Source organism: Telopea speciosissima, chromosome 6 (assembly GCF_018873765.1).
Source record: "Telopea speciosissima isolate NSW1024214 ecotype Mountain lineage chromosome 6, Tspe_v1, whole genome shotgun sequence".
In the NCBI taxonomy this organism is placed as follows: Eukaryota; Viridiplantae; Streptophyta; class Magnoliopsida; order Proteales; family Proteaceae; genus Telopea; species Telopea speciosissima.
Genome location: NC_057921.1, coordinates 40,941,541 through 41,071,830, shown reverse-complemented (window position 1 = coordinate 41,071,830; position 130,290 = coordinate 40,941,541). Strand labels below are relative to the sequence as shown.

The 130,290-nt window shown below is 40.2% G+C and overlaps 5 protein-coding genes across 5 annotated transcripts; 4 read left to right on the top strand and 1 right to left on the bottom strand.

Annotated features, from left to right (window-relative positions):
• The first annotated feature begins 27,557 nt into the window (after nt 1-27,557).
• Nucleotides 27,558-28,337, top strand: LOC122665748 (protein NRT1/ PTR FAMILY 3.1-like). Its single transcript, XM_043861890.1, has one exon. The coding sequence runs from the start codon at nt 27,573-27,575 to the stop codon at nt 28,335-28,337; it is 765 nt and encodes a 254-aa protein (XP_043717825.1). The 5' UTR covers nt 27,558-27,572.
• Nucleotides 28,338-43,098: 14,761 nt separating this feature from the next.
• On the top strand, nt 43,099-47,113 carry LOC122664998 (protein NRT1/ PTR FAMILY 3.1-like). Its single transcript, XM_043861046.1, has 4 exons — nt 43,099-43,209; nt 43,300-43,517; nt 43,629-44,188; nt 46,228-47,113. Exons 1-4 carry the CDS (start codon nt 43,116-43,118, stop codon nt 47,099-47,101), a joined length of 1,746 nt encoding a protein of 581 aa, XP_043716981.1. The 5' UTR covers nt 43,099-43,115; the 3' UTR covers nt 47,102-47,113.
• Nucleotides 47,114-55,193: 8,080 nt separating this feature from the next.
• On the top strand, nt 55,194-77,969 carry LOC122664997 (ACD11 homolog protein-like). The gene is made up of 4 exons (XM_043861045.1): nt 55,194-55,768; nt 58,525-58,697; nt 61,470-61,615; nt 77,543-77,969. Exons 1-4 carry the CDS (start codon nt 55,544-55,546, stop codon nt 77,647-77,649), a joined length of 651 nt encoding a protein of 216 aa, XP_043716980.1. The 5' UTR covers nt 55,194-55,543; the 3' UTR covers nt 77,650-77,969.
• Nucleotides 77,970-81,884: 3,915 nt separating this feature from the next.
• Nucleotides 81,885-84,820, top strand: LOC122665747 (toMV resistance protein Tm-2(2)-like). Its single transcript, XM_043861888.1, has 2 exons — nt 81,885-84,669; nt 84,766-84,820. Exons 1-2 carry the CDS (start codon nt 81,938-81,940, stop codon nt 84,818-84,820), a joined length of 2,787 nt encoding a protein of 928 aa, XP_043717823.1. The 5' UTR covers nt 81,885-81,937.
• A 7,437-nt stretch (nt 84,821-92,257) lies between these two features.
• LOC122664595 (dihydrolipoyllysine-residue acetyltransferase component 4 of pyruvate dehydrogenase complex, chloroplastic) lies at nt 92,258-109,872 on the bottom strand. Its single transcript, XM_043860486.1, has 6 exons — nt 108,868-109,872; nt 108,574-108,765; nt 108,350-108,437; nt 108,171-108,241; nt 107,993-108,076; nt 92,258-92,693 (listed from the first exon to the last, which is right to left on the bottom strand). The coding sequence occupies exons 1-6, from the start codon at nt 109,789-109,791 to the stop codon at nt 92,589-92,591; spliced, it is 1,464 nt and encodes a 487-aa protein (XP_043716421.1). The 5' UTR covers nt 109,792-109,872; the 3' UTR covers nt 92,258-92,588.
• Nucleotides 109,873-130,290: the final 20,418 nt, after the last annotated feature.

Sequence of the window (130,290 nt, the reverse complement as noted above, 5' to 3'; positions counted from 1 at the left end):
ACTGAAAAAAGAACCATGCCGTTCTCGGATCGCAAGTACAACAAGTTCTCGAGAACCCCTCACTGCAGATCATCTTCCTTGCAGTATCGAAAAAGAAGAGCAGGATCGTCTAGTCAGGATTCTAGGCAGCTCATACAAATTCTATAGCCACAGGGACTGCAGCATCAGCAGATGGTCAAGAAGATAAGTGTTACAAGTATGGCCGGCCAGGTCACTTTGCAAGGGAATGCAATGGTCGAAGATCTTTTTGTAATCCTCGACAGCGTCAAGGCAGTAGGACCCAGGGCCGAGTGTATTCTGCGACAGTGGAAGAAGCTGAGGCAAATCAAGATGTGGTGACAAGTACCGTCTCTATTTGTTCATCATCGGTGTTTACTTTATTTGACACGAGTGACACACATTCATTTGTATCTCCATCCTTTGCAAGGAGAATGGGCAATTTGCCTAAGAAATTAACTAAAGAGTTAAATGTTAGTACACCCACTGGGACGGTGGTTAAGCTTGGCATTGTGTACAAACCATGCAATGTACTGATTTCTAACCGAACTATGATTGCACATTTGATTCAACTCAATATGACCGACTTTGATGTAATCTTGGGAATGGATTGGTTATCGGCACACAAGGCAAATATAATTTGTGATAAGAAAGAGACTTTGTTTAAGCCTAAGAATGCTAGTGAGTTTGTCTTTGTCGGTGACCAAAAGAAGAAACTGAGAAAAATAATCATATCGACAATTCAAATGAAGAAAATGCTTGATAAGGAATGCCAGGGATACCTCGTCTCGGTAATGGATACTGAGAAGAAGGTTAGGCCTATTTTGGAAATTCCAGTTGTGAAAGAATTTCTTGATGTTTTCCCTGATGACTTGCCTCGGCTGCCAGCAGTTAGGGAAACAGAATTTGTGATTGACTTACTCCCTAGGGCGGCTCTAGTGTCAAAGGCACCCTATAGAATGGCATCAAGTGAATTGAAAGAACTGTAAATTTAGTTGCAAGACTTACTAAAGAAAGGGTTTATTAGACCATGTGTATCACCTTGGGGTGCTTCGGTAATATTCGTTAAGAAGAAGGACGACAATATGCAGATGTGTATCGACTATCGAGAGTTGAATAAATTAACGATCAAGAATCGGTACCCTCTACCCAGAATTGATGATTTTTTCGTTCAACTCCAAAATGCCAAGGTGTTCTCAAAGATAGACTTGAGGTCGGGATACCATCAGTTGAGAGTTAGAGAAGGCGACATTAGCAAGACGGCCTTTCGGACTTGATACGGCCATTACGAGTTTCTGGTGATGTCATTCGGTCTCACGAATGCTCCAGCCGCATTTATGGACCTCATGAACAGAGTCTTCCATGATGTGTTAGACAAGTTCGTGATTGTGTTTATCGACGATATCCTCGTCTACTCCAAGAACGAAGAGGAGCATGCAGAGCACCTGAAGTTCTTGTTACAACGGTTAAGAGACAAACAACTTTTCGCCAAGTTTAGTAAGTGCGAATTTTGGTTATCTCAGGTGGTGTTTCTTGGCCATGTAGTTTCAGCCAAGGGGATCGAAGTCGATCCTAGCAAAGTAGAAGCAGTGTTGAATTGGGAAAGCCCAAAAACTGTAACAGAGATAAGAAGTGTTCTGGGCTGGCTCTTCAGAGCAGGCTGACCGGCCCTTCTGGAGCTAGACGCTCCGGCCTCCCCTGAGTGACTTCTTGGATCCTGGATGGGTTGGGGTGGTGCTCTAGTCTCTTAGGAAGTGCCCTAACCTTTCTGTAACTTTGTATCTAGACATTGAGCTTGCTTTGAAATCCTTCCCTTAGTTTTGGACACTTGGTTGAGTAGCTTGATCAAGACACCCAAGGTGAGTGGGGTGTTTGCTGTTTGGATGATTTCTGTCTAATTTCTTATATGCATATACTTGGATTTCAGATTTGATCTCTCTAATATGTATGAACCTTCCATTATTAGTGCCTATGTCATATGCCTAGAATTAAATTTAGCTATCATGATGTATGAGTTATTATTGTTCCATTTACTGTGAAGATACTATTGTATTTCTTATGATGTGATTCCTTTAATGATGGTTGATTGTGAACCATTGTGGTGTGTTTGACAATTGTATTGGCTATGCATAACATGATTTGTGTGACCTTGTGTTCCTGATCAGTGGACGTATATATGCAACACGATGCACTCTTAAATACAGCATGTCATCATTTAGCAATCATGGTTAGGATGGGAATCCCGAACTACAACCCTTACCAACAAGGGTTCAAGTGCTGGTTAGTCGGGTTACTGACGCTTGGAGAAAGGGATTAACCCAGGGTCAGGGGTACTTGACTATCGGGGTCTGCCCGAAGGTTTGAGCTAAGGTGCCAAGCATGGAGGTGGGCTCCCTATTGTATTTGCTGAAGGGGTGCGCGGCAATAAAAGAAGTGACCTAAAGTACCCCTGGAGTCGATACCATTGTAGACGCTGATTTTTATCACCCCCTAATTGGCGATGATGACAACAAGACATGGACGATGGATGACGCACCCCCCCTCTTTTTAGACCCAAAGATACCTGGCCCATAAGACCAAGAACCATGCTGAGCACAAAATGGCCCATTTTAGGCCCAAAAACAAGGAAAAATGACACTGCGCGCCCACGGCGCCGTGGACTCTTCCCACGGTGTCGTGGACGCCTTCCCACGGCACTGTGGGGAGGTGTACAGGATTTCCATGGTGCCATGAGGGGGTGTGACATCAGCCTGCTGATGTCACCCACGGCGCCGTGGAGGACTTTTTCGGCCAGGAGAGAGAAAAGGTCCCTCCCTATAAATAGGAGGGTCCCCTCCCACATTTTCTAAGGAATTTTGGGTAGAGAGACCCTCCCCAAGTGATTCCTAGTATCTTTGTCTCCCTTTTCACCCTCATTTCTCCTCCTTCTCTCATGAGTATGTGAGTATTTGAAGTTTTCTTGAGGTGGACAGATCCTTCGATTGTCCCTCTGAGTATAGAGCGCTTTGGCTCCTTAGCTTTGGTATCCCGTCTGTGCACGGATAACCATTGAAACTCCCTTGTTACAGACGTTATTCTATCTGTTTACTCTTTTCCAAATCACTCAAAAGAGCCGTTACTCTGCCAAGAAAGAAGTAGCGTCGGTCCATTTGTCCATCTCCCCTGAGCCAGGGGCATACAATCATACAGGTATAATTATTGCATTTTTGTTGATTCAATGTAGTCCTTTCATATTTTACCGTTTTAGTCCGCATTTTTCACATATATAATGTAGTTTATTATACTTTAGTTCAATTCTTAGCATTTGAATGTAGTTCATAATATCCCCCATCCCCGTAATAAGAGAGAAACAACATTCATCCTTATGTAGCATCTAACACAGAGAGACCGGCTTCGGCCGGGCGAGGTGGGTGCCTAACACCTTCCCACACTCGTAACCTGACCCCTTACCCGAACCTTTGGTCAGACCATATGGAGTCACGTAGCCCGATTTCGCTCACCACGGGTAGGGCTACACTTAATGGGTCCTAGGCCCTAACCCTAGGTGGCGACTTCTCATTATGTTAACATTTTTAATGCATGACCCAATCCCCTATTCATCATACATTGACAATGATATCCACATCCATACACACACACATGTATCTCCCAAAACCCTATGTCACTAATACACCTACAAAAAGGGCTGAGGAAACCTTCGTCCCGAAGGACCGCGGTACTTACAGTGGCGACTTCACTGGGGAGATGGTGGATAAATGTCCACCCGAGGTCAAACTCTCTAAATAGGTGCTATCAATAAATGATAGAATGTTCTCTCTAAACTTTTATAAACAAAAAAAAATAATAATAAAAGAATATAAAAAAAAAATATACAAAACAAAATACAAAAAAAAATAAATAAACAAATACCATAATATATTTGTCTGGCTAACGCTTGTGTGTACTAACCGCATCATGCATAGTGCTCGAAGTGAAATCAAACGACAAGGGTACTCCCTGTCGTGCCTTTACCCCCGGGGAGGTGAGGCACGTCATGCTAAGTACTCTGAGATCTGATGATAGCCGCTTCCTGTACCACTTTCTTGCACACATATACTGCAAGGAAACTCCTCTTACCCCCGTAGTTAGTCGTTGGACCCCCTGAGTAGTCATGGGTAATTCGCGGCGAAGCTACAGCCCTTGATATTTACTGTACGAGTTTAGAATCACCAGTGAGGGTATTCACTAGTGTGCTGTGGAGTGCTCTGCCGCTCAAAAAAGGCACTAGCTCGATTACTCTGAGTTTGTGTGACCTATTCTCCAGGTATGTCAAAAGAACCATGTGCCTACAATTCGTGACCACGAGCGATAGGTATATCGGTTCTGTCAAGGGTGGCCTTGTTCTGTCCTATGGAAGCCTACCCATTACATGCATCATGTAGGAAAATAGACCACATATGATTAGGGTACGACACAAACTAACATTTGTTAGCTGTAAGAAAGACCGAGTTTAGGGTCATTTGACGATTAACCTGGTTTTGATATGAGATACCATCAAAGATAAGGAATTCCATAGTCCCACGATAGTCCCTCAAAGAAAAATGGAAGTCCACTTCCATATAATGGAACCTTACATGTCCCTCGAAAAAAAAAAAGAGAAGGCGTCTCATCTTGACTCCAGACATAATCATCAATGACCCGGTAACTAGGATCTTTCTTTTGTTTGTTTTTTGTTGTTGTGTTTGAAAATGCTTGGGCAATGACGACATTCGAAGTCTGGTCTCAGAAGGAGTCTGCTGAAACTCTGATGATCACTCCGATTACTTGAGTCGAATAAAATAATAAAATGAAACAAATGTTATAAAATACCAAAAAATAATTAAAAAAAAAAACTCAAAAGGAAAAGAAAAAAAATAGATAAATAAAATAAAATTCTTCTTTAGCCTTCTTAGGGTCTAAACTAGGTATTCTTCTCTCTTTCGTAGAAGCACGATTCCGTCCTTATCCATCTGGGTCCGACGCGACGGAAGGTTGATTCGAGCCAACCCACCATTCTCTTCAAGATCCCTGATTCCTTCTCAGTCTTCTAGTTCATCTTCTGAGATATCACTTGTGAGTAACATGAATCCTCCGGAGGATCACTTGTCTGAAAGTCACGTCGAAGATCGAGTGGATAGGTTGCAAGTAGACATGGCCGAAATGCGCCAACTCATGGCACAACTAGTTCAATCAATCAATGAACTATCTAGGGGCGGATCCATAGCTGGACCAGCAGAGCAAGAAGTCCGGAAAACTAACCCCGCAACCCTCAAGACTCCAATCATCATACCAGTAGAAGAAGGGGAAGATAGCCACCTTATGGACCCTCCTGAGACTGAAAGGGAGAAGAAAATGAGAGAAAAAGTAGCCGAGTTGGAAGTGGTTGTCAAGGGCAAAGTCAAAGAAAAAGATGAAGAAGACCTGGTGTTCTTTCCCGAAGGGAAAATCCCCGAAGATTTCAAATGGAAATTGGATAAGTTCGACGGATCGGGAGATCCTAGGGCTCATCTCAAGATTTTTGCCACCATTGCCAGATCATGGGGACTTTCTGAAAAACAAATGGGACAGGCGTTCTTATATTCTTTGGTCGGATCTGCTCTGAGGTGGTTAACCCAGCTTGATCACACCCAAACCCAATCATGGGCCTCTGTGGTTAAAGCCTTCACTAAGCAATATTCATACAACACTGAGATGGGTATTACTCGAAGAGAATTGGAAACCTTGAGGCAAGAACCAAGTGAAGAGTTCTCAAACTACATCATGCGGTTCAGGGAGAAGGCCGCGAAAATGTGGAACCGCCCTACTGAGGAGGAGCAGGTCGAGATATTGTTAGAAAATCTATATGGGGAGTACCGTGAGAAGATATACTACCAAAGACATCAAAACATTTGATGCTCTTATGACAATCGGGAAGAAGATTGAAGATAAGATCTTTAAAGAAAGGCGAAATCGGGTATGACCCGTGAAGCATCGGAAGCTATTCGGCAAGGAAAAGCCCAAGAGCCAAAGGAGGAAATGCTGTAGGGACAAGCAGCCAGGCGGCAGAAGTCCAGGTGGTAGCCACAGGATCCACCCCTCTCGTGATCCAAACTAAATCTGAAGCACCCAGGAGGAATTTCAACTTTGAAGGAATGATGCCCTTGTTGTTATTCACCAAGCTCAAGAAACAGGGAATGATCAATTCCGTTCCTCCTAAGCCTGTGGATTTGAACAATCCACCTACCTGGTATAAGCCCAATCTGTACTGTCATTACCACGACCAACAAGGCCATCATACGGATAGATGCCTAGCTCTTAAGCATGCGATCCAGGACTTGATTGACGAGGGTAAAATTGAACTTCAGAAGAAGCAGCCGCCAAAAGTCACCACAAATCCTCTACCTAACCATGGAGTAAATATGCTTCAAGAGGATGCCGAGCAAGCAGATCCTACTACCTTGATTCATCCAGTCGGGAAGAGGAAGCTAATGAAGGCACACGTCTATATAGCAATGTTGACCAAGAAACTTAAGGAGGAAAAAGAACCACAGATTCGACAGGAGGTGTCTCAGGAAGTGGATCGGCCCGATTCCCCTTTCTATCATCCAAAGTCAGAAGGTGCCACATGGGTAGAATACCAGATACCTGCATGGAAAATCTCACAACCATTGGTGAAGGGGACCTATTCCCCAGAGTCGTCTACGGGATCAGTGAACATGCTGCAGAAAGAGACACCATTCCAAGATCCTACCACATTGATCCGGCCCATCCCGTGGTATTCAGGAAGAGATGAGCAGTCACGGCAAGCAAGGGCAGAAAGGATGCAAATTTATGTTTATTGCGCCCGAACCAACTGTGACGGGAATATCCGAACAGGCGGGCAACCATGTGACCAAGGTAGAGGTATAGCATCCATCAATCGGCTTCGGAAGTTGGATTTCTTGGAGTATGGATTAGAGGGTCTCGAGATAATGACACCATTGTACAAGTATGGTTTCTCATCATCCGAAATATCTCACATGGTTCCTGAAGAAGAAGAAGGGACTAAAATCACCAGAGTCACACCTCAGCTCCTTAAAGCAGTCTCAGCATTAGCTATTGGATAAGCTCTGACCAAAGAAGTCTCTCTTGCCCATGTAAGGGGAGATATTGACAACAGCTCAGATGAGGAAGACGACCAAGATATCCACGAGGGATGGATAGAGTATGCCGAGCAAAGTCCAACGATGGAGGACGAAGGAGTAGAAGAGATGGATTGGGTAAATAACATTGGAAGCGATGATAATAATGACCCTACCCGCCTTATTCAACCCGTATCATCAGATGAGTATGAAAGCAGAGATGATGAGGAGATATCATCTCCAGAGGTTCCCAGAGGCGATTGGGCGGTGTCTAGAGAAGATTTCGAGCGTTGGAACATGAGCGCCTTCTATCAGGTCGCAGATATACTCGATGTTTTCACCCATACTCAAGAGATCCTGTACAAGGCTACTTCTTTATTTTCAGATCTGGTGTGTAGTAACTTTGCAGCACGTTGTGAGAGCTTGGTGATGCCAAATGAGAGCGATGAACTTGCTCGAACCCTCCATGAGCTGAAAAATATGACTTGGTTAGTCAATGCTTTGGCCTGTGATCTGTTCGGAACTCCTCCAGAAGACCTGGTATTGTATTCAGATTCATTCTCCTATCCAGATCCACCCCGAAGAAGTGAAACCTGGGACGCATGGATCAATGATATCAGCCTCAGGGAATTTCAGATTGACCCCACCAGAGGTATCTTTCCTATGGACATCGATGATGAAGGGGAAGAGCCGTTGGAAGAAGAACAATCATCTGAAGAAGATGAAAGTGAGCAAGAATCTGCATCAGAGGAATCCAATGATGAAGTGTTCGAAGGGGAAGAAGAAACGGAGGATGAGGAACCTTGGCAACCAAGGACACGTCTGGAGAAGTATGAGAACATTTGTGGACCCGCACCATGGGAATTATCATTTTGGGTGAACAAGATCCACCGAGATATAGATAAAATCCAGGAAACACTCATGAAGACGGTGATCTTAGATGATAAGTACCAGGAAGAGCTTCAACAGCTAGAATCTGTTAAAGAACAGTGGGCACTCCCTCAAGCAATTCGTCATTTGGAAAACTCTGTAAAGTTAACTTTGGCCTTGACACAAGACCTATGTGGGACTCCTCCCCCGTCTCCGTATCAAGGTGACAGAGAATACAGCGCATGGGCAAGAGCACATGATGATTTCTATATGTATCATGTCAATAAGGGAGAAGCGGTAAATGACCTAACAGGGAATATCCACCCAGTTATTTCAACCCCAAAAAAGAGGTCCGAAATTTCAGTTTCCCAAGGAGAAAAGAAGGATCACAGCTTCTACAAGTCATTGGCGGAAGCAAGGAAGATGTACCAATCGGCTTTGGAAGCTTTTCATGCCATTGGCTAATTGATACCAGAAGAACCCCATACAGTCCAGCAGGTTGCTGAAAAGCAAGAAACCCTGTCAGGAATCCTAAATCAAGCCCGGAAGTCTATCGTGGCCTTGTCTGATGAAGGAGGTAAAACCTGAATTTGTCCCAAGGGTCCTCTTATCATCACAGATAGTGACGAAGAAGATGGGGACTTTTGCCCAGTCCGGTTGATCATTAAAGAAAGAGAGTCAGAGGTGGCGAAAACCAGGAGTGGCCGAAACTTCAAGAATAAAGAGTTGACAGTGGAAAAATATTGGTCTAGCCAGTCCACGGCAGTTGTTGAGCCAGAAAACCGAGTACTAGACCAATTGAAGAAAGCCCAAGCCAACATCTCAATCTGGGGTTTATTAATGGCATCACCAACCCACCGAGAAGCTATTCTGAAAGCTCTTACCAAGGTTCAAGTGCCCATAGAAATGGGGCCTAAGGAATTATCTCACATAGTGGGGGCCACGTATGCCATTCAGTCACTCTTTTTCTCAGAAGAGGATTTACCCCCAGGAGGAAAGAATCACAACCAGATACTTTACATTACGGTGGAATGTAACAAGAATCAGGTCCCCCAGGTTCTGATAGACAATGGGTCCGCCCTCAATGTGATACCCCTCAAAGCAGCCAGATGCATGGGTTTATCTCTAGATAAAATGAAGTCGTCCAGTAAAACCATCAGGGCATACGACAATTCCAGAAGGGAGGTGATTGGGATTCTTACCACCAGTGTCAAGATTGGACCAGCCTGCTTTACCATAGACTTCCAAGTCATCGACATTCAAGCATCCTTCAATATGTTGCTTGGAAGACCATGGTTACATTCAACGGGAGCCCTAGCATCAAGTCTTCATCAAAAGCTGAAGTTCATATATGATCAGAAAGTGATTACCATTTTTTGAGACCCGGAAATGGTACACACTTTGGCCAACATTGAAGTAGGCGGTTCATCCTTGCAAGAAGTGCAACTGGGTGGGTTTGAAATCGGCCACATTTGTACTACCTCTGCAAGTGAAGAAGACCAGAGTCTAGGGAAATTCCTGACAATGTGGAGCGAAGCCTCTGTAAAGATTATGAGAAAGATGAAATATTTCCCTAAATTAGGATTGGGTAAAAACCAACAAGGGGTACCGGCATTCCCAGAGATACCAGCCAATGCCAACCATTATAGATTAGGGTTTAACCTGAAGAACCCAGGGAAGAAAGCCACAGGACAGACGAATAGTGCGGCAAATGGCGAGCCATATTTCAAAACTCTGAACGGATACTTTGTGAAAGAGGGAGAAGACTTCCCTTACTGTGGAAATCCAGAACTATGGTTCGATCAAGAACAGGGCGAACGTCTACCAAGACTTAAAATATTCTTTAAGAATGAAGTAGACTGGATAGCTATGGAATTGGATCAAGCCAGCAAGAAGGAAGTCACAGGGGATCAAGGGATCAGCAAACTGTTCGAAGTAGCAGTGATCATTAAAGAAGAAGAAGGAGGACCGGCACCACATCTTCTCATACAACCTCTCCAAGGATCCATAGCGAATTGGGCAAGAATGATGGAAGATTTCCATATTAATGAATCTGAAGTTGTAACCAGCTCTAGTATAATCATGTCTAAGTCTATCTCTGAGTCTATATCTGAGTCCGGTGGAAATGTCCAGTCCATTGGGTCTGTCTGTACTCTTCCCCTTATCATGAATGAAATTACTGATTCCGAGTATGTTTCTTCTTCTTATTCCTATTCTTCTGATGATGATAATGTCTTAGAACATCGTAATCTGTTAGAACAATTGGAGCAAAGAAGAGCTCAACCCGTCCGAGAGGATACCCACCCCGTAAATATAGGGACCGATCAATGCCCTCGAATAATCAAAATTGGTGCTTCTCTCAACAATAACGAAACATCCCAAATGATCTCTCTCCTCAAGGAATTTGAGGAAGTCTTCGCCTGGTCCTACAAGGATATGCCTATCATCGATCCAAAGATTGTGCAACATGAATTACCAACACATCCGGAGGCTCGCCCAATCAAGCAGAAGTTAAGAAGGATGCGGTCGGAATGGAGTGAGAAGATCAGGGAAGAAGTAATCAAGCAATGGAATGCAGGATTTCTTCAAGTCACTCAGTACCCTCAATGGTTGTCCAATATTGTCCCAGTCCCTAAGAAAGATGGGAAGGTCAGAATGTGTGTGGATTTTCGTGACCTAAATAGGGTCAGCCCGAAGGATGATTTTTCGTTACCCCACATTGACATTTTGGTAGACAACACTACAGGCCATGCTCTACTGTCCTTCATGGACGGTTTCTCAGGATATAACCAAATTAGTATGTGCCCAGAGGACAGGGAGAAAACTGCCTTCACCACACCCTGGGGCACGTTTTGTTACAAAGTAATGCCTTTTGGGTTGAAAAATGTTGGGGCAACATATCAAAGAGCGGCCATGGCTATCCTACATGACATGATACACAAAGAAGTAGAGGTATATGTCGATGATATGATAGTCAAATCTATTGACCGACAAGGCCATGTTGCAGCTCTCAGAAAGTTCTTTGAAAGAATCAAAGAATACAAGCTAAGGCTGAACCCTCAGAAGTGTGTGTTTGGGGCCAAAGTAGGAAAATTACTGGGATTTCTTGTCAGCGAAAGAGGGATAGAAGTGGACCCTGACAAGATAAAAGCCATCACGAAAATGCCACCACCCCGGACAGAAAAAGAGGTACGAGGGTTTTTGGGCCGCATCCAATACATCAGCAGATTCATAGCTCGGTTGACATCCACTTGTGAACCTATCTTCAAACTCCTAAGGAAGAAAGAGCCAAAAGAATGGAACAAGAAATGTCAAGATGCCTTTATGAAAATCAAAGAGTATCTACTTTCTCCTCCTATACCTGTCCCTCCAGTGTTCGGTGAACCTTTGCTCCTATATTTGTCAGTAGGAGAAACAGCGGTCGGATCAATGATGGCCCAAGTTGGCAAGGCGGATGGAGAAGAGCATGCAAACTACTATGTGAGCAGGAAATTCATCGAGTATGAAACTCGATATGCCCCAGTAGAAAAGACATGTACATCTCTGGTTTGGGTAACTAAGCGCCTGAGGCACTACATGGTGTCACATCCCGTCAGGTTGATCTCTCGTATGGATCCAATTAAGTACCTCTTCGAGAAACCAGCATTGACAGGAAGGATGGCTAGGTGGTTGTTGCTATTATCAGAATTCGACATAACTTATGTCAGTCAAAAGTCTGTGAAAGGGCGAGAAATCTCTGACCATCTAGCAGCATTTCCCTCAGAGCATGATTCCCGAGCAACAGATAACCTCTTCCCAGATGAAGATTTGTACACTGTAGAAGCCGGACCAACTAGGGGGTGGCAACTGTACTTTGATGGAGCCGCCAATCAAAAAGGATTTGGCGCAGGGGTGTTATTGATAACCCCAGAAGACTTTTACTTGTCGATGGCCTTCAGATTGGAATTTAGTTGTACCAATAACATTGCAGAATATGAAGCTTGTGCTATTGGGTTAGAAATGGCTCTGTCTGTAGGAGTTGACAAAATTAAAGTTTACGGGATTCCTTTGTGGTAATCTGTCAAACACAAGGAAAGTGGAAGACTAAGGATGAGAAGTTGAAGCCCTACCAAATCTATCTGGAACAATCGACGCAATGCTTCAAGGAAGTTTCTTTTGAGTATCTGCCCAGGGATAGCAATCGGTTCGCCGATGCTTTAGCCACTTTGGCGTCCATGGTAGAATGTGTTATACCCGCACCCCGGGAGTATAATTAATTATTAATTCTTCCCCGTGACGTGTAGTTATCACTGCCACGTGTGCTGGTGAGTTGTTCTCACTGGTGGTCAAACCCAGCTATATTGACCATAGTACGAGGTTGCCTGTGGAAACTAGTCGGGACCACGGAGGTTGCACCTTGACGTGTCAGGGGTAAGTAGTTGACCAAATTTTGTTGTGTGCTTACTGCCCTCTCAAAGCCCTCGAAGTATGGTCCAAAGGCCCTGACCTCTTATGGTGGGAACCACCTTCCTACTCGCATCGGAGGCAAGGTTACTGGCTGCCTCCGACCTTGCATCCAATGCTGCTGACAAGGACCCTTGTGAGTGAGACCCTGTGGCTAAGGTGCTATTGGTGCCCTGCCATGTTTGACCCTACCCAAATAGACCCTAGGGTGCACTTATGAGGCCTTATCCTTATAGACCATCAATAGTGGTTTTCTATAAGAGAGAGGTGGGTAGGACTATTCATTAGTCTTGGCTCATTTCTACCTAACCTAACCTAACCGTGCTTGAGAAGGGAGTTATGAGGAGAGAGGGCTAGCAAGGAGAAGGAAGGGAAGAAGAAGAAGAAACGGCTGCTGAGTTTGGAGCTTCAAAGAGGGCACCTCGAGTGTACCTCAAACCAGGTGAGCCAAGTGCTCTTTTTCCCCTTTTTCTCTCCTCCCCCTTGCTCGTTTGAGCTTGGGTGGTTCGTTGGTTGCAGCCCCAAGATGGGGATTTCTTTTTGGAAACCCAAAGGGTTAGCTCGAGCCATGTGTAGTTTCCCCTTGTAGGATGCTATCCCATTTTCATTACAATCCTATAAAGACCTCTATTTTGACCTCTTGCTGAATCTATTTGATTCTAAAGCTTCAACCACCAAAGAAAACCCCAAATCTGGATTTTTGAGCTTTTGATCCTTTAAACCCCCTTAAATCTTTGAATGTTGGGTGTTTCTAAGACCCAAATAGACTCCAAGACACCCCCTCCCTAGTCCCTTGAGGCTTAGAGAACCAAATGGGACAACCCTGGGCTTTTAAGACCTTGAAATCGCACTTGGGTTGCATCGGAGGCAAGTCTGTGTGCCTCCGATGTTGCCTCCGATGTGGTCTGAGCCTGCAGAAAGGGTCGGAGGCAAGGTCGGAGGCAGGCCTGCTGAGTCCGACGTTGCCTCCGATGCAGTTTTTAAAGCTTATAACTTATGTAAACGGTGGGGTTTCTCTATGAGGCCTCCCCTACACTCTCTCACACTCTTATTCACTTCCATAGGCGCCAACATATGTGCAATGGGGTGATTTTGAGCGGGAATCGTTGCGCTTATACAAACTCCATTTGAAGTAATTGGTGAGTGGGTTTGGGTGACTGTTTGAGCTTGTTTACTATTGCTTATTCATGCATTTATGAATTATATTGTGACATTATCATTCAAGCATGATTGCATATTTGCATTTATTCTTATTCGATGATGATGATTTGGATGATATGGATTTGTGTTGGGTTACGGTGCCGGGAAGTACTGGCACCGGAACCCCCGAATTACGTGGAATTGTATATTGCATCTCATTCTTGTCTGTATGCGCCGTGTTGTGCTGGTACCCGGGTGTTAGATGGAATGGGACGTTGACACACCCGGATGTACCTCTCAACACGATAGGATTCATGTAGTATATCGTGGTTAGGCTCGATTCCCTATGCTACGACCCTTACCAACAGGGGTTTAGGTGTTGGGTAGCGAGCACCACGCCTGTGGAGAGTTAGAGAGGCCAGGCCAGGGGTAGTAATGGTTATCGGGGTCTGCCTCTGGGTGGTGATGACTACGACCGGCGCGGGCTCCATAGTAATAATTGAGGTTGCATTGTGGTGAGAATGGAAGGATCCACAATGTCTTCCCGAGTTATTGCAGTAGCATATACCCATTGACTTAGCATTGTGTGTTAGGTGGTAAATGAATTAATAATAGCATGCACCATGGACTATTTGTGATTGTGTGATTGTGCATCCCCTTTTCTCTCTCACTAGCTCGGTGGAGCTAACCCCCGTGTACACATTCTTTTTAGATTTTGATGCAGATGATTACTGTGGAGCCAGAGACTGTGACTGAGGATCATGGCGATGGTTGCCCATGATGATTGTGCCTACGGGCTGTATTGATACTTGGGACTTATTCCCTTCTTTTGTTTTTTTTGGGGCCACGTGCCTTATATAAATATTTATTGTTATATTTGTTTTGGGATAGTTATGCTATGGTCATTCGGGATGTCCATCCAAACTATTTACGTATCACTTAGCCGTATGAACATGAGGTAACTACTGTAAACGCTTCCGCTTATTTTATGATCGTTGGAAATGTAATATACCTTTGTCTTTCGCACTCTGATATTATTGTATTATAATATTGGTTTATGACTGTGAGTTGGCCACTGCATCGAGATCCTGGCGGTGAGGTGGGATGACGCGTGTCACCCCAATCATACCCTGATATTGTATTTTATCCCTTGTCGGGATAGGGGTGTGACAGAATGTGATACTCGAGACAAGATCCAGCCCTTCCTAATAGAAAGAAGGACTTGCCCAGCATATGGAGAACCAGTCAATGCACTCACCAAGGATGGAAGACCTTGGTATGCTCCAGTGGTCGACTACATCAAGGAAAGGAGATATCCTGAAGAGTTTTCAGAAAGAGAGAAGAGGCATTTACGAAAATATGCCACTCAGTTCCTCCTCCAAGGAAATTTGTTGTATAAGAGGTTTTATGATGGTATCCAACTATTATGTGTGGATGAGGATCAGGCTCAAATCATTATGGAAGAAATCCATCAAGGAATATGTGGACCACACATGAATGCAAGGATGCTGGCCAAGAAAATTCTCAGGATGGGATACTATTGGGCCACTATGGAAGCTGAATGTGCTAACTTCGTAAGGCGATGTCATAAATGCCAGATATTTGCCAACATCATTCATATTCCTCCGACAGAGTTGCACTCATTAAATGCCCCTTGGCCATTTTCTACCTGGGGAATTGATGTGGTTGGAAAAATAACTCCAAAGGCTTCAAATGGACATCAATTCGTGTTAGTCGCCATCGACTATTTCACAAAATGGGTAGAGACTCAATCTTATGCAGTCCTAACTTCCGCCAAGGTGGCAAAGTTCATATAAGAGAATCTCATCTGCAGATACGGGGTACCACAATAGTTGATTTCAGATCAAGGTCTGCATTTCAGGGGAAAAGTGGAAGAACTCTGTAACCAATTTGGCATTAAGAGGCATAACTCTACTACTTACCGACCACAGACTAATGGAGCAGTAGAAGCAGCCAACAAGAATATGAAGGTCATATTGCAAAAGATGGCAGATACACACAATGACTGGGCAGAGAAACTTCCACTAGCTTTATGGGCATATCGGACATCTATCCGAACCTCTACCGGAGCTACCTCGTATTCTCTGGTATATGGGATGGAAGCCGTAGTACCGGTAGAAATTCAGGTCCCTTCTCTTCGAGTCTTACTCGATAGTCAATTGCCAGAAGGAGAATGGGTAAGGGCCAGGTACGAAGAGCTCAATCTCCTGGATGAGAAAAGGATGAAGGCCATGGATAATCTCAAGAAATATCAGCAAAGAATGGCCAGGGCATTCAATAAAGGTGTCCACACTCGGAGCATTGAGGAAGGAGATTTGGTCCTTAGAGAGCAGCGAGCTCCAATTCACGACCCAAGAGGAAAATTCCGACCCAATTGGAGTGGACCCTATAAAGTCAAGACCATATTGCCAGGACAGGCGGTCCAACTCTCTGATCTTGACGGAGAAGATCTTCAAGGTCTGGTCAATATGGACCAACTAAAGAAGTATTTTGTCTGAGACATGTGAAGCAATTTGAACTACGTTCGACCTGATTCCTCCGAAGGGATACGTAGGCAACTCGATGTATTCGGGTACGGTCTCAAAAAAAAAAAAAAGAAGAAGGTATTGTATCGGTTTCCTCCCATAAATTCCGCCAGCCGGCATCCCTTGCACATATGGGTAAATCTTGCCATTTGGCCTTCCATCCTTGACCTAGCTTAGAAGTAAAAGTCATCTAGAGCTGGTTATTAACAAAGGATTTATTCATTCTATGTCGCAAAATGCTAACCCAATCCTTGATACAGGTAGCATGAGAGGACCAAAGAAAGAAGGACTCGACGAGCAGTTGCGTCAGTGGACTCTCCGGATGAATGTGGACGAGCCTACACTCCTAGAGGATCACCATCTGATAGTATTGGGAAGGATCGGTTGCTTCAAGCTCCATCATGATTTACTAAGGGAAGTGTCGAAGTGCTGGAACCCCCAATTGCACGCGTTCCACTTCGGAAAAGTCTGGCTGGCTCCGACCATTGAAGAATTCTGGACTTGCATGATGTCACCCCCTCGAGGAAAGTCGTTCCTTCCAACTATGAAGAAAGAACAGCTCTTCAAAAATTTGGGAGATTTCTTTGCCATGAATAAGAAGGAGTTAAAGCAAGTTCTCAATTATGACAAGGTGGATGCGTTGAAAGTTGTGAAGATCTTCAACAACAATGGATTTGAAGAAGAAAGACAGATCCGACGCAAAAGGTGGGCATACTTATTCTGTATGATTGGGAGGTACTTATTAGCATCTCCAGGACAAGGCATGTCCCCAATAATTGCGGAAGTGGTGAGGCAAATTGAAGAAGGATGCGACATCGCTCCTACCGTTTTAGCAGAAACGTTTAAAGGGTTTGATACCATGAGTCGAGTCTCGAAATATGGTACGATTTCCTTCATGGATCTCCGGCGGTATTCCAAATGTGGTTGATGGAAAAACTAAAACTGGTCACACCAATTCCATGTCCTCACCTCCGGCCTATGCATTATCAAATACAAAGGGAAAAGTCAGAATTCCACAAGGTCCAAGACTGGAAGAAATATTTGGAGGAGAGAGATGTCCAAGAAATCCAGTGGAACTGCCCTTGGATGAAGGCCGAGAGAGAAAAATCAGAAACATCAGGGAACAATTATGTGAGATTCATGGGTTTAACTCACATCAGTTTTTATATCACTTCCTTAGTATCTCCGAGGCAGGAACAACCTAAGATGGAAAATTTCAGAACCTCAGAGATGTGACACAAGAAGTGGTGATGCTATTATCCGAAAAATGTTACAAATAAGGGATATCAATTGGATGTTCCTATCTTTACTTGTTTGTCTTTCTTTTCTCAATTTCTCTGTCCTTGCTCATGTAATGGAACCATTTACCAATGGAATTTGTGCTTCTAAGGAAAGGGATGGAGTCTCATGTGCATTTCAAAGAAAGAAATATCCAATGAATTCATAGACAATTCGTTTGTGTACAAAAAAAAAAAAGAGAAGAAAAGTGTACATAAAAATTGCACCAGTATCCATACCAAAGTGTATAAACAAAAAAGAGAAGGGAAGGAAAATAAATGCACATAAGTGTAACAATATTTCCAAATAAAAAAAATATAAAAAAAAAAAAAAAAAAGAGGAGCGGTCATGACTCAGGGGAGTAATCGTCAACATCCAAGCCTCCCCCCTCTCCGCTTTGGGACGCTATCAAGGCATCCCTCTCAACCTCAGCCCGCGTAAGGTTGAACTGCAGCTGATCATTTGCAAGCCTGAGTCTCTCAATCTCTCTCCGACAATGGTCGAGCTCAACCCTCTAAAAAAGGAGAGAGAAAGAGAGAGAGAGGAAAATCAAAAGATAAGCAAGAAATAACAATAATAAAAATTGAAATAAAAAAAAAAAGAAGAAAAAAAAAAAGAAAGAAGAAAGGGGGGGGGGGGGAAGAGACAAAGTATTACCATACTATGGCCCGCGTCCACACGCGAGATGATCATCTCATCCATGCTCGCCATCATGCGCCTCATATCGGCGTATCGGCTCGCATCCACCTAAACATGATAACCACCCAAGATGTTAAGAGTTTGAAAAATAATGGATGAAGTTAGGAAAGTCGAATGTGCTTACCCCGTCATAAGGAAGAGGGAGGCCTAGGTCCGTATCCGCAGCCCGAGGGGGTGGTAAGATGACCTCAACCATCCCAGGCTCGTGGTGGCGAATGAACCACGAACGATACCCTGGGATGTGGTCGTCTGCACCAGCAATCCGCAGGGCTGGAGCCTCTCCAGAAGGCCCAACACCTGACTCCACCTCCCCTACTCGGGAGGCGCAAGAAGAACTCCCACCACCATAGACCCCTGGAATCATGGGGCGACCTGGAAACTATCAAGAGGAGAAACACATCAGAATAAAAGCTAGATTAACAATCTAAGGAGAAGAGGGGAAAATGGAGAAGATCTTACCTGAGGACCCTCGCGGGTGAGGGGGATGCATACTGTCTCTCGGAGAAGGAAGTCTGTGTAGTCCGTCTCAGCTAGCACCAACCCAATCGCGGGCTCACCAACCCTCCAGTGCCTGATCTCATCCCGATCCATCAAGGCTGGCTGATGGACCCGAGCAGGAGGAGGGCAGGGCACCAAGCGAGCCTCAGACCACTGCAGGGACACTCGCTCTCCCAAGTAAAAAGCAAACCCCCATGGGCCCTCAAAAAGGACCCTGCGAGTGGAGAGAGCTGAGGCCTTGTCAAACATGTCCGGCTCTAAAATCACCTCCCCCAAATAAGGACGGAGAGAAGCCTATCAAGAGAGACACCAGATCAATGCAAAAATAAAAAGGAAGAGGAGAAAAGAGAAAATAAGATAAACAATCACTTTAAATTTACCTCGATCAGCTGCAGCTCGTTCAGGAGGCCACAAATGGACCTAAGGTCCTTATGGCGACCGCTCCTGAGCAAGTGGGACTTACGCCATCGCGTAGTCCGAGGAAAGGTGGTTCCGGGGTCATCCCCAGGTCTGAAAGTAGGGACCCAAAACCAAAGGATCTCATAGCTCCACGTCTGCAATAGGCAATCATAAATGAGCTCAAAAAAGTAAGAATAAAATAAAAACCAAAAAAAAAAGAGGGAAAAGAGAAAAAGGCAAAGTTGAGAGAACTCACCCATAAGACATAGAAGCATCCGATCAGGTTCGGTGACCCCACAACCAGATAATCTAACATATCCAGGAAGTAGGTGTATGCCGAGCCCCCCCAATCGTAGCCCGTGGCCACGTCAAAATGCTCAAAGAAGCGAGCATATGTGGCGTCGGCTGTCACCGTACCCGTCATATCGCTGAAGATCACCTCCGCCAGCAAGAATAGGAGGAAGCATCAAGCCTGCTGATCCTGAAGGACGGACGGCGACTGGTCTGTAACAACCCTCTCATCCCAGCTACCCCTCAGGACCGACGCGGGGATCTCTCTCCCTGTAACGGCAATCCCCAACTGCTACCTGTAGTACTCCAGGTGCTCTGATGGCTCTGCCGAGGCTATAATCCTCTCCTCTGGAGTCAGTGTCACGGGTAATCCACCAAAGGGGAGTCCCGTGATCATGTAGAAATCTAAGGGGGTGACCGTCGCCTCACCAAAGGGAAGGTGAAATGTATGGGTGCTCGGCCACCACCTCTCTATCAGAGCCCTCACAGTCGGACTGTCCAACTCGCAAGCCAGGGACGAGGCGATGTGCCCCAGCCCGGTCCGAACAACCCGTGACTGTACCGCTGGGCAAAGTGTGCGGTACCACTCTGAAACTGCCTCCAGCCCACAATATTTCTTGGGCGAAGGAAGGGAGCTGCCTTGCAAAGAAAAATAAGGCAAATGGTTAGCCGAGATAGTGAGGACAACAATTAAACAATTAAATAAATAAATAAATAAAAAAGAAAAAAGAGAGAAAGAGGGAGAGGCTGTAAAAGGGGGCGTCACCCAGATTTGCATACCAAAGGACACTTAGGGTAGTGTCTGATGGCCTCGCTTTAATTTACGTGCCACTGGGTACCTAAGAGGGTATCTAGAGGCGTTACCTAGATTTGCGTGACAAAGGACACTTAAGGTGGTGTCTGATAGCCTCGCTTTGATTTGCATGCCACTGGGTGCTTAGGAGGGTATCTAGAGGCGTTACCTTGATTTATGTGCCAAAGGACACTTAAGGTGATGTCTGATGGCCTTGCTTTGATTTGCGTGCCATTGGGTGCCTAAGAGGGTATCTAGAGGCGTTACCTTGATTTGCATGCCAAAAGACACTTAGGGTAGTGTCTGATGGCCTCGCTTTGATTTGCATGCCACTGGGTGCCTAGGAGAGTATCTAGAGGTGTTACCTTGATTTGCATGCCAAAGGACCCTTAGGGTAGTGTCTGACGGCCTCGCTGTGATTTGTGTGCTACTAGGTGCCTAGGATGATATCTAGGGGCATTACTTGGATTTGCGCGCCATTAGGAGCTTGGGGCAGAGTCTAGGGACCTTACCTCTAATCTATGAGGTAAGGTATGAAGCTAATATAAATGAATGCATAAATTGAAAGGAAAAGAGTAAGAATACTGACGTGGCCCCATATGGAGCGGCAACCATGGCGGGCCGTGTCGGCCAGGGTGACCCCCGAAAGATACCATGCAGCCCGTGCATCGCGAGCAGTGGTACCGAGTAATGGCTCCCGATGAGACTGGCGTCCTCGTCGGCGGAAAGACATGGTGTGAGCAAATAAAAAGGGTTTGAAGTCAAAAATCAAAAACAGCAGAGCTTCGCAGCAGAAATGAGAGTGAAGGAATGAGGGAGGGAACCCTCTATTTATAAATTCTCTATCGCACCCCCGGCGCCGTGGAATTCTCCATGGTCCCGTGGAACAGCGGCCCACGGCGCCGTGGAGGATGGCCCACGGAGCCATGAAGTCTAGGACGGAGCCGTGCACACGGGGCCGTGCAAGCACGGTGCCGCCCATACACAGGGCTGTGCGGACCCGCACACGGCGCCGTGGACCATAAAAAATAATAAATAAAAAAAATAATAAATAATAAAATAATAAAATTAAAAATTAAAAATTAAAAAAAAAAAAATATATATATATATATATATACATATATAAGATATCCCTAGTGAAATCTCTCAATACTAACTTTCGGTCGAGTGGAACCTTATAAACCATCCAAGTTTGACTTTTGGTTGAGTGGTGCCTTATCACCCTCAAATTGGATCTTCGGGCCGAGTGGTGCCTTATCACCCTCCAAACTTGATGGTTTCGGTCGAGTGGAACCTTATAACCATCCAAGTTTGACTTTTGGTCGAGTGGTGCCTTATCACCCTCAAATTGGATCTTCGGGCCGAATGGTGCCTTATCTAGATCTTCGGTCGAGTGGTGCTTTATCACCCTCCAAACTTGATGGTTTCGGTCTAGTGGAACCTTTTAGCCATCCAAGTTTGACTTTTGGTCGAGTGGTGCCTTATCACCCTTAAAAATTGTTTGACCAATGCTCACAAGATAAAGATTTGGTTCTTCCGAGTTTTTCTTTTGAGGATTATCGAAAGATTTCAGTGCGATTAACCGCCTGTTTTTAGCAACTCTGCCGCCTTTGAGCAAATCGTCAGCAGTACATGCTCTTGGTGACAAAATTAGTTGGTCTTTTGCTTTTACCCTTCGGCTGTTGGCACAGGCCTCGGCCAAAGAGGGGCAAACTGTAGACGCTGATTTTTGTCACCCCCTAATTGGCGATGATGACAACGGGACATGGACGATGGATGACGCACCCCCACTCTTTTCAGACCCAAAGATACCTGGCCCATAAGACCAAGAACCATGCTGAGCACAAAATGGCCCATTTTAGGCCCAAAAACAAGGAAAAATGGCACTGCGCGCCCACGGCACTGTGGGGAGGTGTACCGGATTTCCACGGTGCCATGAGGGGGTGTGACATCAGCCTGCTGACGTCACCCACGGCGCCGTGGAGGACTTTTTCGGCTAGGAGAGAGAAAAGATCCCTCCCTATAAATAGGAGGGTCCCCTCCCACATTTCCCAAGGAATTTTGGGTAGAGAGACCCTCCCCAAGTGATTCCTAGTATCTTTGTCTCCCTTTTCACCCTCATTTCTCCTCCTTCTCTCATGAGTATGTGAGTATTTGAAGTTTTGTTGAGGTGGACAGATCCTTCGATTGTCCCTCTGAGTATAGAGCGCTTTGGCTCCTTAGCTTTGGTATCCCGTCTGTGCACGGATAACCATCGAAACTCCCTTATTACGATGTTATTCATGTCTGCTTACTCTTTTCCAAATCACTCAAAAGAGCCGTTACTCGCCAAGAAAGAAGTAGCGTCGGTCCATTTATCCATCTCCCCTGAGCCAGGGGCATACAACCATACATGTATAATTATTGCATTTTTGTTGATTCAATGTAGTCCTATCATATTTTACCGTTTTAGTCCGCATTTTTCACATATATAATGTAGTTTATTATACTTTAGTTCAATTCATAGCATCTGAATGTAGTTCATAATATCCCCCATCCCCGTAATAAGAGAGAAACAACATTCGTCCTTATGTAGCATCTAACACAGAGAGACGGCACGGCCGGCGAGGTGAGTGCCTAACACCTTCCCACACTCGTAACTGACCCCTTACCCGAACCTTTGGTCAGACCATATGGAGTCACGTAGCCCGATTCCGCTCACCACGGGTAGGGCTACACTTAATGGGTCCTAGGCCCTAACCCTAGGTGGCGACTTCTCATTATGTTAACATTTTTAATGCATGATCCCAATCCCCTATTCATCATACATTGACAATGATATCCACATCCATACACACACACATGTATCTCCCAAAACCCTATGTCACTAATACACCTACAAAAAGGGCTGAGGAAACCTTCATCCCGAAGGACCGCGGTACTTACAACCGTATTCATACCAATGACTTAGTCTGTTTGTTAGGTGGATTAATAAAAATGGAATTGAACATGCAGCATATAATGTGATTGATGATTTCATTTAAAAATATATGTTCATGCATCATTTGTATGCTATGTGCTTTTCCCCTCATTGGGCTCAGTGTGAGCTCACACTCGTGGAAACCCCCTTTTTAGATGACTGTGTAGGTGACGGACTACCTGATAGCACGTTCGTGGACGATGCCTTTGAGGACTTCACAGACCAAGAGCTCGAGGAGCATGACGGGTCTTGTGTCGCTGTTGGAACTCTTTATTTTTATGCTTGGTAACTGTGCTGCACAGAGCTTTCTAGCTAGGTTAGGTGCGAGATCGCATCGGTTCATGCTACGCCTGAGCTGTCCAAAGAGGGGTGTGACAACCCAGGCCCCGGTCCCTCGTCGTCCCTGCCACCATCAGTCTCTCCCAAAGAAATATTGAGAATCCATTCTTAGAAATTGAACTACAAAATGGATTTCTTATTCTTAAAATAATTCAGATTGATGCAACCAAAACAATTTCAATTTCATGTCCAAAAAGTTATTTGTTGACTATTTCATGAAATCAATCTGAAATTGAAATAGAAATAATACCAAATCTGGACTATGATGGTCTAAATGACACTTCTATAGGGTGTATCTAGAACTTGAATCTAGATAAATTATTTTGATTGCCCTTAATTTTATTCCTAAAATTTCTTAAAGTCAAGGGTAAAAATGGACTTTCAAAATAATTTGAAAGTGATTTTTATTATTGTTATTACTAAAAATTGGTATTGCCTTGTAAAAATTCTCAAGTACAATTGTGAAATGAAATTATTTACCCTCATTAAAAAAATATGTTAATAAGGTTACAAATTATATTTTTAAGAGGTTACAAATAATTTGACAGCTTAAGAAATTTCAATAAGAAAATCCTTATGATAAGAATCACAATATCGTTAATAGGTTGAATTCTTTCTTTACTTTCTTCAAATAAGGTATTTTAACGTTATTGATCTAATTAATGTTACACCCAATCAACTTAAGCTCTTCAAACAAGTGGCTTTTTGTTTTATCAAAAAAAAAAAAAAAAAAACACAAGTGGCTTTTGAATGCTATACTAAAAACATTATTTTATAAACTAATCTAAAATTTTCTGACCGTATTATGATATTATAATCATTTCTCTGAGTATGTGATGTGCATTGAGATCCTCAAAACACATCAATTATGAAGATTTATGAAGATTTTAATATGAGATTCCCCCCTTTATCCGGATTTCCATTCTCTCAATTAAGAATCCAACCGCAAAAATATGGCTAGTGATGCCTTCTTATCCTTTAAGTGTTGAATGGACAGTTGGATTCTTAAGTATGGTGCAGTAGACAGTGCATCACACTTGACACGATAAATTTCTCCTTTGATGTTAATGCCAGAGAAGAGCTAGTGGGACTATTTTCAATCGCCCCCTGACGTTAAATTTTAACCCAAAACAGTGTAGATATCACCTTTGGAGGAGAGCTAGTTGGGCTACATCCACATCTACCCAAATTATTAGCCAAGAAAGAGCTTATGTACTGTGTTGCTCTTAGAAGCTTTTCTTGCTTTTATGGAAAAATGTGGACACTGAACTGGTATTAGTGTATGGTCTCCTGACAATTTCTGGCATTATTACCCGGTACTGCCGACAGCCTTTAAATACTGGGTTAGAGAGGAAAAGTTTGGGTTACATCTTAAGCATCAAATGGCAGAGAAGAAAGAAGAGAGAGAAATGGAGAAGAAAGAAAGCTATGGCGGTTATAGGAAGGGAGGGATGAGAACAATGCCCTTCATCTTCTGTTAGTATCCAAACTCTTCCCATTATTAACTCTTCTTCTTTATTTTTACTAATAAATTCATGATTGCTTTGTTTATTTTGTGCAGCAAGTGAGATTTGTGAGAGGTTAGCCATTGAGGGTTTTACTTCTAATACGCTTAGCTATTTGACACTACAGCTTCACATGCCACTAACCAAGGCAGCCAACACTCTAACAAACTTTCGTGGGACTTCAAGCTTAACACCTTTGCTCGGTGCCTTCATCGCCGATGCATTCGCCGGCCGGTTTTGGACCATAACAGTGGCTTCCATTATATATCTAATAGTTAAGACCCACCTCATCATTTCTTCTTCTTCTTCTTCTTCTAGGATTCTGTCCAGCAGTGGCCGGAGCTGGAGCATCCACCCCGCTAAACAACAGCAAAAACAGGGATGGGCTAGTCATTTCACAGGTGGGACCCACCTGTGAAATGACCACCCCTGTTTTTTGGATGGTTTCGGAACGCTGGACCGTCCAGTTCCTGCCACGGCTGGACAGGAGTCAGGTCCATTAAAATTAGGTATCTAATGATGATATGTGATCAGGGACTAGTGAGCTTGACAGTATCAGCAGTCCTACCAAAGCTAAGGCCACCACCATGCCAAGGAAATGAAGTGTGTCAAGAGGCTAATTCAAGTCAGTTATCCATCCTCTATTTATCTCTTCTACTTACAGCAATTGGGTCCGGTGGAATCCGTCCCTGCGTAGTAGCATTCGGTGCCGATCAATTTGATGAAACCAAACCAAAGCAAAAGACTTCAACATCCAACTACTTCAATTGGTACTACTTCTGTATGGGCTTATCAGAATTTGTTGCCGTGACTGTGATTGTTTATGTACAAGAAACGATTGGTTGGGGTTGGGGACTTGGAATTCCATCCATTTGTATGTTCATTTCCATTATAACCTTCATTATTGCCTATCCAATTTACCGGCACTCGGATCCATCTGGGAGTCCCTTCACTCGATTGATACAGGTCATGGTGGCTGCCTTTAGGAAAAGAAAGTTGCCAATGGTTTCAGATCCCAATTTGCTCTATGAGAATGAAGAGCTTGATGCCTCCATATCCATTACTGGGAAGCTTTTTCACTCTAAACAATTAAGGTATCCATTCTCCCATGCACCTATCTTTAATTTAATCTCACATTTTCCTAGATTATACAGTTGTTTCAGACTTTCAGCTAGCTAGCAAAATATATATATTTGCTTTTGGTACCATACTTCATATAACCAATCTATGCTAGTTTAGACAGCAAATTTGGTCATAAAATTAATGTTGTCTTTAGATATATCTTATCTTGCTTTATGTCTTTTAGCTCAGATCTTTCGTTGCTTTTTGTCTTTTTTATTATTATTATTATTATTGTTGTTGTTGTTATTTTTTTTATATGATTCCATAAAATTAATGAACTTTCTTACAAAAAGGGTTTTGCTCTGTCACTATAAAAAATTTACCCTTATATAATAATCTCTTTTGTCTAATTTGGTGCATGGGTAGTTGCAATTGCTTATAAAAATAAAAAGTGGTAATTGCATTTTCTTCGATAAAATACAAATCAATTTCATGTTATTTGACAAAAAGTTGACCAGAATGTGTCGGAAAAAATGATATGATAATAAATAAATTCCATAAGAAGTTTGGGAAAATTAATCAAAATAACCATCATAATAACTTTTTTCTTGGATGAATGAAAATTATATTAAAAGGAGCAAAAAGAATCTTTCCCCCCCAAAAATAAGGGAAAGAACATGAAAGAATATAAGGAGACAGCTCCATAGTAAAACAATTGATTAACCTACACCATATCAACCTAAAGGGAGATCAGTCAGATAGGAACAAAAAGACAAAATCAAACCCAAACAATCAATCACATGTATATAAAGTTGACCTCCTAATTAGGATTATAGGGAGGAATAGGAGGAGCCACCCAATTCCCGCTTAGATTCTTAGAAACTAAGGAAGGACTCTCTCGATCCAAAAAGGCACAATTACGCTGTGTTTGGTAACGTTTCTTTGCTGTTGTGTTTTTTGGACGTAAACGTTTTTTCCTGCTTCTTTGTTAGAAGACTATTCTTTTGTTGTCAACGAGCGTTAGATAAACATGTTCCAGAACTAAAAAGAACAATTTGGCATTTGGTAATCCCGTTTCTAGATCAGTTTACATTAAAGAGTTACCAATAATTACTGAAATGTTATTACCATCAAAATCAAATCAATTGAGACTATAAAAATATCATTTCAATCAAAATTAGTCTAACATAAAATTATAGACATGCCATTAACATTCCACTATCATATTATTTTTAATGGTACATTTTTTGTTTTGCTCCATTGAGGAAAAATTTTCAAATAATATATTTTTCATTTTTTTACTTGAAAAAATTATTCATGTATATAATTTTTACATATAAACAAATTGAGCCATAAATAAATAATTTGACCTTTTTATCACATTTTCTTTATTTTTAACATGTGGGCAAGACTCAAATGGGCTAAAAGTTCACACAGTTAAAGAGTAATAGACTCAAATTATTCATGTCATTTTTTTTTTTTCTTTTTTTAAATTTATGATCTTACTATACATTGTTGCAATTCAGATGTTTGGACAAGGCAGCAATCTTGACAGAGGAGGAGAAAGTTGGACCTTCAGAGACACCGAATTTATGGAGGATATGCACAGTCCACCGAGTTGAAGAGCTGAAATCAATGATTCGAATGTTACCAATATGGGCTTCTGGGATTCTTCTTGCAACAGTCTTTGCACAAGCAAGCACCTTCTCCCTACAACAAGCTAGAACCATGGATCGTCACCTTTCTCATTCCTTCCAAATCCCACCAGGTTCCATGTCTGTCTTTGCCATGATTACAACGCTCACGACACTATCCCTTTACGACCGCATCATCATCCCGGTCGCTAGACGGTTTACGGGTCTCGATAGAGGCATCTCCTTACTCCACCGCATGGGCATTGGGTTCACAATCTCTGTCTTTGCTACCTTTATTGCTGGATTCATTGAGATCAAACGCAAACATGTAGCTTCTGTTCATGGCCTCACAGACGAGCCACACTCAACCATCCCAATTTCGTTTGGTTGGCTTGTCCCTCAATATGTTCTCCATGGTTTGGCTGAAGCCTTCGTTAACATTGGACAAATTGAATTCTTATATGATCAGGCACCCGAGAGTATGAGGAGCATGGCTGCTGCATTGTATTGGACAGCGATGTCGATGGGAAATTATTTTAGTACAATACTTGTGACGATGGTAAATGTGTTCACTAAGGGGAGTTGGCTTCAAGACAATCTAAACAAGGGGAAGTTAGAGTACTACTATTGGTTGATCACATTGTTGCAGGTTTTGAATCTCATATACTACCTGTTATGTGCCAAGTTCTATTCATGGAAGCCCATTCAGCAACACCAAAAAGGGGTTGATTCCGAAGCCGGAATTGAACTTGTCGGTCGGGATTAAACTACTTGATAAGTAATCAAATTGGATTGAATGATCATGAATCATCTTCATCTCTAAGCATAACAACAATGCCAAGGAAAAGGTAGCAATTTGCACTTTTCACATCATTTATTCGTATGTATCAGACGTATATTAGTTTCCACTCTAACTGGGAACTCAATATACGTTCTCTCTCTCCTCTCTCTCTCTCTCTCTCTCTCTCTCTCTCTCTCTCTCTCTCTCTCTCTCTCTCTCGTACGATGTTAGCATCAGTTTCCTTTTCATATGATGAACTTCACCTTCATGCTACTGACTAAGGCTTCTCATGTAATCAATATATAAACCCTCTACACTGTAGATTGGATAAGATATTCAGATTCTCACACCTTAATCATGTGTTAATATGGCATAAGAGCCATATACGATAACTGCATGGCCGGTTCTAATTCTGTATTGACCAAATATTGGATTCCCTCCTAAACTTGGGAACCCAATATTTGGTCTTATCTTCCACCTCATTTAATTGAGAAGAATCATATATAATCTTTTGTAATCCACTGTGTGTATTGTACATACCTAACATAGATTAAGCTATCTATGTAAACTCTACACCTATATATTATGTAATATCCAATACAATCAATTAAGGTAAATTACATTCAATCATATCCTGGTTTATTATGGTATCATGACCCAATTCTAGGCTAACACCTAAAATAGACCCACCCACTCCCTCCCTCTTTCAACCGTTCCCCCCCCCCCTCTCTAGTCTCCCATTTTTCTCCTTTCTCTCCATCTGGAGCACTCACAACATGTCTCCTACCACCATCCTTTCTACTCCATCTTCCACATCCGCCCATCACCTTTTCTCTCTCAAGCTCACCCCCACTAATTATCTCCTTTGGAAGACTCAACTGGAGCCCTTTCTTAAAGGGAAAAACCTCAACAAATATGTTGATGGCACCTATCCCTACCCAACCGATGACATTGATGCCTCTCTTTGGCGCCAACATGATGCTCTACTTCGATCATTGCTCATTGCCTCTCCCTCTGAGGACGTTGTTGCTCTTGCAATTAGCAAACTCACCAGTCATAACCTCTGGACAACTCAACAAAGTGCTTTTGGCTCTCCATCTTAAACTAGGCTGATGGCCCTTCTCATTGGCCTCAAAGACTCTATGCAACAACCTGATGAGACGGTCTCTGTTTTTCTTCGCCGCCTTAAAACTATGGCGGATGAACTTGTTGCAGCCGGTCAACCTATCACGGATGAGAACTTCAATTTACATGTATATCGAGCTTTGAAGGCAGAACTCAAGGACATTGTTCCTTCATTGCTCACAAGGACTGCACCCCTTCCCTTTACTGAACTCCACTCGTTGCTGTTGAGCCACGATTTTCTGAAGGGCTACTCTTTTCATCCCCCTACAACCGTGGCCATTGTTCCCACTGCCCATCTCACCTCCAAGGATTCCCCCGATGCCTAGATCTCTCATTCTGGTCATGGGTCTACTCGTGGACGATGGGGCCGTGGTTCTGGCCGCTTTTCAAGAGGGCATGGTCAAGGCCTAATGTGGTGCTCCCTTTGTCGCCGCAATAATCATTCTGATGCGAACTGTTACTATCGTCAATGTGGACCCCCCCGCTGCCCATTACACATCCCCCAACCCCTTTCTCCACAACCCCTCTCCCTTCCCTACCCCTAACTATCACAGCACCACTCCCCTCCTTCCCACCCCCCTTACCCCCCATCTGCGGCCCTAACTTGGTACCCCGATACGGGGGCCACACACCACGTTACCTCGGATCTCCAAGCCCTTGCAAACTACGATTCCTATGGTGGTAATGAGTAGCTTTTTGTTGGTAATGGTAAGGGGCTGCCGATCTCACACATCGGTTCCACCTCCATCACTTCTCCTTCATCTTCTATTTCTTTTCATTTATGTGATGTTTTGTATATTCCTTGCATTTCTAAACCTCTCATCTCCGTTCAAAAATTTACTACTGACAATAATGCATTTTTGAATTTTACCCATCTTTCGTTCTTGTGAAGGATCGAACAACCAAGGAGGTTTTTCTGTCCGGCCCGAGTAAGGACGGATTGTATGTCTTCTCCCCACCGTCTTCTCAAATGAGTGCTAATATTGCTGCGGGAACAACATTGGATGGGTGGCATAGCCGTTTGGGCCATCCCAATAAAGACTTGCTTCTTTGTATGATTCGCCAAAATAATTTGGCTTGTAATAATAAATCTCTATCCCCCCTTTGCAAGGCTTGTCAATTAGGAAAATCTTGTCGTTTGCATTTACCCCTTTCCCCCTCTAGAAGTTTATTTCCGCTTGAATTACTTTTTAGTGATGTTTGGGGCCCTGCCCATGTTCCCTCTGTTTCTGGCCATAAGTACTTTGTCATCTTCATGGATGACTTTTCCAAATACATATGGTTATACCCAATGACCCATAAATCTGAAGTTTTTGACATATTTTGCCGTTTTCAAACTATGGTTGAACACCAGTTTTCACGAAAAATTATTTCCATCCAAACCGATTGAGGGGGTGAGTATCGCCCTCTCCCCTCCTTCTTTGCCCAAATTGGCATTCAACATAGAATTTCGGCCCCCCATACCCATGAGCAACAAGGCTCTGTTGAGAGGCGACATCGCCACATTATTGAGACTGGCCTCTCTCTCCTTGGCCAGAGCTCTGTTCCCCAACAATATTGGCACAACGCATTTGACATCGCTGTTTATCTCATAAACTGAATGCCCTCTCGGGCTTCCATGAATCTTTTCTCCTTCCAAATATTATTTCACAAAGTGCCCGATTACTCTTTTCTTCGCGTATTTGGGTGCTTATGTTTCCCCTTTTTAAGGCCATATAATCACCACAAAATGGACTACCGGTCTACCCCATGTGTGTTTCTAAGTTACAGTAATTCTCACACGGGCTATATTTGCCTTGACTGATCTACCAATAAAATATATATAGCTCAGCATGTCCGGTTTCATGAATCTGAGTTTTCTTTTATCACAAAGTTTTCCTCCCCCACACCCTCACCGGCACCTCTACCATCACCTCCTTGGGCAATTGCTCCCAACAACTTACCATCATTACCCACTCTCCCTCCACCATCTCCTCAAGATAACCATCTTCTCCTCACTCAACCGACCTCAACCCCTCCCCAACCAAGCCCATACCCACCCCACCCCAACCGAGCCCATACCCCTCACCACCCCAACCAAGCCCACATCCCCCTTCCCCCCCCCCCCCCCAACCGAACACCTCCCCCTCCCCCATGAGGTGCACCAGGTCTCTCCAAGACATTTACCTCAACAACACTCCCACCGCCCTATCTACCACCACCCCCTCCACCATTGAGCCCACTCGTTTCACTCAAGCGAACAAGATTTCGGAATGGCGAAAAACAATAATGGAGGAATTTAATGCCCTTTTAAAAAATGGCACCTGGGACCTTGTACCACCCCATCCCCCATCTAAGAATATTGTGGGCTGCAAATGGGTGTATCAGGTCAAGTGAAAAGCGGATGGATCTCTTGAGCGATGTAAGGCCCGCCTTGTTGCAAAGGGCTATCATCAACAACCTGGGCTTGATTACACTGAAACTTTTAGTCCGGTTGTCAAGCCCACAACTATTCGGACCATTTTATCTCTAGCTATCTCTAATGGTTGACCCATACGCCAATTGGATGTTTACAACGCCTTCTTACATGGCGTCCTACAAGAAGAAGTCTACATGTCTCAACCTCCGGGTTTTGTTGATCCAGCCAAGCCCAATCATGTATGTAAATTATTGAAGTCTTTATATGGGCTCAAACAGGCTCCAAGGGCTTGGCTCACACGCCTCTCTCAGTTCCTTCTTAGCATTGGATACAGGGCCTCGCAGACGGATCCCTCTCTGTTCATTTATCGGCTGGGTACCAACATCATATTTATTCTTATTTATGTTAATGACATAAACGTCACCAAGAATTTCCTAGGTCATATATCCGCCCTTCTCCAGCAACTAGCGACGGAATTTATAATCAAGGACTTGGGCCCATTACACTTCTTTCTCGGCATTGAGGCTCTCCCCCATGCCCAGGGTCTCCTTCTTTGCCAATCTTGTTATATTGGCAATTTATTGACTAAGGGCGGTATGACAGACTGCAAGCCTCTATAGACACCAATGGCCACTTCAATGGCCCTTACACCTACCTTTGGTTCTCCTATAGTTGATCCCACACTCTATCGGTCTATTGTTGGCACGCTTCAATATGTTACATTGACCCGACCAGATGTGACCCTTGCAGTGAATAAGGCCTGCCAATAAATGCACGCCCCAACTGAGAATCATTGGATGTTGGTCAAGCGGATTCTTCTCTATCTCAAAGGCACCCAGTCCCATGGTCTATTGATAGATTGCCACTCTAATCTCCGGTTACAAGCCTTCAGTGATGCTGATTGGGCTAGCTGTGGTGATGATAGGAAATCGACCGGTGGATTTGCAATCTTTCTTGGTACCAACCTCATCTTATGGATATCACGCAAACAACGCACTGACGTCGCACACTCTTCCACCGAAGCCAAATACAAAGCCTTAGTAGATGCGGCTACTGAGATGATATGGCTTCAATCCTTATTCACAGAGCTTGGCACTCCATTATCTAGTCCACCCATCCTGTGGTGCGACAACATTGGCGCCACATATATCTCCGCCAATCCGGTGTTTCACGCTCGGACCAAGCATGTTGAAATTGATTTCATTTCGTCCAGGATTAAGTCGCCAAATGTGAGTTACTAGTCCAATTCATCTCCACTAAGGATCAGCTCGCCGATATTCTCACCAAGGCCCTAGCAACGGCCCGGTTCCAATTTCTCCGTGACAAGTTGAAACTCTGATGCTCAGGACCTTCCACTTAAGGGGGCATATTGACCAAATATTGGATTCCCTCCTAAACTTGGGAACCCAATATTTGGTCTTATCTTCCACCTCATCTAATTGAGAAGAATCAATTATAATCTTTTGTAATCTTTTGTAATCCATTGTGTGCATTGTACATACCTAACATAGATTAAGCTATCTATGTAAACTCTATACCTATATATTATGTAATATCCAATACAATCAATCAAGGGAAATTACATTCAATCATATCCTAGTTTATTATTCTGACTCTCCCTCTGCTGCTTCTTCTCTCATCACCGCCAGCACCACAACTTCATTCTTCATCCCTTTCATTTTCATCTATCAGTCACTTTCTCTCAATTAAACTCACCTCCACTAACTTCCTGGTATAGAAGAAGCAGGTTGCATCGTTTCTCAAGGGCCAAGACTTGTTCGACCATGTTGATGGCACCCTCAAGTGCCCTACAGTTCCCCTAGAAGCTTCCCTTTGGCGCAATACTATACAAAAACATTATTTTATCAACTAATTAATCTAAAATTTTCTGATCATATTATGATATTAGAATCATTTCTATGAGCAAGTTGATGAGCATTTATGTGTGAAATTTTAGGCATAAATTATACATTTTACCACATTGGACGAGTTACTCGGTGCTTTCTTGTGCTTTTCGGGGTTTAGGTGAATTCTTGTGAAAATGAAGGAGATGATGCTAAGGAGATATTTTTAAGCTTTTTAGAAGTGTAAATGGATGCATAGCCCATCGAGTCAGCTTTGCAATGGTTCAAACGGCACTTAATTCCGAGTTGAAACGAAGAAGTTATGGCGTTTAAATACGACACGTGAAAATGGTCTAGGGGTTTATTTATAATTATTGACAGTCGGATGGGGACAAAGTGAAACGAAAGTTCGGATTTTAGGGGCCTTAATGAAATTATCAGAAGTTACTTTACTGTACCCGAAAGATTCCATTTGGAAGGCTCGAGCATGTCCAACTTCAACTTGAGATATCTTGGGCTCCCAACTCCGAATCGTGGATGAAATTTGGGTCTTTTTGTGTGATTTTTCGCAAGGAACACAATGGTGAGACCTACATAAGCACCCCATGCTCCACATTTTCTGAAGGACAGAATGGGTATTTTATTTATTCTTGAGGAATCCTAGTCATCACCCTTACTCTCTCTCTCCTCCAACTTCTCAAGGGCATACTTCGAAATTCTACTTGGGATAGATTTATATTTTCTCATCTATGGAAGGTTGAAAAATCAAAGATGCTTTGATTTTATTGCTTGAGAATATATCTACAAAGAAAAGGAAGCACTTGTTAAAATTGGAAGTTTATTTTTCTGAAATAGAAGGTACATGTAAACAATCTTCTCTTCTTCTTCTTTCTATTTTTTTTTTTTTTCTTAGGATTCAAGGCATTGTAAAAGAGGAAAGAGAAGAGAATATTCTCTTTCTTAGGAATATTTCTCCTACACTTCCATCTTCTCTCTTCTCCTCTCTTCCACCTATAAATACCCCCCTACCTCTCTTGTAAAAATTTGCTCATTCACTTAGTGAAATTTCTTCTCTTCTTCTCCTTCTAATTTGTGATTTTTGGCTTTTCTAAGTTCTAGTTTGCTTTTATAATTTTTAGTTAATGCTTATAATAGGTTTAGTTTATGCTTTAATTTCAATTTAAGTCTTCAATTGGGTTGTAATTTCTTAATTCTAGTTTAGGTTTTAAGCCTTCTAGTCTAAGTTCTTAAGTTGATGACAAGACTTGAAGATTTAGAAGAGGAGGCATGGTAAGTTTATGCAAGTATTCAAGCTTTTCATTTACATTCATGCAAGCACATCCAGGTTTTACTATCTAAACTCTCAATCTCATTCTCCATCTCCTCTATCTCTCTCTATCTTCTTCTTCTTCCCCCTCTATTTCTTTTATTTTAATTTTATATGGTTGTGGTTTATGGATGCATTTTTATTCCTTATTTCTTTTTAAGTGGTTAGTATGTGTGGCTGCATTTTTATTCCTTTCAATTCGCTTTAGTTTGATAGGTTAGATGCTCATGTGTTAGGACGCCGATTTAATCCCTTAATTTTGTTCGATGCTTATGAGTTAGGATGCATTGATTTTTGTTAGTTTAATTAGTTTAATTTAATACTTTAATTTGGTTCATTTTGCATTACTTTTAAGTTAGTTAAATAAAGTGGTGTATATCTCCTCGTGTTCGACCCGTAGCTACGATTGACCCGTACGCTTGCGGTTTTATTTTAACTCAAACACAAGTGATGAGACATTGAGATCCTCAAAACACATCAATTATAAAGACTTTAAGATGAGGTTTGCCCACCTTTATCCGGATTTCCATCCTCTCAATTAAGAATCCAACTGTAAAAACATGGGCAGTGACGTCTTTTTATCTTTCAAGTGTTGGGTGGACGGTTGGATTCTTAAGTGTGGTACAATGGATAGTGCACGGCACTTGAGTGGATAAATTTTACCTTTGATGCTAATGCCAGAGAAGAGCTAGTGGGACTATTTTTAATCGCCCTGTACTGTGTTGCTCTTAGAAGCTTTGCTTGCTTTTATCGAAAAATGTGGACACTGAACTGGTATTAGTGGGAGAGAGGGGTCAAGCATGCGGAGAGGAGTGGTTGTTGGTGACGATGGCTCGATTTTAGGGGATGAGGCTCAAGGCGGTTTGGATGGAGATTCAGATGTGAGGACTCTTGAGGGGAAGAGAGGTGCTGGAGCTGTAGGGATTGCTGAACCTTCTTATGTTGCAGCGGTAGGTGGCCCTAGCAAGGTGAATATTGATTCTCTATCGTCTCCTATTCAGGCTGGAAACATTATGAGGATTGTCATTCTTCAAGCTGATTATGAGCGAAGTCTGGCGATGTTTTAATTTGCTCTGATCGGTGAGATTAATTTTCATCTTGGATCATTGGATGCTCTCCGTGCAGTGGCGAGGAAGCATTGGTCTCTAAAGGGGGGGTGACTATGACAGCTTTGGGTAAGGGGTATATTGTTTTTCAATTCTTTCTGGAAAGCTATATGTCCCAGACATGGAGAAGATCTCCTGTTAGATTTGGCAAGCAGCAGATTCGGTTTCAACCCTGGAAGCCGGATTTCAGTATCCATGATAAACACATAGACATGAAGCTCATCTGGGTAAGATTTTTGGATTTCCCATTTGAGTATTGTCATGAAAATGTCCTCCTCTCGATGGCAAAGGTGATTGGCCGGCCTGTGGCTTTGGACAGGCATACCCGCAATGATGTTATGGGTCATTTTGCTCAAGTTTTGGTGGATATGGAGGACTCTCCTTCTTTTTCCAGAATTTACGAATTCCAAGTTGAGCATAAGCAACCTGGGTCTGAGGAACAATCTTGTTTCAAGTAGTTTGTTGTATATGAAGATGAGCTTGAACAGTGTGGCTATTGTAAGAAGGTGGGCCATGTTAGCACTGGTTGCCGGTTGAAGTATGAAGATGAAGCAAAGGCAGCTGCCCGTGGGATCATAACCAGGGGATCCTTGGAGCATTACAGGGTGGGGAGGATGTGAGTTCAAGTCTGGCTATGGCTCGTGTTGATGGTGCACTTCGCGGAGGCGGTTCAAGTGGTGGTAGTTCTCATGGTGGTGAGGTTGCTCCAGGTGGTGTTGCTTTTGGTGGTGATTAGGCTGCTCTCGATAGTGGTGTTCAGTCTATTTAGGCAACAGGGGTTGGAGGTGATCCTCATGGCAATGGTGTCCGTGGTGGTGCTCAATCAACTCAAGGTAGTGCTCCGCCAGTTCAGGCACCTCACGGTAGAGGTACTCCACGTGATGGTATATCCTTTTTGGGAGAGTTGGCAAATTCCCAGAATCATGCCTTATTGGTGAATGATCATGCGTTATTTCCTTCTAATGCTAGAGGGAATCTTGCATTGACTCCCTCATAGGAGATCCCTTTAAATTTGGAACGTTACCATGTTGGCCCCAATCAAGTGGATATCTTGGGCAATCTACGATCCCATGCTATTCAAAATTCAAATTTTAAATCTTTTGAGATTCTTGGAAATATTAATCTAGTTGTGGATCTATGTGACCCAGATGCCTCCAACCCGGTTTGCAACTTGTCTAAAGTTGGGTCAAGTGAGGACCCGATTTTGAGTGGTGAGGAGGACGGTTCTGACTCTAACACTAGTTCCGTCGTGGGCATGGACCAGGGGTACGACCAGAATATGGATGATTCGTGGATTCTTAGAATGAAGGAGTCTGGCTCACCTCCTCGTACGAGGTCGCTCCTTGGGAGCTAGCCTCCACTCAGATGGAATCCACTGGACCCACTTGATGGCAATGGATTCTATATGAGTGGAGGTTAGCTCCCAAGGAGCTGAGCTCAACTCCCTTTCTGAAGGGCCTTATGTAATCTTTTGAAGTATCTCCTGATGTGATCTGTTTAGAGGAGCCGAAGATTGAAGTGGGTAAATTCCCTTCTCTATTTTTAAATAAGCTTGGCTTTGCAGCTGATGTTATTACCAATTCCCATAGGGAAGGATGCCCAAATTTGTGGATCATTTAGATATCTCACCTACATCAGCCCATTGTTTTCTCCTTTTTTGATTAGCAACTCACTATTGAGGTGGATTGGTTAGGCCAGAGGGTTCTTATCTCTTATATCCATGCAAATTGTTTTCGGGCCAAGAGGAGGGACCTTTGGTTAGACCTTGTGAACATTGCTTTAAGCCAGATTCCTTGGTGTTTGGTGGGGGACTTTAATGCGATTCTGTTGTAAAGTGAAAAAAGAGGCCTAGGTTGCTTTAATCTCGGCTCAGCGGCTGATTTCTAGGCCATGGTTGATTCTTGCTCTTTGATCAAAGCCCTGTCTTAAGGGAATTTTTTTACTTAGTCAAATAATTTAAGGAGGGGTAATGTTGTAGTGGTCCTGGATAGAGGGTTCTAATACTCTCAAAGCTGGTTGTCATTGTTTCAAGATTGTGCTCAGAGAAGGATGCCCTATATTGCATTGATCACTCGCCTATTTTGATTTTTTCTAAGTGTGTTCGTCGGCCCACTAACTGTCCATTTCGTTTTCATAAGTTCTGGTCGGAGCATTATGATTTCTTGAGGGTGGTGGCTGAGTACTGGCAGGGGGACATTGTTGGCAACCCCATTCTTGGCTTTTGTAAAAAGCTCAAAGGTCTGAAACAGGTTCTTCGGTCCTAATCCAGGACTACTTTTCCAAACATTAATCTGGCTCTAGAAGATACAGTGGCTAAGTAGAAGGATGTGCAGGCGAGTATAGAAGTGAATGGCATGTCTGATAGGCAGAAAAATTGCAAATCAGATGGGGCTTAAAGAAGGGGACAGAAATTCTAAATTTTTACACCTTTCGACCCAAATTCGTAGAGGAAAAAGCATTATTCGGTCTCTCAAAAAGGAGAATGGTGAAGTAATCTCTAACTAGGCTGCTATTGTTGATTATGTGGTTAGTTTCTATGAGTCTTTTCATAAAAAAGCTCCCCTTTCCACTCATAGTAACCTCCTTGATTTTATCTCTGGTGAGATTGATGAGGTGGATAATATGTGTTTGAAGATGATTCCCTCTTCGAATGAAATTAGAACTGTTGTGCAAGATCTTGACTCGGATAGCTCTCTAGATCTGGATGGTTTTTTAGGTGCTTTTTTCAGGATGTGTTAGGAGGTGGTATCCTTTGATTTTTGTGCAGCAGTAAATTTTTTTTTCTCTTCTAGGAAGCTTCCTAAGGGAGTTAATAATTGTTTTATTACCTTGATTCCAAAAATTGAAGGGGCTCAATCATTGGATTAATTTAGGCCTATTTGTATGGGTTATTTTCTCTGTAAAACAATTTCTAAAGTGATGGGGATGAGATTGGTGGTTAAACTGCCTAGACTGGTTAATGTAACCTCTTGATAGGCTACTAAAATCAGGATCGGGAGAGTGATAGAACAAACAATTACAAAAGGCTAAACAGGAATGGTTCAAACCTTGTCAGCAAAATAGTGATAACTTTGTACTCACAAATCGTTTTAGGGTGATTCAAATTGGAGATTAAGAGAAAGGTCTACAACTTTTATGAAGAAATCATCTTTAGAAAAAGTATGTAAGATGCTCGAAATTTCTCATGAAATGTACATGAATTCTGGAAAATAAAATTAAAACAAAGAAAGAAGGATAGAGATAGAATTGTTATGGGTTGAAACTCAACTCTTCTAGGATGTGTTTGTAGCTCTCAGGGTATTGCAACTCTTCTAAGGTGCAAAGAAGGCTTCAATTCAACTTAATTGAAGTGAAACTCATTTTGGTTTCATAGAGAACTCATCATGGTTCAAATGTCTACTCAATAGAACAACAATGATTTTCATTCATCAAAATTCAACTTCCTCTCCATTACATGATAATTGATCACTATTTATAGGCCTTACAATGCTTGAAAATATCAAAATGGTCTCAACCATTCCCTATAATCCTAGGGCTGAGATTGTACATAGAGAAAATATAAGGAAAAACATAAATAACTTAATAATTTCAATACGTAGAAAATTGCCCCAAGGTGTGGATACTTGTTACTAGGCATTGATACTTGTTCCAAGGAGAAGACTTGAATTGACCAAGAGAATGTAGTTGAAAGAGCTTGAACCAATGAAAACTTTGTAGTCTTCAAGGAAGACTCTTGGAAGAAGTAGTTGCCACATCATCAAGCACTAAGGATGTGAAGAGTTCACATCATATTCTTTGCTTTCACATTATCTTTCCACTAAGGTATTTGAAAGGATATGCAATAGGGACTCTCCATATCATTACCCACTAAGAAGCCTTCCACATGTCAAACCCTAAAAGCTCCTACGGTATCTCAACCGTTGATTCTCATTGATCTTCTATGGCTGAGATTAAACCATTGCATTACATAATAAAGACTAAGAAATGTTAGTCATGGGCTTGCTTTGCATTATGTGCCAAGCTTAAGTGTTAGGCCTTGGGCTGAACTTGAACTTTTGAGCTTTAATACGGGTTGATCTTTTTATAATTATTCGATGATCCAAGTGGCCTTGGTCCAAGCCTACATCATTGGTGTCTGAAGAACAAAGTGCTTTTCAAAAGGGGAAGATTATTTTGGATAATATTAGTATGGCTTCTGAGTTGGTGAATATTATGTTCTCTACTACTAGAGGAGGAGGCATGGGAATTAAAGTAAATACCCATAAGGCATATGATACCCTTTCCTGGGATTTCTTGTTTGTTGTGCTTTGAAAATTGGGCTTCTTAGAGATTTGGGTGGGGTGGGTCCATCAGCTCCTTCTGTCTTCTAGAATCTCTATTTTATTAAATGGTGGTCTGGTAGGTTTCTTTGGAGTAGAAAGGGGTCTTCGGCAGGGCGATCCTATCTCTCCTATGCTTTTTATTTTGGCAAAAGAGGTGCTCTGTAGAGGTCTTCGAGCTTTATTGTCTTTAAAAAAGATAAAAGCTCTTTCGGGTCAGAGAGGGGTATGGTGCTCACCCCTACCCACCTTTTATTTGCTGACAATATTTTTATATTTATGAATGCTTCTAGCAGGTACATTCAGAACTTGAAGTCATTCCTGGTTAAGTAATAGGATTTTTCGGGCCAGAGGGTGAACTTGGAGAAAAGCAAGTTATTCTTTGGAAGTGTCCCCATTCGAAGGCGTAATAGGATTTCCAATGATCTTGGCATTCCTATTTGCTCCTTGCCTACGAGGTACCCAGGTGTGGAAAATTTCAAAGGGCGTGTCAAGCGTGAGCATATTCTTCCTTTAATGGATAAGATCAAGACGTGGCTTTTGGGTTGGAAAGGAAAATTACTATCGATGGTCGGACAAGTGGGGCTGGTAAAATCAATGATTTCAGGTATTCCAGTGTATAATTTCTCCATTTATTGGTGGCCTGAACCTTTGGTGAATACTCTAGAGAGGTGGATGAGGAATTTCATTTGGGTTGGGGATGCTGATTCCATTAAAAGAATTACTGTCAAATGGGATTCGATTTGTAAGCCTAAATCTGAAGGAGGCCTGGAAATTCGGCATATGCGTGATGTGAATAAGGCTCTTCTTTGCAAGCTTGTTAGGCAAATCAAGCACGGACAGTCATGTTTGGGCCAATTTATGAGAGCTAGATTTTTTAACACTAACAGTTCTTTAAAATGCAGCTATAAATCCTCTTCAATTTGGTCTGGTATAAAATGCCTTTGGGATTTGGTGTCTAGTAATGAAAGATGGGTTGTGGCCAATGGATCTTGAATCCTTTTTTGGTTTGATAAATAGTTGGATCTGTCTTCAATCGCGGAAATGTCCCTGTTAGAACCAGCATCGTTCAAGGGGTTTGGAAGCAAGGTGGCAGATTTTATTTATGAGGATCGATGGAGTTTCCCTCGGGTGGAGTCGACATTCTTGAAAGGAAGTTTTTATTCTATTAGGCAGATCTGTATCCCGTCTGCTTCGTTGGAGGACAGATGTTTTTGGACTCTTAATCTTGCAGGTGCTTTTCTGGTGAAATCTACTTGGGAGGTGATTCGATTAAAAAATCCAAAGCCGCCTTGGTATTCTTTGGTTTGGAATAAATGTATTCTGCCTCGCCATTCAATCTTTGGTTGGAGTATTCATCTTGGTAAGCTGCCTACCGATGATCTTGTTAAGAAGTTTGGCATACATCTCCCTTCGAGATTCATTTTCTGCTTTTGGGTTGAGGAATCTTTGCATCATATTTTTTGTGAGTGTCCTTTCGCTCAGTTTTTGTGGTCTTCTTTTTTGAGCTTATTCATTATCGGTTGGCAGCTTCATGTTTCTTTTTTGGAGCTAAGTTCTTGGTGGAAGAGAAAGGCGTCCTCATCCTTGCTCAAAGAAGTGTGGTGTTGTGGCCTAATTCTTATTCTTATTGTCTTTGGCGAGAGAGATATTCAAGAAGATTTTAAGGTCGGTTTTCCAGTCAAGCTCAGGTCTGGGGTCTGATTCGAAGGGAAACTGAGGCAGTTTCCTCCACTCTCTCTTGCCAATCTTTTTCCATCCAAGAATTTTTGCTTGGGAGAAGCCTGAATGTTTCTTTGAGGCCCCGTGACCCTGCTCGGTTACTGGAGATCTTTTGGGCTCAGCCTTTCCCAGGATGGGTCAAACTAAACGTTGATGGTTGTTCGCTGGGGAATCCAGGTAGGTCAGGGGCAGGGGGAGTTTTTCGAAACTCTGATGCCCAGTTTATTTTCTCCCTCAAGGAAAGTTTGGGAGTGGCTTCAAATTTTGACGTCGAGTTCCATGTGTTAATTTTGGGTTTGGAATTTACTAAATTTCTTGGCTTTTCAAACCTTTGGATTGAGTGTGATTCGGTGGCAGTCTTCATGCTCATTTCGCAGAAAATCGTCCCCTAGTTCCTTTGGCAGCATTGGTATGGGCTTCACTTTTTTATGAACTCAATCGTGTGGAAAATTTCTCATTACTTCTATGAAGCAAATTCTGTTGCTGATTTTTTTGGCTAAATCTGCGGCAACTCAACAAATCTCTTCAGTGATGGTGCTTCTGCCGGCTTTGGTTCAAGATGACCTTACTGTTGATGCTGAGGGTAGACCAAGATTTAGACTTGTGTATGCTTGATCTTTTTCAAGGTCTTGTCAGTTTGGCGGTTTGTTTCTCCCTGCTGATGGCAATGCCAAAGGTGGAGAGATCAAATTGCGTTTTTCTGGGGTGTTATTCTTGCCCCTTTTTCGCAGTTTTGTAATGGGGTTTTTTGTTCTCTTAATTTAAATGATCTTTTAGTGAAAAATAAAAAATAAAACTGATATTAGTGTATGGTCTCCAGACAAATTTCTGGCATTACCCAGTACTGCCTACATCTTTCAATATTCAGCCTTTAAATACTGGTGTAGAGAGGGAAAGTTTGGGTTTACATCTTAAGCATCAAATGACAGAGAAGAAAGACGAGAGAAAAATGGAGAAGAAAGAAAACCATGGCGGTTACAGGAAGGGAGGGATGAGAACAATGCCCTTCATCTTCTGTGAGCATCCAAACTCTTCCAATTATTAACGTCTTCTTCTTCCTCCTCTTCTTTTACTAATTTCATGGTTGCTTTGTTTATTTGTTGCAGCAAGTGAGATTTGTGAGAGGTTGGCCATTGAGGGTTTTACTTCTAATACGCTTAGCTATTTGACACTACAGCTTCACATGCCACTAACCAAGGCAGCCAACACTATAACAAACTTTCGTGGAACTTCAAGCTTAACACCTTTGCTCGGTGCCTTCATTGCCGATGCATTCGCTGGCCGATTTTGGACCATAACAGTGGCTTCCATTATATATCTAATAGTTAAGACCTACCTCATCATATCTTCTTCTTCTTCTTACTTCAATTAATATTATGTATCTGTTGACCAAAAAAAAATTAATATTATGTATCTGATGATGATATGTGATCAGGGACTGGCGAGCTTGACGGTATCAGCAGCCCTACCAAAGCTAAGGCCACCACCATGCCATGGGAATGAAGTGTGCCAAGAGGCTAATTCAAGCCAGTTATCCATCCTCTATGTATCTCTTCTACTTACAGCAATTGGGTCCGGCGGAATCCGTCCCTGCGTAGTGGCATTCGGTGCCGATCAATTTGATGAAACCAAAGCAAAGCAAAAGACTACAACATCCAACTACTTCAATTGGTACTACTTCTGTATGGGCTTGTCCTCCCTTGTGGCTGTGACTGTGATTGTTTACATACAAGAAACAATTGGTTGGGGTTGGGGACTTGGAATTCCATCCATTTTCATGTTCATTTCCATCATAACCTTCATCATTGCCTATCCAATTTACCGGCACTCGGATCCCTCAGGGAGTCCCTTCACTCGATTGATACAGGTCATGGTGGCTGCCTTTAGGAAAAGAAAGTTGCCAATGGTTTCAGATCCCAATTTGCTCTATGAGAATGAAGAGCTTGATGCCTCCATATCCATTACTGGGAAGCTTTTTCACTCTAAACAATTAAGGTATCCATTCTCCCATGCACCTATCTTTAATTTAATCTCACATTTTCCTTAGATTATACAGTTGTTTCAGACTTTCAGCTAGCTAGCAAAATATATATATTTGTTTTTGGTACCATACTTCATATAACCAATCTATTCTAGTTTAGACAGCAAATTTGGTCATAAAATTAATGTTATCTTTAGATATATCTTATATTGCTTTATGTCTTTTAGCTCAGATCTTTCGTTGCTTTTTGTCTTTTATTATTATTATTATTATTATTATTATTATTATTATTATTGTTGTTGTTGTTGTTGTTGTTTTTTTTGTATGATTCCATAAAATTAATGTACTTTCTTACAAAAAGGGTTTTGCTCTGTCACTATAAAAAATTTACCCTTATATAATAGTCTGTTTTGTCTAATTTGGTGCATGGGTAGTTGCAATTGCTTATAAAAACAAAAAGTGGTAGTTGCATTTTCTTCGACGAAATACAAATCAATTTCATGTTATTTGATAAAAAGTTGACCAGAATGTGTCGGAAAAAATGATATGATAATAAATAAATTCCATAAGAAGTTTGGGAAAATTAATCAAAATAACTATCATAGCAAATTTTTTTCCTGGTTGAATGAAAATTACATTAATAGAAACAAAAAGAATCTTCCCCCAAAAAAATAAGGGATAGAAAATGAAATAATACAAGGAGACAGCTCCATAGTAAAACAATTGATTAACCTACACCAGATCAACCTAAAGGGAGACCAGTCAGACAGAAACAAAAGGACAGAATCAAACCCAAACAACCAATCACTTGTATCTAAAGTTGACCTTCCTACTAGGATTATAGGGAGGAATAGGAGGAACCACCCAGCTTCCGCTTAAATTCTTAAAAGCTAAGGAAAGACTCTCCCAATCCAAAAAGGCATCATTAAAAGGCCAGAAGATTAATTATGATTCTAAATTTATTATAATTTTTTTAATTGTAGCCAATTGATTATAAGGGAAAAGGCTAGCGGCATACCCAACCCTCTCCCTAAATATAAGTAGTAAATATATTTTTCTCCAATAACATGTTTTACACGTAGAGAGTTTATTTGATCATTGTGGCCATCTAATATATACGAGGGTAACTTTTGGATAAGCTATTAGTTAAATATAATAACTCATTGTATGGCTCATAATGTATTGAACTCTAATCATATTATTTTGTATATTTTTTTGATTTGCTCCATTTTATTTCAAGTAACACTACATTGAGGAAATTTTTAAAATAATATATTTTCCATCGTTTTTACTTGAAAAAAATCTTCATTTACATAATTTTTACATATACACAAATTGAGCTTTAAAAATGAGCTTTTCTTCACATTTAGTTTTGGGAAAATTTCTTAGATCCACTAGATAAGAAAATTAATTGCAAGATAAGTGGATTTTAAATTCATTTTACATTCATTAGTCTTAATTTTAAAAAGATTTACTTAATCCCCAGAGTTAATTATTGATTATGCCACCTCAGAAGAAAAACCTAGTGAACTTCCAAAATTACTCCAGCTTCACCTTAGCCCGCACTCTTCAACTTCTATTTACCCTTCCCTACTTTCCCTTTTGCTTCTTCTTCTCCTATTTCCTCTTCTTCCTCTGTGCTTCTTCTTCTTCCTCCACCAGCACCACCATCATCGCCACCACTGCTGCCTCCGATCCTCTTCCACCGCCAGCACCACCACCACCTCCAGCACCACCATCACTTAATGGCGTTTTTTAACGGTTAGGGTACAGTTGATTGAATCTTGGGAAAGTAGGGGAAGGCATTATCATTATTCAAAACTTGGGTATTGGATTGATATTATGGCTAATTAGAGGGGAGGGGGATGATATTTCCCCTCAATTTTTTTATCCAGTGGATCTAAGAAATTTTCCCTTTATTTTTTAATTTTAACATGTGGGCAAGACTCAAATGGGCTGAAAGTTCACACAGTTAAAGAGTTGCATCTCTGGAAAAAAAAAAATTTGTGATTTTGTTTCTCAATTTCTTAGTTCACATAATGTTGCAATTCAGATGTTTGGACAAGGCAGCAATCTTGATAGAGGAGGAGAAAGTTGGATCTTTACAGACACCCAACTTATGGAGGTTAAGTACAGTCCACCGAGTTGAAGAGCTGAAATCAATGATTCGAATGTTACCAATATGGGCTTCTGGGATTCTTCTCGCAACAGTCTTTGCACAAGCGAGCACCTTCTCCCAACAACAAGCTAGAACCATGGATCGTCACCTCTCTCATTCCTTCCGAATCCCACCAGGTTCCATGTCTATCTTTGCCACGATTACCACGCTCATAACACTATTCCTTTACAACCGCGTCATCACCCCTGTTGCTAGACGCTTTACTGGTCTCAACAGAGGCATCTCCTTACTCCACCGAATGGGCATTGGGTTCACCATCTCTGTCTTTGCTACCTTTATTGCTGGATTCATTGAGATCAAGCGCAAACATGTAGCTTCCATTCATGGCCTCACAGACGAGCCACACTCAACCATCCCGATTTCGTTTGGTTGGCTTGTCCCTCAATATGTTATCCATGGTTTGGCTGAAGCCTTCGTTAACATTGGACAAATTGAATTCTTATATGATCAGGCACCCGAGAGCATGAGGAGCATGGCTGCTGCACTGTATTGGATAGCGATGTCGATGGGATATTATTTTAGTACAATACTTGTGACGATGGTAAATATGTGCACTAAGGGGAGTTGGCTTCAGGACAATCTAAACAAGGGGAAGTTAGAGTACTACTATTGGTTGATCACATTGTTGCAGGTTTTGAATCTCATATACTACTTGTTTTGTGCCAAGTTCTATTCATGGAAGCCCATTCAGCACCATCAAAAAGGGGTTGATTCTGAAGCCGCAGTTGAACTTGCTGGTCGGGATTAGTTGGAGAAGCACTCCCAAACAAAAAAGAAAAAAAAAAAACTACTTGACAAGTATTCAAATTGGATTGAATGATCATGAATCATCTTCATCTCTAGACATAACAATGCCAAGCAAAGGGTAGCAATTTGCACTTTTCACACCATTTGTTAGTATGTAATGGGTAACGAGGTCTTTTGTAAGTCAGAACTTTTTTAAGTATGTGTGTTGTATTGGGCTTGTAAATGTCTAAGTTTCAAAACAATTTACCTTGGACTTGTATCTAGTTGCTTTTGTGAGAAAGCGAAGATGATAACAATTAAATGGGACCCATTTAGTCCCACATTGCTTAGCTACAAGAGAAAGGACCACATTAACCCATGTGCATACGTTTGTGTTGTGGATTTCTGCTTCTACGAATACAAGCATTTGGAGACATACTTACTATGTTTTACATCAGATAACGAACTAACCTACAACCTAATCAAGCTTAAGGGAAACCACACAAAGAGGAATTTCCAATCAAAAGCAGCATTATCCACATTAGGTGGACAAAGCTTGCAACGGACCTCCCAACATGGCTATCTCAGCATCCGTCCATTCAACTTCATCCAACACAACATGATGATCATTAAGATCAATATAGATGGTGCTAACCGCTTCATTCCCCATAGAACACGTATTAGAGATACCTTCATCCGTGAGGACCACGTAAAGGGATGAAGCGGTAGTGTTGCCTACTACCATGCCTCCTCTAGAAGCCAATGAATTGTCATCTGGTCCCTCAATTTTTTCGTGATTCAACATATCCGAAGTGCATACGTTTGTGTTGTGGATTTCTGCTTCTACGAATACAAGCATTTGGAGACATACTTACTATGTTTTACATCAGATAACGAACTAACCTACAACCTAATCAAGCTTAGGAAACCACACAAAGAGGAATTTCCAATCAAAAGCAGCATTATCCACATTAGGTGGAGTTATCACCACATCCCCATTCAGATTATCAATTGGAACATGCTAAGGCAACTCGAATTAAGGATCTAGATCGATGATCAACAAACCTTGCAACGGACCTCCCAATACGGCTATCTCAGCATCCATCGATTCAACTTCATCCAACACAACATGGTGGCCATTAAGATCAATATAGATGATGCTAACCGCTTCATTCCCCATAGAACACGTATTAGAGATACCTTCATCCGTGAGGACCACGTACAAGGGATGAAGCGGTAGTGTTGCCTACTACCATGCCTCCTCTAGAAGCCAATGAATTGTCATCTGGTCCCTCCTCAATGGTTACTTGTTGTTTATTTTCTTTCTTGCCCTTTCTTTTCTTTCCCTTAGTAGGAGCCTGACCATTGACAACCACAAAACCACCTACGTTTGAATCCATATGAGTGTTAGGAATAACTTCACCTCCATTATACAAGTAGTGCTCACCTTGGCAAGACACTTTTCTTCTGATAGAACCTCAAGAGTCCAAGAGCTCAGTACTAGAAACATTAAACTCTCCATTTTCCAAAGCCACTAAAAAGTGAAATCTGTTTTCTATTTGGGGGTGAACCCTTGAACAAGCAAGGCTTAAAAGCTGAGTTTCCTTCCCCAAAAGGTCAAACTCTATTGCAATATTAGGCCTCTTAGCAATGACAGGCCTAGCAATGCTCGCATCCCCATTGTCTCTTTCAAAATCCTCAACTACAACCTCACCGGAGATTGCAATGGCCACCGGAGAACCTGGAGTTGCGCATGAGGAACTATTACTTGCATGAGGCACCTCGAAGTGCTGACTTTTGTAAATCTTCCTGGATAGGAACCCTTCCTCCATTGTCAACTGAACTCTTTCCTGTCTCAGAGGATGCTGTTGTTCAACAGGATTTAGAGCACATTGTTTATCAGCATGGCCAAAGAGGAGAGAAGAAGCACACCTAGGCGGCTTCCAGTCATAAACAATCTCTTGAGCAAAGGCTAGACCCCCTTCTCATGGATATCTATAGGATGAACCAAGTCTTGTTTGGCTAAAACTTCAAACCGATCATAACATAGCTTATCTTTAGATTCCATCCACTTATCAGAGAAGAGGGGTACCCCAATGGTGCTCCCAATAATGCTCATAGCATATTATCATAATTGTTTTCTCATAAATAGGTTATAAATATAAATATATTGAGAAATTATTAACGTAACAAGAGTCTATTATTTATCCAAACATAACAAGACACATATTAACCCCTTAGAACTACAGTGAGGGAAATTGGTAGAAATAAATTTACAAGAATAATTGAGTGAAATTAAATCACATCCACGGCTGAAAAATCGAAGAAATCAGAAACTTTAATTATATTTTTCAGCAAGGGTTAAAACGTAATTGAACAACCCATCTTCCCCAAAATCATCTACCCAACTCCTCTCTCTCTCTTTTCTGGCGGAATCTAAGGTTCGGACAATGTCTTTCTAAGGCAACGTTTGGTACGCATTCTCGGAATGCATTCTGCAAAAAAAACTCTTTTGCTTTATGGAGTCTGGACTTTGGAGGACAAGTGACTCGAAAGGGATCGTATGACCTTGCGTCATAAACGAAAAACAAAAAAAATCACCTTGTTTTCCTTTGGCGCCATTTCCCTGCAACTTGACTTTCGACTCTTAGGAGGGAGAGCAAGAGAGAGAGACAGAGAGAGTAACCGAGGGGTATGACTTTTTTCTATGGTTCTTCTCTTGTTCACCGTCACATTGTCTGCTTTTAGATTTCTTGAGTGGTTACAACTCTACTTGGAAGCAATGAGAGAACACTCATTTCATTTTCCTCTTCCGTCTTTTTCTTCCCCATTGAACAACCATTTCGTATTAAAAAATTCTCTGTAAAGCTGAGTCGAGTTCTCCCATTGAATCGCATTGGAATTTGTGTTTGTCCCTGTTTTGATTCATTCAGGTTCTTGTTACAACTTAGCACTTGAGAGAAGGGTTTTTTCGTTTGCCCAAACAGCGGCTGTCCGACAACTAGTAGGGTCCCTCACTCGAACTATGGGTTTTCACTTTGCTGTGGTGAGTTCTGCCTTTGGATTTTCGTTCTCTCGGTGATGCGGCTTTGGTGATTTGAGGATTCAAGTCTATCAATTGTTACGAAAGAAAATTAGGGATATTTGGTGGAATCAAGTACGACACACTATCTTCTCCAGATGAAGCAAAGGAACCTATTTAATCGCAGGGCAAAGCATCACAGAGGGAAATTAGTTTTGGGAAGGGGCTTTTCTGCTGTTCACGAAGACAAGCGAGAGAGAGAGAAAAATAAAAAGAATAAGAAGAAGACGATGATCGTTGCAATAGCAAGGAGACTTCCATGTAAGGAAATCAAAACCCTAACCCCTCTAGCACCAGAGAACCTGGGATCCTGCCGGAAACGAGAGAGAGAGAGAGAGAGAGATTTAAAAGACAGAAATGCCATTTGAGATGTCAATTTACAAAATAATCATAACGTTCTAAATAAAGAAACTGAAATGTCCAATTACCACAATTAATTGATCCTTCAATCTTCCATTGCTTCTTGGGTTTGACAACGTTATAAACAGACTGTTTCTTTGCCAGTAACGTTACCAGAACACAAATGAAACAAAAAAATCGTTTGATAAATCCGTTTTGTTTCACTTGTTTTTATAACAAAAATCAAAATTTATAACAATTTATACCTAAAATAACGTTTTTGACATAACAACTATATATTGTTATTACCACTTGTGATTCAAAATCCCAAATTGTTACCCGTGTTTTAAAGAAAGGGAGCCGAAGAAAGGTCTCCTCCCTCTCGCTCGACCCTTCCCTGAAAGCACTCCTCTCTCAACCTCCATGGAAATACGGGGAAGGAGACAAAGAACCTGCAACTCGTCGTTACCAGCGCTGATTTCTCCAGCCTGTACAAGAACCTCAAGCTCTCAAGTTCCAGCGCTGACTTCTCCAACCTCAAGCTCGCCCGCTCGAGATCTCCTACCGCCTACAACTCGTCGTCGCCATCTAGGGTTAGTTCTATTGTTTTCTTCTGCTTCTTCTTCTTTTTCGCTACACAATCCCTAATCTCTGCATCTTCGAAATCCCTTAAATTTGTTTTGAAAACAAAAACCAATTAGAGTCAGAATCAGGATAGGGGTTTTGCAGAATTGCGTAGAGGTATCTTCGAAATCCCTTCTTCGTTTTTTTTTTTTTCTTCTGGTAATTAAACCCATCCTGGTGTTCTTAAATTTTTTTTAATAGTTGTTGTCCCTCAATTCTGCCTTACTTTTGTTGTGTGACGTGAATATGGTCCATTTTCTCTTTGCAAAAATTCGCCCTCCTCATGGTACAGAACTCCCCAGAGAAATTAGAGCCAAGGGAATAAGGAGGAAAACAGAGAGAGAGAGAGAGAGTCATTAGAATGGCAAGAATCAGCCCGAGTTGTGATTCCTATTTTCCCTAATTTGTTGGTTTTGTTTTCCTCTCTCAAATAGATATTTGTTATTCTCTTGCAGCCAATGCGTTTTCATGACAGTCATTGTTATTGTTCGTCATTTTTACCTCATTTTTTTGCTCGATGCACAATCTATGCTTTAGAGGCTTCCTTGAATTTTCTTTGAAGATTTCCTAGGTGTGGTTTAATTGGAGAGGTTTCTCACTGTGTGTGGTACAGAGAAGACAGAGACTTTTCCAAGTTATTTGAAAAGTCATGGAAGGACACAACAGCCACTAGAAGCTTTTCTTTTTCGTATCTTTGTGCCTTTATTACTATTGGTGACCCATGGATGACACTGCAGAAGAAAGGTATGATTAACCACCTAAATTTGTTCCTTCAAATACATCAAAGGACTTCAAGGTTTGAGTTCTGGTTTATGGGATTTTGAAATTATCTGAAAGCTTTCAAGTATCTTCAGTGGACAAAAACTAGGAATATATGGTGTTCTGTTGAGTATAGAAGAAGACAATGCCAATGTATACAAATTCAAACGCTTTAATATGGCTACACTTGATGATCTACTGTTTGATTCTTTGGAATTTATAGGTTTGGATCTTGCTGTCCATTAGAAGATTAATGTACTTCCATCTTTTCTATTGTAATCTTATGTACATGATTGGATCTCGATGTCCATTAGGAGATTAGTATACTTCTTTCTTCTATGTTGCATCCTTGAATACATGTTTGGATCTTGCTGTCCATTAGAAGATTAGTATACTTCTACTCTCCTCTGTTGCATTCTCTTATACATGCTTGATTCTGGTTGTCCATGAGTATACCTCTATTCTCTTCTAATGCATCCTTAAATACATGCTTGGGTTTTGCTGTTTACATGAAGATTAATATGCTTCCATATCTCTTGATGCATGATCATATACCTTGCAGTCCATAATATGATTGATACATCCATGTCTTCTCTTGATAGTAAGTGTTTATTTGGAACCCAATGCACTTCTGTTTAGTTCTTTATATTGATGCTGCTATAATCATTATAAGTGGATTGATGCTACCATGGCCTGCCTATTAAACCAGTACATTCAAGTACAACATCCTTGAATGTTAATGAGGTGCTTCATTTTAATGAGGTGACCAATTCTCAATTAGTTTAACGTCTAGGATGTTAACGAGGTGCTTCATTTTGAAAATTGGTTGAAAGCCACAGAGCAGCTTAGATCTTTGGGTTCTTGATTTGTATGTCAAAGAAAGTGGAGTATATCCAAAGGCACCAACTTGTTTTGTTCAATACATGTGAGAACATTAGGAAGGGTTGTGGCAAGGTCCCAATTAGGTATTATCATTGAAGCATGGTTTGTGGCATGATCTCATGGTTACTTGTAAATTTCAAACTTTACTTGTTGGGTCTGCTCAAATTGGTAGAGCACTTGGAACATGAGGATGTGTCAAGCATGTTCCAAGGGGATGGTGGTTCGAATCCACCATGACCTTTTTTATTCAACTGTTCATAGAAGATAGTCATGAGCACCATACAATGTCAACTTTTCTTTTTCTTTTTTTTTTTGTTGATAGTTTGAATGAATTTTGTTGCTTCTCTAGTTTTGAAGATGAAAAAATGAATGAGATATTTCCTGTTTGTATTTTTTAAAACTTTTGTATGTCTAATCGATCCATAAACTTTTGTAATTTATAATGTTAATGGCATTTTTGTAATTTATAGTAACCTATTAGTGCATCTCTGTCTTTTTTTTTTAATATAAACTTTATTTAGATTTTTAATAAATTTTAATGTCCTAACATCATTGACTTTATATGTATTTTACTATTAATGGTAATTTTGTAATTTATATTAATCAATACAAAACTGTTTTTAGAAGAGGTTTATCAAACACCTTTCAGGAAGCCAGTAACGTTATTCTGGTAAAAGTAACACAAAAATACGTTTTTAGTCAGAAACAACACAGAAACAGTAGTAACGTTGTAAAACGGTGCCTTAGGTATCGTTTGATAACCTTACGTTTTTTATGTTTCTGTACTATTTGTGTTCCCAACAGATAAAAACACCCAACAAATTGTTTAATAAACCTGTTTTGTTTCATGTGTTTTTTATAACATAAATCAAAATTTATGATCATTTATGCATCATGTAACGGATTTGTAGAAACAAGTTTTACTTGTTTTTACGATTTTTGTACCAATCGAATGAAAGTGTTTCCCGATAAATAAATAAAAAACAAGAGGCCATCTCTCAATTTTACTATCACGCCCTTCTCTCAACCTCCTTGAAGAAACCCTGAGAAAACCCTCGCCCTTCTCTCCACCTCCTTCTTGGAAGATCTGAACAACGTTGGCTCTCAACCTCCTTCTTGAAGAAACCCTGAGAAAAAACCCTTAGAAAACCCTCGCCCTTCTCTCCACTGCTCTGTGTCCGCCTTCAAATCCAAATACGGACCTCCATACGGCTCCGCTTCGGTACCATCAACACTCTCGTTGTGTCCTCTCCTGCTGTAGACGTGGTCTTGTTCAAGAACCAAGACATCTCTTTCTGTGATTGCACCATCAACGATTCCCTTACAGCTTGTGACTTCTACAAATCTTCCTTTACCTTCGGCCAATATGGTCCTTACTAGCCTATGTTAAAGCGCCTCTGTTCTTCAGAGCTCTTCTCGAACAAGAGCATCAACGATACAACACCTTTGCACCGAAAATGCGTGGACGACATGATTAAATCGATGTTGGAAGAAGCATAAGAAGCTGGAAGAATTGAAGTAGCCCGTTCTGTCTTCTGCATGACCTTTAACATGATCGACAATCTAGCGCTCTACAGAGACCTAAAAGACCCCAAATTGGTCCAATGGAGAGGAGCTATTTCAACTAACTAATAAACTTGTGGAGCTTTTGGCGAAACCCAACATGACCGATTTCTTTACGATGGCTTGACTCACAAGGTATTCGAAAGAAGATGCAACAGAAATTAGGTGGAGCTCTAGAAATTGTTGTTGGCATTGTGAAGGACAGAGTCCAAGAACAAAGCTTGGAGCAGGAAAGGAAGGACAAGAAGAAGGATTTCCTAGATGCATTGTTGGCATTCCAAGGTAATGGGGTGGATGAACCCAATAAAATCTCCAGCAAAAACCTTAATGTCTTCATACTTGAATTGTTCATTGCGGCTACAATCAAGACAACAAACAGTACAATAGAGTAGGCAATGATAGAGTTGTGGGTAGGGAAAGAAAGGTGGAAGAGAACGACATCGGAGAGCTGTAGTATCTACAGGCAGTGGTGAAGGAGACATTGACGTTACATCCACCACCTCCTTTACTTTTACCACGCAGAGCAGTGGAAGATACAGTGTTCTAGATACGTTCTTGGAACAAGTTTATCAACCACCATTTTACAATCCAGAATTTTGTTTCTACAATCAAAAACACCAAAAACATGTTTTGTGAGAAGCAGACCAGAAAGTCGCAAGTTTACCAAGCGGTATCTTAATTTTTATTTTACTTTTCAAACCCAAGGTATATTCCACAATATCGGACAATCGGAGTCGAATTCGGAGTAGCCAATAACCGCTCCATACCCGAAACAAACGTGGCCATTTCTGCATCATACCACGTGCATTAACATCATGTGCGCGCCAAACCGGCGGCGGGAAGGTACCAACTGTATTTGCCGGGCAATCAGCGGTGTAGGAATGGAACATGAAAGTTGAAGTCTCTTTTGTCTCCGACATGCTTTCCCCCGTGCTCCGGCTGAGCGCAACTGTAGCGACCCAATTGATCCATGGCCTTTCGTTCCTAACCACCACCACTTCCATCTTCCAATCCAAATAGAACAAGCAAGAAGAAAAGTAGATTGATAGAAAAGAGAGAAAAGTCGTAAAAGAGAGAGAGTGAATCTAATTGCAACTTTATTCGAATTCTTATAGAATCTTTGCCAGTTCAATTCTCCAAAGAATATATAATTCGTTAAAAAAGGAATCGAGAGTGGTTCTTTATTTGATTGATTGATGGAGGAAAGAGACCAACATGAGCATCACCAAAAGCGTCATGGATGAAGAGGAGTCGTTTGAGGACTCCGGAACGCCCCTTTCTTTTATAGCAGATGCGTTTGAGGAGCTCGCCAAGATCGTCTCCACAAGCTCTGAGGACCTTCGCTTGGTTCCTTTCTCCGATGCTTGTTCCCTTGTCTCTGTTCTCTTTGGATGCCTTGGCATCGCTTTCAAATTCGCCGAATTGGAGTACGTTGCCAAGGTTAGTTAGGTTTTCGCTTTTGCTCTCTTGTTTACTTTAAATTTGTTCACTTTTTCTTTCTTCATTTTGATTCTGCGGATTCGGGGATTTGTTTATTTGGTTTCGTTCAATGGGTGAATAGTTCTTCTTTCCTTAATTTAATTACTTATATTGGTAGGTAACACCCTTTTTGGTAAATATGGAATAATCATGCGATGCATTTGCGAGGTGTACAGTGCCATTCCCTTTTCTGTGTTGTTGTTTAGATAGAAAAAAATAAAACCAAATGGCTGATATCATCGGGCATCCTAATTTCCACGAGCTTCTGGATTTTATCGATTTGGGATGACGACCCTCTCGAAAGCATTTCACTGTTTACTCCAGTAACTGTTGGATTCATTCTCCTTCGGGTTGGACCCAATTAGGGAAAAGGCTGGGCACGCTGCCAGAGTTCCCAGCATGTGTCCAGCCCTGTGATTGGTGTATGCCGCTAGCTTACCCAAAGCTGGCGGTATACCCAACCCTCTCCCTTACCAAAATATGGAAGCATTGATCTATAAAAGACCTTCACGGAGGTTATAAAGACACCCATTAAAAATGGATCATAGTTTGTCAGCACTTATATAGAAAGTATACTTATTAAGATGAGTAAGAAAAGTTGAGAGAGAGTGAGAGAATTGTGAAATTTGGAAATGCTGTTGTTTGGTGTTACTCTCTGTTTCACCAGTCAGAAAATAAATCCATTCCACCATAACCCTGAACCAGTTTACCATACGAAATTTCATAGATGACCCAATACTAAATTATCATCTAGATGTTATAGTAGGTCTGATGGTTGACTCCAACCCAACCTCACCCAAAAAAGGAACAGGCCAGCAGGTACCTGTTGAAGCATTGTACGGCTGCGTACAGTACAATACGGGTGTTAATTAAACACAAGATAAAAGTACAAAATGCTTTCCGAAATAGGGAAAGTATGGAACTGAGGTATGCACTTGACAACTCTATTTGGGACAGCTTGATTGTTACATGTGGATGATCATGCTCTGTTGACATGAGGAAATCAGAATGAATTGAAATCAAGACATGTCAACATGTTTCCTGCTCCAAACCGTATTTACAGAAGCACAAATATTTGCTTGCCAACCAAAGATACTGGCAAAGCAGTCTATGTAATTGCAATATCACTTTCTTTGAAGTTATGAGAAGATAAAAGAATGTTCCAAAGGTCAGAATTCATATTCTTTTATATAGGTTTCAGGTTCAAACTTTCCAATTCAGTGCTTGTACATATGTGTGATGCAAAGTGATTGAGGCTAAATCTGCAGTACAAAACTAGCAATCATATTTGTGAAATATCTTTGATATTGGATATAATCTGATTGTTCACCTGCTTCTGCCATCCCAACTGGACATCTGCCGTCCAAGGCTTGAGTGCAAAAGAACAGCTCCAGACGAGAGTGCAATGTGGATCAACTATTGGTTTCCACAACTAAAACAACCAGTAGGATTTCCTTTAGCTCCTTTTCCATGATTGTGACTACCGGTAGTTTGTTGCAATTGATTGGTAGTGTGATTAGAGATCTCTAAACCTTGCCAGCCCTTTCCTCCAATCGAGTTGCAGTTGGCCTTGTTTTAGTTAGAATGAGTCCCCAGGACCACCGCAGCCGCCCTGCTGCTCTATCGACCTATGCCCAGGTTCTAATTCATTTCTTTGCACTATTGCTATAGCTTAGAAAGGGGCTCCTCACACGATTTTCTGAACAAGAGAGGTTTGATGCTTCTGAATCTATGGTATTAATTGCACTTCCTACTCGCAGTATGCTCTTTACGATCTCGGCTCATAGGGAACCGTAGCATGGGGGAACATCTAGTCCTTTTTCCGGCACAAGGCTGGTTAATCATACGTAGCAGGAGCAAGGGAACTCCCCACATTCGGGAGATAGGAGTTAAAGTCAATCAGTTAGAAATTGAAAGTATCAATTCAAATAGCTGTATGTGTCCGGATCTCATAAACAAAGAGTCAAGGTGCTCCTCCCTTCCCTAAGAGACCTATCTTAAGGGAAGGAGGGGGAGACAGCTATAGGCACGACCGAGACTAGCTACTACGTCCCATGTTTTTTGAGACCGAATTGCATAACAATTCATTCAAAGAAGGCTTCCTCCTGGGAACTGGGTTTCAAATCGCGTAAGCAGGCGAATAAGTCTTTTGGTGCTGTTACGATAGTGAGTTCGGTAAGTTCAGTAAGTGATAGGTGAAGGTGGTCCTTTGTTCCGAGAAAAGAATATTCGCTATTGGCTCACCCAGCTGGAAAACTAATTGTGCGCAGGTGGAGTAAATCTGATACGAGAAGAAGAGGGACACGAGCTCGTTATCCCCAACTTGAATTTCAAAAGCAGACCTTGTACCTCTCCCTCGCCTTTTTATGCCATAATGCCCATATACTGCTACTTCTTCCTCAGCAGTCTTTTATTTTCATGTTTGAGGTTTAAGAGAACTTTAGGAGAGTAAATTCCAAGCAATGAGATATGATTTTCAGAGTCTTAGGCTTTTCATTATGGAAATCAAATTTACCTGACTTTTCAAAAGATATCTATGAAAGATGGAATTTTAGTGCTGAGTTACAGTAAAAATCATCAGTATTTCAATGTTTCAACATTTATATGAAATTCCTGTAAATTTACAAATTCTTATTTATTTTTAAATTTGTGCTTGTGAATGTATGTTTAAGTCTGAATTTCTTCACTGAATCTAATGCAGTTCCTGATCCATTCAGGTCCGTGATCTAGTAGAAGCATCGAAGACATATGACACTTTAAAAAACATTCTTGATCATGATGTTGAAAATGACTCAGTTAGAACGCCGGGGAGCCGTTCACGTAATTTACGTAGAGTTAGACAGGGTCTTGACCTCATCAGAGCTTTGTTCAAACAATTCCTTACATCTGAGTATGTTTTACTTATTTTTCATGAATTATCTTCATTCATTATGCATGTAATATTTTAACCTTAATTGTTCAACCTTCATGAGTAGTTGGGTACTGGTATGATGAAAATTGAGATAAGTTACAAATTCGGTTCTCTAGTCTGTCTTTATGTTCATAGTGATAAATCTGTGGTTCTATGATATACATAGATGACGAAAAGGTTTGTAATTAACCAGTATTTTGCAGAAGTAATTTTAACCATATCTATTGATGGTGAAAAGTCTACATAAAATATTTGGATAAAATGAACAGTCTTTTCTGGACTTAAACCAGTCTGACCCAAGCTTCTAGATGAGCACCCATAAAAAATCAACTTAACCTCATCTACTTTTGGTGGATGTCTGATGGACGAGCAAAGTTTCTAGAAAACAGAACCCTAGTACTTCATCCCTGATAGCCTTTTCTGAACATGTCAATTACCCAAGATATTGGCTGGGCAATGAACCTGTGTTCAGCTGGCACAGGTCCAGGGTAGCTGAACACAGGTCCAGGTTTTTGTTATCATTCTAACTCATTGCTTTAGTTTTTAACGTCCTACACAAACACTGGGATCTAACCTAAGCAGTCATAAGTTTTTCATTTAACCTGTTAGCATCAATCTCTGTTAAAAAAAAATTAGCATTTAGATCAGCTTAATTTTAGCCTTATGTTAGTATGTTGTTTAAAGTCCAAGAATCAATCTACTAGCACATGTCTTATGTACTGGGCAAGTTCAGAGTCAAGTCTTTATGATACTTTGTGAATAATCCAGATAAATTTTTTCCTGACTTTTCTAGGTTTGGAGTTGTCTACAAGTTATTAAGCCCTAAAATGTATTATTGTAGATTATTATAGATAGATGTACTGCTTGTTGAAAGTCCTTAGAATATGTTTGTCCGTTAAGGTGGTCAAATTCTTCGAATTTTTCAATGTTATTACAGACTTAGTTTCTCAATGTAAGTATCTAGAAGATCACATTTTTAAAATGGGTTTTATTGGGTTCATTTGCAATGGCAAAGAATGAACGAAGAACAAATTTACTAGAAATTGGAGACCTATATAATGTTTGACTCATCCTTGGCTATGTCTAAATGATGCTGAATACTCACTCCACCATCTAGTCAAATTCACTATTAAATACAAGTTCAATCCATTGACTTCAGCCTCACCACATAAGCGCCTACTGAGTTCAACCAAAAGGCATGAGTGCTAAAACCTGAGATAATTGACTCTACAATCTCAAGAACCAAACAGATTGTATATATAGGCAGAGCCGGAGCCAGGGGGCTAAGGGTTCCCCCACGAGTAAGATGTTTGTTTGTTACACGTGGTCTAGTTAATGACACTGGGGACAGCCAAAGTTTGCCCCCACCGCCTTTTGCTTCCCAATTTTTTTTTTTTTATAGGAATAAATCTGTGATTTAAGATATGAGAGGTAAGAGCTTATGTGGGTTGTTAGCCCATCCCCATAACACCTCACCCCAACCACCATCACCGAAAAAAAAATAAAAACAATGAAAAAGCTTTTGGTTCAGATAGATGTAATAAGTTTGCAAACACCAGTTAAAAGCTATTATTTTGGAATTTTTATATGAGTCGCTTGAATAGATTATAAACTTCAATAAGGGGAGGCATCCTTGGAAAGATCGTTGGATCAGAATTGCCCACATTGTCATATGATCCTGGCATAAAGTCTCACTCCATTATTAATTTCCAAAAAAAAAAAAATCATAAAATATGCTGTATGGTTAGGGCATATAGATACGCTTGTTTTCCCCTCTATCACGGACCAGTTCAATCATGATTTTTTTTTTTAAGGGAAAGGTGTACTGACCATATGCAAGAAGATAGCTAATACCCGAATTTGGTGCATAGGCCTCGCTTTCCCAGTAAAGCTTGTAAAAACCATTAGAACTTCATGTTTTGAAGATAATGAATAGAACTACAAGGGAGAAAGCCAACTCATGGACCATATAATTGAGACACCCCATCAAAATTTGGCATTTTTTCAAATCGAGGGAACCTGATCTCTACATTTGGTTCAAATCAAACCATGCCTCTTGAATTACCAAAAAAAAATATATATACTTTTCTGCTATTTATTAATATTTTAATTATCAGAAAATATTCTATATATGAATAACCATCATCTTGATTATAATTTGTAATGGGAAATGAAAACAAAAATAAAGTTTATAGTAGAGTATGAAAGAATGATTGTTTCCCCTGAAATAAAATCTGGACTTCATCCCTGCATGCTTTTCATTTTCAGGTGGTGTAAACAAAGTCCATTCCCTATGAAATTTTCTTTTGAAATCTATGAGCAACACTTGTAATATTATAATATGAATTTGAAAATTTCATGGAAATTTAATTATCTTTTGCATATTTACTACCCACTATGTGTTCAATTGTTACATTTACAAGTGAAATTCAGGCCACAATATATCTTACAAATTGAAACAATTAATTGTATGCATTTTTTTATTTTTTCTTCTTTTCCTATAGGGGATAATCTGCATTGCAATAAAAGTTGTTAATCTGTCCCAAAACAGCCAAAAGTGGGATACAAAATAGAATTCATCAACTTTGTTTTCTTTGAAATTTTGGAGCTTGTTGTCCCTTTATGTGGATTCAAATTAATGAAAATTTGCAATGTCAGTATGGGTTCTTGCTCATGGTTGTTGCTACAGTTAATTTTTTCATTGTGGTTTGTAATTGATAGTTTTTATGCTAAACTTCCTGCCTATTCCAGTGAATGTTCTTTGAGGGAAGCAGCTTCAACAGCATATGCACAGGTCTGTGCTCCATACCACAAATGGGCTGTCAGGACAGCAGTTTTTGCTGGAATGTATGCACTTCCAACAAGGCAACGACTTTTAGAGCTGCTAAATGAAACAGGTGAGCTTGTGATCCCTGGTCCAATATAACTGTTAGCTTATATAGATCTCTTTTGGAAGAGCAATTTATCAAGCTTTTTCAGTGAGTATTTGGAATGAATGTTGTATAATGTTATAGCACAATAAACATGTGAGCTATTATGAGTCACAAATGTGGTTCCCCTTTGTTTGCTTATGTTCTTGTTTTGTCTTTGGGCTTTGTTCTCAGTGGTATTTAATCGGTAAAGTCACTGGTGCATCCAGAATCCTGCCCAAACTAAACTGAGAGGATTTTGGACTTTTTGACTAACAAAATCTAATGTAGGACAGATTTGAGAACTTCAAATAGTCCCAAACCAGGATCTTAAAACAGGGAAATTAGGTCACACTCGTGGGATGGTCAGGTATTAATATGGCTGTGAAACAGAATAGGGAAAACCAGAATATTAGTAACTTAAGGGTCTGGACAGAACAGGGGAAGTGAGGACATAGGTCTAAAATAAGGTAGAAAATAATAGCAGAGATTTATATGGAAGTTTTGGATCAGTTGATCCTCTCATGGGGAGAAACTCGATCAAAAGATGAAGGGGAGTTGATAGCTGGGGATTGAAGTGATAGAATTAGAAGGTGAGGAACAGAAATAGAAACTAACAAGAGAACAGGTCTGACCTTGCAGCAGAAAGGATTGAAGGTTGAAGACAACCTCTAATGGCTGTAGAACAGTGTTGGGATGAAGAACCAATGATTACAACCTCCCGGGCTTCACACCACAAGGATTCGACTGGATCGAACACCAGCCCCTCACACCTTAGATCAAACACTAAGGAAACTCCATAAGAGAAAGCATGCAAACAGCAGCAAAGAGTTGAAGCAAAAATCGTCGAGCTCTTCTGCCCCCTTGGGTTGCTTTATATAATGATAGAAAGGAGCAGCAGGGTCCAAAATTAGAAAGTTTCCAATTTGGTCCCGTTGCTTGGAGTACAAGACACAATCAGTTTCTAAACTGATGTGAGCTTATTGTTGACCACTTCTAATTATGAAAATAGAAAGTAAATAACCTCAGCTAAACCACTAGACTGGACCATAACATAAGGACTCAAATAAGTTCAAATAAGACAAAAAAGGACTAAAACAACCCAAGTTAAAATCGTGGCTGCTTAGACAGCAGCCCAAAATTGTGGCTGCCATCTAGGCAGCATCCTTCATCTTCTTCTTCCTTGAGTACTCACCCTCAGCTCTGCATCAAAATGTCCTGGCTCAGCTTGCTGGGATTGCTGCAACTCAAATGCCTTCATTTCTCTTACATCCCCATTATAGAGAAGAATGATTGAAGAAATATAACTTATGTAAATTACCAGGAAATAGCTCAAACTTGAGAAGAAAATAGACAACTGATGCAGAAGCTGTTCCATGGGCCGGGCCAAACCCATTTGAGAACCCAAACCAAGACAAACCGGGTCTTAGTAGGTTTTAGGTTCAGTATTTAGGAATTGTTTTATTTGGAAGATATATGTAATCTTTTATTTCGGTTAGCAATTAGGGAATTACCAATTTGAGTTTTATCGGGTTTCTATTTTAGTTAGTCTACATTTTAGTAAGTAATTAAGAAGTAGATTTTAATTCTATTTCTGTTTTACACTTCAATTAGGAAACTTTTCTTTTTATATAAATATGCTTGTAACCCAATTCGTTGGGCAGATTTGAATGAATAAAATTCTTGAGTTTTGTTACCAGATTGGTACAAATCAGGTTGTGCAACAACCTCTTCTCCCCTGTCCTGATATTTCCCCTCTTATTCTGTTCTTCTTCTTTTATTACATTTCCTGCTAACAAATCTGGTTATGAACGACCTGCTATAACCCTGCGGATATCAACCCTTTTGACCTGAGATTCTGGGAGTTAACTCGCTTCCTCAGGGGGATTCAGCCCCTTGGATATCTCTCCCCAAAGTTCCCTATATATTGGTTTACTGTTCTGAAACCAGATCTGGAATCCATTGTTCCGCTAGAGCCTGTTTCAGAATTTTAAACAAATCTCCAGCTGCTTCTTCGTGGTATTATAGGCTGAATTCAATCGAGCATTAAGGTATCGACTTTTCCGTGAAATTTCGAGTGAATCTGAGGCTGCTTAGGTGAGTTCTATCACCTAAATGCTAGTCTGGTTCTACCGCCCCTGTTTGAAGTTCAAAGGTTGAAGAAGATAACCTTTCTTTCACGATTCCTTATTTCTTAGTCCTATTACCGCACTTTCCCATATTGCCACTTCTTTCTCCTTTTATCCCCTTAAGTCTCTATTATACCAACCCTTCCAAAAATTACCCCTCATATGTGACTTATTCCCTTTTGTTCCTTTTCTTGTGAGTTAGATTCCCAAAAAACCAGATTGCCATTGAATTTTATATTTGAGTATTGCCTTGCTTGAGTCAGTCCACAAGCAACCCAATAAGGGTTATTCAAACCCAGGTTTGCATCATTTTGTATCAGTGTTGAAACCCTTTGTTGGGACCGCTTCTCTGAAAGGCCAACCTTGTAGGAAAAGGAGGAAACAATATGTATATCATACAGGAGCTCTAACACGGCGGACTATCCAAAGGGGGACATGGGTGGATAAATATTTTCAACACATGCCCGCTCCCAGAGGGACTCACTACTGTGACCCCTACCTGCTCTGATACTATATTGGGACCACTTCCTCTAAAAAACCGACCTTGTAGGAAAGGGAGGAAACAATATGTATATCATACAGGAGCTCTAACACGGCGGACTATCCAAAGGGGGACATGGGTGGATAAATAATTTCAACACCCTTGATGACGATCGACCCTGAATTTGATATTCTTTTGGAGCGGTTTGCGAAGGAATTTCAAGATGGATTTTCCAATATCAAATCGGATTTTCAAGATCTTTGATTGGGTTTAGATCGGATTTTCGAGAACTTACAAATAGTACCAACCGCTTTTATGATAAAGTGTGCGGCGTATTAGAAACCTTAGAGGACAAGTTAGTGGTGATAAAAAAGATGGACAACGAGAGTGGCGATCAAGTGGAAGTGCACAGTCTCAAAGTTGCTGTTGAAGAATTGATCGATGGTCCGATTTTAGCTGTGAAACCCCACGATCAGATTCCCATCGAAGAGATGTCATTTTCTAATGGCCATCAAAAGATCATGACGGTTGATCATGAGATGCGCTGGATCATCGCCCCATCAAAGCTGTTGATTATGGATTCTGGTCGAGTGGTGCTGATCCTTTTATTTTATAAAACTCGTGGTTGAGTTTTTCTCAAAACCAGGGGAGTTGATGCAGAAGCTGCTCCATGGGTCGGGCAGGCATCGATTTAGTTGAATTTTGAAGAAGAGAAGTTCAAATCTAGTTCTATCAGTGTTACAAGAATATAAACCCAAAACCTACTGCAAATCAGATCAGCAGCCCTCTTGCTCTGTTTCAAATAGCTGATCTGCGAGTCCTATAATGTGCAAGCAGTTTTCTATTTCAGCCACTGTCAAGCCTTCTACTTCGGTTCCCCTTCACACCTAGGTCTGGCTTTCTGACATGTCATTCTTACCCATGGTTTGGTCATGCAGCTGGTAGTTTTACATCTGATAGGGGGCTGAGATGTGGCAGGGATCATCTTTGTGTCAACACAAGCTGTTTTTCTCTTGGCATTCTCAAATCAAGCTGCCAGCCTGGTGTGTAACCCAGGTCAAAATACCCTATTGGGTTTGCTTCTGGGCCATCCAAGTAACACATGGCTCAACAATTGAAAGGAATGGCAGAAACTTAAATATTTTAAAGTTGCAAGGGGAATGGCGGGGCCGTAATCAACCAAATAGAGGAAGGTCACTTGATAGACTAAGGCAAGGACACAAGGGGAATTAGTATTTATTATATAGGGTTAAACTTGGAAGTGAACCAAAAGGAAGGGTACCAAGTAATAAAATAGGGAGAGGGGCGTAATTTTGAAACAATGGGCAAAACTAAAGACAACGATTGGGGGGGGGGGAGAGGTTATCGTCTTCAACGTTGTATTACAGGAACCAACGGAGACATCTGCTGGTTTGCTGGTTTCGACCAAGAGAACTCAACTTTTACAGCTCCAAACCATATGAAGTTTTGGGATGAGATAGCCAATCCAAAGCCCTCTGAAACCCAACTAATAATCAATCAAATCATACCTGAAACTGAACCTTGTGGTAAAGTAAGAACCAAGTCTTAAGATGGTTCAATTCTCAGCCAAGGAGTATTCTTATTGGATCAAACTGAGGTTGAATTGCCTAGGGGAAGGGAACCTAAACCCAAATTCTGAGGGAGCAAGAGAAAGGAATGAGGGAGGGCAATATGATTCTTTGGGCTGTAAACTAATGCCAGAACAGAGTTTTTACTGGTAAGAGGTAATGACAGAAAATAAGAAGAAATAAATAGAGCAAGGTAGAAGAGAGAGGTATCGCAAGGGAAGGAGAGAGAGAGAGAGAGAGGCCACACAGGCATCAAACTGACACTAAGTTTTCTATTCCATTCTCAAATCTGAATTCTAATCGCATGGTACATGTATATAAATAAAAGAAGAAACCCAACATGAAAAGAAACCTATTCTAGTTTGGAAACTCAAAACAATTAGGAAACTAAAATCCTAGTAGCCATCTCCTACTTAACCTACCCAAATAAAAGATTACATGTTAATCACAAAATATAAATAAATAAAAATCCTAAATTATCCTACTAGACAAAGGACCCAAATTGGACCCGGTTCATCTCCGTCTGGATTCCCAAACAGGTTCAGCCTGGTCCAAGGAACTTCTCCTGCATCATACCCACGACTACAATTTCTTTATTTAGCTGGTTAGGAAGCGAGTCAACTCCACTCCCCTTTTTAATGCCTCTTAAATAAGTTGAAAATTTTAATGAACACTTGGAGCAAACTGTCAACTCCACCAGGATGAAGCTCAGTGGAGACCTAATCAGAGAAAGAATGTGAGATTAGGGCTGATGGAATTGGTATCTGAGGACAGACATACCCCACTTTGGGTAAAGGAGCTTGCTGTTCTACTACAGTGTAAAATAGAGGAAAGGCCCTCTCTTTTCAAATTTTTGTACATAATTACCTAAAAGGTAAAATTTATATGATGCAGTCTTTAAACCTTAGTTTCCAAGTCAGAACTTTAGGTCCAATAGGCTGATGACAGGCCCAGGTAATAAAGTGTGCGATCAAAATGAGGGGGTGTAGGCGTAGCAGGAAAATCCAGCACACAATGATTTGCATGCTCACTGTTAATTTCTAAATCAGTAAGACTGAACAGAATAGTGTCGCTGTCTGATTCAGATAACAGACCTCAGGTTGAAGAGGATTTTTTATTCTGAGATCAGAATAAGGGTTTCAGATCTGAAACTAATGGATTCTAAGTCTAACATGTCTAAATCAGATGACTGAAGAACAGAACAGAAACAAATCAGATGATATTTATATGTTTAACATAATATTTATTAAAAAAAAAAAACAACCTGTTTCAGAGAAGTCCTGATAGAATAGTGTTGGAGCAGCAGCCAACAGAAAAGGAAAGAACAGGGTATCGCAAGGGAGAATAGAAAAGGGAAAAAGGAGATCGATGGGAGGGAAATACAAGGGAGAAAAGAAGGAGGAGAAGAAGATAATTATGAGAGAGAAAGGAAGATCGCAGGAGGAGAGAAAAAAGAGGGGGAATGAACAGTACATGAACAAAACCGTGGAGAGAGAGAGAGAGAGAGTCCACTCAATTCAACCCTAACAATCCAGATTTCATTCCATTCAATAGGGAGGGGGTTATTTACAAGCTTTAAATAAAAGAAAAAATAGAAGTCTAGTCAAGATAGTAACAACCATAAAATAATGGAAGGGTTAATCTCCATGTAACCATGCATGGTTACACCAATCTGTCACCATCCTATGTGGCACAGAAAGGACAAGAGACTATTGCATGTAGGACAACAACAACAGCACAGCCTTATCCCAACTAAATGGGGTCGGCTACATAGATCCTTTTAAAAACAAGTGGGGAAAACTGAGGTCCTCATAAAGGGAAAGGAAAGTAAGAGAAACTTAAAAGAAATTGGATATGACAGATAAGTAATGGAAAATGAAAGATAAAAATAAGAGGAAAGAGGATAGCCCAGGAATTCAGGAAAATCTCAGCTACATGGTGTCAATAACGTTGATCCTTGCACTCCAATAGTCTCTATCTGAGGTCGTACTCGGTACAAGACTCAAACTATGCGTGTCATTCTTCACAACCTCACCTATGGTCATTTTAGGCCTGCCCCTAGCTCTCTTAGCTCCCTTAATCAGCATCAGTTCACTTCTCCTTACTGGAGCATTCTCAAGCCTCCGTTGTACATGGCCAGACCACCTCAAGCGACATTCTCGGAGCTTGTCTCTGATCGGGGCAAGTCTCACATCCACTCTAATACATTCATTCGTCACTTTATCCTTCCTAGTTTTGCTGCACATCCATCTCAACATTCTCATCTCTGCAACACATCTTCACTATATGGCAGTTCTTAAATACTCAACATTCCACCCCATACATCATAGCCGAATGGACAACAATCCTGTAGAACTTTCCTTTAAGCTTTAAAGGAATGTGTCGATCACATAGAACTCCGGATGCACCTCTCCACTTCATCCACCCTACTTTAATTCTTTGTGAAATATCATCATCTATGTCACCTTCTTTGTGTATGATAGACCCAGGTATCTGAAATAGTCACTTGGCGATATCTCTCCTCGATTTTCACCATGTCATCATCCATCTTAGTGTAACTAAAATTACACATCACATACTCCGTCTTTGATCAACGAATCTTAAATCCTCTTGTTTCCAATGATAATCGATTCATCTTGACCAAAACCTTGCACTAACTCATCCAAGTGGTCCCAAAATTGGCGCTTACTACTATCATCCAATCTTATCTGGGGTGCGTAAGTGCAAACAATATTGACAACATCTTTCTCCAACATTAGCTTGATGGATATAATCCTATCGCCCAATCTTTTGACCTCCACTACATCTTTCTTTAGATCATTATTCACTATTATCCCCACTCTGTTTCTATTACTTTGGTCTCCCGAATACCAAAGTTTGAAGTCGTCCAACACTTTAGCTTTGTTACCCTTCCATCTGGTCTCTTGGATACAAGCAATAATAATCCTTCGTCTCCTCATAACATCAATCAACTCCATGCTCTTACCCATTAAGGATCCAATGTTCCAGGTAGCCAATCTAATCCTACGTTTCTGGGCTGGCAAAAATCTTCTCACTTGCCCTTGCCTACTTATCACTGCATCTAGGCGTTGATGCAGCATGTCGCTTACAAGGGACGCCCTAGCCAGGTAAGGATGAGAAGACATGATAACAAGAAAAAAACAAGAAGTTAGAAAACAGAGGATAAATGCAAAAAGGTGATTGGCTGAATACATAAAGTGCCAGCCAGCTGCCTACCCGACGCTCCACTATAGGAAAATAAGAATATAGTAGATAAAAATAACCAAAAGGGTACTTAATGCATTAGAAGACACTCACCCAACCAGGAAAGGTGCATATACAAGCAAAATAAGATATCGAGATGATATAACAGCGCATATAACTACACAATTAATGCTAGAAAGCATAAGCATGTGATTCAGATCCAAGGATAAATGTCCCGTAGCCTCCCAAACCAAAAGAAAAGATAACACAGTGCAATATAAATGCTTGCATGTACGACAAAAGATCATTATGAGGCTGAACTTTTCAATACCAAGAATACCCCATCCCCTCATTGTACGAATCGATTACACCGGTTTGTATATGTGAACAACACCGTCATGCTGACAGGCTTGGTGTAACGAACCATGGTTACACCAAGCAAAACCAATCATAAAATAACACTTCTAAAAGAATTTTAAAAGACTCCTTGACTTGCGGCCTTAACTGGGCCCTGCTAGTAATTGATAGCTATCTAATATAATTTAAAATGGGAAAAAGAAGTACATGCTATCAGTGTGTACTACTCTCTCACAGTCTCTCCTCTCTTCCCCGTCTTTCCTTATTGAGTATGTAGACCCCATCTTTCTCTTATCATTAAATATACTGTTTTGTTGCTTGCTATTGGCTTGGCATGTAAGATGGCAATATAAGCGGGCGGCGTGTAGATCCCTCTCCCTTTTAAAATAAATAACTCTTAACTAATAGCTTATGTAATGTAGTCCTAGATAGATAATAGGATCTACTAGGAGTCGAGCAAATTCAGGATCTGTAAAGTTACTGGTTCGGTGGGGCAGCACTGATATATTAGGACAATCCTAGGGTTAGGTCTATGATAATGGAGATAAATCTTATATGGTTTTAATAGGCAGGTTTAGGGGAAGCTAACAGTGAGGGTTTGAATGAAATTGAGTGAAGATTTCAAAAGCCAGAAAATTAGGGTTAGGGTTAAGGATGTAAACGGATCGGATTCGGCTCGGATAGTGCTATATCCGCATCCCCATCTGATTAGCTTTTGGACGGATTCGGATAGTGCTAAACGGATACGGACATGGATACGGATCGGATATTTTATCTATTTACATGTAAATATAGCTTTTCGGATAGCTATAGCCTATCCGTATCCGTATCCGTGTAGCTTTCGGACGGATTCAGATAGTGCTAAACGGGTACGGAAACAGATACGGAAACGGATTTCGGCTATTCATTTACATCCCTAGTTAGGGTTTCGGGTTTTAGGAAATAAGAAAGGGGATGAAATTAGGGTTTAGGATGGGATTTTGGGGCAGGGCTTCTAGTCGAGTGATCAGGGCAGTGAGAGAGTAGTTCGGTTGTAGTTTGGATGGGTTTGGGTGGCTAGATAGGTCTAGGCAGTATTTTAGGGTTTTGGGTTTTAGTAGGGTTGAGGGGAATTAGATTTTTTGAAGGGAGAATGGACCTAGAGTTCAGGTCGAGTGGAAGGGTTGATGAGTAGGAGCTGTGTTGAATTTGAAGGTAAACTAATGGGGAAATGGGTCTGGACAGAATTATGGAAGTTAGGGTTTATGGGAAATCGATGGGTTTTAATGGGGGAAGATAATGTGGATCGATTAGGGCAGATGAGGCTTGGTTTGGAGTATTAGAAGAAGAAAGGTAGTTGCAGGAAAATTAAATAACTTACTGATTTTGCAGGAACTCAATAGCAGCAACTTGAATCAGCTTGTAGAATAGTCTCCCGATCTGAATAGATGAAAGGAGTGAAGAAGAAGACCTCCTGATCTTAACAGATGCAAGGAGTCAATTGGTAATCCCCCAATCCCTTCACCTTGAGATCCACAAGACAAACACTCACTTGGAGAAGAGCAACAGCAACAATGGCAGGAATAGCTTAAAGCAGAATTTGAAAACTTGAACTGTGGGGGAGCCTCGCACGATTTTCTTTTATTTATAATATGGCCATAGGCCAAACCCTAGTACAATCTAAATCCCTCCTTCATAAATCTTGGAAGGGTATGACTGAAATTTTTTTTTGGTGAAAGGGTATGACTGAAATTAAAAGCTAATTAAAACGGCTTAAACTAAGAAAATTCCTAAGTAACCAATAGGATATAAGACCCTATCAGCCAATAGGAACATTTCACTTAAATTGGACCAGTGGTTCAACCGGTTCAATTTAAAACACTAAAACATGAAAAATAAACTAAGTATTGGAAAAACTAAAGCTGAAAATAAACTAAGTACTAAACTAAGGCTCCAAATACTAGGCCCTAATCTTAGGGCTTCTTCTTCTTCCTCTTCTTCTTGCGGATGCTTGGATCTGCATCATTATGGCCCCACTACCAATATTAACTAGTCATTAAAATACGTTTCATACACCCCTTGAGACCTCACTTTTGGGCTTTATATTTCATCCCATTACAATTAAAACCCAACGAATTAAAATCCCATACCCTATAGGTATAAAAAAATAGGGCCAAATTTTGGACTGGGGCTGCATTATATTGTAATTGCTGTCAATCAAAATTTGGTCCCGGTCGTTGGTAGGAGCATAAGCCATCTTGTGCTACCACATGATATCGCCTACATGAGGGATCCATAGTTTTCTCCAAAATTATTTATGGACTTGAGATCCAAATGGATGCAATTGTACAAATCAAGAAGGCCCAAATATGGGTAACCATATCGATCATGTGTATTCTTTATGTCATCAATAAAGAGGAGCGATGAACCAAGTTTGTGTTAGGTTTTGGAATAGAAGGAGAAGAAGAGAGAAGAGAGAAGAAGCTCTAGGAGAGCAAACACGATGTTGGGGATTATGTGTTATGTGTCCAACTAGAGACTAACAGATTTATATTCAAAAGAATGAATAATTACAGAGGGCCCCTGGCCTTATACAAATAACATCAAAAATATAAAAACATGTGGATATGTACAAATATACCCCTGAAACTACTATTCTTAACACTCCCCCTCAAGTTGGGTGGTATATGTCATACATGCCCAGCTTGTTCAACAAACAATCAAAATGATGAGAGCTAAGGCCTTTGGTGAAGATGTCAGCCACTTGTTCATTTGTCTTCACAAAAGGACTGCAGATTGTCTTTGATTCAATCTTTTCCTTGATAAAATGTCTATCAACCTCAACATGCTTTGTCTTGTCATGTTGCACTGGGTTGTGGGCAATACTTATGGCTGCCTTGTTATCACAATATAAACTCATAGGTTTAACAGTGTCAAATCCCAACTCTTGAACAAGTTTCTTCAACCACAAGATTTCACACACTCCGTGAGCCATGGCTCTAAATTCTGCCTCAGCACTCGATCTAGCCACCTCAGGTTACTTTTTACTTCTCCAAGAAACCAAATTTCCCCCAACAAACGTACAATATCCTGAAGTAGATCTTCGATCACAAATAGATCCAGCCCAGTCAGCATCAATGTATGCTTCTATCCTCAAGTGACCATTCCTAGAGAAGAGAAGACCTTTTCCAGGGCATGACTTTAAATACCTGAGAATTCTGTAAACTGCATCAAGATGTCCCATTTTGGGTGCATGCATAAACAGACTTACCACTCCAATAGCATAGGCTATGTCAGGTCGGGTAAGGGAAAGATAGATCAGTTTGCCTACTAATCTCTGATATTTCTCAGCATCTACAAGAGGTTCACCACAATCTTCCCCTAGTTTGTGATTTTGTTCAATAGGGGAGGAGACTGGTTTACATCCTAAGTATCTTGTCTCTGTAAGCAGATCAAGGACAAACTTCCTTTGACAAACATTGATCCCTTGCTTGGATCTTGAAACTTCAATCCCCAGGAAATACTTCAAAGGACCAAGATCTTTGATCTCAAATTGCCGAGCCAAGTAAAGTTTAAGCTTTGAGATTTCAGCCTCACTGTTTCCCGTGACCACAATGTCATCAACATATACAATGAGAGCTGTAACAGTGTTGCCCTTCCTTTATATAAACAAAGTGTGATCGGCTTGACTTTTGGTGTATCCATTCTGTAGGATAGCTTGTCTAAACCTCTCAAACCAAGCCTTAGGAGATTGTTTAAGACCATAAAGAGCCTTCCTAAGACGACACAACTTTCCATTGCCACTAGGATTCTTGAACCCAGGAGGAGAGTACATGTAGACCTCTTCTTCTAAGTCACCATGTAAGAATGCATTCTTTACATCAAGCTGGTACAATGGCCAATCAAAATTTGCAGCCATTGAGAGAAGTACCTGAATGGAGTTATCCTTGGCCACTGGAGCAAAGGTTTCCTGATAATCAATTCCATACACCTGTGTATATCCCTTGGCAACCAGTCTTGCCTTATACCTCTCCACAGTACCATCAGACTTGAACTTGACTGTGAATACCCATCTGCAACCAACAGGAATTCTCCCCTGTGGGAGTTCAACAAGATCCCAAGTGTGATTCTTCTCAAGAGCCACCATCTCTATATTCATTGCTTCTCTCCATTTCGGATCAGCCATAGCCTCTGCTACATTCTTAGGAATAGGTATGGAGGAGATAGCCACAGTGAAGGCAACACCTGTAGGGGAGATAGAATCATAGGAGACAAACTTGGCAATGGGATTAGTACATGCCCGTGTTCCCTTGCGATGTGCAATGGGGAGATCTAAGTCTGAGGATATGAAAGTAGAGGAAGGTATACCTGTCTCAATGGATGTAGATCCAGGATGAGGGGACGAAGGGGGTTTTGGCAGGTCTTCTTTATGGGATGCCATGAGGAAGGATTTTGGCTGCCATCCTTCTTTGTATACACTAGTAGCTCCCCCTGTTCTCTGTTCACCTGTGGTGCACAAGGCGGCTCCTCCTCAACAACAGCATCTATAGAACTCTCCCCCTCAACAAGAGTATCCGCAGAACTTTTTTTTCCTTTGTCAATCTGAAAAGGGGAAATAGGAACAAGAGAGGAGAAGGGAAAGGAAACAAACTTAGGAACCTCTTCAACTGCACCACCAAGGGATGAACTCTCCCCCTGAAGAGGTGACTGAAAATACGGAATGGTTTCAATAAAATGGACATCTTTGGAGGGAAGCCACCGACGGGTAGGAGGGTGATAACATTTGTATCTTTTGGAGGTAGAGAAATACCTAAGAACGAGGCACTTCAAGGCCTTAGGGTCCAATTTAGTGCAGGCAGATTTGCTAATATGGACATAGCAAATACAACCAAACACTTTTGGAGGAAGAGAAAAACAAGAAGAAAGTGAGGGTAAGACATCAAGAGGAACTCTGAAGTTCAAGACACTGGAGGGCATATGATTAATAAGAAAGACAGCAGTGAGTAAGGCATCGGACCAAAAGGTTTTGGGAACATGCATTGTAAACCAAAGAGACCGAGCCACTTCCAACAGGTGGCGATTTTTTTGCTCAGCAACCCCATTTTGTTGGGGGGTATCAACACAAGCCACCTGATGGACAATGCCATGGTAAAAAAAAAAGGTTTCCAAACCACCATACATATACTCTCCACCTTTATCCGAACGGACAATCTGAATAAGAGTTTGAAACTGAGTAAACACCAACTCATAAAAATTTTTAAACGCGCCATAGACATCATTCTTTTGTTTCAAGAGGTAAACCCAAGTAACCCGAGAGAAATCATCAATGAAAGAGATAAAGTAGCGGAAGCCACGTAAAGAGGTAACGGGGGAAGGACCCCAAACATCAGTGTGAACAATGTGAAAAGGTGAAGTAGATCTATTGCTAGTAGATGGATAAATTGTCTTACAACTTTTTGCAAAAAGACAAGGTTCACAATGGAAAACATGATTGACAGGAAAAAATGAAAATAAATGTGGCAACAGTTTCCTCATAACAGAAAAAGAGGGGTGTCCCAAACGACGATGCCAAAGCAAAATATCCTCCTGTGTACGTCCGCCATCTTACCCACACACGTAAGATTGAGCTTTCGCAACAGGGGAAGCACAAGTGTCCAAAACATATAAGCCATCTGCTTCATGTCCACTGCCAATCACCCTCTTCGTCACCAAATCCTGAAAGAGACAATGGGTAGGAAAGAAAGTGACAAAACAGTTTAAAGATTTAGTCAATTGGCTAACTGAAAGAAGATTGGTAGCAAAGTTGGGAACATGAAAGACAAATTTCAAAGGGATAAGTAGAGTGACTTGGACATCTCCCTTACCCGAAATGGAAGAAAGGGAACCATCAACAATTTTTACCTTGTCTTTCCCAGAGCAAACAAAGTAGGAATTATAAAGTTGAGACCGACCAGTCATATGATCTGTGGCTCCGGAGTCAATGACCTAGGGAGTGGTGCCGGATGAGGTAGAGACCTATAGGGCAGTGGAAGTAGTGGTAGCAGTAGAGGAAGAACCATCCAAGTGGGCTACAATCCGGCGAAATGTAGCTATGTCTTCCTTGGAAAGAGAGAATGGATCAGGCTCATGAACTCCAACGTGGGCCTTAGGCCCATTCTTCTTCTATGCTTTCTGTCCCCCTGATGAAGCAGAGGATGGTTTCCCATGAAGATCCCAACAAAACTCCTTATGTCCAGACTTGCCACAATAGTCACAGGAGAATCGACCCCTACCAGACCCCTTGGTGAGGGGAGTACGATCCTGAGGAGTGGAAGAAGCAAGGGCAAAGCGCTCAACAAAGGGAGTGGTCTCCATAGCACCCCTACGGGTCTCCTCACTCTGTAGATAACCACACACCTCCTCCAGGGAGGGGAGACTTGGTCGGCCAAGGATCTGGACCCGGAAGGGTTCAAATTCAGGGTTAAAACCTCCAAGGAGGAACAAGACCCTCTCCTTCTCAAACAACCGATGCACTTTAAGCTCATTAACAGGGCACAACTAGAGATCTCTATAATGATCATACTCCTCCCACAGTCCTACGACCAGACTATAGTATTCAGAGATACTTTTGTCACCCTGGCACAGGTTGACAATCTGTTGGAGAAGTTGATAAACCTTGGTAGAGTCTCCCTCTCTATCAAAAATACGAGCAACACTATCCCAAATGTCTTTGGCAGTCTCCTTGCTCTTAAACCTTCTTCCAATCTCCGGCTTCATTGAAAAAATAAGCCAAGTCATCACAAGGGAGATCTCTGTTTCCCATTTGGAGTAACTTGGATCAATGGAGGGAGGAGCCTTAAAGCTCCCAGATATGTATCCCAACTTTCCTCTACTCCGAAGAATGAGCTTCATAGACCATAACCAATCCAAGTAATTATGATTGTCAAGTTTGACAATGGGGAGCTGAACATTGGAATTCTCATATGAAGGGGAAGGGGTTAAAGGCAAGGCTGCTGCAACAGTGGGAAACTCAGATGTCTCAGATATTTCAGATGGAGGTATGACTGTGTCTCCATTTTTTTCACCCATTGTGACTTCAAAGCAAACAGTTGGGAACCAAACAACAGCACCACACGTAAACACAATGGGTTCTCAAGAGACAGCAGCAAAAATAGATACAAACCAGGACAGAAATCCTTGAAAGAGCTTGTAAAACTTTAAACAAGCATCAAACAGCAGTGGTGCAAAGAAGAAGAACCTTCCTTACCAAAAAACGACAGGGTATAGCCCAAAAAAATCCCCAAACCAAGCTCTATTGAAGAGCTCTTTCAAATCAGTCCCTCTGGCTGGCGGAAAAAGTTGCAAAAATGGCCTGGCCGAGATGTATTTCTGATCCTTAGGAGCTTCTTAGATGCTTGAGAGGATACAAGGGAAAGAAAGAGCACTTCCAACCGAAACTAGAGCACCTGGTCATTCATCATTCAGGTTGCAAACAAGAGAGAAATCGATCTGAGAAGGAAGGCTAGGTTTTCCTTCAAAGGAACTGTTCTTCACCTTCCAAACAACCTTCTACCATCTTCAACTCTAGGAGCAATATGGCTCTGATACCATGTTAGGTTTTAGAATGGAAGGAGAAGAAGCTCTAGGAGAGCAAACACGATGTTGGGGATTATGTGTTATGTCTCCAACTAGAGACTAACAGGTTTATATTCAAAAGAATGAATAATTACAGAGGGGCCCCTGGCCTTATACAAATAACATCAAAAATATAAAAACATGTGGATATGTACAAATATATCCCTGAAACTACTATTCTTAACAGTTTGGACACAAAACCATCAGCCCTTGACTGGAACAACTTAGGTCAGAATTAGACCCAACTGAGTCAACCCTAGTCCTAAACAAATTGTTTGAGGTGCAAAGCTACTCAGCACCCTGAAGTTCCTAATGGACATAATGTCGGGATTGACTCTTGATCAAATAGATGTGGATCAGATCTTATTTTGTTTATCTCATGCCTCTACATATGGGTTTCTGTACTTTGATTTCAATCTGAAGTTTTAGTTTTTCAGGTAATTAATTCATGCTTCACTGTATTATATTGCTAGGATATTCTACATCTCTCTTAGGACCTTTTAACATTTATTTCTCTTTGATTGCCTGTTAATAACCATAAATATCTTCATTGTTGCTACAGACCACTCAGTAGAGAAGGAAATGAGAAGGTACATTGATGCCTCCCTTCCAGTAATAGAATACATTGATAAGCTTTACATCTCAAAGAATATCAGCTTGGACTGGTGACCTGATCTGTTGTGGTTGGTTAGCTCATACCGTAGCAAAACCACCTTCTTTTGCAAATTTTAAAGTGCAATTAGGTGTAAGAAAGTCTGCAGGTTTTGCAAGGCAAATTCAACTCCACACCAGCTCATATTTTGCTCCTTAGATTTTGTATTCTTTGGTAATGTAATATTATTCCTGGTTTGGGAGATCTTAGAAAATTTGATGTTTGATGCGATGCACTGTCATGATAGACAGCTGTAAGGTCAAGCCTGGTCAGTTCTAATGAATATTTCAAAAGTACTGAGTCTTCCATGTATAAATAATGTTTCATTACTAGGTAACTTATTTTGTTATTGTTCTTTGGGTACCAAATCGCAATGGTCGTACTATTTCTATTCTTTGGATTCTTAGTTGAAGATTGTATCTCACTCTATGGACGTAGGCGGTGTGCCGAACCACAGAAATTTCTTGCTTCTTGTGTTTGTTTGTTCTATTTTTGTGCTCATTGTTCTCTGCACAAATACATTTTCGTGTGGCATACACAATTCTGTGGGCAGAGACAGTTTTGTGTGTTGCACACAATTCCATGCATCTTTCATATACAAAGCAGAATGTTGCTTTGACCCCCCAACATATTCTTGGGAAATGTAACACCCAAGATGGCAACAAAAATATTTCTAGCTCGATTACGATTATAGAGTTTCTTAGCATGAGTTCTTTTTTTTCTTTAATCCCAAACCGTTCATCCCAGTTATGGAGTTACGCAGCATCATCACTTCTGCTGCAACAATCTTCCGACCAACATCTTTATTGTAGATTTTCTTAGCAAGATTTTTTCACGTGCTAATGTTTCTCTCTACCTAACTCTATAAATTATGGTCTTATTCATCACTATGAAGAGTGAAGTGGATTTATTGGCCTGAAACTCGGCTCCTCGCTCCCTATATCCATCTCTGGCCCTACTGGCCGGGTTTTGGGGGGGGGAAACATATGACCAGATATGGAGTTTTTTTCTGGATTTTTAGGACCAAATATAATAAAGTTCCTACAACTTGATTTGTGCACCACAAAAACCAGGAGTTTGGAAATGCTCATGCTCATGTGATCAAGATGGAGCATATAATAATCCATTTATAGATGATTGTTTTTTTATTTCTGTTTTGGGGAAGTGTTTCCAGCGAGGGAGTGTGGCCCTTGAGCACGCACGGGTCAAAGAGAACATGTGTGGAAGCATCAATGAGCGGCAATTTAATTTTTTATGGGAGACGGGGCGATCATTTTACCCCCTTAGTGTCTGGGAGCAGGCAACACACTCCCCCCAAAGAGTTTTTTTTTCCCTTCTCTTGTTAATGGAAAAAAACTTTCGTTTTTAAAAGGTTCTATGAGCTATTGGTATAGGGGAGTGCACCAATCAATGCACAGTTTGTCAATAGAGGAGGTGGAAAGGAGAAAGGATAGAGATAAAGAGAGAGGCTGCTGGCGTAGTCCACATCAGTGGCTTAGAGAACTTTCCTCTTGTTTTTTAAGGGAGAATGTTGTATGTGCCACAGCGCAGGCTGTGCCCAGGCACATGGGCCTGTCACTCAGGAGGGCAAGGTGGTCATTGTGCCCACCCCATGTGTCTGGGCGCAGCCTGCGCTGTGGCACAGATAATAGCACCCCTTTTTTTAATAATGTATTGTCTAAGTAGGCAATTTGTCAATTTTTTGAGTGCCAAATCCAATCATAGATCCCCTTCCCCTTGAAAATAAAAAATATTGGAATCCTTTTTCTCTTGGTGATTTTAGATTCTGGTTTTCTTTATGTTTATGTCATTTTAATTTGGACCGAATTTTCCTCCATCCACCGTGGGTGTCAAGATGGGTGGGAGAGGGCATTGCAAGGGTGATTTGAAAAAATATTAAAACCTTGTAAGGGTTTATGAACCCTAGGATGGTGGGTGTACTGTCCTCTATGGGTCAAGGAAAATAGTCCTTCTGATTTTACCTGAACTTTGACATAAGAAAATACATACAGTTTTCCTTCTCCCTTGGAAAATGGTTCACCCACAATCTTAGATCATTATTACTCCCCCGTTAATTTCAAGTCTGAAATGCCACCTTCTACTTTTTGATACCCATCTTGCCCCCATTAATATCTGTAGTGAAGAAATACTTCCTTTGCCATGGGTTAAGGGAAAGTTCCCCTAAAATATCTATTCACTTTAAAAATGCCTGACAATTAAATGTGTCTATTTTTGCAATTGTCCATGACAAGAATATTCGGGTCCACTGAATGATGAAAAAGTCCAGCCACACGACACAATCGGTGTCCTATATGAATGTCAATTATATAATTGAATAAGGGGTAAATTACACATCACCCCCTGGTTTTCAAGCGAAACTCAGATCACCCCTTGATTTTTGAAAAAACTCAAATCACCCCCTCTATAGTAACGGTGTTAGTCTGTTGTTAGTTATTTATGTAAAAGGATTATTTTACCCTTGTACTAAAACATTAGAATTAAATTTATAATACTATCCTTCCTTCATCTTCAACATTGGTCAAGGGTAATTTAGGGATTTAAATTAATTAATTGGTGACATCATCACTTAACAAAGATAAAACTAACTAGTGAAACTAATTTGTCATATTGGAGTCTAAACCAGGATGATCGAGTTTCGTTTGAAAACCAGGGGTGACGTGTAATTATCCTTGAATAAGGCATCACTACTTTTTCGAGGGAATAGCATTGTAAAAGATCAAATAGAAAGTTGTTTTCAAATTTTATTTTACAATGCTCTGTTTGTTTTGACATAAAATTTTACCTGAAAATTTTTATTTGAAAATTTTCACTTAAAAAAAAATTAAATGTAAAATTTTAAATGTTGAAAAGTGTTACAATGTTCGTTTGTTTCCAATATTAGTAAAATTTTTAACATGTAAATATTTACATTTACGAAATAAAACTTATCGTGAAAAAATTTCCAAATAAAATTTTTCGCCAAAATAAATGGAGCGAATAATAAATGAAGTGTTCTTTCTATGAAACTTATACGCGTCAACTGTTATCATGGGATGAAAGCCCTTTAAATCTCATTCATGCTAGTGCAGCTTGCTTAAGGCCCTAGTGTAGTAGAGTCCAACCGAGATCTCTTGTTCCTCCTCATCTATGCTAGAGTTCCCTCACCACCCCCACCCAAACAAAAAAAAAATAGATAATGTCCCTCCATTGACATTCTATTGTATGAATTCTTTGTATCTTTGATTTGGATATTAAATTCCAAACATCTATTCAAATCATTCCTCTTCTCATTCCCTAGGAATCTTCCATCAAAGTTTTTTTTTTTTTAAGAAGATATTTTATTATGGATGCGCCTGTTTGTAAACCAGGCATACTACAAAAAAAAAATTGTAAGTTATTCAATTCCAACCATCTATTCAAATCAATTTTTTTTTTCTCATTCTCTAAAGAACTTTAAGCAAAGTTCTTGTTTTTGTAAGGATTGGACATGCCATCCACTCCACATACGTAAACGGCCTTGCCCAATGGGATGGATAGATAGGAGGGACTGGGTGGTCCTTTCCTATTGGAAGGTGTGAAAGATACAGACACAAGGTGGGCACCCCAGCAATGCACCCACCTTCTTCCGCTATTTTTTTTAAGAATATATTTTATTATGAATGCATCTACTTATAACCAAGAAAATTACAAACAAAATTTATAAGATATTAAATTCTAACCATCTACTGAAATCATTTCTTCTTCTCATTTCCTAAGAAACTGAAAATATTTTATTACGGATTTGGGTTAATCACTAATCAGATTTTTATACCCTACATACAATTATATGGGCAATATAACATGAGAACCAATAAGGATATGTTTTTTGTAATTTAACTCATACTGTAATAGTTTGGCAATTTGGCTCTCCTCCAGCCGTGGTGGGAGTTGGAGGGTCCAACCCAGCAAAACAACGAGGGTTTTGATCATTTTACAGGTGGAACCCAAGAGAGCCCCCGGTATTTGCTGCGCTGGACCCTTCAGCTCCCGCCACGGCTGGAGGAGAGCCAGAGTAAGAAGCCGCCTTCCCACATCATCATTTGAATGTTCTTCGGTCGCCCACGTCCACCCAACCACTGTTACCTATTATCTTATTTTCTTCATCTCGAAGGCACTCAGTCAAGGGAGAGAGAGAGACAGTCCAACAACTCTGCTTCACTGAGTTATACAAAAAGCATTAAAAAGCTCTTCAGCTCCCTAATATCTGCCATGACTCAACCCCAGCCTACCTACCACCAGAGATCTTGAATTATTACAGCTTTAGCTATGGCTGCAGTTGCACTTGCTACGGTGGTTCGAAGTCTTGGTGAGCTTCTTGGTAAGCAGCTTTTTGAAGAAGCATCTCTTCTATATGGAGTTAAAGATGAAGTTGAGTGGATTGAAAGAGAGCTGAGACGGATGCAAAGCTTCTTAAAAGATGCAGAAGCCAAAGCAAAGGATGATGAAAGAATCAAGAATTGGATAAGAGAAGTGAGGGAGGTGGCCTGCATGGCAGAGGATGTTGTGGACACCTTCAACCTCGAAATAGAAGACCGTGGCACAGGCAGGAAGGGTTGTGATCTCAGGAATTTTATTTCTATCTTAAAGAAGCTCAAAACCCGCCATAAGGTCGGCAAAAAGATACAAGAGATCAGGCTTAAAATCCATGAGATCTCTGAGAGCAGGTCAACCTATGGCATTGGAAACATTGACACAGAGGGACAAGGGAAAAATTATGAGAGACAAAGCCTGAAAGAATGGAGGCGATCTTCCCCTCATCTTGAGGAACCAGATTTTGTTGGTTTCAAGGAAGACAGAGAATTGTTGGAGGCGAGACTGCTGCAGCGGGAGGAACGCAGGTGCGTAGTTTCTATAACTGGGATGGGCGGTATCGGTAAAACAACTCTTGCTAAGAAGCTCTATAATCGTGTTAGAAATAATTTCACCTGTCTTGCTTGGATCTACATATCCCAAGAATATGTAGTTGAAGAGCTTCTCCAATATATAGGCAAAAGAGTTGGGCTTCCTGAACTGAAGTTGAAGGAGATGAATAAAGAAGAGTTGGAGGAGGAACTCTATAAGTTCTTGATGAGGAGGAAGTACTTGATCGTATTGGATGACATTTGGAAAACAAGAACATGGGATGAGCTTCAGGAAGCTCTGCCAGATGGGGTCAGTGGGAGTAAAATAATCATCACCACTCGCAATAGAGATGTAGCCATACATGCTGATGCGAGGACACCCGCTCATGAGCTACCTTTCCTAGATGAGGACGAGAGTTGGGAATTGTTCTCAAGGAAGGTTTTCCCCAATAAAGAAATCATCGATAGCAGTAGTTATTGTCCACCAGAGTTGGAGGGTTTGGGCAGAGAAATAGTAGCAAAATGTGGTGGGTTACCTCTAGCTCTTGTAGTAATGGGAGGTCTCTTATTAAGGAAACAGAAAACGGTTCAAGCATGGAAGACAGTAATGCAAAGCATGAATTGGCAGCTTGCTCAAGATGACAATCTTTGTATGAAAATATTAGCCCTGAGTTTCAATGATTTACCTGACTATCTCAAGTCTTGCTTCCTCTATTTCGGTATTTTCCCAGAAGACCATGAAATTTATACAAGCAAATTGATCAATTTGTGGGTAGCAGAAGGATTCATTAAACGTCGGGGTCGGGAAGCATTCGAAGATGCAGCAGATGATTGCTTGGACGAGCTAACCCAACGGAGCTTGATTCAATCAGTGATTAGGAGGTTTGATGGAAGGATCAAGTCATGCCGCATTCACGATCTTCTGCGAGATCTCTCCATTTCAAAAGCTATGGAAGGTAACTTTTTATATGTCTGTAATGAAAAGGTAGCAGGCCCTGCATTTCCATCCAGAGTGCGTAGACTTGCTTTCCATGGTGAATTCTCTCTGAATCATAACAATGAACGTATCCATACTCTAATTAGCTTCCAAAATGTACATGAAGTGGACTGGCATAGTCTGTGTGGAGCTTTTAAATTCTTGGTAATTTTGGATCTTCCGGGGCTTGGATCAAAACTTCCTTATGAAATTGGAGAACTTGTCAAATTGAAGTACCTAGGATTAAGAGGTGCTATCAACCAAAGTCTTCCATCCACTTTATGTGACCTCCCCAATCTACAGACCTTGGATGGAAGCGAATCAATGCTTGAAGTACCAGCCACTATCTGGAAGATGAGACAATTGAGACATCTGTATGTGGGCGTGGATTCCGAAATTCACCTTCCAAAACAGGCAAATGATGTCTCTACAAGTGCCCTCCAAACCCTTTCCCAGTTGAATACTGACACTTTGTGGCTTAATGGGTGGAAACACTTGAGAAACCTGAAGAATCTTAGGAAACTGAAATTATATGGTAATTACATGGAAAAAGAGGAATTGGCTGAATTACCTGAGTGCCTAGAGTCTCTGTGGTTGGACAAGGGTTGCCAAACATTCCAAGGATTAGTGTTTTCAAGCTATCTGCATCTTCATAAGTTGTCTTTGAAGGGAAGGTTAGAGAAGTTGCCTGACATCCATGAGTTCCCACCACACCTAGCTAAGTTAACACTGGGTTATTCCCGTTTGGAGCAAGATCCTATGCCATTGCTAGAGAGGCTACCATATTTGAGGTGTCTTACATTATTAGATGATTCATATGTGGGTGACAAAATGGTTTGCTCCATGGGAGGTTTTCAGAGGCTTGAAGACTTGCAACTTATAGGTCTGCGCCAAATGTTGTTGTGGGAAATAACAGGGGGGATGCTGAGACTTGAAAGATTGACTATTCATTCATGCTCAAAATTAAACAAGGTACCTAATGGATTGAAGGGTATAACCACCCTCAAGGTACTTGATATCAATATGCCTTCAAGCTTCAATTCCAGGCTCAATATGCACAAGATTGACTGGGACAAGATCAAACACATACCCTCAATCATAACCACAATAAACAAGTCTGACCCCAGGTTAGAGAGGATCCCAACAGGAGTCCCTCAACGGAGACAAGAAGACCTCCCATGGTAACTTTATAGGACTCAAGTCTGTTCTTCCTATAATAATTATTACACAAATCCTATTACTGACATTGGTACTTTTTATTGATTTTCCTTGCTTAGGTATCAAAGGGAACACGATCATAAGAGAAAAGATAGAAAACAAGATCCACTGTAATTATATGACTAAAATCTGTGTCCTATAGCCTCCTCATTTATTTATTATATAAATCTTATTGCTAACATGGTGGTTTTTGTTGGTTTTCTTTGCTTTAGCTCACCGCCAAGAAGTATCAAAGAAGAGCACTCAACAAGGCAACATTTAGAAAGATTTTTATCCTGCATCTTAAGGAAAAGCTAAGACAGAAACAATAAACAAAGTGAGTTTGATTTTGGTGGGGGGGGGGGCTAATTTGACAGTTGGAGGAGCTCCCAAGGCTATGGGTTCAGGCCATGGTTGTATGAAGAAAACGTGACATGGATCATGTGGGAATTTTCTCAACTATTATTCAAAAGAGCTCAAACTACAAGGAGGGGCATCCTTTCAACCATCCATCAATAGCTCTCCACACTATTGTCATCAATACCTTTGCTCTCCAATTATTGTTTGTCATTATTGGCATGCCAACAGTTGATCGATCATCTAAGCCATCCATCCTCAATCAAATCTCCACCACCATTTGCTAGTTTCAGTAATAGTTCCCATTGCTGTTTCTATGCATGTTATCATCACTTGCACGAATTTATTTTTACTTTTGCACCACCATTGGGACAATAATTATTTATTTCATTCATCAGTGTTTTGGATGAGTACTAGTTTGATTGTACGTTCTTGGCAAGGGAATGCTTTCTGCAGTAAATTTGTTGATCATGTTTATATTCACTGATTTCCTTATTTGTCTTCTGTTTGTCTTTGGTAAATACTACTAAGTCTTCGATAAAAGTTAATAAGAACTTCATTTGAGAACTCCAATTTTTCCTGAAAAAGATGTTCTTCCTGTTTGCCATCTTTGTTATTCTCAGATTTCATCTCTCCAGGACTAGTTTTCTCCTCCATTGCACAATTGTTTCTCTTAACATATCTCCTACTGATATACATAAGATAGTCATGTCACTATATTCTGCTTCACGGTTGCCTAAACATTTTATCGTACATTGGGATTGAAAGAAAAATTCTCATGGACTTGAACCTGTCATGATATATACTATTGACAGTTGTAGTGTGATTCGGTTTCCATGTTTTTCTTGGATACTTCATAATAGAGGATTATTGTGAACTTTAGTTTCCTTGTATATATATTCGTATTCCTTGTATTCAAACAATTCTATCTCTGTAAGGTCTCTTGACCGTGTACATAACCATTACTCATACCGTGAGCTAACAATCAATGAAACAAATCTTCCAAGTTGGCATGGTATCAGTGTTCTTTAGCTCCACCGAGCATCTCTGATCCTACGTTCTTGTTTTTTTTTTTTCCTTTTCTTTGTTCGACTCTCCAAGTTGCTGCATCTCTAATTGAATTGCCATGGCTGCATCAACCCCCATGTCCCCAACTTCACCCTCCAACCCCCGCCTTCACCATTACACATTGATCCTCCGGCACCATAATCTCCCCCACAGCCTCCCCCGTTGAACATGGAGTCTTCAACCCACTATGAATTTGGTTGGCTGTAAGTGGGTCTATCATATCAAACGTGAGGCTGAGCGGGTCTCTGGACAGGATTATCATAAACTCACTCAAAAAATTACTATATTGACTAATGGACCTATGACGAATTTAGCAAATATTATTTTTTTCAGAGAAGAATTTCAGCTCGTTATTTAGGTCAGTCTTTTTGTTCTCTTGCAGTTTAATAGATCTTGGAAAAGTTTTGGTACTCAATGCCGAAGAGTGATAAAATAAATGATATCTAGTCCCATAAAAAATATAGTGTGCTCATTGAATTATTTTTTCCCATGATTTATCTTAATTTCCCTTTCATAAAATAGGCATTCTTATCAAAGTGCATGCTTTTTGGTCTTGCTTGGGGAGATTATTATGTATGTTAGCTTCCCTTTGAGTGGATACTAGATCATATTGTTTAAGAGAATTTCTATGTTTAAGAGGAGTAAACCAAGAACTCTTCAATGAACTCTAAGCTCATGCTTGATATGTATGATGGAGAAGACTGTTTTTCCTCTATTTGATTCTTCGTTTGGATATTTCTCTCCATGACAAAAAGTTAAAAGGAAACTGTACCTTCCCATGTTACATTCCTTTCTAAATTCCTGCCAGCCAAAGCTTTCATCTTATTAATTTGGGGCTCCAATTTTAGACATGAAAGTTAGTTTGAAATGAACTTAGACACAATCAAATATGTGTCTTAGTTAGATTGGCAAGAAAAGAAGGTTCCTAATACAGGGTCTGTTATTTTTGTAAAATTGGATTCAGCATCAACCGCCTCTATTAATTTTTGTATCCTCAGTGTGTCATACTTTGATGGTTTGAGATCAATGAAGTGCTGATTATTAGTTTCCTATTTCTCTTGATTTACTGGTTCTACACTAAATTATTAGATGGGTTTATCAAAGCAACATAATTGCTGGTTTCAGTTTTCACTGAATCACTTGTGTTAAACATTTACTGTGTTACCACCTATTTCACCTGCTTTCTTAATCATTTCAGTCAAACTCTTCTGTTTCAGCTTCCGACAACCAATGCACAGTTGATTCACTAGAAAATATGTTACTGTTGTATGGGCTCTCTTTGAACTTTGTTGGAATACTGTTAATTGTAGCAAATTCAGCTACCACTTATATCACCAATGCCTATTTCGCTATCATGTTAGAAAACACTTGGGAGTTTCTCACAAGTGATTTGTAGTGTTGTGTTTGAAAGTGCATCCAATCTGGTTTCTACTGCCTTCAGCCTTATTTACTTATTCATTTTTTACTTTTACTTTTACTTTTACTGTATAGTCTTGTCATAGTTGCTACAGTCAATTTTTCCATGGATGATACATGATATATGAACGAATGTTTTCCAATATCTCCCTCACAGTTCTATGAAGCTGAGCTAATAATCTAACTTTCCATGAAGAATCCAATTAGTTTCATCTCAGAATTTAATGTCTAATGTCAAAGTTTCTGAAACAGAGCATGGTAAAATCACACCATAAACATCAAAGTAAATAGGATAAGAATGGAGGGGGAGACAGGTTCCAGATAACAAAATTCCTAAATTTAGACTCAAATGATGCAAGAGCGTCTGCCAGAGTTCCCTTGACAATATGTATGACAAAAGATAACTTGGGAGAACTATGTTGATAATGCAATGCAGTCATCGATAATATGAGCAATCTTCCAAGGAACTGTAGACGAGCGATGATTAAGCAAATTGATGATCATAAGATTGTACCCTTCAATAATTACACAGCTATATAGAAATGCAATGCTGAGAGCTTGGCGAACTGCTAAGGCTTCAACAATGTAAGCATAGAAGTACCCAATATACTCAGCAATTAAGAGGAGAAAGGTGCAACTTACAAAGCCATCCAATATGCTGAAGAGACTATGAATGATACTGCTTGCAGTGAGGTTCCAAATAAAAGAATCTTCAGACAATCAGATCCACAAAAAAATATTGGAATGGACGGTATGACTTGCGCTATATCATTAGGCCACCAATTCCAAGAGTGGTAAAGACGATCCATTAAGTCGACCACTGTGTTGGAAGTTGCTTGTGGGATCAGGTAAGGAGCTGATGACAGATGAAATCCAAGTATCTATGGATCAAAAAGATCTGTTAAGAGGATTTCCTGAGTTCTAAAAACTGATTCCATCCCTAAGAAGCATTATGGGACAAGGAGCATGAATGAAATCTGTTGTTGGAAAACAATTAGATTTCTTTAGGGGACACCATAAGGAAGAGGGTTGTAGGAGCTCCCATGCTTTCTTTGAAAATAAGACTTTGTTCATGAGCACTGATAGCTTAAGGATCACACCCCCAGTTTTTTTTTGGATCTACAGATAGATGCCCAGTTGACCATAGATATTAATCTTTTATCACCATTGGACCAGAAAAAACTCCTGCTAATGCAGTCCAGATTTTTCAAGGCTGAAAAATGAAATTGGAAGCAAGACAAATTGTATTGGGTCGTGGAGGAAAAGGTGGATTGGATTAGGATGTGTTTGCCTGCTGCACTCAATAATTTGGATAATCAAGGACATTTTGAAAAGGCTCTGGCTTCTTGAAGAGTATTTCAACCGAAGAGAATTAGATCATCCAAGAAAGCTATATGGGAAATGGCTTCGATGTTCCTTCAAATACGTTCACAATTACTACACTTTTTACTAAAGAAGATGGAGAGATGGGAAGATAGAACTTCTACACATATGACAAACATATACGAGAAGAAAGAGGATCTCCTTGATGCAACCCTCGAGATGGAGTAAAAAAGGGAAGGTGGGAGCCATTCAATAAAATGGCCAATTGGGAGGATTCGATGTAAAACATCACTTGGTTATCCAAATATCTGAGAAACTATAGTGGTGGAAAGATTTATTAAGGAATTCCCATTGGAACCTATCATATGCTTTGCTCATGTCCAATTTAATGGACATGATACCTAATTTGCCTTTTTCTCTTGTGATTGATTCAGTGATAAATGAAATTCATGGCATACAAAGCCATTGTCTTGAATATGGTGCCCTTTAATGAATCCACTTTTGTTGAATGAGAAAACTTATGAAGAAGGGATTGATAATGATGCGAGAAATAATCTTGTACGCAAAATTATAGAGACTGGTAGGACTATAATCCCAATAGACGATGGAAACTCCACCTTCTGCGTGAGAGCTATGTATGTTTGATTAAGTTTCTGGGAAAATGAACCATTAATGAAACAAGCTTGAATTGTTTATACAATGCCAAGGTCGATTAAATCCCAAACCTAATGGAAGAATGATCCCAATAATCTGTCTGGCCCTGGTGCTTTTGATGCTGGTATAAGTCTATCTAATTTTCTCTGCAGAGACGAGCAACTAAAACTGAATTATCTTCATCTATGACACAACCTCTCTCACAGGAGCAAATTATTTTATTATGGATGCATCTGTTATAATTTTAATATAACAAAATTATATTTTATTATCAATATAAAATTTCCAAAGATGGGAGAAAGAAGAGTTCAAAAATGGTGAAGGGTTCTTGAGGAGGACTGGGTGGGGCAATTTGCGTGTGAATTAGTAGAACCAATGCCAGAGAGAGAGAGAGAGAGAGAGAGAGATTCGGAGCCAAAGCAACAGTTGGAGCCGGCGAGGGAGAGGGGAGCCGGTGACGAGAAGGGAAGATGGAGGAGGGAGAAATTACAAAAAAAATCTTTATCTTACAAATCTGTTAAGTAAAATGGGATGGACAAAAAAATCCGGTTACAACTTACAAACAGCTTTACCCTTTCAAGAATATACCTATACTTTTGTCATGGACAAAAAAACTTTTGTTTATGGGTAAGGTTCCATGAGCTATCAGTTTAGGGGAGAACATCAAAGAGCACAGTTCGTCAACAAAGGAGGCGGGAAGGAGAAAGGAGAGAGAGAGAGAGAGAGCTGCTGGTGTAGCCACATAGTGGCCTAGAGAATAGACCTATACTTTTGTCATTGGGGAAAAACCTTTTGTGTGTAAGAGAAGGTTCTATGAGCTATCGGTGTCGGTGAGGAGAGCATCAAAGAGCACAGTTGGTCAATAAAGGAGGCGGGAAGGAGAAAGGAGATAGAAGCTGCTGGTATAGCCATATAGTGGCGTAGAGAACTTTTCCTTTCGTTTTTTTGTTTTTGAAGTAGTGTATTGTCTAGGTCGACAATGTGTAAATTTTTTGAGTGCCAAATCCAATCATGTACCCCCTTGCCCTTAAAAGGACAAAATATTTGAATCCCTTTTCTCTAGGTGATTTTAGATTCTGATTTTTTCTTTATCTTTATGTCATTTTGATTTGGATAGAGTTTTCCTCCTCCAATGGTGAATGGGGTTCCATTCCATTCACCACGGGTATAGGATGGGAAGGAGAGGGCATCATCAAGGTGTTTTGAAAAAATATTAAAATCCTATAGAGATTTATAGACCCTAAGGTAGTGGGTGTCCCATCCTCTATTAGTGGAGGAAAATTCTATCCTTTTCATTTTACTTGAACTTTGACATAAGAAAATACATACAAGTTTTCCTTCTCCCGTGGAGAATGGTTCACCCACAATCTTATGTCATTATTATTCCCCCACTAATTTAAGGTCTAAAATGACAGTCTCTACTTTTTGATACTCATCTTGCCCCCATTAATATCCATGGTGAAAAATACTTCCTTCGCCATAGGTGAAGGGAAAGTTCCTCTAAAAAATCTATTCACTTAAACGAAAAATAAAAAATGTGCCTGAAAATTAAATTTATCTAGTTTTAACAATTGTCCATGATTAGAATATTTGGGTCCACTAATGATGAAAAAGTCCAGCCATACGACACAACTAGTGTCCTATATGAGTGTCAAGTCTATCATTGACTAAGACATCACTACTTTTTCGGGGAAATAGCATTGTAAAAGATAGATTGAAAGTTGTTCTCAAATTTTGGTTTTTTGTTTTTTTTTTTTTGGGAGATTGGGAGGTTATATATATTTAGGGATGATCTGCTCTGTGCCGTAACACAGCCTGCGCCCAAACACATGGACCGGCCATTCAGGGGAGCAGGGTGGCAGTACAGAAAACTTGGGTAAGTACCAGCCCTCCTGGTGAGCATGGGCATGAAGCGCACCACGGCTCACCAACTAAGCTAGGTAGTTCTAAAATTTTGTTATAAAAGATAAATTGAAAATTGTTCTCAAATTGTGTTTTACAATTTATTAAATGAAGTGTTCTTTCTATGAAACCTTTGCGGGTTCAACTGTTATCGTCGGATGAAAGCCCTTCAAATCTCATTCAGGGAAATTAGAATAATGTCGACAAAAGCTGCTAGTGCAGCTTGCTTAAGGTTAGTGTAGTAGAGCCTAGCTGAGATCTCTTGTTCCTCCTTTCCATTCACATTCTATTGTATGAATTCTTTGCACCTTTGATTTGGATATTAAATTCCAACCATCTATTGAAATCATTTCTTCTCATTTCCTAAGATTTTATCAACAAAAAAAAAAAAAATCCTAAGAAACTTCCATCAAAGCTGTGTTTTTTTTTTTTTTAAAGAAAATATTTTATTACGGATTTTGGTTACGGAGTTTGTAATAACTAATCAGACTTTTATCTTCATACAATGCTATGAGCAATATCCCACATCATTTGAATGTCCTCTGTGATAGGGGAAGAGGAAGTAACAGAAAACTTTAATAAGCTGGGCAAAGATGGTGAGTGTATGAAGAAGACATCACATGACTAAGTTAATGTAGAACGTTTAAACAAGCTCTCTCATATGACTGATATAACAAACAAGTAAACATCTTTGATCTCAGTCGCATCAAATGGTAGGCCAAAATCTGGCTTATATGTTTACAATGCATAAGGTTTGAGACTTTACTCTTCCAGATGTAAGGTTTATCAACTGCTCTAAAATTCAATCATCAAAGGACGAAGAATTGTCAATAAAGAATGCCGGAACCACATAAAAAGAAACAGAAACCATATTGCTCATTAATTCTACTGGAAGACTAAGAATTTTCAAAGTTTCACTGCACTTTTCAAAAGATATATCCAAAAATATGGTTGTTGCAACTTCCCTAAATAGTTCTAACTAAAATTACAAAATTAGAAACTACCCCTTCTAAATAAGAAAGTGAATAAAATACAACGAAACCACGACATATTTGTTGGACAGTTAGAACGGGACTACTACAAATTCAAGTTCCACACCCAAGGACCATCCGTTCTCATGTCCTCTTCCACCAATACAAAAGGCTCAAAATCATAAATCTCAAAATAAAACCCAGCTGATCATCTACAATGTTAGGCTCTCAGGATTCTCAAGAATCTTTGCAAACGTCCGAAGGAATGCCGCCAAGTCAGCACCATAGATTATGCGATGATCAGCAGTAACATTCACCTGCACACACACACACACACACACAACACTTTGTCTTTATTCTGCGGAATCACCTTCAAGGAGTACTAAAGTAAATGTAACAGTTTTCAAAACCTTTTTTTTTTTTGGGGGGGGGGAGGAGGGGGATGAATATATTTTCCCAAAATAGACTACTGCTCAAAGGCCAGGGAGAATCCTTTGGAACCATCCAGAAAACTAATGCATTAATGTGGGCCATATATTTAACTTCTTTTAAATGCACTTTAGCAATGTCAAGGACACTGTTTCTTTACTGTTTCTAATTTGGAAGAAAACAGAGAAGGCCAGAAACACATTCTTTTATGAGATGAAAAAAGGCTAAAAAATGGTTTTTAATCATCTAAAAGACTTGTTAACATATGCTAAAATTTATCTCTGCTCAGAAGTGTTAAGATTACAAAATACATTCAGACATATACTTTAGACCTCCAAATGCACACCAGCTTTCTCACAGGTGGTGACTGGGTGTTATTACCATTAACAAAATGATGCACTTCAGCTGAGTCAGAATGGCCATATAGCTGATACGTATTTTATTCACCAACAGGATATAGTTGAAAAGGATGGTAACACAAGTGATGCAGTACAGCACAAGGAGGAGGCTCTATTAACACATCAGTCCAAACACAAAGAATAAAGAAAGCTGTGTTGGTGGGAATCAAATGTGCAGCAGAAAAGGAATACAAATCAGTTCACAGAAAGATATAACAAGCTGTGTTTGTGAGAACCAGATGTGCAGCAGCAAGATGTAGTTATGGGAATCGAATGTAAAGCAGAAAAGGGGGTATAAATCAGTTCCCACATAAAGGGACAGTAAGCTGTTTTTGTGTGAATCGAATGTGCAGCAGCAACGTGTATTTGTGAGAGTCAAATGTGCAGAAGAAAAGGGGTTGGGGAAGATTCAAATCATACCGATAGGATGGCTCGATTTTAGAGTAACTAAAGGTGGTATTCAGGGCATTGAAGCATGGCTTGAATCATTAAATAAAGATGAACTCCCACAAATTGAAGTTGCACAAGTTGTGAAGTTCAGAAACCCAACTTATGCAACCAATAAGGAAATCTACATGAATAGATTCAGCAATAATGGAAGAAGGGTTGAGGAACCGATTCCACTTGTAATAGAATGACTAAATGAGAAAAGGAAAAACAAAGAAAAGGCTAAAAACAGAGCCTACAAACTTCATTACCTAAAATGAAAGGAAGAAACACAAGCCAAAAACAGTCTTTTTCTCCATGAACAACCCAAAACCAGCACCATAGATTTTCAAAAGGACTTTCTTCAAAACATGAGCTCCCATAAAAAGGTCATTGGAAGTCGTGAAAAAATGATAACTCCTTTCAACAAGAATTCCAAGGGCCAGAGAGAAGATTGTGAATAGTGAATACAATAATAAAAGGATCCCCACTCCACCATTTTCCTTATCATTCCTCTAGACTTCAACCATCTTACACAAAAGAACACTGATCATGGAAGAAATAGATCACCAAATTTAGAAACAACAATGCCATATTGTTTTTCTCACCTAAGAGGAAACAAGTAGTAGCAAGTCTGTGCATTGGATATTGAGTTGAAGCATAGAGACGATGGACCCCATGAATAGATAAAACGACTCAAGGATTCTTAATACAAGAAGCATCAATTATTTTAATGACATTTTTGGTTTAGATATACGTAGTCCTATGTGGGAAATGCATATGGTAGAACTAAAGGATGATTTTTCATGTAAATGCTAACTGAAAGAATCTATGAGGTCAATTCTCTGACAGTTATACTACTTCAGTAAGAAAGATATTGCTAGTAGCTGGAGAAAGGCCATTTACAGATGATTTTGACATATATATAGTACCCAAAGACTCTGTCATTGAAATGACTCCCACAGATCAAATTGTTTAGAGGAGAATTTCCTTAGGGATAGAAGTAGTAAGGCCCACTCTAGACTCTTTAGGTCTCTTCAGTTTGCATTGGTTTTTCCTAATGACATCCATGACGTTTCTTAAGCTTTGAATCCTATTCTGCTAGGTAAGAAGGCAAATTTTATAGGCATACATCCTTGGGGATGGCATAAGAAAAATTCATGCTCAGCACAACCATTTGATCTTAGGGGCACTTCTATTGGCCTTAAACCATCCTTGAGTCCATGGTGGTCTGCTTGATATGGTTGCTTCCACTGTAAACATTTCGAAGCACATCTTTGGACTATATAATGGAAATAAAATGGTTATGTAAAACCTCATTCAACTACTGTAGTGGGAAAATGGATTTCCTGCGGTTCATGCCACCAAATAAACTTTGAGAATTGTTCTACTGGGAAATCTAGATCATGAGCATTGGAACAGCCTCAAGATTATATTGGAAAGCTGCAAGGTTTTCCATATCAGAGTAGAGGATTCGGTGGTTGTGTAGATCAAGCCTTGACTTTCAGTTTAGGTATATCAATTTATTAGTTTAACTACTTGGAGATTGAAGGAAATTTTGCACAAGTTACTGTCTGGCTCATATCATCCAGTTAACCATATAGACTATCTAACCTCCAAAGAAAGGCTAGATATCTAATCTCCTCTATGAACAATTTGTTCCAACTCTTTGCTATATAACCTTCTAAGAGTGGCATTGGCGGGGAATCTATGAAAGGAGATGTAGGGTTCAACCGCAACTAACCACATAACTCATTCTGAATCCCTATCCTCCCACACCATTTTCCTCCATCTTCTTTCTCGTCTTTCTCATATTTATGTCCCACCGGACTCCCAGCCGTGTCAATGCATGTACTTAGGTTGCCCCTCTGAAAATGGTACCTGTTGCTTTGACCACACTGTGTAGTATAAGTCTACCATTCAAAATGTGTAGGGTTATAGAACATGACTTTATGCAGAAAAGAGATGGTACACATTTCTACAGCTTTATTATGAATATCTTTTGCCATTTTCTGGGCCCAAGATAAATGGGTTATCTATTCTGAATGGCACCATGTATTTGACGTGGACTTGAAACATTCCCTTCCAGTAACAGGAGTTAGATCAATAATTTGTGATACAACCCACATGTAGGAAACCAAAGCTTTATATTCTTTGTTTAAAACAGAGAACTTGAAAAAAAATTTACTTCATCAGTGTTCTAAATCTGCGCCGCTGACTTTTAACATAAAGAGGAGCAAATTCTTATGTTCAAGGTCCACTTTTAATTAAGACCTTTCCAAGATCCAATTTCAACTAAGGCTCCGTCTGGTTGCGAGCGAAATAAAAGGAATGAGGTGAATCACATCAAAACCAAGATGGTAACTTTTGTAATTATTACCTAACATGATTGTGTAACCAACTCCAAAATATTGCAAATCTGGTTTGTTGAACACACAGCTCAGATAACAATGTCTGCGTGTTGGTTGTCACTGTTGTCAACAAAGTGCATGTGTGTTGGTTGTTGTCAACACAGTACATCTTGGTGCAATACAGTCAACAGAGCAACAGTACAGATGGCGGCTATGAGTACAGACATGTACAACAATGTACTGGTGTAGCAAGACACTTCATCGATGTGAAAGGGATGACAGTATTCTAGCACAGATGACAGTGATAGTGGCAACATGACAGAGGTATGACAGATGGCTGATCAGGGTACAGCATGATCTAGAAGGCACATTGTGAGTTGGCAGCATGGTTTAAAGTATCGGTACGTATCGTATCGGTCGGTACCAATACGATACATGTCGATACGTCTCTCTTTTAAAAAAAAAATGGAGTCTCGGATTGTATCAAAATGTATCGGCCGATACGGGCCAATACGATACAATATGATCGATACATATCAATACCATCGATACGTCCGGTAAAAGGTTCTGTGGGTGGTTTAATACGCATCGATATGTATCGATACGTATCAGCCGATACAGTTCGATACATTCCATAGAAAAAACCCTTTTCACTCACAGACTCGATACAGCTCCTATTCTAATAGAAAAATGAAGGAAAACTCTCAACCACAAGTCTAAAATCTTGGTTTTTCACACTTTTGGACTCAAAAACGAATAAAGTAGTGCTACACAATCATCCAATACTCTTCATGGATATAGACTATTACAACATGTAAGAAACCTCATTTTTATAACAATTTTAATTTAATGCACTTGTTTGGTTATACATTATTCCCCATTTAGTGTTTATGTATGATACTTGTTATATATTGCTTATTTATTGTTGAGAATGGGCCCTTGTGCTATGGTGGTACAAGGGTAGTTTGGATAATTTACTATGAATAGGGGGATTGTCCCTATCTTGGTTTCTTAGTTTGTTTCCACCGTTGTTAGGGTTAGTTTCTTATTATTTTTAGTTTCTTGGTTGACAAGGAATGAGTTTCCGATTTTGATATAATTAGTTATTATTATAAATACAAACTGTGGGAGAGGAACTCAGAGCATCGAGTTCTCTTCTTTTCTTCCCCATCTCTTCTTCTTCTATCGCTTCTTCTCTAGTTTTTTTCCTTTTCTTCTCAGGATTTGCAACATTGTATCAGAGATGTAACCAGTACCTGATTCTCTACCGTAATTGCCGTTGAGAGTCGATTTTAAATTCTGATTTGAAGAAGGAAACCCTAGTTCATTGAGGAAGATGCAGTTATCAAAGGAGACTAGAAGCCCATCTTTGCTATCGATTATTGCTGCTATTGTTGTCGTTTTCTGCTTCTACTATGATCAATTTTCCGTTGAGTAATTGATTTACCACCAGAAGATTTGTTGAGGAATATCGATTTGCTGCAGAAATTCCAGGTTACTTGGTTTGTTTGCTTTGATTTTGCTGCTAAGGATTTTTACTCTTTTTTCGTTTGTTTGAACTGTTGAAGATTGCAGCGACCTCTCCCTGAGGTTACCACCTTCCGAGATTCTGTCCTGGTTAATTTCCGCCATGGTTGTGGTTCTTTCCTTGTTTTTCGAGATTACCTTCTATCATGGGTAGTGACTCAACCTTTTAACCTTTCTATTCTGTTTTCCCATTATTGCCCTCCACTTAAAGCTCATCCACTTTAATAACGGTTGAAGACACCCATTATTGCCATCCACTTTTGTTTTTCCTACATTACCCCTCCCCTTGCTCTAGTATTCAACTTTGTCCTTATTTTACTTTCAATTACAAGTTTACCCTTGACCCTGCTTGGGCTTTACTTGTATTTCTTTAATTACAGCCATGCCCTTCCCTTTTCACATTGAGTTAATTACAGTTCCTGCCATTAACCCTTGTTTATTGCCTCTTGTGTACTTGGGTGGGTCCACACAAACCAAATTGGGTATTTTGACCTGGTTTTTGCATCACTTGGAAATTGCATTAATTATTTACAGAATTGCCATTGGACTTGCAAATTAAATGGTGGACCCGGTCATATCAATTTGGAGTTCCAATTTTTTTTTTAAAAGATTGGCATTCTTGGCACACTCTGGCTGTCTCCCATTGGCTTTACCTTATTTGTCCACGTGTAATGCTACACGTGAGGGGGAGATTGGAGTTTATCTTGGTGATTATTGGTGCTTGTGGTTATTGCGTTGCTCAAGAATTATTTGGAAATTTGTCTGATTTATCTAGCCATCAGCATGGTGCGTTGCTACATGATTGAAGACTTATTTGCTTCAGTCACTCATTCTTAAAGATTATTTTTATCTATACGTGTCATCTACTCGTATCCACAGAAACAATAAGAGTTTATGTGTTTGGTTCAGCAACAGTACAACTTTTATCTACTTGATCCACAGCTGCCTTATGCCGAGTAGTTTGTCAGCAACCATATGCTATCTTTGTGTGGTCGGTCAGCAACCATATGTTGTCTTTGATTGGTCTGTCAGCAATTAGATGTTGTCTTTGTGATTTGGGTCCGCATTCTACAAGCCCCGAGCTAATGTACCAGTACCGCAGTAGTACCTCTGAGACAGTAGCCTTTTGTGAAAGGGTGCCTCTGAGAGAGTTACAAGATTCTTCTTGTGATGTAGTTGTTGAAGCTGCACTTTTACTTGTCTTCTTTGGGAAGATGCTTATCTACTACCTGTCTTCCTTGGGAAGATTTTGTGATGTTGTTGTTGCTGTTATATGATCTTTTGATCGTGGTTGGGGTTCTCTACTGCTTATTATTGCTCGTTGCTGTTTGGTTCTATTCGACACGGTTTCATTTACTTATTGTTGTTGATTGGTGGCCATTGTGCTTGAGCTAGTGATGGGCTGCTGGGTGGTGCTACAATTGTTACCTTGTGCTTTTGTTTCAAGCTGGAGATTTCTTTTTGCTATATGTGTACTCCAGCTTGAGGGGGAGTGTTGAGAATGGGCCCTTGTGCCGTGGTCGTACAAGAGTAGTTTGGGTAATTTACCATGAATAGGGGGATTGTCCCTATCTTGGTTTCTTAGTTTGTTTCCACCGTTGTTAGGGTTAGTTTCTTATTATTTTTAGTTTCTTGGTTGACAAGGAATGAGTTTCCTATTTTGATGTAATTGGTTATTATTATAAATACAAACTGTGGGAGAGGAACTCAGAGCATCGAGTTCTCTTCTTTTCTTCCCCATCTCTTCTTCTTTTATCGCTTTTTCTCTAGTTTTTTCCTTTTCATCTCAGGATTTGTAACATTTATATTGTTTTTTTGTTCCAAAAGTGTATTTCCATGTGTATCTTGATCATTTCCATGCATATCTATAGTGTTTGATACGTATCTCCGATATAATACGATACGATACGTCTCTTAAAATTACCCGACCAATACGATACCCGATACCGATACTTTAAACTTTGGTTGGCAGTACAATATGGCATCATCCTTAACAGTCTGGCATGATGAATGTGTTCACACAGTACTAGGGTCACAATTTGACATGTGTATGTATAGCACAGTGTTTACAGGTGATGTGACAGTGTTGGGAGTGTAATGGTGAGGTGGAAAAGTGTTAGTGAGTGATATGGCAGTGCCAGGGAGTTAAGTTGCAGAGTCTACATGTGTCAAACAATGACCGGGTTGGCATGACAGCCAGTTGTGAGGAGAGCAGCAACCTTGGTGAGATTGTAGGCCACATGACATTCATGATGAGGTTAGGCATAGTACGATGCATGGTGCATGCATGACATGGCATGATGAGGATGCATGTTGATGCATAGGTGGTTGCATGTGATGACGTGAAAGCCTTGGTGGCAAGTCTGGCTTGATGGCAGCCAAGGCACAAGAGGCCACATGGCTAAGGCAGCTAGGCCATTTGATGTTGGTGCAGCAGCTTCATGGAATTTTTTAGATATCTTCCAGTCAGAATTTAGATTAACTCAAAACATGAAAAGTGAAGATCTCTGAATCAGCTTTCTGGGAAAATTTGAATCAGGACAAACCAATAGCAAAGTGTGAAGTTATGGCATGATCTTCAGGCATGGCATGTGGTTGAAGACAGCAGTGGTTGCACATCAGTAAGGTTCAAGCCGATTTTGGGGAACCGTGCACTTCAGCTGTGTTGAAGATGTCTTCATATGAAATGTGAGTCTTCTTTCCAATGCCGCTGGAATCAGGCCATTGGAGTTTAGACGAGGGAGATATGGAAGTTTGAGTGGACAGACATCCAAGGCCGTTTCAGAGGCCAATCTGGCTAACCGAATGCTCCAAGCAGTCGATCGGTTGATGTCCAAACCAAACTTCTCGAGAGAAACAGGCATTAGCCCGATGCCCAAGCGGTCGACCAGATCCATCCAAATAGAGTGGCAGTCGACCGATATGCCATTGGATGTTCAAGCCCTGTTGATGATGCCTCAAGCGATCGACCAGATGGACGTTAAGTCAAGTTCGTGATTAGGGCTTTGTGAGTCCTTTTAAGTGATTTTTTTGGGCCATTTGCAAGGATCTTAAGAATAGAAAAGAAGAAACCCTAGAGGAGAAAAGAAGAAGAGAGGAGCGATGGAAGTGCATTGATTCATCTCCAACCACCATCTCAAGGTGCATTGAATTGAAGTATTTGATGAGTTCTTTGCAAGAAAAAGAAGGACGAAGAGAAGAAGAATGTGTGTGCATGTGCCATTCTTGAAGACCTTGTGAACCTCCACAAGTCTACATAAGAAACCCCACTGCCAGGGCATCTCTTGTGAAGCTCCACTTCCCATTCAGAGCTGCTGCAAATACCAAGAACAAGACAAACAGGGTTTAAGCATCACATCTTGGCTTTGTAATTTGTATTTTGTGTATCCATGTTCATATACTAGTTCTAGGTTTTATCTGTCGAATTCCTAGCCTAGAAAAGAAAAATTGTAGAGCAATATTATAAGCCCACTTTAAATTGTATCTGGGAGTGTGCAGTTGCAGCTAAACACACAGGCGGTGCAGCGGCTTCACTGTTTGACGCAGGCGGAAGGTTCAGATATGTAATAGAGAGATCAGATCTAGTTTATAGGGAGGTTAAGCATAGGATAAAGGGAGAAGACGCTGTTTTAGGATCAGATTTTGATCTTGGATGAAGAGAGAAGAAGAGACGAGATTGAGAGGGGAAGAGAAAGAAGAGAAGACGTTAAGGAGAGGGGAGGGATAGAAGGTGATCAAACACACCTGTAGGTGATCAAGCACACCTGCTGATTTCCAATGAAATCCAATATTCAATTCATTCTTCAAAGCTCGCTTTCATTGTTTGATTACATGAGTATATAAAGAAAATAAAAATGACTATTGGACTCAAGCATTAATCACCTAGAAGCTATCTCCAATAAAGCATTAAATTACCTAAAGAAGCTCCAACTTGAACTAATAAGAAAAAAAAATGCTTACACTCCAACATTCTAACACACCCCCTCAAGTTGGTGCATATACGGCACTAATGCCCAACTTGAACAAAATAGGGAGTAACAGAGTTGTGGCAAATTCCATTCCAGCTTGACACACAGACAGATGAATGAAGCTCTCAAATAAACCTTCAAGAACTTGAAATAATTGATCTTCAAAACCTGGGCAGACTTGATCAACAAAGTTTTTACCAATCTTCAATAGCTGTCTAGTGATGAATCTTAGAGTGTAATAGTGACATAAAATCTTGAAGTGAAAAACTTAGGCACTGTAATTCTCAAATAGGCAGGCAACAACCAAATATCTTCAATACTCTCAATACTTCAATCTCTCCCTTACGGCAAACTCAACCCAATAACAAAGAATACCCAATGGCAATGGTGGAGAAACACTGATCTTCTATGTTTTGCACCAATGTTCCTGCAAGTTCTGCGTTCTGCAATGTTTGTAAGTGTATTGTACATAATCCCCCCCTCACGTGTAGTAGTACACATGGACAAATAACGGAGATGATGTAAGAAATAGGGCAAAAGTATAATGTTCCAGAATTTTTCCAAAGGTGTCATAGGCAATTAAAAAAGAAGGAATAGCAAATTAGAGTATACCATAAACTTTCAAAGTGGTTATGGGTAAATGCCAAAGGTATGATATGGGAGATGGGTAAGTGAAAAAGGCAGTGGGATAAAGAATCATGGAGAAAAACTAATGCACCATAGCAATTTTCAACCTTCTTCAATTTATCAAACAAACTTCTTGGATGGAAACTCCTGCATGGGAGAAACACCAAACTCCAATTTGCAGATCTGATTTGAAGCAAGGAAAGGCTTCAATCTTCAAGGCTTGAGCAATCTTCAAACAAGAAAGAACCAGTGCGCAAAACTCCAATCTATAAACTCCCATATGCTGAATAGACTGATGAAGATATCTGGGCAGAATTGATGTAATAAGCTTCTAGAAAAACTTGGACCAGATCTGAATTAGAGAACAATGCTCAGATCAAGTTCTCAAAATAAGCTGGATATGAACCAGTAGAAAAGCTTCACACAACTGAATAGATTCGTAGTCGCAACCAATAACCATGAACACACTATTGTAATCCCAAATAAACTGATCTCCAAGGTAGTAGATTCAACTCTTCAACAATGTAAAAGAACTTCGATCTCCAATAGTAGGATACTCAGTCTCAAAACCAGGGCAGCAGTAGTCCTCATAAAGGCAGTAGTAACAGGTTAACCAATCATGCTTACAGAAGCCAATCAACAGAACCAGTAAGGGATGTAGTAAAGCTCAATAGAACTAGCAAGTAGAAGACAATAACTCAGCGAATCCAATAGGAATTGATGCAGCCAGTCACAGAGGAACCAGATAAATATAGGTTGATAGTTGGAGAAATCGATCATAAGAAAGAAACCTGAATTTGTTCAAAAAATACTCCAAGGATAATGCTGAAATTTGGGTCGAACACTCCTCCGGTATGTATAAGACTCCCCTCAAAAAATCAGCTTGATAAGACAGCCCTAACCCTAGGATATTATAGTCAGGGTTTTGGAAAACCCTGAAATTGAGATCGATATAAGGAAAGGGGGCTTCAATTGCTGATGTAGACTTGCAATAGATGTTGATTAGTACTGCTTGAATGGGACCTCCAATGTGAACAACAAATCTCCAGTTAGAATGAGACTTGGTCTTCAAGAGGGAGAGACACCCAAAAATTTGCATAAAAGTAGGGCAGCAGCTATCGCAGTAAATAGACCTTCTTCAAGCCATGAATTAATGAAGTAGAGTGTCTCTTTTAATGTTAGAACCACCTCCAAAGCACTATAGCAGCTCACTCCTATCCCAAAAAATCGATTTGTGTCAAGCTTTTGGAAAACCCTAAAAAGTAGAGATCGATTGGGTTAGGGGTCTTCAAAAAAACTTGAAAAGGTGCAATATTGAGGTCGAGTGGTCCTTGTATTGGAGGAAAACAACCCACAAAAAATCAGAATCAACTGAAAGAAGGAACCCTAAAATTGATTGGAGTCAGGGTTTTGAAAAACCCTAAAAAGGTGAGATCGATTGGGTGAACCAAGCTGGAAAAGAAAAGAGAGTGTAGTAGATAGAAGAGGTAGATAGGTGCTGGAAAAGAAAGCAGAGGGAGCTCCAACAATGGAGGATCGGCCTTCATGTGAGAGGAATCTGATCTTCAAAATTCTGGAAAGCTCCAATATCGCAGGTATGGTTCCAGCAGTATCGATTAGAATTTAGGTTATGAAAAAAAAAAACAGATTGGGAGGAGGGCAGCAACTAAATCATTGGATTAGGTTTTTCCTCATTAGTGCTTGCCCCCTTACAAGGATGAGAAGAAGGAAAAACAAAAGGAGAAGCCAAGAGAGAGAGAGAGAAACGTGGGAGAAGGTGATAGAAGAAAAGAAGGTTTTTTTCTAACCTAGATCAGAGAATTGGCTCTAATACCATGTTAGTAGAACTGAGAATGGGAGAATGGCTTGAATAATCAATGAGATCAATCAAGCTCTCTATTTATAATAATAAAAGAGATTACAAGGGGAAACACTATTCACGACGTGAACAGTGCCACATCCCTAATTACATATCTACCCTTGCTCATAAATACATAAATAAAGAATAAATAAAACACCCAAAAGATCAGAATACCCTCATGGTATTCTGGTGTACATATTCCAACACCTAGAAACTAATACCAAGTAAAATTAATTACATAACACAAACTTTTGGACTCCTACATAGAAAACTGAAAAGATTAACTTGAAAACTGAAAAGTCTAATTAAAGCACCTAAAAAAAGAAATCAACTCATTAACTAAGCCTAGGAAAATGAAAAGACACTTTAAGAAAATTAAACTCAGCTCTGGTGGCTCTTTGGAGTCGACTTCATGGACCCCACCAGCAATAATATCGCAGGGACTAACTTTGGCCAGCTTAACCCATGGCTGAGCTTAATTGAGGCTAGTTCTTGGCCCTGCAGGTTGGTCTAGTTCTGATGTGGACCAAAACAGCATGAGGGATCTTCTTCAAGCTTGATACTGCATCACTGTTGAGGCAGTGTAAACCTTGGGGTTGAAGCCCTTGCTTTTGCAATGCAAAAGTTCAAGCAGGTGTAGAGGCACCTGGGCCATTGTAGTGGTCTAAATAATGGTGCGTATTGAATATAATACAAAACCCTGGTTAAGGTATTACCCCGTGCACGTAGGCAGCTTGCTGAAGCACGTATATCTCAGTGTTGTGGATGTGATTATTGCATGTCATGTATTGAGGTACTCTGCTGCAGCCAGGATGGGTGCACACCAGGTAGACCTTGCCAGAATTGTATGTCTATCTGTGGTTGAGAGGAAAGGTGAGTCACACGACTATCTGTGTGAACTAGTAAAATTGGGAGTGCCTCAGCCAGTTAAAGTTTGCGTATGTGTTTGTGCCGAGACAATTACAACAACCCATTTCCAGTGTAGGGGGTGATACAAGATATAGTGGTTGTTAGAGGGACACCGCCCAAGGTTTTAGGACTCGGTTTCGACCAGCCACGAAACCGAATTCTGCCGAGATCTTGGCGAGATCTCAGTGAGTTGGTGTATTTTTTCCCGTCAAAACTCGGTGGTGGGTTTCGGCGGCCATATGGCCAAGATAGGTCCTGAAACTTGACATCCACCCTATTTTAGGCCGGCTTTCTAAAAACAATGGAAACATTAGTTTTTACAAATTCAAACCCAAATGGTACTTTGACTTCGGACCCTAGGTTAGTAGTCTACGGCGTAGATGAGCTCTAAGCGAGGCTATCCCACACAAAATTTAGAACACACATAATTAAATTCCATATTTTTTCAATTTTTTATTTCAAGAAAACCATTTTATTTTACAGAAAAATTAATAAATAATTTAAAAAGAGAAAAATATATCTACCTCCATCAAACTATAGGTCGGTGTATGATACATCACATAAAAACCATGTAGACAACAAACAAGTATTCATGGTGGATCTATGCAAGAAGTAGTTTTTGAGAAGAGTTTTTTACCTAACACTATTTTTGAGAAGAAATGCAACTCCTCCTTTGTTCTTGAAGCTTCAATCAACAATCTCCAATCTTCAATTTCCAGCAGTTTATATGACATTTCCCAACAGAAATAGTGAAAAGCACAAGTTTGGAGGAGTTTTTCAAACCAGAGAGGCGAGATATGTTAAGTTAAGCGAGTTTTGTCGAGTTCTGGGTCGAAATTGGGTATTTATAATAATAGTACTGGGCCTGGTTCAACCGAGATTAACCGAAATCTTGCCGAAATAGCGAGATTTCGGTCGAGATATGGTATATTTTATATATTTCCATGCAGCTCGTTTCAGTAGGCCACGAAACCGATATAAAAGCAAGATCTCACCGAGATCTTGTAGCATGACAATCCCTGGATATCAGCTCAGGGCAGCGTCAAGTGTCTCAGCTCTAGGAATAAGGCTTGGGTGAGTGCCAGTGAGTGTTTTAAGTGCCATCACATAAGGGGATCTCAGTGTAAGTTAGGGACCAGTAGTGGGTGCAAAATTTGGGAAAATTTTGGGACCCTGATTCAACCCCCCCCCCCCCCCTCTCAGTGTCAACCTGGGAACAACATGGTTATTAAATTTCACCACATTTTGAAACCAAATTCCTTGGTTTCAAGAAAGGAAATAAATATTCTGTTTCAAAAGTATGAAAACCATATTTAGTGAAACTTTAAGGTATTAACACAATCGTGATTATAGAAGTTTCTATTTTCTTTTTAAACTTATTTCACTTCCCTTCCCTTTAGTTGCAACCAGACGGAGACTAAAAGAAAAGTGAATGGTGCTGATTTGATTGCTTTATGGACTCCACTTGATATGATCAAGAAGGTGATCAGACATAGTTTGCTTTCTTTTGAAGATATTACAAATGTATTCTTCATTGTTCCCAGTGACCCTGGATTAAATTGAATCCAATTCCTATAAACTTTGCCACATCCAACACTCTTATACACATTCAACAATATAAGGAATCTCAATCCCTTTCCCAAGCTATGTCATGATCTTCAATTGAATGGTCACTTTTGAATATCAGCTTACATAAGCAAATTGATCCAAATCCAGATGATGTGTTCTGCTTCTTACATAATATCTCAGTTGGAACCATACAGTAGCTTATAAGAGTAATAAGTTAAATGTGTTTGGGCCACTACTGTTTCTAGTAAATAAAAGTCAACATCTTATGCTACCAGTAACTTAGTATGGCTTCAGAAACTTTATAAATGCAGTGGGTTTTCTGTGGAGCTTCAAGTTTCACGTTATTGTGGCACCTGGTAATAGAGTTGCAATACATATTGTCCACTCCCGTAAGAGGTTGATTGTTAACTCACCTACGAGAAGATTTTGAGTGATTAATTTACCACTACACTAATAAAATCTCAGTAAGGAGTAGACTAGCAACACTAGGAGGCACCAACAGTGAGCAAGAAGGGTGAAAAGGCATTGATTTACGTACTGAGAAAGGTATTGAAAGCATATGAACAGGGAGGAGGAATGGGAGACAGCATGAAGCGGCAAGATGGGATTCTAATGAGGCACTTCTACAGCTAATCTTTGAGATAATACATTAAAACTAGGGCTGTAAATGGATAACCGAAAATCCGAATTCGATCCGCATCCGTATCCGTTTAGGGACATCCGTAATCATTTAGAGATATCCGGAAAAAAAATCCGAATACTCCGATAAATATCCGTCTGGAAAAAAATCTGAATACAATAATAAAAAATTAAGTAAATAATGATCTTGAGGTTTTTGAAGATTCAACAGATTCTAGAATATGAGGAAAAGAGAGTCATGATCTAAGAGATATGGATTGAGAGTGAATTGTATCTGCTAGGGGGAGGAAGGTCCGGGTTACATAAGGTAGAGATGTAAATGGATGGTTGAAAATTCGAATTCGATCCGCATCCGAATCCATTTAGAGGTATCCATATTCGGCTAGAGAATATCCGGATCCGATCACATCCGATCCGTATCCGAGCCGAATCCGATTCATTTACAGGCCTAATTCAAACCCCAAATGGAGAGTATGGAGGTGAGGAGATTTGGAGCCATCTTTTTCTCAAAGGTTTCATAGGCATCGGCAGCCCTATAACAAAAAGCAATCAAGCCACCCACACAGTACATATGACCACCTCAAAAGTTTGAGATTAGGATGGGTTGCATCTAATGCTTCACAAATCAAGTGCTACATTGTGGTGGTCACTTGCATAATGAGTAACTCTAAGAGAAACGCAGAATCTTTCAGGTGCCATTATTGTTAATCTTCTGATATCAAGCCCTAGATAGTGATTGATCATCACATAAGAGGTGGTGAATTTCATATTGGTCAAATCAAGAACATAAATGAGGAACAGCTTTGGTCAGATGTCAACATTGTTAATCTAATGATCCAGAATCATGCCATTATGGAAGGTCTTTTTTTTTTTTTTTTGGGTGGGGGGTTGGTTGTTGGAAATCAAGCTTACCAGCATTTTACTCTTCACACTAAAGAAGCCATCTCCATCAGCAACAACAGTAGGCTTTGATGCTCCTACAGCCATTATAGCTCCCTGCCGAAAAGTTCATGCAGGAGGCTAAGAATTCAGCAAACAAAGGATAATCCACTAACCTAATGATCCAACAAATATGTAACAGGTTACTCACCTGGCCAGGAGGAAGAATTGCATCAAATCTATCCACTCCGAACATGCCCAAATTGGATAGAGTGAATGTCCCTGGAGGTGTAATGATTAAGACTCAATTTCATTTTGGGCCTCAACTAAACTTGCAAGCAAGGAAGAACAATACAGATTATTGAGAGAAAAAATCCAACATATAAGAACCTGAATTGTACTCATGAGGCTGAAGCTGCTTAGCCCGGGCTTTATCTACCAGCTCTTTCCATTTTTGGGATAGCAAATAAAGATCCAACTGCATTACAAGATAGGATTTCAGGATAAAAGCTAACCCTAAACCATCATGAACAAACCAATCTACAACAAATCATTTCTTAGCGAATTTATTAAATATCTCCATAAACTTTTACTCGAAAAGTGAGGGATCAGACCTTATCAGCATCTTGAAGAACAGGAGTGATAAGTCCACCATTGACTGCCACAGCCACAGCAATATTAATACTGCTGTTATATGTAAAGCTCTTCCCATCTTTGCAACTCGCATTCACAACTGGGTGCTGTGCCAGTGCCACTGCAGCAGCCTTAGCCAACAAGGCCGTCATGGTCACCCCCTTTGGCTTCACCTGAATTCATACAGAAATCCAGCTTAAAGCCCTAAAGCTCAAACATAAACAACCTATTAGACACAGCATAAAGCACAAATCAATTAAACCAATAAAAATTACCTTCGCATACAGAGAATCCAGGGCATCAGTCATAACAGGGTACCCAACTCGGAATGTGGGCACAGAAAGGCTATCCACCATGTTCTTCGATACAGCTGCTTGCATAGTCGTAAAAGGAACAACAGTAGAACCAGGAATTGAAGGAAGCGGGGCAGTGGCAGCAGCAGCAGCAGCTTTAGGAGGAGGAGCAGGGGCAGCAGGAGAAGCAACATTTGCAGAAGCTACGTTGCTAATGCTACTCTTAGGAGCAATTCCAGCTGCGGTTTCAACATCTACTGGAGTAATCCGACCAAATTGTCCAGTCCCAACAATGGATCCAATATCGATCTTATGCTGCTTCGCAAGCTTCTTTGCATAAGGTGTGGCAACAATCTTTCTTGGGCCATCAGAAACAGGCGGCGAAGAAACCTCCACAGGAGATGGAGAGGGAACAGTGGCAGGAGCTGGAGGCGGAGAAGCAGCAGGAGGAGGGGTTGAAGGAGCAATCTTAGACGAAGAAGCAGCTTTAGCTTTAGCTTCTGCGACTTCTTCTTCGGATTCAGCGAGCAACCCAATCGGGGCACCCACAGGCGCCGATTCTCCTTCGCCAACTACAATTGCAGCGAGAATTCCATCATAGAATGTCTCGACATCCATGTCGGCTTTATCGGATTCAACGACTACGACGCTTTCACCTTTGGAGAGAACGTCGCCTTCTGATTTGACCCAAGAGACGATCTTTCCTTCGGTCATGGTAGAGCTTAGAGCAGGCATGAAGATCTCTCTGATCTTGGCTTGCACAGATGGATTCCTTCGACGAGGTCTGATATGGAATGTGATGGAAGATGAGCGTCGTAAAGGACATAGATGAGGAGTTGAGAGAGAGGATGAGAACGAGATGTTGTTGGAGTTCAGAGAAGGTTTAGAGAGGAGGGAAGAAGCCATGGATGAAGCAGTTGGGAATTGGGATCTCTCTATTGCTCCGTTGCTATCTCTCTCTCTCTATCTAAATGGTTAGGGAGGGAAGAGAGAGAGAAGGCGGAGAAGACGAGGCCAAGTTTGTTGGAGACTACAGACTACAGAGTAGGCAGCGGTGGTTCATTGTTTACATCGACCGTTTCTAATATTGTGGACTGGAATTTAGAAAAATGGTTTTGGTTCGAGTCTGAGTCTGAGTTCTGTTCCAACCTCCAACGACGAAGTTCAAACATGATAATTGCGTGTCTGATTTTTCATGCCGCCCACTAGCTGGGTCTCCGTGCCCCGGTGCTGTGGCCGTCCGATGGGTGCCGGACGCCCTGCCGCGCCACAAGCCCCATCCCTTTGTAAAAGGTCTGATTGGTCTGGTTTAGGTTTGATTCGAGTTCGGTTTGTATGGGTTATTCATTTGGTTTGATTTTATTCAAACCAATGGTTTTTAAATTAAAATCGAAAACAGATAATTCCGTTCAATCTTAAACTGTTGGGTTCGATTGGACTCCATTTTGAAGGGTGAAGGGGGAAGGGGGGGGGGAAGGGAAGGGGGGGAAGTTAAGTAAGGCTTGGCCTCGACATATATTTTTTATTTTATCAATTCTACTATCTAGGCCATAGTATTAAATCTCATTTTAGTAGATCATTTCGGTTAAATCGAAATTTTTGAAATATAGAAATTTCGCCAAAATATTGTATTTTTTTTATGAATTTTGTTTGGTCATTTTTTTGTTTAAAATGCTGAAATGATCAAAATTTCGACCAATTAGTGTATTTTTTAAACCGAATTTTCTAAAATTTCTGAAATGAGATGTTCTGAAATTTTCAAAATGTTGCGTTTTTTCATTTCAACATAGCATCTCGTTTTGGCTTGACCGAAAATTTTTAAATCGTAACGAAATTTTGGCGAGATTTTGAACTATGATCTAAGCATGGGTTGTATGCCCCACTTACCCCATTGTCCAACTTATATCGATCTTATTGTAACCAAAACGGTGAATGAGAAATTGTAATATTACTTTGAGTGTCTCTTATCTAATTATCTTATTCCCAAAAGTTTTCTTAGTCACGGTGAAAAAAAGATTTCAAAATAATTTGAAAGTTACTTGCCATTATGTCATTCTCAAAAACAAAAATTGTCTTATACACTTTATTGACAATATTTTAATTTCATTACCTACCAAAAAAATATATATATATAGTTTAACTTCGTTCAAAGAATAAATGAGTTATATAGACAGAAGTAATGTTATATTTTCTTTTTTACCAACACAAATACCTAGTTGTATCATCAATCAACCAAATCTTTGACCAAATTGGTCTTCTCAATTGTATCACATGGTGTAAAGCTTTCGAGTTGAAACTTGCCATGAATCGAGATCTTGGTTTGAGGAATCGGAAAGGGATTGAGTGAATCACCCAATTGAATCAAAATCAACAGCACCCAATCTCAATTCTAGTCGATTTATACAACCCTTTTTTGAATCACATTGTTTCATGTATAATCTCCTTTTTTTTTTGTCAATGTGTTCTTCTTCTTTGTTTTTTTTTTTGCCGTTATTTCCTTCTTTTAGCCTCCATCTTTTATTTGTCTTTTTCCATTTTTCATTTCTCATCTCTTTGCCCATCCCTTTTTTCCCATCTTTTTTTCTCTTTTTTTTGTTTTTTTTTGTTAGAACTCAGTTTTCCTATTTTGTTATATTTGGATCCATGTAACCGACCCCATTAATAGGATAAGGCTAAGTTTGTTATTGTTTTTGTAACATCCTCTCCGTTGTAATTATTTTATTACTATAGTTGTTGTTTTATTTATATTTAATGTCATTGTAACGATTTTAATTATATTTGCATTTTATTGGGCTATGATATGAGAATATGTGAAATTCAATGCCTTGTGTTTTGTATGTTATTTTGATGATTTCTAAGGTATGTACAAACTATCTTGGTGTTTTATATTATAATATTAAAAAAGATAATGTTTTAATATTTTATACTAAAATCTTATTATTTATAAGGTTTGAATGTTACAATATATACTATGGTCTAAAATAATTCTCAGCTTGTATTATTGCATAATGCAAATATTTGAATCGTGTTTATATAGTAAGAGTTCTTATTTATGGGATGATGTAGGTTTGGATCAATTTAAACTATAGGTGGTTCAACTCATGGATTTGGTTCAAGATTGGAATTGGTTCACTTGAGGTCTTATAGTGGAATGTACTTTAAGTAAAAAGGCATTTTGGGAAATAAAAGAGTTAGATAAAGATGCATGAGAGTCTACTGGGTAATTTTATTGGGTAATTCTTTAGTGGAGGTACTATTCAAGGAACTGACCATGGGCAATTTTGAAAGTTCAAAGAGGATTTGAAATGATTACAATGTATGTCATTATAGTGGATTAGTTGAATTACTTAGTAGTTAAGTTAGTTATAAAGTTTTGAATAAATTACTCAGACCTCCCCTAACCTTTCTGATAATTCAGGAAATCTCTTCTGTGTTTTTCATAATTACGTAGACCTCCCCCACTTTCAAACTTAGGCTTCACTTAACTCTAGTCTCTTGGTATTTTAACACTAGTTGACGGATAAATTTGAAAAACCTAAGAAAGTTGACAATTATACTTATTTTTCCTTTAAAAAGTTACCATATTGCCCTTACACCATTTCCCCTTCTTCTTCTTCTTCTTCCTGCAAACCCACTTGCTCCCACCCCTTTGCAATCCCATCCACAGAAGCCGCAACCCCCACTTTCCTCTTATTTTTCTTCTTTTTCCAGATACTGCGTCTTTGAGCTGACCAGATCTGCATAGATGATGCACATGATGTTCTGTGATTTTCTGGGTTGGTCTGGGTGTAGTTGGGGTGGATGTTTTGGCGAAGAAATAGAAGATTTTATGGGTTTTGAAGAGAATTCAGTTGGAATTTCATGTTTGAACAGATCAGCACTCGGGGACTTCGATTTGCAGGTGAAGATGGAATTCTCTATCAACAAAATTGATTTCATTTCTGCACTTCTCTTCTTTTTTTCTATTTTGAGTTGGGAAGATAATTGAAATTGACATTATCCATTAGAAGAGATAATGACTGTTATTGGCTGAGAGAATCGAGAGAATCGAAAGTTGGTGTATGGGCCCATTGGGATTCATCCACGACATTGCCACTGATAACAAATTTATGAATCTAGTCGATAGTTTAAAAAGGAAAAACAAGTGCATTTTAATCGACTCAACGGAGGAAGAGGCATAATTGTACTGTTAAAGTTGATTAATTTTTTGGTGAGATTATTAATCTAATTAGATTGTCGAATTATTTGGTAGATTCAGTTACAACTTAGGATCGAGATCCAAGTTGCAACCCACTGAAAGGGATAGATTTCTGTATAAAAAAAAGATAAGAAATGCCTCGATTATCTCCATTTCTATTATCTTCTGGTTATTTCTGACATTTGAATAGTAGAAATCCAACACTTTGTGAAACTGAGTTCGATAGGATTTGAAGACTAATAGAATCATTAATTCTTCTTAATGTTCTATGTACAAGAAGTCTACGAGATGTATCAGATGCTACCATTTCTGAAATAATTGGTCAAAAATAGTAATGAAGGATTACACTGTCAATGGAAATTAGGATTTAGGATGGGATTTGCAGACTAAACTGAATCTGGATTTCATGGAGAAATGATGAGATTTGTCTGATTTTCATTGTTGGATACTTGGATATTCCTTTCAATCATCACCTTTATTATCGGCAAACATTCGGCATGTCGGGTTTTTGAGTTTTAATGGTAAGTAGGCTCAGATTGGCCACGACGGACCTGGGCGACGCCAACACCGTGTATTATCTCCCCTGCGAAGGAACTAAGCCCCCAACTCATCAAAACCCTATCGACCCCTTCTGTCCTCTCTAAGCGCTACGGATCCATGCCAGCAGAGGAGGCCTCCTTCATCGCCCGCCAAATCGAAGAGGAAGCCTTCTTTGCTGCTTCCATCACTGCCTCTTCCAATACATCTGAAGACGATGGCATTAAGATTCTTCAGCTTTACTCCAAGGAGATCAACTAGCGAATGCTCGAAATTGTGAAAGGTAGAGCCGCTTCCGCATGTTGTTACGACAATCCATCATAGGCTTCAGTTGCCACCGATGCTATTGCCATTCCTCCCGCCCATTCCTCCCGCCAGTGAGGAAATCTCACCTGCCCAAACTGAATCTTAGGTGAATTTGAGTTTGATCTTCGTGTTAGGGTTTCTATTACCTTTGGGAGATTTACTGGATAATGAGAATGAAAAAGTATTGGTCATTTATAAGTAAGGGTATTTTGGTCAGTGATGGTTTATTATGAACATTGTTAACGGATTGGGGCTAAGGGAAGTCAAGTTTGAAAAATAAGGGAAGTCTGAGTAATTGTGAGAAACACAAGGGAGGTTCCCTGAATTGTCAGAATGCTTAGGGGAGGTCAGAGAAATTTACTCTAAAGTTTTATATGATCATTAAGGACTTAAATAAGAATTAGCATAATGTTTATTTAGGTTTGCATTTGAGATTAAATTAAGAAAAGATTCATTTCTCCAAAGCAAAGAAGAAGAAGAAGAGGAGGGTCCTGCATGTTGCTGAGAATGTTTGAATTAATGGGAACCATTAAAGTGGAGTTGGAGATTGGAGATTTGAGCCATGTTCACCACTGTTTAAGATGGATTTGGATTTTTGAGTTGCTAGAGTTGAAGAACCTTCAAGGACCCATTACTTTGAGTTCCTATAGTGTTAATCATTACTTTGTAGGGTTTTCTTACTAGGAATTTCGTTGCATGCTTGATCAAGACCTTATTCGAGGAGTTTATTGAAGAACAAAAGTTGTTGGAGTTGTCCTTCAATGCAGTTTTCAAAGATTTGAAGAAAAAGATAAGAGTTTAAGGTAAATGTTCTTTGCATTGTTGTGATATTGATTTGGTTTTGTTAATCGGTGATCAAATAGGTTTTTAGAAGTGGTTTTGGATGATTGAGTGTCCCCTAGATGTGTTTTAGAAGCTGGGACAAAGTCCCCATTCGAATCTTTGAAGAACAGAGGAAGAAAACCCAGGCAAAAGCTGACTTTTTGCGATCCGGAGGGCTCCAGTTGCCAACCGGACTCCCTAGTTGCTCTCTGGAAGCAACCCGGCGAGTCTGGATATTAACCGGCGAACACTGGTTGCACCTGGGCAGCCATCTAGCGAGTCTGAATTAGGCAAATCCGGATCCAGATGGCCCTGTGTTGCTGATTTTTTAGTCTTTTTTACTCCAGCTCCTATTTTTTGACCCTCTGACCTATTTGGGTCACTTTTAATGGTATTCTAATGTCCTTATATGATACTTAAGCTATAAGTATTGATTCATAATATTGATCATGTAGGTGATTTTTTATTGAGCTTCATACTTGTGAGATTTGAGGCACTTGGAACCAAAAAAGGAGCTAAAGACTGAGGTGGAGGGTTATTATTATTATGTGATGTAATGTCTGTGTGAAATGTGTATGATTGGATTAAAGTTAAAGTATGAAAGAGAAGTGATTATGTTTATATGCTACACGAGATATACAATGAATGATGAATGGAAAGATGTGATAGTTGTAAAATCTCAATGATGCTTGTATGCAACTTTATGTATGATGAATGGAATGGTATGTTGACTGTTAAATCAGAATGTATGCTTGTTATGCATAACCATGTATGATGTGAAAGTTTGGCAATATGTTGAAAGTAATTGATGCTCAATATGATATGACGTTGAATTTACATGAGAATGAAATATACGAAGATGAATGTATATGAATGGTGAATTCATGAATGTTATAATTGAATACAATGTTGACACCCATGACTATCGTCCCCTTTTAGTAAGGGATAAAGTACTTGATGAGGTTTACATCTTTTAATCTGGAGCATGTTCATAGATGATCCAACGAGATTTTAAGAGCCTAATCACGCAGGTGATCTAGCGAGAGCTTAACCTAGAACTTGTTTAGATGAGTGATCTAGCGAGAGCTTAATCTGGAGCTTGTTCATAGGTGATCCAACGAGATTTAATCTAGAGCTTACTCCGACAAGTGATCTAGTGAGATAACCTCAATATGTATGTGCACACTCGGTAGTCTACAATTGTTATACCCGCCGCACCCAAACTACACCCTAATTCTTCGGGTCACGTTGAACTTTCATTGGTAGATGTTGCGACGCTGCCAACGGTCAACACATGTGACCTTGAGCCATGGCAGTTAAGGTGATAACTGGAATAAAATGGTAAAATTTTGATCTAATGGCCGATGTGACCGCGTGAAGGTGAGTATTTAATCCTTAAATATCATGTGTGCGTGCTCTCTTCGTAACCCTCGAAAGGTGGGCCAAAGCCCAAAGTTTATTGCCTTGGGTTTACCCTATTTCTGAAGGACTGGACCCTGAGCTGGACTCACAGGGGTGAGTCCACACTTGCTGTAAGGTTTATTTTGGGTAAAGTGTTGTGGGACCCACTTGTCCCATATCTCGGATTTTGTTGTGGTGTCCCCGGACATGGCTGGCCCCTCCCTCTTCTTTTATATTTTTGTGTTGGGCCTTAAAGTGTCCTAGGGACCCACTTGAGACTAAAAAATGGGTTTTGGATCATGAGGTTAAACCAAACATGCCCTTAATTAAAGCCACTATAAATAGGGGTCATGACCATTTAATGGTCATAACTTCTCTAACCTAACTAGAGTCGTGGAAACAAAAGAAGGGAAAGAAGAAAGAAGAGAAAGGAAAGAAGAAAGAAGAGAAGGAAAGCAAGGAGGGAGATTGGAGGAAGATTTAGGGCTCATGGAGCTCAACCATAGGTGCTTCTTGTCTTTTTGGTTCAGGTAAGTTCTTGGGTCTCTCTCTATCTACTTTATTTCTTTGGGGTTTGAGGAAGAACCATTAAGGTTGGGGGTTTTGACCTAGGGTTTCACTTGGAACCCAAGGATGTTTATGGTTTAGGTATCCTACCTTTTGGGGGCTTGAAGCTCACCTCCAAGACCTCTCTTTACCTTCTATTGGAATTGATTTCTTGGATCTAGGGTTCTTGATGGAGAAACCCTAGATTTGGATCATTTGAAATGATTTACTCTTTGAATCCAACAACCCCTTAATTGGGTTAGGGTATTATGACCCTAGGTGGTTTAAAGACCCTTTTCCTAAGTCCTTGTGGCTTAAAACCCAAGTGAAATCGAGTTGGGGAGCTCAAACCTTAGGAATTTCAGATTCAGCAGAGAGGTGGACCCAGGAGTAGACCCAGCCCAGAGTCCGCCCCTTGAGTCCGCATGCTTACTGGTTTGTGCTGGACCCAAGAGTGGACCCAAACCAGAGTCGACCCAAGAGTCCTGTCCTAGTTTTTAGAGCTTTTTGCCCTGGTTAGACCCAGGCATTGTGCCTCCACTCAAGAGTCCATCTAGACTCTGTTATCCTTAAGACTTAACTTTTGGAGACCGTTTGGGACCCTCCTACCTTACCTAACTTGCTTTGTCACGCTTCTTTAGGCAACATTACTCTTACGGTGAGGCTTATCATACGTTGATCAACGACGAACCCTAGTAATCGAATCGCGAACTAATAGGTGAGTGGGTGTGGATTTGATTTAATTTGGGAGTATTTTGCATTATATTATGCTTGTATGCATTATGTTATGCTTGTATGCAATTTCTCATGCATACTCATTCTTGCATTATTATAACCATGGTTGTGAAAATTGTGAATGTATGCGTTGTGAATGTGGCTTGTTAATGTCTTCATCATGTTTATAATTGGTCTGTCATGCGCCGTGTCGTGCTAGTACCCGGATGATAGATGGTATGAGACGTTGATGCACTCGGAATACCTCTCGATACGATAGTATCATATTGCATCATATGGTTAGTGTTATTATATGGTTTGTCATGCGCCGTGTAGTGCTGGTACCCGGGTACTAGATGGTATGGGATGTCAATGTGCCCGGAATACCTCTCGACACGATAGTTTCATGTAGTATTACTGCGGTTAGGATTTTCGATCCCCTTGCTACGACCCTTACCAACAGGGGTTAGGTGTTGGGTAATCGAGGCTCCCTGTGTGCCTGAGGAGTGATTCGAGACTAGGTCAGGGATGACCTTTGGTTATCGGGATTTGCCTCCTGGTGGCGAGTGGCTTCTACCTGCACGAGCCCCATTGTAACAATTGAGGTCACATTTCGGTGATAAGATAAGTGATCTGCGATGTTACCCGAGTTGTTGCAGTAGCAAGTACCTAGTGACTTAGACATGTTTGCTAAGTGGCTAATATTGTTAATTAATTCATGCATCATGGACTATGTGTTATTGTTTGTATATTTTCCATCCCCTGACTGGGCTCAGTGGAGCTTACCCCTCTTTGCACAACCTTTTTAGATGCGTTGCAGGTGATGTTTTGATGGAAATCTCTATGGTTCTTTCTTTTGGATATGTTTTGATCGGTGTTGCTGACGTGCAGTTGATGACTTCTATCTGTGATGTTGATTAGATGTTGATGACTGTGCCAATAGGGCACATGGATCAAGACACTTATTTCTTTGTTCCTTTTAAGTTTTCTCATTTGTATGTTATAAACTCTTTAATATTACTGTTGTTCTTAGTTTTAGTTAATCTCTTAAGAAAAGATGTAATATATTAATTGTCTATCACTTAGACTTTTGAACTCTTTTATTATTGTAAACGCTTCAGCACTTTTGTATATACATTTACTTTTATTGTAAATGTATTTCTTCCCGCACTCTGGTGTACATATGAGTTGTATTGAGTTGACTGTGATTCGAGCCACTGCATCGAGATCCTGGCGGTGTGGGGTGACACGTGTTATCCTAATCATACCCCCTTTTATTGTATTTTATCCTTTTTTGGGATGGGGGCGTGACAACAATGGCCATGACCTTACCTAGTTAAATGAATGATATTTATGTTGATTTAATTTATGATTATTCTTTAACTATCTATACTTATGCTTGTGTGTAATTAATTTAGTACCCACTAGGCGCAAGCTTACTCCAATTAAGTTGATTCTTTTACATATGATGAGGACTATTAAATGGAAGATTTTGGAGGTGGATAACCTTGATGATGCATTAGTTATTTTCTTTTGACTTCTTGAGAAAGAAGTTCTTTTGTGATCTGAAACAAAGTTATGTATATTTAATTAATGGACGAATTATGTGAAGAGTGATGTAACACTATTTTGGTTTAATTAAGGACTGTATATAAATGCTATTCCTATTATTGCCACCAGTGTTAATTATCTCAATGGAATGTTTTGTCTTAATGAAATCGCTTCCGCATGTGCATAAAGTAAATGATCTGGGACTTTATTTGGTTTTAATTTATATGGGTTACTAGACTTTGTGTGGTCAACCTTGTAAGATGGGACCTACCCTCATGATTGGGTCTCGGCTGTCACAGTTTTGTTGTTGTCATAGTTTTGTTGTTGTTACAGTTTTGTTGTTGTTGTTTCCTTCTTTCAGTCAATAAAATAGCAGAAAAATCAATAAAACTTATTGTTAGCAAAATCCCAAGTTTATTGAATGGTTTTCTTAAGCCCCGTTTGTTTAGAGGGGACTTAGGTGGGTGGGAAAATACTGATGTGTCACTTCAAAATCTCTCCTCAACCTTGTATGGTTATCCTAGGATGGTGCACTTACAAAAGCTCAGGGAACATCATTAAATGCTTTGCCTGCTGATGTGGCACTTTAAAATCCCACCCCTCTCCTATCCAAAGTCCCACCAAATTGGTAGGACTTTGATTATTGTTCATGAAAAAAGTAATTTTATCTCAGCATTTTTACCCCAACAAAACCTACCAACATGTGTGTCCCATCTTTCCAACAATCCCACCCCACCTTCGCTCTAAACCAACAGAGCCTTATTGACACCTAATTTATAACCGTACTTTTTTTGTCAATTTATTATTGCACACATTTTTTTTCAATGAGGATGACTATTGTCATTTTACATGTGTACTTGAAATATGTGCTTGATAATAACATAATGATATATCATTTTTAAATTATTTTTGAAAACCCTTTATATCCTTAACTTAATGAATTTTTGAGAATAAGATTAAGAAAGTGTCAAAGGGTCTAAATACAGCTGTAGAGGTGTCATTCAAACACTCCCTTTATTGAATGGGAAAAAAAATCCAAAATATCATAAATTTTAAGAAATCTTTCCTTCTTCTTTCGCTTACTTCTGGCAAATTGGAATCATAATCGACAAGAACCAATCACATACTCAATTTCGTTCTCTTTAACCTAAGGTTGTCAATTGGGGACCAGAACTACAAAAAAAATAAAAAATGAAACAACCTACCCCAATAACTTATTGGGTTGGTTCTAGATTTAATGATTAAGTTATTGGTCTTTCAACAGTTTCAGAGCTAATAGTCCAATTAGGAACCGAAACTAGTGAAATCGGAATAAATCCACATCCTAACCCTATATATTATATAATTCTTAAGACTTAAGGGCGTGAGAGCTAAGGTCAAATTTTATTTTTATTTTTTAGTTTTTCAATCTTAACTGGTACCTCTTGTCTCATATACTATTTTACCAAAGATTTGGTTGTTAATTTAAACATTTGAGAATTTTAACTTAAGAACATGCCTTAAAAATAATCCTAATTTATGAGGGTGGTGGTATTCCTACTTATTAAATTGAATATAAAACAATGCTACAAAAAAAAATTGAATATAAAACAAGAGGTACTATGGACTAGTTCCATAATTAAAGTGAAAAAATGATGATAGATTGCATATCTAATGTGATTGGAATCAGTGTCTTATTGTTTACCAAAAATAAAATAAGTGTCTTATTGTTTACCAAAAATAAAATAAGTGTCTTATTATAATATTATTGAATATATGTAGCATTTGTTAGGAGTCTTTTTTTTTTTTAAATTAAACTGCTTGGAAGCGATTAGGAACAGGAACTGGCCCACCCATTAGTTAATGGTACTAGATCTCAGGTTTGGAGCCGATTAGCTTATTGGTCTAGTTCTAGCCTGACCCCTTAGGGTCGAAATCGTTAAGAAACCGGACCAACAGCCCAAAACCAACCAATTGACACCCTGACTTTAACCTTAATCGAGTTTGAGCAAGATCAATCTAGGCACAAGGTTTTTCACACTTTCCTCTTGTAGCTTTGTCTATTATTTTCAACCTTTAATGTCTTAACAATCTTTTCTTCAAATTTTAATTAGGTTTCTTTGTCACACTACTCAAAAGGTAACTTAGCAAAATTTCCATTTAAATAATTTGTGCTTGTGAAGACTAGAATTCTTTTATTTTTCGATTGAATATGAAGGCTGAAATTCAATTGATCATTTTCTTTTTCATGCTAAGTTTTCCTTAAGCCATGGTGAAGGAGGAATTTCTTTTTCATTGATGGCCATTATTACTTTTGAATGGGTGCCTGAGAACAATGAATAGCATTTTAGAGCTCCAATGTATAGGGAGAGTAATGATGACTTCAGATTCGTGGGGAATCCTTCACTATGGGAGAAGAAAAACGTTCCCCTCTCCTTAATGTTAAATACCAATGTGTAATAATCCAAGGAGCATTCCTTAGGCATTTCTATACTTCTAATAGTTTTCTACCACAAAGCATTTTAGGATAAAAAAGTCACAGCAATATCTAAAAATTCAATTTCTGCTCTTGGCTTTCAAAGTTGTAACAACTTCTGATTTGAATAATTGAGTCCTACAATTTTCCATAGAAATTAGCCATTCCCGTTGATCTAATGATTTCCAAGGTTGGTGATTTTTTTTTACATACCTCTTCTGAGAAACTTACATGTTCTTCAATTTTTTCCATAGACACTTCTTGCTCGTCAATTTCAAATATGCATTGTGTGACTAACTTCTATTTATTAAGAAATTAGTCATTGAAGGAGGATGAATAATTTTCTCTTACTGGTGACATGGGAAACCTTCTACATAAACGGATTCATTTAGAGAATGCAACAGAAAATTAAATTTTGGTGATTCTAATCTTATTAGATCTAACAATCAATCATTGTGTGGGTATAGGATATAACAAAAATTCCACCTCGTAGACAAGGGAGAATCATTACCTTGAGCACCACAATTCCAGTGCCTCCTAGGAAACTTAGCCCTTCCTCTACCAAGCAAAGTAGGGATCCTCAAAGCATACATGATGGGCAACACCCTCTCCTCCCCACATTTCCCATTATAAATTGAATTCCAGATAGTTTCCTATTTTCTTGCATCTTTTGTGTCCCTTTATAGTTACTAATTTGGATAAGAATCCTAAATGTAGTAACTTCTATTCTTTCCTATTATGTGCTACCTTCTCTCCAAGCAATGATGAAATCGATATGTCCAGTAGTAACGTGGGACATTATTTATAGCTCAGGAGGTTCCCCAAACCCCTAGCAACCTTCCAAATCCTCATATGGTTTAAGATTTCTTCTAAAATTGTTTAAATGTGTTTTAAAATTATGAAAAAGGCTTTGTCACTCACAAAAAAGACTAAGCCCCAAATCCCAAAGAATAAAGACCCTCTGATTTAAGTACAGACTTGAACCAGGCCAAGCCCTAATGTTAAGCCTCAACAGTAAAAAACCTGACTGAGGCCAGCATCGGAAGAGTTGGAGCCAATGCCTGCCAAATGAAGGTTCAGACTTGAATTGGGCCCAACCCTAGTGTTAATCCTCAACAGTTAAAAAGATGATTAAGGCTAGCACCGACACAGTTGGAGCTGGCACCATGGATACATTTGGTCGACGCCAACAACTTCCCTTTTTGTGCCAATTAAAGCACATTTTGTGTTAGATTCTAGGTATTTCCAGATTTGTGGACTCTTCAAGTCCTAGTTTACAACAACTTTATCTTGTCTTTGCCATCCGTAAAACTCACCTAGTCTATTCTAGAGATCCTAGATGACACGATGGAGTATGCTATCAGTGTTGTGCTTCATCCCTAACCCTTTGTAAGTTGCTTGATGGAATTTGTATCCATCTATAGCTCAAAACCAGCCAATCCCCTTAGAGCGAAGGAGTTCTCTAAGAGTTGGGATAAGGAATGCTTGCCTTGAGCATAGGTAACACCATAGACTATAAATAAGAGGTTTCTTATACGTTGTGGAGGAGCTTAATTGATTTTTTTGAGAGTTCTCATAAGAATGGATAAGAATAGAAAATTAATTGCATAAGGTTTAACAACAACAAGTAACCTCTACACATTGATAGAGGATCTTGATGGCACATGCATGATCAGTCAGGATGAAGAGCACTGGTTATAGCACAAAAGGTTTCAGCTTTAAGAATTTAAGAAAAATAAGTTTAAAAGGGGTTGTAAGACACCTGCTAAAGGGTAAGCAAGCTAGAGCAGTTTATAAGCCAATAGAAGATCATTCCAAAAATTCCTTAGGTTTGGTACACACAGATTTATGTAGTCCCATGAGAACACAAGATATTGGAGGATAAACATACTTTATACTTTGCATAGATGAATACTCAAAGATGACTTAGGTCATATTTCACAGACATAAGTTAGAGGTGTTGGATTGTTTCAAGGTATTCAATTATCAGGTGGAGAATCAGACTAGAAGAAGGATAAAATGTATCTGGTCAGATCAAGGAAAGGAGTATACATGAGAAGAATTTTTAGCATATTGCAAGGACTATGGCATCAAGATTCAACATTCACCAGCTAGAACACCTCAACAAAATGGTGTAGTGGAAAGAAAGAACAGAACAGTTCAAGAAATGGCAAAGATGAAGTTGACTGACAAAAGATTGCAGACATGTTCTGGAGAGAAACATTCTATACTACAGTTTACATACAAAATAGATGCATGTTGTTGAGACCCCATGAGACCAATCATAAGGTTTCTATAGCAATAGAACAAACATATATAGTCCATTATTTAACCCAAATCTCAAGAACATCCCCCTCCCCCAAAAAAAAGCATAACTTTGAAAGGATTGCATTCTCAATGAGCATTCTGAAAAACAATCTCATTTCAAAACATATTATAATTAGGTTGCCAAGCTTGAACAGAGTAATATCCAACAAAATAGGTAGGATTATCAATGACCAATCATGAATAATTTGGATTTACTATCTGTACCTTGTATTTAGAGTTCGAAGAAAGGAGCAGAGGTCGAGAGCAATCGAGAGATCAGCTGGTTAACAATACAGATCTACAATGTAACATTGAGCTGAACTAAGAAGAATTATTAAAAAAAAGTTATAACAACCAAGAGAAGAATAGAGCAATCGAGAGATTAGGCTAGGGTTTCAGTTTGCAAAATCAGTAGGGAGAGGGAGAAGCTACCCTAAAGAGTGTAGAGGCTTCTTTCGTTCAGTTCAAGGTGAGGAGTAGAGTGAAGACCTTTGGCAATGGAGTTTAGCATTTCATTCTTTAGATCGATTTTTTGTGCCCTTAAGTTGTTTCGCGAAACAAATGAAACACCTTAGAGGTGTAAGGTGTTTCATCCAACTTGTTATTGAGACAAAAAAAAAAGGCAACCGGTCCGTAAATTGGGACAGAAGAACGAACCATTTTACCAAACATTTTTTTTTTCGTTTTCTTAAATGAAAAAACTCGTTCCATATAACTTTACCAAACACTACCTAAGAAGATTTTTTTTTTTTTTTGGTGATAAAAATGCTTTATTATTCGAGGAACAAAGTTCCCAAAGAGGCTACAAAGAAAGGGAAAGAAATACAAGATGGAGGAGAGACATTCAAGATACAGTTCATCTGAGAAGCTGCACCCAAGGAAGCAAGGTGATCAACTACTCCATTAGGTTCCCAGAAGGTGTGCTTGAAAATGACAGAATTGAAGTTGGGAAGAAGCAACCAACAGTCTTCAATCAATGCCGAGATTCTCCAAGGGATAGAACTGATTTTGCGAGCAAGGACTTCTATGACCAACAAGTTATCACTCTCTAAGATTAAGAAGGGTAACCCATGTTAGAGGCGATCATAAGAGCATGTCTGACAGCTAACGCTTCAGCCACTAAAGCATAATTCCATCCAATTCCCATAGCAAAGCAGCATATGAATGACGAGTTTGATGATCTGCAAATGCCCCCAATGCCAGCTGCACCGGGGTTTCCCTTGCTTGCTCCATCCACATTGAACTTAACATAGGGTGACTGTGGAGTGATCCACCTGACAAGCCTCTGTCTTGCATTGTCCTTTTGGGGAACTCCTTGCATCAGATCTGTAGAAGTTGCCATAGCCCTTAGGATAATGATGTTGATGCTAAACGTTGCATTTCTGAAAAGGGGATCCCAATAACTATTCCAAATGTGCCACAATATATTGCAAAGAAGAGAAACCTTGAGTTTGTGATCCCTATTGTGATTAGTACCTTTCCCAAAAGTGCGAAAGATACCTTCTATAACGTTCTGGCTTTGTAATACCTCATCAAAACCCGCTTGTCGCCATAACTCCTAGATAATTGGACAATGTAGAAAGAGATGATTGGCAGTTTGAGGCTGTCTTTGACAAATAATACAGAGGGGATTAAGAGGAAAACCTCTAGGGATGAGCACATCTAGAAGGCAGAGCTTTTGATGACTGATTTTCTAATTAAGAAATTGAACCTTGGGAATGGCAGGGAGGTGCCAGATCCTAAGCCAATTGGGAGAAGAGATATGATTGAATCCATTGATGGCTAATTTATATGTCGAGGCAACGGTGAACTTACCAGAGGAAGTGACCACCCAAATGAGCTTGTCAGAGGGGGGAAATTGAGAGGGGGGTGGAAAGAATAGAGTAAGCAATATCTGGAGGCCACCAATGGAAGATGAAATCCCTACGCCATGAGAGGTGGAGGGATCGATAAGGTGAGCTATAGAGGTAGGGGCATCAGGGGAGAGGGGATAAGGGGCAAGAAGGGGGGGTGATTGGGAATACAAAAATCCAGCCAAGGATTAATGGAAAGACCGTTACCGACTTGGTGGAAAAGTCCTTTATGCAAGAGATCGCGCGCCGAACAGATGGATATCCAACCCCAAGAGGATGAAGTAGAACAATTGGCAAGAAGGAACGAAGAAGAAGGGAAGTACTTGGCTGTCATAAGCTTAGCCCAGAGAGAGAGAGTGGGATGTAAGAGTTCCCAACCTTTTTTAGCTAACAAGGCTTGGTTCATAGGGGCAGAAAGTTTGATATTCAAACCCCCAAATCGCTTTGGGAGACAGATGGTACTCCAATAGATGGTAGGAACCAGAGATTTATTACCACTGGACCAAAAGAAATTCCTGCTTGTGGAGTCAAGAGATTTATGAACTGATGATGGGAGCTTAAAGCAAGACAAGGCTTGGTTCATAGGGGCAGAAAGTTTGATATTCAAACCCCCAAATCGCTTTGGGAGACGGATGGTACTCCAAGAGATGGTAGGGACCAAAGATTTATTACCACTGGACCAAAAGAAATTCCTCCTTGTGGAGTCAAGAAATTTATGAACTGATGATGGGAGCTTAAAGCAAGAAATAGTATAGAGGGGCATGGCCGAGAGGGTGGATTGAACAAGAACAGTTTTCCCTATGGGGCTGAAGAATTGAGATTTCCAATGCTGCAGTTTAGAGTTCACTCTGTAGATGAGATCATTACAGTGAGTTTTAGAGATTTTACCACTTGTATAGGGGATTTCCAGATACTTGTCCAATGAAGAAGTTGGAGTGATCTAAAAATACTCTCTTAATTGCCTTTTCCTGTTTGAATCAACATTGGGGTTGAACTGTGCTCTGGTTTTGCTGATATTGATAGCTTGGCCTAAGTACGAGTAGTAAATCTGAAGAACCTCATTAATAGCTCCAGCTCCCTTCATTCTAACCTCCCCAAAGAAGATCAGATCATCAGCGAAGGCCATATGTGTTAGTCTTTCTCCTCCTCTATTAATATGAAGTGATTGAATTTTCCTTTCCTCCATTGCAATGGAGAGTTTGGTTGACAGTAATTCCGCACATAACATGAAGAGATATGATGAAAGAGGATCCCCCTGTTTAAGCCCGCATGAAGGCTTGAAGAACAGGAGAGGAGATCTATTGAGAAGTATGGCCATCTGAGTATTCTCCACACAAAACATTACCCTCTGAATCCAGGTGGTAGCAAAACCCAAGTGAGTGAGAGTGCTCCTGAGGAAGGACCATTCGAGCCTGTCATAGGCTTTGTTCATGTCTATTTTAATGGAAAAGTAGCCCTTATTACCTCTTCTAGTGTTCTTGATCTTATGCAATAATTCATGGCAAATCAAAATATTATCCTGAATCTACCTCCCTTTGATGAACCCATTTTGACTAAAAGAAATAATGTGATTGAGGATGGGTCTTAGCCGGTTCACAATGATGCGGGAAATAATCTTGTACACAAAATTGCATAGACTAATTGGTCTGAATTCTGAAATTGAAGATGGATGATCAACCTTGGGTATGAGTGCAATGTAAGTATGATTGAGGGTGAGACTGAAGGATCCATTGTTGACGAAATTCTTAATGCAATCACAAACCTCCTTGCCGATAACTATCCAAGCATTATGAAAGAACATACCTGAAAAGCCATCAGGACCAGGAGCCTTGTGTCTAGGCATTGATTTGGTTGTACAAAATATCTCATCATCTGTGATAGGTCTAGTGAGAATACGGTTGTCCTCCTCAGTACTCCTCCCTTCAATAGGAGAAAAGTAGGAATCATCAACTCTAGGATTTCTGGTTTGGTAAAGATCCATGTAGAATTCAAAAATAACTGAGCCAATATCACTCTCCTCGGTAACCGTGACACCATTGGAGTTAAGAAACTTGATGCAATTTCTAGCCCTTCTTGTGAGAGTGGAGAGGTAAAAAAAACTTGGTGTTTCTGTCCCCAGTTAACAACCAATTCACTTTGGATTTTTGCTGCCAAATAATTTCTTCCTGAAGAGCCAATTTTCAAAAGAGCAACGAGGGATTTTTCTTTGAAGAACCACTGAGCATCCCTTGTAGAACGTGAGACATTGTAGTGATTAGAAAGAGCAAGTTTGGTATCCTCCAACTTACTGAAAATATTTCCAATGTGATGTCGATTCCACTGTTGAGGGTGCCTTGAAGGGAACTCAACTTGTTACAAAGGGTGTGAGAGGGGGAATCTCGAATTTGACTGGTTGACCAAGAGGTGGAGACAACATCGGAGAATCCCGGCTCAAGAACCCAAAAAGCTTCAAATCTGAATGGTCTAACTGCACTTGGTCTAACTCGACCAGTCTGTAGAATAATGGCTTTGTGATCTGAGGTTGCTATGACTTCATTGACTACCGTAGCATTTAGATAAGAATTGCACCAATTAGAGTTAGAGAAAAATCGATCTTGTTTAGCCTCAATGCGCCTATTACCAAACTGTTTGTTATCCCAAGTAAATTGATAACCAACTTGTTGAATTTCAGAAATACATGCTCTGTTGATAAAGTCATTGAAAGAAGTGAGTTGTGATTGTTGGATTCTTCTTCCTCCCATTTTGTCCTCAATATTAAGGTAATGAATTCCAATCTCCAGTTAGGATCCAAGGTAATTGAATGAAAGAAGTCATACTCAAAAGAGAAGAAAATTGCCCTTTTCTAGTAGAATCCACACAACTCAAGTAAACAAAAGTCAGAGCCCATGTTTGATTAAGATCAAGAAAAGTAACCTCCACATGGAAACACCAATCACTACTCCAAACCACATTGCAAAGAACTCTATCAGACCACATGAGGAGTAAACCGCTTTTGGATTAACCTACTCAAGAGCTCATAGGCCAACTACAAGCTAAGGGGAAGGCTAAGACAAGTCCACAATCTACAACTAGGGGGGAGGGGGCAGGGGGGAGAAAGGTGCTTTTTTTTTTTTGGCACAATATGCATTCCAGGAGAATCGATTCCTTGACCTCCTGGGGGCATGCATCATCTTGCAATCCCACCAACCAACTCAACTAAGCAATTGTTTGCAAATTCCTAGGATTGGAGATGGAAGATTTAGTTTCAGAAGAAAAGCAAATGGCCGATCTATGTTTTATTAACATTTGACGGATTTCACGTCTTATCGACGGACGATCAAATTCCTCGACAATTGAGAGCCATAACCTTTGCAGTCTAAGAAGATCCAATTGCAGTTTTCTCTACAACCATCTCTTCGCACAATTCTCCATTGTGTGTGAAAGATATCCACGTGGCATCGCCTTAGAAAGTCCATTGGTCCAAAGTCAAAAGGTTCAAAGTGTAGCCTTATTGCCTTACCGATAAGAGTAGACGAAGGATCGCAGTAATCATTGAAGGTCACAAACTCGTGTCAGTGGCTCGTGTCAGTAAAACCGACCGAATCTTCAGAAAATAAAGGAAAAAGGTTAAAAAATCAGGATAGGATTGCCACGTCGCTATCCTGTCCTCTCCTCTCTTTTTTTGGGGGTAAAACCTGTTCTCTACTTTTTTATACTAATCAAGTGTACGTGATGGCACGTGCTAACCCTAATCATATCTCAGAACTCACGAGTCCAAAGATTAATTTAAATCTTAATAGCGAGCGATCATGATCGCACGTTCGTCTCCTTAATTATTCAAAGACTGATATTTCCAATAAAAAACTATAAAGGCACGTGCCGTATCTCCCTAGAGAAGTACATAGTGACCGTTCGATCTATTGACTTTATTGTTAGATTGATCGTTCGATCAATCATCCGTGACTTTAGCCTTTTGATGATGAATTATTGGGGAAGGTAGTTGGACATGACCACCAATTTTTAATAGCGTGTGGGGCCCATTTCATGAGTTCTTCCGATAGCCCTGTAGGGTATAAAGCAGAGCTTTGCATTGCTGGAGTGAGTGAGAAAGGTGGGCCCGGGAGTACTGGGCAGTGGGACCGAAAATGTTGACTTGAGGGGCTTGTGAGAGGAGCCCATTTGGGTCACGGGAATACCGGGTAAGCTGGGTAACCTTTCAACCTTTTGCGTAGTTGTGACCGGCTAAATCCGGTGAGTGGTGGAGTCCGTTTGAACGGGACATCCGGTCAAAACGTGAAATTGTGGAAAAAGGAGAAAGAAAGATTCGTTCCCCCTTCCCGCCTTTGAAAAAACGCCTAATTTTGGGGCCGGCTTAGCTGTATTCTTTTGGATCCATTTCTTATGGCTTACGTCATCCCTCTCTTTCCTCTATTCGCGATCTTTCCTTCCAATTATTTATTGTATTCTCTAATGGGTAATGATATGCTACACTCTAGTCTTACAGGAATAAGTTAAATGAGTTTTGACCCTTGCAAACAACCATCAGATGTTTTCAGGTTACCAAAAAAATCTAATCGAACGGTTAAAAACATATTCTAATATAGATCAGTTGCTATTTAATCAAATACCCCGAAATTCAAACCGCTAGAAAGAGAGGGAGAAGAAACGGAATCCATCAATTAAATGGGTTTTCGCCGGTAAAAACCGAAGAGTATTAGAAATGGGAAATAGGAATT

Bases quoted from the DNA above. Each gene is read 5' to 3' on its own strand.
- LOC122664998 (XM_043861046.1), top strand. From the start codon at position 43,116: ATGACAGAGAAGAAAGACGAGAGAAAAATGGAGAAGAAAGAAAACCAT. The intron at 43,210-43,299 runs GTGAGCATCCAA...TATTTGTTGCAG, and splicing joins AACAATGCCCTTCATCTTCT to CAAGTGAGATTTGTGAGAGG. The intron at 43,518-43,628 runs GTTAAGACCTAC...ATATGTGATCAG, and splicing joins CTTCCATTATATATCTAATA to GGACTGGCGAGCTTGACGGT.
- LOC122664997 (XM_043861045.1), top strand. From the start codon at position 55,544: ATGAGCATCACCAAAAGCGTCATGGATGAAGAGGAGTCGTTTGAGGAC. The intron at 55,769-58,524 runs GTTAGTTAGGTT...TGATCCATTCAG, and splicing joins AATTGGAGTACGTTGCCAAG to GTCCGTGATCTAGTAGAAGC. The intron at 61,616-77,542 runs GTGAGCTTGTGA...TTGTTGCTACAG, and splicing joins AGAGCTGCTAAATGAAACAG to ACCACTCAGTAGAGAAGGAA.
- LOC122665748 (XM_043861890.1), top strand. From the start codon at position 27,573: ATGATTCGAATGTTACCAATATGGGCTTCTGGGATTCTTCTTGCAACA.
- LOC122665747 (XM_043861888.1), top strand. From the start codon at position 81,938: ATGGCTGCAGTTGCACTTGCTACGGTGGTTCGAAGTCTTGGTGAGCTT. The intron at 84,670-84,765 runs GTAACTTTATAG...TTCCTTGCTTAG, and splicing joins AGACAAGAAGACCTCCCATG to GTATCAAAGGGAACACGATC.
- LOC122664595 (XM_043860486.1), bottom strand. From the start codon at position 109,791: ATGGCTTCTTCCCTCCTCTCTAAACCTTCTCTGAACTCCAACAACATC. The intron at 108,438-108,573 runs GTCTGATCCCTC...CTTGTAATGCAG, and splicing joins TTCTTCAAGATGCTGATAAG to TTGGATCTTTATTTGCTATC. The intron at 108,242-108,349 runs GTTCTTATATGT...TTACACCTCCAG, and splicing joins GCCTCATGAGTACAATTCAG to GGACATTCACTCTATCCAAT.